The sequence below is a fragment of the Paroedura picta genome, chromosome 10 (genome assembly GCF_049243985.1).
Source record: "Paroedura picta isolate Pp20150507F chromosome 10, Ppicta_v3.0, whole genome shotgun sequence".
Lineage (NCBI taxonomy): Eukaryota > Metazoa > Chordata > Lepidosauria > Squamata > Gekkonidae > Paroedura > Paroedura picta.
This window is the reverse complement of record NC_135378.1, coordinates 33501357-33645535: the sequence shown is the minus strand read 5'-3', so window position 1 is coordinate 33645535 and position 144179 is coordinate 33501357.

The following is a 144179-nucleotide window of genomic DNA, read 5'->3' as shown; positions in this document are numbered from 1 at the left end:
GGCAAGGAGACATACAACTGAGTTATTTACAGCACAAAAATAAAAGTACATTTAAGTTGTGAATTATCTAGGGTTCTAACCTACTGGGTATTTTTCTGTTCTAATGATCCAATTTTTTGAGATTTCATGATAATGGTAATCTGATTTTTTTTCTGGCTTTTCTCCCTTACAAAATAAGATGGAAATAGCCGGATAACTTCTGAATAGAGCCTTTTGCACAGGTGAAATGAATCATAACAGTATTAGAATGGTCTTTGCATGTTCCAGCTTTGTTGTGCTTAATGATGCAGTTACTCTCAGTGAATAAAGAAATGTTGCATTGGAATTTGTGATTTTGAAATGAAAGAGTTAATATACTATTCTTCAATGTGGGAGGAAGGAAAGAATTGGACATCATATCCAGCTTGCTGTAGTTGTTAAGAGCAGTGGCTTCTAATCTGGCCTGCCAGGTTTGATTCCTTGCTGCTCCACATGCAGCCAGCTGGGTGATCTTGGGCTAGTCACAGCCCTGACAGAGATGTTCTTACAGAGCAGTCCTGTCAGGGCTCTCTCACCCTCACCTACCTTACAAGGGTGTCTGTTATATTAATTAAATTTCTAGCCCGCCACCCCACAAGGCTCGTGGTGGGTTACAAACATGCATAAAAATCCCATAAAATTACCCCTACATTTTGTGGGGAGAGGAAGGGGAAGCAGTTGTAAGCTGCTTTGATACTCCTTCCAGTAGTGAAAAGTGAGGTATCAAAACCAACTATTCTTCTTCATAATCCTACAGCTGCCCCAATTTACCAGAAATTGGACTGATTTGAAAGGAGGGAGGTATATCTGATACATCTCCATCCCAGTTCTGTCCTTAATCAGCCCTTTGGGGACATCTTTTAAAATGTCTGTTACAGTGAGTTGCAAAACAACTTTAGTCATAAAACAACTTTACTTCATAAAAGTATCGAGAAAAATGATGGAAGGCCTGACTAGACGAAATACTGGAGTCTGAAGCATATAGCTTGTTATGAATGATACACTGAATCCATGACAGAACTGGGATTTGAACCAGCGATCTCAATCTCACTCCCCCCCTTATTCTTTTAAGCCCCCCTCATTTTGCCTCCAAAGCTGGATCTGTATTGGACATTACTTTTTCAGTATTCCTGTATTGAAGGGAAAGAATTACAGACTGCATCATGACAAATTGGGTTCATTGAGAGTTCATTTTCCCCCTACTATTTACCATTCCACAGTTATCTTGCGAGACCATGGTAGCTAGCAAAATTCCCCCCTCCCCAGTCTTTCTGACTATTTTTTAGTCAAGATCATTGGGCTGCTCACTATCACCTTTTAGGCAGAGATATATGTCATGGCAGCAGATCCGATATCGAGGATAGATTTGTTGGCAGGAGACAAACACAGATATAAACAATAGGCTAGGTTGTGGATCTGGCTTTTAATATCTGTTCTCTCAGCAGCTTCCACTGCTATCAGTCAATGAAAGTTACTGACTCCAATTAAACCAAGTGCACATACTTCATCAAAGAAAGAATAAAAACAGGAAGGCCTCTCTCTGTGCTTTTCCATGCTGATGCTGGAGAATCACGATTGGTGATTCTGTGTAAGAATCCTCGTGCCAAAATGTGATTTGGGAAGTGTTTTATATGACATCCAAGTGGCCAATTGGTTTCCGATGACATTTAGATGCACTCGCCACAACCTTCTTCAAGTTTGTATTGAACATGTAGGATGTGGACATTATATTATCAGGGTCATATCCACTGATTTTGACCCGATTTCCATGCATTCGAGGTTCTAGTGTGCACGGAGCCTAAACTTATGCACTTAAATACATGATGGCTGCTATAATTGTGATCCACTATCTTGGAAAATAGAGGGTATAGATCATGTCAAGGAGGTTGAGAGGGGACATGATAGCCCTCTTTAAGTATTTGAAAGGTTGTCACTTGGAGGAGGGCAGGATGCTGTTTCTGCTGGCTGCAGAGGAGAGGACACGCAGTAATGGGTTTAAACTTCAAGTACAACGATATAGGCTAGATATCAGGAAAAAGTTTTTCACAGTCAGAGTAGTTCAGCAGTGGAATAGGCTGCCTAAGGAGGTGGTGAGCTCACCCTCACTGGCAGTCTTCAACCCAAGGTTGGATACACACTTTTCTTGGATGCTTTAGGATGCTTAGGGCTAATCCTGCGTTGAGCAGGGGGTTGGACTAGATGGCCTGTATGGCCCCTTCCAACTCTATGATTCTATGATTCTATGATTCTATGATTCTATGTTTATAGGAGCTCATGTGAATTTGGGCTTATGCATGTATGTTCCATGTACATGCAACCTTGAACAGAGTTCATTTTTTAAATGAGCAAATGACTGAACATGACTCACATTAAATGGCATTATCATAGAGTGAGTTTCCCCTCTCCTGTTGCCTAGTGATGTGGAATGGAGACATGAAGTTCACACTGTGATCATGCTGTGTCACACGATGAATGCACTTAAATTGTGAAAGGAGCAGATCTCACCTTTTGCCAGAATCCCTATGAGAGGCATAATGCCTGCTTCCACTGTTGTTTATCCTAAACAGAATATCAGTGGCCTCATCATACGATACTTTCTATTATACTATTCTGCTCCTCCATACTTAGATTTTCATTTAACAGCCAGAATGTAGACAAAGGGCTACTATGTTGATTGACTGGATTGCTCTCATGCCACTGGGACATATGTCCAAGCAGAAAAGGGCACTTGGTCAGCAGCCCATGTCAGCTATGTTTTTCACTTCTTCCTTCCTACAGTCTTCAACTTTCCTGCATCTGTCTTGAACTAGAGACATTCCACAGCAACAGATATCAGAACAGCCCTGGGATGTTAGAACAGTCCTGGTAGAAGATGAACCAGTGGACAATGAATGAAACTCTGCATGTTGCCATGGTCTTCTGGCCTCAATCTGAGGAGAGTCTGTGGAACTACCAACACAGCAGGGGCTACTTGGCTCAGCTTGCACTTGGCCGCAAGTGTTTTCCATTAGCTCCCAAAAGCTCCAATTCTGCCTTGGACAAGATTGCTTCGTCCAGTCCCTCTATGATGACTAAGTAGTTCAGTCAATCACTTCTAGAGGATTTCATTTCCTCCTCAGTCTTTAGGGTATTACTGCGTGCAGTGTCAAATGCAGCAATTTTTTTTGCTAATTGTGCAAAAGGAATAAAATTGTTGAGCTCCAAATCTCCCAAGGATGTGAACTTGGCTTCCACCAAAATATGTGAAAACACTTTCATAAGACACAAGACACAAGAGGAAGAGAAGACCCTGAACAAATGGGAGCTGGGCAAAAGGGAATGTCTGCATTAACATGGGATTTGATAATTACATCTTGATTGCTACTCTTCTGCTGACTTTTAACTCACTCACTTGGTTAAAGTGTTTGGGAGAAAAATAAGCTGTAAAGAACAAATTTTTACTAATAGCGTTAAAGTAAATGGGAACATTTTATCAGCATCAGATCTAGTTATCTTTTAATTACTTCCAAAAGTAGATTAAGTAGACATTTTATTTATATCCTTGATTTAATCTTGTGAAGGATCCAGTGGCTGCCATTATTTATTTTACAAGTGCACTGGGAAATATCCCTGGTCTTAATATGACAGTAATAACACAAGCATGGATTGTTTACACTTTAATTCATTAAATGTTAGAATTAAAAGAACTGGGCTAATTTTCTGTGCACTTGCATGCTGTTCGTTAATTTCTAGGCTTTTTTTTTAAGATGGAAGTTTTATGACTTCTTGAAATTCTGGTGTTGGGCCTAATCCTGTGAAACAATTTGATCTTGACATTGATTCCTCCCTGGGAGGTTTTGGCTGCAATCCTAATAACCTTTTCTTGAGAATAAGCCTCATTAAAGGGATGTGGGATGGTACAATATAGCCCAAACATGTCAACACTCAAAAGCTAAGCAGGGTTGGCACTTGGATGGGAGATCTCCAAGGGCGACTCTGCAGAGGAAGGTGATGGCAAACCACCTCTGTTTAATCATTTGCTTTGGGGTTGCCATAAGTCATCTGCAACTTGACAGCACAGTATAAACATTCCCCCCCCACAAACCCTATTGGATAAAATGGGACTTACTTGAGTAGACCTGCTTAGAATAGGGCTTTTAGCTCTGGGTTGGGAAATACCTGGAGATTTTGAGGGGAGTGTGTGGGATTTGGAGTGGGGAGGAACCTCAGTGGAGTCCACATTCCAAAGCAGCCATTTTATCCAGGGGGGACTGGTCTCTGTTGCCTGGAGCTGAGCTATAGTATTGGGGAGTCCCAGGTCTCATCTGGGGACTGGCGTACCTGTGATCAGCTCTGGCATATATTCATGGGACTAGATGGTTACACTAATATCCCACAGGATCTTATTGTTTTTCAAAATGTGTTCAAGTGACATCTGCTCCATGACTGAATATCCTGAACAAAATATTATAATTACTGGTATAAACCCCTTTTAACTTCATGTCTCTGTTGAATGTAGTCATGCAGTGCAAATAATCATTTTGGGTCTGACTCTTGTTTTCTGTGGTGGCAGCTGATGTTCAGTGAAAAGACAAGTGACCACACCTCTGCTTCTTCTGGGCCCTGGTCTCGGACCGGCATAGCAGAGGGATCTCCTTTCCCCACAGGTTCCTAGAAGAATATGTCTCTGCAAATAACAATTTGCTGGTGATCCCTGGCCCCAGAGAGATCTGTGTGGTCTGGACCAGAGCCAGGGCTTTTTTGCCTTGGGCTTCTGCATGGTGAAACAAGTTGGCAATAGAAATCTGAGCCCAAAGCTGTCAAAGTCCTGTAGGGTTGTAAAACAGAACCCTCCACCAGGCCTATTGTCAGGATTGTAGAATCTCTGTCATAAATTAGCCTGAGTTCTTCCATGACAGTTTTATTGCTTGGTGCCTGGTTGCCACAGGTCCTATATTCTTGCTAACAATTATAAGTGAATTATGTTGTTGTAACTCTTATCACCTGTTGAGGCCTCTCGGCTGGGCCTGGTTTCGCTATCACCCAGTCAAGGCCATGAGAATGTATCACTGTTTTAATTGCCTGTGACTCTTCCCTCCTTCTCCCCTCCCTTGGGAACTTTCAAGTTTTGAGCGGGAGAATTGTATTGATAAGCAGAAGCAAATCTGTACTCTAGTCAGATTTGACTTTGCAGTCCTAGAGCGTGTAGTACTTTTGAAAAAGCTTTCTTTAATTAAGAAGCCTGTTGTGAGTTCTCTTCACGTTTGACACCTATGGCTGAGGCCAGGATGCTCAGAAGCTACTATAGACCTCCCTCCTCCCCATGTTCTCCCCCGACTCTATTCCCAGGAACATCTTACCACTGAGTATAGCAGACCAGCAGTCCTAAACATTTTTACAGTGTTTTATCATGTTTTTATTGTAATGGTTTTAAGATGTAAACTGTTGTAAACTTGCAGGTTTTAAAATGCTATCATAAGCACAGGTTTAGAAGAGTAACTCTGCTTACACTGTTGAACATTGAGGTTTAGATACCACCCCCTCTGAGTAGGCTAACCAAAAATCAAATGTGATGCAAAAGCAGATTGGTGACCTTTGATGCCTCCAGGCCCTGCTCTGTAGTAAAGAGAGAGCTCACTGCTGTGGAGTTTAGGTGGCAAACAGTTTCCCGTCACCCTTCCACTGCTCATCAGACAGTAGGCAGGGCTCTATTCTTAGCACAGTTGAGACCAGGGAATTAAACCCAATGTTTTAATTAAGATCAGTGAGAAGAGCAAAGCACGTTCTTAACCATAAGGGAGATAGCCTCTGGGCCTTCTTGCCTTGGATTAAACAGCCACTAACCTGAACCTTGCCAAATCTCTCTCTTAATGTTATACATTTAGCATTACATGAAGTAGCTACCAGAAAATGAAACCTCTTCAGAACAAAGTAAATCGATTTCCAGTGGCAGTCAGTATTGCCAAAAGAGAGTCGTTCGACTGAATGTTTCCCCTTCTTGCTAAATCCCACCATGACATCATCCTTAAGCTCTTCCCACCCAAAGATCAGTCTACCTGTCCCTTCCAGGTTTGCCTCTTAAAGCGTCTGTTATTAGTCCTGATGTCTGTATAGAACATCTACACTAAGTGGCAGTATAACTCTAAATGCCCACTGATTCTGGAGACAAGCAGCCACCCACTTTTGCATCCCACTTAGGACTTCAAGAAGACTTACCATTGGAAAAACAATGCTGAATTTTGGATCTTGCTCTGATTCAATAGAGATCTTCCTATAGCCTTAATAACACCAAAACCCACTTCTGCACATGAACTGGAAATATTGTCTCTTATTATAGATTCGTTTCCCTTACATATCTCTCCAAAATAATATTACCTTTCAAAAATGTGTTCCTCCTCCATCCTATTTTAAAAATTAATTTCACCTCTGCATTCTGTCTAAAACAGAATTTTCCAGCTGCTTCACCCATTAAATCAATATAGTAGTCATAACGGTAGCACTTGGTCCTGCCCTTAGGAATACACTGGAAGACAGTCCTGTAAGCTATTTTCTCCTTTGTGTTCTCTTCAAGTGCACCCATGAAAGGGTTCAGCATTCTTCTGCATGAGCAGTTATGTGAAATTACAGTTTATGGGCCTGGGTGGCAAGTAGTGTTACCATAGGCTGTGTTATCACCCACCTCCTTGCCTTTCCCCTTCAATTGCGGCCCAGAATTCTCCCTCCATGTTATAATTGACCACCCTAAATTGTCTGAGAGGAAAGTCAGCAAACTGCAGTGGGAGGAGAGAATCCAAATCGCCCTCCAGATTTTCTGTAGGATCAGACCCTGCGCAACTCCAGGCACTGAACCTTTTCATGCTTTCTAAACATGTCAAAGACTTTCTCTTTTTCATCCTGGAAGGCCTTTAACTGTTTAACAGCTCTGTGCCCAGTTTTGTTTTGTCTTATTGATAAACTTTTAAATATTTTTAGTTTTTTTTAAATGACCTTGCTAAACAGGGTCAAAAGGCAGCCTAGAATTTACCTAATGTCACAGTGCAATCCTATGCAGAGTTAGTCCACACTAATCCCATTGATTTTAGTATTGGCTGGAGTAACCCTGGATAAGATTGCAGTTCTTGTCTCCCTGCTGCTCTTTCTCAAAGAAACATCATGATAGAAACAGATGTTCCCTCCATATCTAAATTACCGGAGCTAGTGATGCAAGGCCCAGGTACTCTGTGCTTGGCATGCAAACTGGACCTCCTATGAAGACTTGAGGGATCCTGGAGGAAAGATGTAAATTAAAGCAAGACTGCAAATGTTGGGGAGTGTGTGGCTCAGAGGAGAAGAGTAATGTGTGAGTGATAAAAAAATATTCAGTGTTAAATATTGAACACAAACCCATACAAGTCTTCCTGTTGTTGGGGAGAGCACAAGGAAGGTAAATCTTGGTAGGTTTTTGAAACTGACACAGCTGTGACTCCTCTGCTGCATGTAATTCAAAGAAAATTAATCCTCTTCCGCTCTTCCATCTTTTATGAAGCTTACAACAGCAGGCAAGGACAGAAAAGAAGGATAAAGGTAAAAAATTGATAAGCATTAGAAATTTAGGCAGTAAATGAACACAGATAATAGTTGTAGCAGATGCTCAGCTCCTGCTTAACAGCCAGTCAACTCCTGATCTCTCTCATTTTTGGAGAGTCTTGCAGTTTTCTCTTTTTTCTGTTTGGTCTGTGGAAGGCTTTTCTTGCCCAAATATTGAATGAGATATAATTGAGGATGTAGTTTGGAGCTTCATTACAGGACCAGTGATCATGAGCTATCAACTCCTTTGTGTTCTTCCATTACTTTGCACATTAGTTCAGTGGAAACGTGGGGGGAAAGTTGGAAAAGACTGTTCTATTTCACAGGGTAGCTCAGGGAACTGCAGTCAAGACAGCCTGACCACTGGACTAGCTGCTCAAATGACTCCATTGCCAGCTTGGGAGTCAGGTTCTCTCCTATCAGAGAGAACACCAATCATCGGGCAAGCTTGTCAGTTGTCAGGGCAGCAGTTCTTGGGCTGCCTTCCCCAGGTTTTGCCCCAAGACACCAATGGGTCAGTGGAAGACTGATTGAAAGGACTGGCATAAACATTGGTTAAGCACCATCCAGCTGCATGGATTTGTTGGTGGATCTCATCCAACTAACTGCCCAAAGGGCCTGCGGCCAGGTAGGCTGCTCTGCAGAGTTAACTGGATGGGGCAGATCGGCCATTATGGTATCTTGGTGGACTCATGCTTTTCCTAAGGGCCTTTCCCGAGTCCCCACTGCTGAACCGGCCAGGAGGTGGCTGGATGGTGAGGATGCTGCTGCCAGGCAGAATGGAAACACTATAAGAGAACACAAAAACAAAACAAAAAGCAAAGCAAAAGAAACAAAGAATTGTATGGCTGACTATATCTTAGCAGCACAATGAAGAAAGGATGAAAATAAAGTCTCATTATTGTGTTTTTTTTAAACAAGAGTGTTGATGCTGAAAACACAGTTCTGGTATATCCCTGTTTCAATTGTATCTCATCAGCAGCAAAGGCCCACACAGCATAGAAAACAGCTCTAAGAAGGAACCAAGCTCTAAGGGGCTGTTTTAGTTTGCCTTGCTTGAGTGATCAGATTGAGGTACTGCAGCCTGTAATGCTTCTGTCCAACGATCTAGAGGACAGATATAGTTGGCCATACAATTCGTTCTTTCTTTTGCTGCCAGGCAGAGGCAGATGGCACAGTGCCTGGCTTTGTCCTGGCCAAACTGGCAGGACATGGTGCTTTTTGGGGAAGACTGAATCATTCAAGACCTCTATTGAGCAAAGAGAAGGCCCATTTCAAGGACTGTTTCATCTGCCTGGTCTGCACCTGCTGGTGACCCCTAAGGGTTTCCATAAAGAGTGTGATTCTGCTGCTGGGGGTGGTGGTGGAAGAGGAAGTGATGTAGTTTGCTTGATTGCCCCTCATTCTGTTGCTGGTATGCACGCCATCAGAGCTTGCTTCCAGTTACTAAAGGAAGAAGATAGAAGAAGAGTTTATATTTATGCCCTGCTTTTCACTTCCCAAAAGAGTCTCAAAGGGGCTTACAATTGCCTTTCCTGTCTCTCCCCACACCCTGTGAGGTAGGTATGGCTGAGAGATCTGTGACAGGATTGCTCTTTGAGAACAATACTATCAGAGCTGTGATGAACCCTGCATGTGGAGGAGCGGGGAATCAAACCAAGCTCACTAGATTAGAAGCCACTGCTCTTAACCACTACACCATGCTGGCTTAACCTCTACACAATTCTCCCTATCATACTGGAGTCCCATGGTTTTGGGGAAAGGTTTTAAACGTCTCATCTCTCTGGCTTTGATCCCCTCCAAATTTCCCCTTGTCTGCACTTATTGTTTGTGTTAATCAAAGTTATTTTTTGGTGGGAGGGCATCACAGGGGATACATTTTCTGATACCTTGAACTGAAATGTGAAATGTACACATGTGTTAGCAGGATTTGTGCATCAGTAAATCAACATGACATGTGATATATATAAGGTACACTGTACATATTGAAAGTGCAGAACATGCATAGGCAATAAAAAATATCTGCAAACTCTGAAGTGAAAAGTGGAGAACCTCAACCATGGACAAAAACGTTAAGGACATAAAAAGATAGGGAACATCCATCCATCCTTCATCTATCCTCCCTCCCACACAAGCATTCCAGGTGCTCTGCAATTGACTCCTGCAACCTATGTTCTACATCAATCACCTCTGGCACAATGTAGGCACCTTCTGACAACAACCTAGACCCAGAAAGAAAGCCTATTATATTTTGTCTAGAATCTTTAAGAAAGGAGTGACTTTGCTCAGAGTGGTGTTAGCAGTTTCTGCATCAGTGCTGAAACACATGACAACCATAGGTTTGTCCCAGAACATCCTGGTCTATATGCTTAGACTGTTTCCACACAAGGAATCTGCCCCTGGACAGCCTGTGGTTGCTGGAGGGTTTAAGAGCCTCCTCGACAGATGTCGCCTGCATCTCAAAGCCTTCCAGGGGCTGGCTCATGTTTTGCCCAGATTTGCCTCAGAATGAGGGAAATCGCAAAAAGTGGATTTGCCACTTTTTATCATGCATCCCATTGGTGAGCAACCAGTGAGCAACCAGAGGCAAGTCCATATGGAGGGGGAAAGGTATGATAGTCTCTGCAGCATTGTGTTTACTGGAGTCCCGTTTGTGTTTCATGAAGGTGGGAAAGAGAGGGGAACGGATGATTGAGCAGCTGTCTTCCGATCGTGCAGGGGTCTGAACACTTTGTTTTTAAGCCAGCCATTTACACAAAATTACTTTTCAGGCTCCAGGGACCATGTTCCCCCAAAAAAGGGGGGGATGCTGTATCATTCTGGCATTTTTCCATAGCAAAGCAGTAGTGCTGATTTTTTAAAAATCAAAAATGCATCTGTGTTGCTTTATGAAGCACCTTGGCCATGAAATCATTTCACTGATGTGTCTATTAATGTGGTGTCTCCTGAACTCCTGAAGCCAAGATAACCTTCTTTCTGTGGAGTCTCTTGTCCTCCTTTCCTGGTGTCTGGAATGTTCCAATGGCATATGTTTGCATGCTATGAATGTCAGCCATTCTGGGAATTACATGATGGGCTTTTTACAATGGCAATTCAGGGTCACAGATACAAGGTGTTATCTGCAATTGTCCCTGACATCTGTAATAGAGATTCTGGTATTTCGGAGACTTATCTTCCCCAGTCTCCTGGAACATGGCATGTTGCCATTGCAGCATTCTGGATAACAAAAGTGGCCTCATGCAGAAGTTTCTGTGAGGATTTCCTTTCCTTTACCTTTGCTAGACTAGTGGTCTGACTCTGTATAAGGTGGCTTCACATGTTTCTGAGAGAAAATAAATGTGAGCATGTTATTCCTTACCTCTGGAAAGGTTGTTAGTTGTTTGTGAACAGGGATGGAGTCTGGGTGCTTTGTATTTTTTCAGCACCAGCTCTGATCTTCCCAGTGTTAATAAATGAACCTGAACAGAAGTATACCTAGTTTTCTGTAATGATTTCACACCTACAGATGCCATGAGTAAATTACATCACAGGAACAAGAGGGAGCCTTTAGTAATCTATTACTTTTTAGTTTTGCTTGATCAGCAGCATCTTGCACCTGAGAAAGAGAAGATTTCACCTCTGATCTCACTTGAGTATGGATTTCATCTACATCCACTATACAAAGCCTCAAGTTCCCTCTCTGAGGTCTCTCATTCTCTTTGCTATTATCATGAGCATTTTCAGTTTAATATTAGACGCAGTTCTCTGCTGGCAACCTCACAGGGATGAATCCAACAGATCTAATAAGCCTTTTCCCATCTCAAACTAATGCACTTCTTTTTGGATTGCTGTGGGGAAATAAAGTTACACTTCTGATAGACACAGTTTGCCATTGGCCTTTGGAGACTTAAATAGTCTTTGAAGCCTCCAATGTGAAGAGGCAGTCAAAAGACTGCTTGCTCTCGAGGGAAATACCACAGGCCTGGATATGTTTGCTGGAGTCCCTTTCTTAATGGGGTTCAGGTTGCTTTTGTTTTATTTTATGTAATTTCACTAAGCAAACTGTCCCAAGGTGAGCATGGAAGGAAATCAAGATGGTAATTTAAGAGGTATTTAAAAACTGGAATAAATTAAAGGAGGAACATGCGAATCACCAGCTTGTGCTTGCGGCCTGGGGCATAGTAAAAGCTTGTTATATTTGCAGAGAAAGCTGGTTTAGTTTTAAGGATGCCCTTTATTGCAGAAAGATAAACTTATGAAAGGTTAACAAGGCCTTAAATTCTTAAATACATCATTCATCAAATAAATGAGTGTGGAAAAACCACTCTTGATTCAAGCCAGCAGGTGTCCAGGAAGGTACAGAGCTGAACCATGGAAAACTGATCTAATTGTTCAGTTCTGTTTAAATCACAGAGCATAAAATGCAATGTAAATGAAAATGTCTCCTCCTATGAGTTATGATGTCCATGCAGCAACTAAGAGAATTGGTGCTGCGGCCTAAACCAGCAGAAGACTACACTTCATAATTTAACATCATTCCCAGGGTTCAACACTAGAGAAAAGCCCATATTTGAACCTGATGAGGCAGCATCTCCTAGAATGCAGTTCTGAAAAATGCATGTTTTCTTTTGGTCCCGTATCCAACTGAAAAGCTTAAGCTAGGGAGCAGAACTTGTGAGCCACACACTTGAACTAGCCTGTCATCCATGCAGTGTAGCTTGTCTGGGTCTTGATAAACTTCTTGTTATTCCTTTGGTTTAAGATCACAAAACAAGGTGGAGGTCCAAATGTGAGCATGCACGCCAGAACTACAAATAAGTAGGTTCTAGATCAAGCCTGGGCTCTCTGTAGGAGGTAAAATGAGCAAATTGGGGCTATTGAACATTGGTCACATCATCGGAAGACGGATCCCTGGAAAAGACAATAATGCTAGGGAAAGTTGAAGGCAGCAGGAAAAAGGAAGATTCAACATGAGACGGCTTAATTCACTCACAGCATGAGCAAGGCTGTTAATGATAGGATGTTTTGGAGGTTGCCATAATTTGTAAGACTACTGTAAGTCAGAAGCAACTGCATGACCGTTAACATACCTATGGGGACCAAGAATGCCACACAACCAGCTGAGTCACCGTCATCATCAACAAAGATGGCAAAATCATGTTTGCACTTCCCCTGGACCCAGGTGATCATTTCTAAATGAGTGAGTGGGAGGGCACACACATACAGTAGTTGCAGTTGAGCTGGGAACTTCTGATAAGTGATTGGGGAAAAAAAAACCTATTCTCAGGTAACGTTTCTCCTGGCCAGTCCAATTACAATGAAAGTGAAGGGGAGCTTCCTTAGGACTGCCCATCTATATGAAAACTGGATGACTATTGAATTAAAGCTGAAGAAACTATTTTCCTTCTCTACATGAGCTTTCTGGTAGGAAGCACGCTTGCTTTCATTTCACAAAGTAACTTTGATTATAATGACTTCATTTCATCATTGAGGATTCAAGAAGGCTGTTGATATTAAAATGCTTTGATTTGTTACTTGAAAGAGAAAACTGCTAGGAAATGACAATATGAGCGCGTGTGTGGAGGATGGGCTGTGAGAAATTGCTAGGCTTACTGTCATGCTTGAAGATCCTACAAAATCCTGCAGTAAAACTGGTGCAGTGATGACATTTTTGCATGTTTATTGAAAGTGATGTTGCATCACTAGTGTGACATCATTCCCTCCATCCGTATGCCCCTCCCTCTTCTGCCAGTTGGTACCCAATGGCTGACAATACTAGGAACTGCAGGATCAAAAGGAACAATTTGGAAATCCATTTTGCTCTCCTATGCTTCCTCTTCAGGATTCTATAAACTGTCAGGGAGAGGTCCATTCCCCTCCACCCCTTTCTTCTATTTACTGACCCTCAACTCCTCTCAACATTTAATCCTTTCTGTAGCACATTTATTCCTTAACATGTTGGTTGAGGGGGAAGAGGTCATATTTTTCTGCATATCTTGGGAGTTCATTGAATCTGCCTTGTCTCTTTGTGGCCTAGTTTTGCTGCTTTCAGAACAATAATGGGGACAGCCTTGTTAGTATTAGAAGCAGTGATGAATACAGCAGAAAGAAACAGTGGAAAAAGGCTTCAAAGTGTCAAGCAGGTCACCTCTCCCTCTTCTAGCAGATCTTCCACCCAAATCTCAGCTATGAATCTCAGTCTAAAAACACTTTTGCTTCTGCCCTTTGGTTTGTGCCCAAGGGCTTGTGCTCCTGGGCAAACCTACAGTTGCCAATCTCCAGATACAAATCTGTCCCATCACCATATTTTAAATGAATCAATCTCTCTGTCAGCTTTTCTTCATTTTCCAGCTTTCACATCCCAAAGTGATGGGGAATTCTACAATACGTTTTTGTTTTTGTTTTTAAATCTTGGTTAGACACATATCCTTACACTTAAGAATCTGTCATTTCCAGTCTCAATCTCTTGGTTGCAGTTTCCCTTTTGGTTGATGATGAAGTCAAGGAATAGAAGTTCTGTAACCATTTCAATTTATTTATGGTCGCCCTTAAAGTTGAATAATTCTGCAGTAGTCATTACCTTTGTCTTCTTGAAGTTCAGCTGTAATCCTGCCACAAGCAGCTTCTGGTCTTGTTTTAGCAGAGAGAATAGAACTTCTCCACCTTCTGCTTCTATTTGATTTCTGTTTTGGCCATCCGGTAATGTCTACTTATACAATTGTCTGTTCTGTTGTCTGAAATTGAGGTGCTGTTCTCAATGAACAATTTGCTGTTATCACAGAAGTCTATGAATTGCTTACCTGCTTCATTTCATTTCAATTCTACTTTGTTTCTTACTTTTGCATTCCAGTCCCCTATGAGCATCTGCAAATCTTGTTTAGGTGTATGATCAATTTCTTCCTAGACATTTGTATAAAAGCTTTCAATTTCCTCTTCAGTGTCTGTAATTGGAGCATGAACTTGAATGATAGTTGTTGATAGGCTTTCCATGAAGTCTGATTGATATTATTTGGTCAGACTTTGCATTTTAGACCCTGATTGCTTGTGTTATATCTTGCCTCACTATTAGGGCATCTTGATTTCTTCTGTGCTTGTCATTTCCAGAGTAAAAAGCTTTGTAATTTTCTGACTGAAAATGGTCTAATCTAGTCCGGTTGAGTTCAGGATTGCAACGTTTAAAGGTTCCAATTCTCATTTTATAATTTCGAGTTTACCTTCTCACATTTCATGTCCCTATGATATTATATATGTCAAACAGCTTTAATCTTTCCTTTTGCATCCATTCACATCAGTAACTCAACAGCCTTTCAGCTTTAATCTAGTTGCATCACTAAAAATTATGATGGCCTGTACTCCCCCCTAGTAGCTGATTGACTGCCATCTGACCTTGGGTTCTTCCAGCTTGGTGTGGTGGTTAAGAGTAGTGACCTCTGATCAGGAGAATTGGAGTTGATTCCCCACTCCTCCTCCACATGAAGCCAACAGGCTGACTTTGGGCCAGCCATAGTTCTCTCAGAGCTATTTCAGCCATATGTACCTTACAGGGGAGAGTTATGGGGAGAGGAAGGATTTACAATTGTAAGCCATTTTGAGATTTTTTGGGGTAGTAAAAAGTGGGGTACAAGAAACAAGCTAGCCTTATTATAGTGCAATATTTTCTTTCAAGTTGTTTCTTCATAGGGTTTTCAAGGTATGAGATCATCAGAATCTTCTTCAGCACATTACTAACTGAAGTGCCACTGCTATTGTCTATGATAAATCCTTGACTGGTGTCATCTTCCACTACTGCTGCTGCCCAGTAGTGACTCTTCAAGGATTGCTCTGCCCTCAACACCATTGGAACTGTCCTTTCTATTCTGCTGATTGATTCCTGAGAGGGTGCATGCATTTTAGTCTGGTGTCTAAGCTTTGACAGTTCCACCTTGAGTGATTCTGCTAAGAGGCTGACACACTCAACTACCCTCATCATGTTGAGGCATGCATCTCATCTGCTATTGGCTACCTAGAAAAATATCCCCCAATGTTAATTTGCCATAGGGATAGATTCCAAATGTTATTCTGTCCAGCCCCTAGCAGGCCTTCTTGAGAAGGCCTCAGTGCCCAGGAGGTTTGCTCACACCCTATTCCCTCTCTTTGGCCTGGTATGGTTCTTTCCTTTGCAGTCTGGGGAGCGGACTGGTCCTTCCTCAACCCATCTTTTAAATGGGTTTCTGGGGAATGGATATCCCTGGACTCTCTTTCTTCCTCCAGTCTAGGGGCTGACTGGATCCAGGGGCAATGGGAATTTCTGCTGTGTCTGGACAGAAGGTATAAACAAATCTAATGTGGGCAATCAACTCATCCATACCCTTAATCCCATAGGGTGGGTCTTTATTGGTTTACTATGCATAAAGACAAGAATGAAACCTGTAATTCTGGGAGATCTCATCTTTGAGTGGATTAGGCTTTCACTGTTATAACACTTGTAACCTATCCCATTTTAACCTTGCCTTCTTCTTCCACCTGTGATGTCACAGTCTCTGTATTGGTGAATCATGTGCCTGACTACATTATATCTTTTTCCAGGTATGCACACTGTAGAATCCAAGCAAGCAGTGAGATCCCTGTTGCCCATCTGAGCCAGTAAGGAAAAATGCATGTAAATACACATCCCATTAACAGGGAATGATTGCTTCATATATATGTTGTTTGTTGGGCTCTGTGGACTCAGACTGACCAAGGCTAGAGGGATTGTCAAGAAGGAGTTTCCCAAATGCAGTTCTAATCAAAGTGATAGTGATCTAAGGCCATTGACTTCAAAAGACATATAAAAGTGAACTTCTTGAAATTATACTTAGTGTAATCCAGCGAGTTACTTAAAAAAAATCTTCTAATGTATTCTTATAGCTGACAAATTTGATCTATGATTTCTTGGTTAGAAATGCCCTTCCTTGACAACTTCAGTAGCACTGATTTGATTTCAATGTGTATAGAAAATGACAGCAGTAGTTTCCGGGTAAACCTAGAAAACAATTGATGCAGGCAAACTTGCAAAAGTACAAGGTCATGATCAGTCATAATTCAAGGCAAATGATTTTAGGATCAAAAGGAAAGTTTAATCACAACTCAACACTGTGACGTGCAAAAAACCCATTTGTTGCAAAATAAGTTTGTTGGTGTATAGAATGCAAAAAAGTTAAATGGAGGTTTCAAACAAAGGAATGATGAATGACTGTAGGGGGAAAAGCAGGAAAGCAAAGATAAGGGAAACAAAGAGGACAGGGCTGGTGGACAAAGTTTTTTTTTTTGTAAGATTAGTTTTATTAATGTCTTCTTCATGAAACAAAATGGAATTCTTGATGTTAGAATGCAAAAGAAAGGACTGGAGAGGGGAAAAAAATCAAACACACAATGAACACGAAGTTAAATTAAATTAAAAGAGCTACATGTAAGGGGAATATGACCATCACTTTCCAAATTCTTGCCATTGTGTATATTTCATACACCTTATCATTGTATTGTGGCTTTAGTTTCATACAAATTGCATGATCCAATGTTAAAAGGAATAATTTAAAAGGCATTACATCACCAGCAAACATCAGGACATAAGAAGAGCCTTGTCAGATCAATTCAGTGTTATATCTAATCCAGGTTCCTGTTTCAGACAGTGGCCAACCATTTGTCCTTGAGGGTGAACTAAGAGGGCATAGAGGCCAAATGCAGTCCTAATCATAGAATGCAGATGCAGCCCACACACCAGTCCAGTAACAAATGGTCACATTGTAATGTGATAATGAGGCTCTTTTCATCATGTTCCCAACATAAAGCTCTACCCACATTTCTCCTGCAACTACAAACTGTCAAAACTATTTCTCCATTGCCTGATAGTAGTTTGTAGTCAGTCTGATTTACACAATACTTTCCCTCTGAATATGACAATGTGGTATTCTAGGGACACCTTGGCAAACAAAGTATACTCATTGGTTTTAAGCATAAAAACAGAGGGAAAGCAGTTATTTTTATGTCCCACTTTCCCCAGTGCAATGCTATTAATAATTCAGGATATCACAGTAGGAGCTACAAAGCTTACAATGAGCAAGGGAATAAACCTTGAACAAAGTACAATGCAACAATTTACTTTTTAATTTACCATGTTCAATGGTGCTCATTTGAGATTCAAAGTCACCCGAGACTCAAAGCACCTTTTGTCATTCTCATTTGGATGAGAAAACATCCAGTATTTTGAAAAGTGACCCGCATTGTAGTCAGAATATGGGCATAGTTTGCAGTATGCAATACTTTCCCCATTCAAACCAGTTTAATATGCACAACTCATTCAATAGGCTGGGGAGATCACCCACTAAACTCCATCTGACTTTATTCTTTGTGGAATGATTCTTCATGATTTTACTGTGTAGTGGTCTCAGTATCCCAAAAGATCCCCAAAGCAACCACAGGTTTTACACAAATAAATAAAAATACATTAGGCTTCATGACATTGTCCTTGTGATAGATAATTTCCAAGGAGAATTCTGCTATTCCATTTCTTTTTCTTTGGGTTGAAATAGATGTTCTACTTGATAATTGACTCTAGGAAAGTACTGGGGGCTGAAGGAAAGGGGAAATGACTCTAAGTTCATCAACACACTCCCTTAGATGGTTTCCTCCCCATGATATAGCAATTATGTCTGGAACCCAGGCTGGGAAGAAAGAGAAGGGGCTTGTGGGACAAAACACATAGCATGCATGGACAGGGCTAAGAACCTCTTTGTACCCATAGTGTTTGCATCTATCTGATGGAGACCCAGATTCTTGGCCCCAAGCCTGAATGAACAAAGTATTTTTATGCTGGAGTAGTTTGTGCATTTTGGAATAAAGCATAGCTGCAGCATGTGTTAAAAAGACAAGTTAAAGTTCAAAACTGTGTCGTTGTGCCTAAGCCTTAATGGAAGCTACACTACTACAAAAATCAGATTCGGCTGCATCTTTCTTCTGAAAGCCTGGGCTACCTGGAATGGAAGCAGTACGTATTATTACTAAAATGGCCTATAAGTAAGTACCTATATTCAGACACCTGGAGGTGATCTTCAGGAGTACTTTGATCATCTTTAACTTTCAAATCATCCTCTGGAAAAAAAACTCATACATATTGGATTTAAGGTATATTTCCCTCTGCAGTCAAATTCCTCATGTATAGCGGCAAACGTGTCAATTTTTTTACTAGTTCTTATCATATCTCTCCAGATCACTTAAAATGGTTCCATGGATCACTGCCCCCCCCCCCACAATAAACTCAAAGGGCAGGAAAAAAATGTCCCAGTTGAAAACAAATCTATAGATTATCTGGGTTTTATTTTCCACTCAAGTCATTCCCCCCCAGAATGAAAACAGTAAATAGTATATGGTTGCATTGGGGATATTCCCTACTACTGAACAGGTGACTTAAGATGAAAAGAGTGCTACCTAAAAAGTGCAGCTGGGGCAATGAAGTCAGCCCAGTAGTATCTGCAAAGTTAAGGATAACCTTACATAGTACCTGGACCACTGGTCCATTTATATCAGTATGGCTGTGATTAGGCTTGTTCATCAGGGGCCTGATCTGGACCAATTCAGCTTTGACACCCATTAAAGTTAGTGGCGCCCACCTATCCTGGGGCCTGGGGGGGGGTTCCAGTTGCACCCGCCAAACACTCAGGGTTAGGGAAGAGCCTCTCGGAGTTACCCTGAAAGTTGGGAGGCTGTAACACCCCCCCCCCCCAGTCCACCGGAAAGGCAGGGACACTGGAAATCCCAGTAAAATCAATGGCATCATTAACTTTAATGGGCACTGAAGCCGAATCGCTCCGGATCAGGCCCCTGGTGCACAAGCCTAGGAGCTGTCCATGGTTTCCAGCAGAGAGAGATCTTTCCTTTTAGCTGGCAGGAGCTGTCCATGGTTTACAACTGAGAAAGGTCTTTCCTTTCAGCTAGCAGGAGCTGTCCATAGTCTCCAGCTGAGAAAGGTCTTTCCTTTCAGCAGAGCTGTTTGAAATGGAAACCCCAGAGGCTGAGCTTCAAATCTTCTGCATACAGCTCATATATAGTACCACTGTGCTACAGCTCCACTGAGGCAGGATTTTGTTGTATACAAACTGTTTTTAATGGCTGCATAAAAAGGTAAAGGTAAAGGTATCCCCTGTGCAAGCACCGAGTCATGTCTGACCCTTGGGGTGACGCCCTCCAGCGTTTTCATGGCAGACTCAATACGGGGTGGTTTGCCAGTGCCTTCCCCAGTCATTACCGTTTACCCCCCAGCAAGCTGGGTACTCATTTTACCGACCTCGGAAGGATGGAAGGCTGAGTCAACCTTGAGCCGGCTGCTGGGATTGAACTCCCAACCTCATGGGCAAAGCTTTCTGGCGGCTGCCTTACCACTCTGCGCCACAAGAGGCTCTTAATGGCTGCATAGTTCAAGTTAATTCTTACTTAAATGAGGAAAAATAGATTTCAGGAGCTGCATCTTGAGAATCCAATAATAACATGAAAGAGTAAGGAAGCAGCTTTACAAAACTGAGGGTCTCAGTTCATTCATGCACAACACTTTTTAAAATTAATTCTGATGACTCTCAGATTGCTGTGTGCATTGATCATGTCAACTGGCAAATGGTATGCTTGTGCTTTACCTCACCTGCATCCCAGACTACAGCACACTTATTTATTTGTTTATTATTAAACTTATATACTGTCCCTTCCCAAGGCCAGCTCAGGGTGGTTAACAATAATGAACAATAATGAACATTAAAACCAAATAAGTATTTATTTAAATGTCTATTGGCAATGAATCTATAATAATGGTTAATCCATATTTTTGTTTTGGAGGGGGGGGTCAGTGAAGATGTGACTATATTATTGTCCCCAACCAAATGCCTAATGGAAGAGCTCTGTCTTACAGGCCCTCCACAATTGGACTAATTCCTGAAGGGCCTGCAGCACTTCTGTGAGCCCATTCTACCAGGTAGGGGCCGGAACTTTATCTTATGGAATCAGAGCCATTGAGACAATATAACCAACATAACTCTGCCAAGACACTTTTACACTGGCATAACAGCCGGTGTGGTGTCATGGTTACAGAATGTTGGACTGTAATCTGGAGAATTGAGTTTGAAGCCTCCACATGAAGCCAGCTGGGTGACCTTGTGCCAGTCACAGTTCTTCCGCTCATCCCCACCTCCCTCACAGGATCTCTGTTGTGGAAAGAAGAAGGGAAGGTGAAGTCTCTTTGAGGCTCCTTTGGATAGTAAAAAGCATATTATCTTTTCTTTTTCTTGCTAGCTCTGGATCAGTCCTGAAGAATAAGCTGGAACTAAGGGGAAAGTATTGGTTTTATGTTGAAGTCTATCATGTTCAAGAGTACAGTTATTGGTACATATGATGCTCTCAGCCATGCATACTATTATATTTTGGTATTTCTTTTTGATATATACTTATGCCATCAGCATCTGGTCTTTGCAATTCAATCTTGCAAATTATTTAGCAACACGTTCCGCATATAGTGCAGCAACTATGGCCACTTTCCCCCTTTACACAATGGAATCCTGTATCTATGGCACTTGTGGAACCATCACCAGCTCTTCCCACTTCCCAATGTTAGATTTCCAATCAGTATCTGAGAGCCAGTTTGGTGTAGTGGTTAGGAGTGCGGACTTCTAATCTGGCATGCCGGGTTCGATTCTGCACTCCCCCACATGCAATCAGCTGGGTGACCTTGGGCTCGCCACAGCACTGATAAAACTGTTCTGACTGAGTAGTGATATCAGGGCTCTCTCAGCCTCATCCACCCCACAGGGTGTCTGTTGTGGGGAGAGGAATGGGAAGGCGACTGTAAGCCGCTTTGAGCCTCCTTCGGGTAGGGAAAAGCGGCATATAAGAACCAACTCTTCTTCTATCAAACAGTACTGATGCAGGATCAGTCCCATTGGAATCCATCCACCCTGAGGGTTTTTATGATGCTTTTGCCACTGATTGGAGGATTTTAAGGGGATGGTTGAGTTGTGTTTTATAATGTTATGGGTTTTATGAGGTTTTTATGTATTGGGGCTTTTATAATTGTTAGCTGCCATGAGCCCTTGTGGGAGTGGTGGGATAGAAATGCAATGATAAATAAAAATAAAATAAAAATAAATACAATATTTAGTTGACCGCCCTATCTCTCATAGTGGCCAGTCACTAGTGCCATAGGGATGTTTACAAGCAGGGCCACTTCTAATCAGCAATAGGAAGCAGGGTGGTTGTTCCATTGATGTGATATATAGCTTGCCAGGGTTCAGCTGCCTGCATTGGTGTGTTGATACTTGTGCATGTGGAAACTGGTGCATTTTGCCACTGCAGGATTTTTCTAGATTGCACCAGTTGTCATGTTGGAGAATTAATTGTAGAGATTTTTTTTTCCACGTGAACTTTTTACCCTACTCTCTGTCAAATAACTCCTTAAAATCCAGCATTAGCATTAAACAGAAGAGGCATCAAGAAAGAGGTACATGATTTCTTTAACTGCCTCAGCACCTGAAGGCAGGTGGGAAAATTCTTATGTCAGCACTCTCCTGAATCAACAACGAATCATGCAGATTACATATCTCTGTTTGCATCTAATTTGAGAGACAAGGACAATTATCGAGTGTTTTCTTGGCTCTGGAAAAAAATCCTTTGGCAGCTTTAAACATATGAGCATAAGTCAAACATTATTGCTACTAGGTTATCAGTTCAAACATGCATGTTTTTTTTTCAAATAAAACATTTATTCCAAACTCAATGGTTTTCTTGAAGGACACAGGATAATCACAGAAGCTTATAATGAAAACGTTTTTAAGAGCAATGAAAACTAAATTGGTGAGAAGCAGGCTAGGAAATTTGTGCTGAGGAATTTTTTTCCCATCACGACAATATGCCTGCAAGGCTGTACTACAAAAAATTTTATTGGTAAACTTTATCCCATCCATCCTACAGCCCTGATCGTGACCCTTCAGACTTCTTTTTGTTCCCAAGACTCAAAGAACGTTTAAGTGGAACATGATTTGAGTTCCTCAAGGATGCTAAAACTGCTGTTTTGATGTGGAGTAAATCGAGGAGCACGGATTTCTTCAGGGAAGGGTTAGAGAGCTGGAAACACCTCCTGAAGAAATGTATAGACTTAGATGGAGGATATGCTGTGAAATAATAGCTTCACATTTTTATATTTATTGAATATTTCTATGATTCTGTACCAATACTTTTGACATACTCTTGTACAATAGCGACAGGTTAATGATGCATGGGTTTTCTCTCTGCATCATTTTCCTGGAATATCTAGTTCTGTTTGCAGTACCAAAAAGTGTGAAGGTTTGCATATGAGAACATTTTTTTAAAAAGTACTTTGAAACACAGTGGACCACTTTGCATGAGGCTGATAATGGGTTTACATCTTTTATAGCCAACTAATTAGTTAAAATACATGCTCTATCATCTGCTAGTTGAGCAGCAGATTCAACATACGCATGTTGATCACTCAGTATGAATGAAGAATCCCAGTCTCAGTTCTTTTTATATTCATTGATAAGGTTGTCAGTGGTTTCAGTTCCCTGTGTTTTGCTGTTAGGAATGAATCAATGTATGAAAGTTATAATTTTCCTCTTCGTTTGGCCTCTGCTGTCCTACTTTCTCAATTCTTTGTTAACAGGCCAGCCCAAAGATTTTTGGTGCCCTAGGTAGTGAATGGATTTCACCATCTGTCATGGGGACATTACCTCCATGGCACTAAGGAGCCATTGGTTACCCTCCCCCCTCTCACTGCAGAGAAGTGAGGCAAAATGGGAAGCCACCACCTGACCCTGTGCCCATCATGCAGTAGAGAGGAAGGAAGGAAGCCACTGTCCATCTTTCTGGCTCCTCACACCACAGCACAATGTGGCAAGGTGGGAAGTGGCACCCTGTCTTCCACCAAGGCACTATGAGGCAAGAAGCTGCTGGCCATCTTCCTCACCTCCTGCGCTGCAGCAAAGTGGGAAGCCATTTTATACTCTCAAAGAAGTACTCAAAGAAGAAGAGGGCCTGGCCCATTGACTGAGGGAGAGGAGGAGCAATATCTTCAGGGAATGCCTGCTGGGACTGGAGTCATCTCCCAGTGGTGCTGCTTGCTGTGGGAGGCCCTGATGTTGCAAGTGGGGGGGGGAGACTAGCCTGGTTGATGTCCCTTCATCTCTGGCACCCTAAGCAATTGTTTATATACATCTGGTGGGCAGGCCGATCCTTTTAAACTTCCTAGAATGTTGTGGATCCTCCTATTCCATAGCCTTGTGTGATCCCCTCCTGAAAGCTAAGTTCTAATTCTTTGCTGGCTTTCAACATTGCCCAAGGAACCATTCTTGGTCAATGCCAATGATTGTTTTGTAGCAACATGACACATCAACTAATGTCTAGAAACTTGGATAGAAGAAAAAAACAAAACAAAAACTTGTTCTCAATAAAACAAATTTATAGCTAGGCCTATATTATTGGCCACCAATAAAGCATATCCACATTGTTAATAATCCCTAAAAAAAAAAGCCACAGTTTGCCTGAGCCCCAATGCAAGGTACAGAACCTCTTCATAAATAAGAATATTGAAAACAATAATAATCAAAGTCATAAAATATTTTTTTATTCTCCAAATGGTTTCTTAGAACAATGCATCATTTTAATTTAGGAATACTTTATAAGCTGATCATAAGCCATTCCACCCATAAATGAAAATGATGGGAAATACTATCAGCCAGACCACTGCAAAGTCATTATATCAGTTTTGCTGTGTATCTTTTTAAAGAGTTAGCTTTATTCCATTCAGAAATATGAATAAGTAAGAAGAAGTATGAAGAAGTAAGTTTTGCCCAAATGACAGGTGATCCAACAGAAAGAAAAAAGAGATTCTACAAGCTAAAATCAACTCACACATTTCTCTGTCCTCATCTCAAATAATAGGTATATTCAAAGTTCAAACATGTATGACAAGATACAGACTATCTCAGGAACTTTGCAATGCTATGGATTATTATTACTGGAAAAGTGGGTGAGTGGGTGGATGGTGGTTGTGCTTGCCAGTAGAAATCAGATTATCTCAGATGCCAGAGTCAAGAGAATATTCTTCTTCTATTCATTATTGCTAACTGCTGCTCTTGTTTCTGTTCAAAGTAGATGGCAGTCATCCAGTTAGACTGGAGAAAATACTAGGACAACAGCATGGACAGTGTTAGGCAAGACACGAACTTTCTCCATATCTCTGGTGACCAGCGTGTCCAAGCATGAATCGAATTTGCCTACTGCTTCGAACTTAAACTGGTGGTGTGTATCCCATAAAACTCAATGGGAAGTTCTAGTACCTAATGGAGGCTTTCTCAAACAGGGTTTCATGAAACCCTGGGGTCTCTTGATCGTCCAGGAAGGGTTTCTCAAATGGGTGGGAGTTAATTAATTTTAATATATTTTTTAGATTCATTAGACATTTATTTGGTGTGATGACCATATATGTCATGTTGACACCTCCCCCCCCCCCTAATGGCCAATGCTGGGCCAGGAGGAGTCTGGAAGAGGAATGGCCCTAGGTGGGCATGTACACAGCTATGTTTCCCAACCATATTCTGCACAATCGCGCCACTTCTGGGGTTTTTTGAAAGCTGAAGAATGTTTCAGCGGAGGTTTCTCAACAGTATAAAAGGTGAAAAAGGCTGTCCTAAAGAGATATGAACAGTATATCAAATCATAAATCACAAATTATTTTTCTTTAAAAAAAGGGTTTTGACCATATTTTCATGTGTGTGTATTTATGTCATTTATTAAATATATATAGCAGAACTTTGTACTGGCAGAGACTGACTTTGGGTTCAGTAGGGTCCCTAACAAACCTAGGAAACCAGGTCAGTTCTCCATTTTGTTTGGCTTCACTAAATGTCTTTCCCTTGCCTAGAAAAGCCAGGCCAGATTTCCATCTGGTCTGAACTGGACTAGAACCTTATGTTATGCTTCCTGCTTGCACAACTGACTGAACTAAATGTGCACATTATGGAAATCACTCCCTCCCAGTCAAAGGCCATTGGACTATCAATAGGAAAGGAATATCCCTTCCAGGTACTAACTGCAACTTCTTTTGTCTTTTTTGTCCAGTGCAATTTCTGCCTAGAAGCATCTCTTACCCCTAAATGTCTCCCCAGAGTCCTTCCTGATTAAACAATACAGAACCACTAGCAACACATTACACCAAGCCAAGGTATTGTTCCACTTGATGAGCTTACTCCACACTGTAGTGACTTCATATGCCAACCACCCATAACCCACAGCCCATCATGTACAACCTAGCGGGCAGTCACTGGGGCTGGCCGGCCTGGGAATTTAAAAATCTATATCAAGTCCTGCACACCCCCAAGTGTGTGTGTGTGTTGTTTGTGTTGTGTTGATCCTTCCATATCTGCCATCCTTTCCACCCCTGATGTTGTCCACCCAATGTCTTTGCAGCTTGGACTCAAGACAGGTACAGTATTTCTCTAACCTTTCCCCCTGTGGAACATAGTGTATGTGTGTTTTTGCTTGTGTGTGTTTTGAATATACCCCAATGTCTTCCCCCAAATAGATCCCCTTGAGTGTAAGCTTAATTGTCAACTTTATTTAAGAAGGGTTTCTTCCAGGGAAAGACCCTGTAAAAAATTGGTAGAAAAGATCTTGCATTACCCAGCCTCTTGCTATACTCATGATTCCCCACAATTCCCTTTGAGGAATCCAATTTGGGTAACTACTATGAAAGAATGGGAATGTCCCCCTATGTTCTTGGAACCTGGAGAAGTACAGCCAAGAGTTGGTGGATGAGGTGAAGGAGGTGGGGACCCTAGGGGGAAGTGACCATGTCCTCATGGAATTCCTTTTGAGATGGGGAGCCAAGGAAGCTTGTAGCCAGACGCGGATGTTGGATTTTCGTAGGGCAAACTTTAATAAACTCAGAGACATGATGAGTGTCATACCATGGACGAGAATGCTGGAAGGGAAGGGAGCATGTGAAGGGTGGGCGCTACTCAAACAGGAGCTATTGCATGCTCAATCAATGACTATTCCAGAAATACGAAAACATTGCAGGAGCTCTAAGAAGCCTATTTGGATGAACAGAGAACTTCAAGAGGAACTAAGAAAGAAAAGGAAAATGTTCAGGAAATGGAGGGAAGGACAGAGCTCTAAAGAAGAGTACCTACAGGTTACTAGGCACTGTAGATCAATCATCAGAAAGGCCAAAGCTGAGAGTGAGCTAAGATTGGCCAGGGAAGCCCACTGTAACAAGAAAAGATTTTTCAGTTACGTGAGGAGCAAACGTAAAGTAAAGGAGGCAATAGGCCCGCTGTTGGGTGCGGATGGACAAACTCTAACGAAAGATGCAGAGAAAGCAGAAAGGCTTAGTGCCTATTTTACATCTGTTTTTTCCCACAGGTCAAAGTGTTTAGGCACATCTAGAGATGGCTGTAGCCAAAGGATAGTGTCTGGGTGGCAGGTTAACATGGATAGAGAGGTTGTCGAGAGGCATTTAGCTGCACTGGATGAGTTCAAATCCCCTGGTCCAGATGAAATGCACCCGAGAGTACTCAAAGAACTTTCCAGAGAACTTGCACAGCCCTTGTCCATCATCTTCGGAACCTCTTTAAGGACTGGAGATGTCCCGGAGGACTGGAAAAGAGCAAACGTTATTCCGATCTTCAAAAAAGGGAGGAAGGATGACCCGGGAAACTACAGACCAGTGAGTCTGACCTCTGTTGTGGGGAAGATAATGGAGCAGATATTAAAGGGAGCGATCTGCAAACATCTGGAGGACAATTTGGTGATCCAAGGAAGTCAGCATGGATTTGTCTCCAACAGGTCCTGCCAGACCAACCTAGTTTCCTTTTTTGACCAAGTAACAGGTTTGCTGGATCGGGGAAATTCGGTTGATGTCATTTACTTGGATTTTAGTAAAGCTTTTGACAAGGTTCCCCATGATGTTCTGATGGATAAGTTGAAGGACTGCAATCTGGATTTTCAGATCGTTAGGTGGATAGGGAATTGGTTAGAGAACCGCACTCAAAGAGTTATTGTCAATGGTGTTTCATCAGACTGGAGAGAGGTGAGTAGCGGGGTACCTCAGGGTTCGGTGCTCGGCCCGGTACTTTTTAACATATTTATTAATGATCTAGATGAGGGGGTGGAGGGACTACTCATCAAGTTTGCAGATGACACCAAATTGGGAGGACTGGCAAATCCTCCGGAAGATAGAGACAGAGTTCAACGAGATCTGAACACAATGGAAAAATGGGCAAATGAGAACAAGATGCAATTTAATAAAGATAAGTGTAAAGTTCTTCATCTGGGTCAGAAAAATGAAAAGCATGCCTACTGGATGGGGGATACGCTTCTAGGTAGCACTGTGTGTGAACGAGACCTTGGGGTACTTGTGGATTGTAAACTAAACATGAGCAGGCAGTGTGATGCAGCGGTAAAAAAGGCAAATGTCATTTTGGGCTGTATCAACAGAGGCATCACATCAAAATCACAAGATGTCATAGTCCCATTGTATACGGCACTGGTCAGACCACACCTGGAGTACTGTGTGCAGTTCTGGAGGCCTCACTTCAAGAAGGACATCGATAAAATTGAAAGGGTACAGAGGAGAGCGACGAAGATGATCTGGGGCCAAGGGACCAAGCCCTATGAAGATAGGTTGAGGGACTTGGGAATGTTCAGCCTGGAGAAAAGGAGGTTGAGAGGGGACATGATAGTCCTCTTTAAGTATTTGAAAGGTTGTCACTTAGAGGAGGGCAGGATGCTGTTTCTGCTGGCTGCAGAGGAAAGGACACGCAGTAATGGGTTTAAACTTCAAGTACAACGATATAGGCTAGATATCAGGAAAAAGTTTTTCACAGTCAGAGTAGTTCAGCAGTGGAATAGGCTGCCTAAGGAGGTGGTGAACTCCCCCTCACTTGCAGTCTTCAAGCAAAGGTTGGATACACACTTTTCTTGGATGCTTTAGGATGCTTAGGGCTAATCCTGCGTTGAGCAGGGGGTTGGACTAGATGGCCTGTATGGCCCCTTCCAACTCTATGATTCTATGATTCTATGATTCTACAGCTGATATTCCATGTCTCTCCCCCTTTTCTTTATTCCAGGAAGTACCAGCTTGTCTCTGGGGAGTAACTACTGCCACCCACAGATCCAAAAGAGTGTCTTCTGCTAGACAGATTTGTACATCTAGCACTCTGTAGCTGACTTGCCTAGTCACCATGTATCACTTTGCTCATACTCAATAGCAAGAAATGATCAATGGCACTTTCATTTTTTTGAGCTATCTGACAAAAGGGAGAATGAGCTCACACTCTCTTCTTTCCCTTGAAAGCTATTTGGAAAATGTGACCGAGATCAGGCTATCTGCATAAAACCCAGAACAGACAAGTAGATGATGACTGGGGGAATGTGGTTTATATAGAAACAAAAAAAATCTTCCCCTAGTTGACAATGGCCCCTTTCAGGCAACCTTTGCAATCTGTTTTAGTAGCAGGTTGCTAATGAATTTTTTTGTGTCAGTTCAGACCCAACCATTTTAGCAACCAACTGCTAATGGATTTCATTTACCTGTCCATACAAAACTGCTTGTATCCTGTTGGCAAAGCAGGACTGAGCTGTTTTTGAAGGAATCTGCTTTCTTTCCTTTTCGTGCACTGTTATAGGTATCCATAGCACTTCTTACAATGTCCCTTTTTTAATCAGCTCTTTTTGCTGTGCAATTTTATTGCCTTTCCCCCCAAAAATATAGCATGCAGTTTAGAATAGTAATGTGAAAGGGTCTTTTGAGTGGTAGAGAGACCTATCAGGAAAAATACCTTTTATTGCAAAATCTTCTTGGCCATGATGATTGGAAAGGTTTCCTACAGTTTCAGAATCTCTTGAATCTCCCTATTCCTGTGAGTCAGAATTTAGCTTGCACCCTGTAAACCAGACAGCTATGCTTCAGAATAATACATTGTGAATAAGAATGAATGTTGACTGCAACCCCAATCTGGGGTGCTAAACACACTCAATTGTGATAAAGGCTCAGAAGGCGTTAGTTTTATTATAGATGGGACTACAAAAATATATATCCTGAAGATGAGACTCAAATACTTTGGCCACCTGATGAGAAGGAAGGACTCCCTGGAGAAGAGCCCAATGCTGGGAGTGATTGAGGGCAAAAGAAGAAGGGGACGGCAGAGAATGAGGTGGTTGGATGGAGTCACTGAAGCAGTTGGTGCAAACTTAAATGGACTCCGGGGAATGGTAGAGGACAGGAAGGCCTGGAGGATCATTGTCCATGGGGTCGCGATGGGTCGGACACAACTTCGCACCTAACAACAACAACAAAAATATGCTTGGGGTCCAGGCCTTTTTAGTCCCTTAGATGGTGGTATGTATGCAATAACTTTTGGTACAAACCTTTGTGGACCAGCTTCTTAGCTTTTACCCTGTTCTGTATAACTGGCATAATAGTAAACATACTTGTATTTCTGATGAGGGACACAATACCAAATATCTAATCAGACCAGTGTGGTATAGTGGTATAGTGATTAAGAGCGGTCAGCTGGATGACCTTGAGTAGTCACAGTTCTAAGAACTCTCTCAACCCCATCTAGCTCACAGGGTGTCTGTTGTGGGGGGAGGAAGGGAAGGCAATTATAAGCTTCTTTGAGGCTCCTTCTGGTAAAGAAAAGCAGGTTATAAAAACCCATTCTTCTTCTACTACTACACTAAACTAGGGTTGACAAGCTCCAAGTGGTGACTGGAACTCTCCTGCTACTACAATTGACTTCTTCAGCCCCAAAATCTCCAGGTATTTCCCAATCCAGAGCTGGCAACTCCACAATAAACCCAGAAAAGAGACTTGTTAAATCTGGTTAGCAGATGGCCTGTTCCCATACATGTATGAAAACCCAGTACAATTGGCAAGGTACTATGAACCAAAGACTGTTACCTTTTACAGACCTCACCAACAATAAATCTGGAATGAATATGTAGTTTACCTTGATCTCTTTGCATCACACATTCATTGGAGACAAAGTTTCCTTCCTGGAGGCAAGCTTTCTTTCCTGGCCTGTGAGTGTTCAAATTGCAACAGATTACTATCATTACAGTCTCTCTCTCTCAAAACATCATATATGCATGCTTGGAAATTTCCATTTTAATATCTTTCAGGTCCTGCCATATTGTTGGTAAAGTTAATTGAAGCTGACAGATGATGCTGTTGAACTTTCCGGGAAAGGGTGGTAGAAGAAGCTATTATTCAAATTGAATTTTCAATAAACAAGTGCTTTTAGTTCACAAATAAATTTAAACCAGGTGCTAAACAGTCTTTTCATCCAGGGGGGAAAAGAACCCTGAGTGGGTAATTTAGACTTTGCTGGGCACTCTCTGTGTGTAAAATGACAGTATTATAACCAATCCTTTCACAATGTCACTGGGGCATTTTTTTCAGATAGTTTTAAGTTATTTATTCATGTTTTTACAAAGTAATTATTTTCTTGGTACTGCAAAGTGACCATTTGATACTGATTTGCCTGCATTGACAGCCTATCTGGCTTTTATCTGTCATTATTCTTTTCTGATGTATGTCTTCATAGGTGAGACGTACTGGGAAGGGAGAAATGACTAACAGAATCAAATAGTATCAAGAATTGTCTTTCCCATAGCTGCTGAGTTCTCAACTGGTCAAAGACATGCTTAGACTATTCTTCTAGCCAAAATCATGTTAAGAGAATATCTTTCCTTCCTCCCTCTTCCAGCATATCCTGATGCCTCTTATGGCAAAACACCATTCTCTGTGCCTGCCAGTAAATATTTTAATGTACATTTCCATATCCGTTGGTTTGAATAATGGGTTCTGATGGGGATTTGATGTAGCCTTCGTATTGTCTATTGGATCGCCAAGTTTCAATTAAATTAAATTTTAAAAGAACAAAACCCCAAGCAAACCATAGTCAATTATATAGATGCAGGTGGGTAGCCATATTGGTCTGAAGCAGCAGAATAAAATTTGAGTCCAGCGGTACCTTTAAGTCCAACAAAGTTTTATTTTGGGTAAACACTTTCATTGGCATGCATTTTTCATCAGATAGTCAATTATACTTTCCCCTAGAAGTGAAAAAGACAGAAAAATTATTTGGAAATTAATTTTGATAATTGATGTTATTATTTTGGTAATTTGGGTATTATTGTGATAGTTATTTTGCTCTGGAGAAAATTAACCAGTACTGCAAATCCTGGAATGCATTATAGTGCTATTTGGCATTCAGGGTTTTTATAGTGCATTATAGTGTCATTTAAGATTATTGCAGAATTGTTCCAAGGCTACTATGGTCTATAATTTATCAAAACAGTTTTGTACTTTAGAAGAGATATTTTCAGCCTTTATAGAATTGGGACACACCTTTAATTCCCCCAGGAAGCAGCTTTAAATCTTTGAATTCCCATCAGGTGACAGGAAGTTATTTGGCATAATCACAGGACAGGAAGAGCTCACCCATCATTTGTTAAAGAGGAATTCCTTTCATTGCTCCTTGCTGCTGATCCTCTTAGTATATGTGGTAGAAGGGACATGCTTCTGTAAGGACCTGCCTGCTGGGAAAGTCAGCTTCTCTTCCCAAATCTGAGACCTTGCCTCTGAGACTCCTGCTGTTCAGTAACAGCATAAAATGTTGTAAAGTATTTATGAAAAAGGAATGTGAGATAGGGATTCAAAAGGAATTAGTAATATGCAATTCTTCTGTTCTTCTCCCTAAAAATGACCTATCGGATGTTAAAATATAAGACAGGCTCCTGAGCTGATGAAGTTGCAGAATCTCTACAGAGTTTCCATTACCTTGAAGCTTCTTTCAGTTGTCCAGGCCAACACTAGGCTATTGGCACCTATTCCAGGTCTCAGCTAAGAGTTCTGTCTGCTCTAATGGACTTTGCTCAAAAATGACCTTTTTCCTTTTTCCCTTCAGTTTTATCACCTCTTTTCCTTTCATCTGCTGACCAAATCAGGCCTGGAGATTCTTCAGGAATTCCTTCCTGCAGCATCTATAGTATTTTACACCTCCAAATCTCTGTTCCAAATCTCTGTTTACACCTCCAAATCTCCAAATCTCTGCTTGAAGGAAGGCCAACCCATTGCGTAGGCCCATTAGGATCTGTATGAAATTGGGCTGAGGTAAGTCTAGAAAGAAATTGAGCTGAGCTCCCAGCCCATTCTCTACCCAGAGGGGAACTGTTAGAACTCAGAGTGAAGGTTTTGCTTCTTTCAAACCTTCAAAGAAAAATGCATATCTTCACAGTACAGAGAGAGGCAGGAAATGCAGCACCATTGCTGTCTATGGATATGCAATAGCAGCAAATGAGTCCAAAAGAGAGAAAAAATTCCTTGGTGGGTGAACAGAGGCTTATGACCCAGCAGATAGATTTATACCAGCATATTCATCATGGCTTCAGAGGATTGACTTTACAGCCTCACATCTCCATTTAACTCCTGCCCCAGATGCTTCCCTCCCCAGGTACAGATCCCAAATCTCTAGGAATTTTCCAGGCTGGAGTTGACAACCTTTTCCCCTGCATTCTCTTATCTCTACCTTTCAGTTAACTTATTCCATATCGCCTATTTTCATAAAGAAAATGCAGTTACAAAGTTTATCTAAAAAGAATCCTAACTGGATCATGTTTTCCACCAGCTGGTGAAGCATTTCATCATCAGAATGATAGTGCTTTGATGATATATTTAATGTTGCACATTATCAAAGAGCTGTCTCCCCGGTGACATACTGCTGTAATGTATCATCAAGGCACCATCACTTTGATGATATAGTATACTACTGATGTGTTTAAATTTTTTGTGTGTGATCAAGAGAACAATGAGTTTCCATTAAAGAAAATCTAATTCTGCATTTTATGAACTACTGTCAAATGCAGATGGCACCCATCTAGTTTTGATGTGGAAAAGTAGCAAGCACACGGTGATGCATATGGTTTTTAAAAACGGAGTTAAATGGGTTATTCAAGGTAGCTGATGTGTAAAAAGCACTTTCTACCACTCCCTACAAGAGCAGGTTAATTCATGAGTGCTATGGATTTTAGCTTGTATCAATTGAATTTTATGCTGTCACACAGCTCTTTTTCAAACAGCTTTCATCCACACTAGTGGGGAAATCTCATCTAGGTACCTCTTGAGTTCATTTTTTTTTGCCCTTTATCCTTTGTTTCTCATCTGCCTGGAGGAACTGCAACTGAGTTATTACTTCTCTTTAGGCATCCTGTTAAAGGAGATGTAATCAAATCAAAGCTGTGATGAGTAGTTCACTGGTTCTGTTTCATTTATTCTCTTCACTGAGGCATAGCTTGGAAATGTAAAAGTGCCCAGGCTGGGCAGCCATTATTGTTCTGTAGTCAAGAATTAAAGTGGAGATTGGGTGGAGTAGGAAATGGGCAGTGGTGCATATGCTTTGTGGAAGAGTAGGTGGTAAAGATGAGTGACTAACATCAGTAAGCACTAATTGCTGGGGGGGGGGAATAGAGACAAACATTTTGGAATGAGAGAGTTTAGAAACAAGTTTCTCCAGATCAAATTATTGAATTAATGTATATGTTGCCCCTCCAGAGTACTGTTCAAGATGGTTACAGATTAAAAAATATCTTCAAACCATAGAAAGAAAGAAAGAAAGAAAGAAAGAAAGAAAGAAAGAAAGAAAGAAAGAAAGAAAGAAAGAGAAAGGAAGGAAGGAAGGAAGGAAGAAAGGAAGAAGAAGAAAAAGAAGAAGAAGAAGAGATGGTTCTTATATGCCACTTTTCTTTACCCAACAAGTCTCAAAGTGGCTTCCAATTGCCTTCCCTTTCTTCTCCCCACAGCAGACACCCTGTGAAGTAAGTGAGGCTGAGAGAGCCCTGCTATCACTGTTCAGTTAGAACAGCTTTATCAGTGTTGTAGTGAGCCCAGAGTCACCCAGCTGGTGGCATGTGGAGGAGCATAGAATCAAACCCAGCTCACCAGATTAGAAGTCTGCATTCCTAACCACTACACCAAGCTGACTCTCACCAAGATGTATGCACAATAGAACAGAAGAATAAAGTTTGAGTCCCATGGCACATTTAAGATCAACAAAGCTTTATACAAGGTATAAGCTTTTGTTTGCATATACACTTCTTCAGAGGTACTGACAACTGAAGCCATGGCTAACAATTTATTTAGATTTTTATACCGCCCTTCCATATGGCTCTGGGCGGTTTACATAGAACATTGTAAAAATAGTTACATCAAACATTATAACAATCTGTCAAATAACAATTATAACATAGCATGTCAACCAGAACAGTATTTCAACAGAACAACAACAATGACATATCCCTGGGGAGGTCAGATTGTTCAGTCGTGGAAGGGGGCGTCTGAGATGGAGGCGGGACCAGCAGATGTTTTGAGTAAGTTGGCCTCAATTCTTATGTTGCATGAGACTCTGATTTGAAGGGTTGCTCTTTGTGAACATAGCTATTTGTGTCAATATGCAAGCGGGGGGGGGGGGGGGGGTTGTGGGAACTGTGGTAACTTGGTGGATTCTACCTAGCCATGTCCCTTGGTGGCAGGAGAAATTGACCTTCCTTGCCTAACACAATACTTTGGGATCAGTGTTTGTGTGAGGGATGGAACTTTTATGCAGCAAACCAAGATATTTCTCAGATACATTGTATAGTTTCATACAGGTCCATGGCTTTTCTCCCTTCTTCAGGGAAGTTTGAATGCAGGATGGTAAGTAATTGCAGAGCTGACATCAAGATTTGAATTTTTGAAAAGAAGTATGACTATTTGATTGCCTCTTTTCTTTTCCTTCCTGTTTTGTGATGTGACATGTTGTCTCTTAGAATAAAAGAAACGAATAAACTGAAATGCACAACAATTAGCAAATTATAGACTTGAAATGCATTTGCTTCCAGATTTTTCCCTGAAATATATTTGTGTGTATGCATGTGTGTGTGTGAATGTTGTTGCCCATTTATTCTCTGAAAACAACTAGAAGTATTTGACGCAATTTGTTGATCAGCATGGAATGGAAATTTATATTAGTGCTCAATAGTTGCTGTGTATGATATTTGGTTTCTGATATGGCATTCAATGGATAATGTTCAGTGGGAATTAGTAGTTGTTGCTGAGCATTCATGTTTGATACCTGACAAAATAAGAACAATCAAGATGGTCCAACAACTTGAGAGCTTCTGAAGTCTGAGTGAACTGTTTCACATTTAAGATGCAATTTGGAATTCTGCTTCAAAATTTTGTATTCAAAAAATGAATGTCGGCCCAGGTAATTCAGCAGGCTTTAAATATTTGTAAATGTTGGGTCCGCTTGATCTCAAGTGGCTGTTCAAGCTGTAACAAGAACGGTTGCTTTCTTGAATATTTAATGCAACAAGATTCACAGTTGTTAAATCCTGATATAAGCCTTGCGATTAAGTTAGATGTGATCTTGGCTTCAGTGTTTTCTTGGCAAGTCTCTACTGCAAATCTTCCTTGACGGTGTCTTTTTTTTGTCTTCACTCCAAATCTTTTCTTGAAGCTTGCTATTATGGCTGGTATCTTTCTAATTCTCAATCTCTCTCAGGGAGTATTTGTTGAATCTTTATTATTGAAGGTATTACCTTTGCTGGCAGCAGGACAATTTAGGGTGCAGCTTCTTTTCCTCTGGAGGACTGTCTATCTTCTGTGGCTGTAGAGAGCAAGAGGCTTTTATTGCTATGAAATTACCACCTCTTTTTCTTCCTGCTTAGAAAACAGTGTTCCGTTTCTTTTCATTTCAGTTTTAATTTCCCCTCTTTAATATTGAAGTCAAGAATTAAATTATTTTTTACCCAATGTCTTGTTTCTGTGTTTCAGTTCCCATCACCATCTCTTCATGGTCCACTTGCTTTAGTTATTGATCTCCTTCACCTGTGCATTTAAACAATCTTTTACTTGCTCCTGTTTCCCTTCCAGAACTACCCCCTACTCCTTGTCAGTTTAACTTCCCTAATGAGCCTTTGGGCCATTTCTGCTTGGCTTCCTCTTCATTGTTTTCCTAATATTTTAATGTGTTCTCCTGTCAGATATCTTCAGTTTGAGCAACAGAACATATATCCTGGGATTTCTTGGTATCTTTTAGATCATAAAGGGCATGATCCATCTGGATGGGCACATTTAAATTCCATTGTCCATAATAAGAGAGTTAAGTACACATTCCATTTAACCTAATTGAAACTGGAGTAACTTAATTTTGATTGGATCACGCATTTGGTCACTTTACTCAAAGGGACATAAATAATTTGCATCAGTGTTTAAGGTATTTCACACACACTGTCTTCCCGCACTTACACCAGTTCTGGAAGACAGGATCTAACCAGCTTTTTCAGCACTGGAAAAGAGAGGAGGTGGTCCTATTTGATCATTGTGGCTGTGCATCAGGAGCTTACATGGACAAAAAAGTATATGAAACTGTAATTAGGAGGGGAATCGAATGAGATGGATGGAAAAAAGTTGGCTAGATTCAACACAGCATTATTATCTCAGTATATTGCAGAAGGAGATTGGAAGCTGAGAGTGGCTGGTGAATTCGTAGCACATGTAAGTTTTAAACCAGTCATCTCCTGAATTTTAACTCACATTCTCCATAGGGTTGCCAGGTCTTGAGACTTCAGGGGTAGAACTAGGAATGGATGGAATTTGGAGTTTGGAATATAATGCTATGGAGACCACCCTCCAAAGCTGTCATTTTCTCCAGGGGAACTGCTCTATTTAGTCTGGAGATGAGCTATACTATTTTTAAAAATCCTCCTATCTTGTTATTTCACAGAATGTGGAATCTCCTGGAAGGTTATAAATGTGAAGCACAAAACTTAAAACTTGTGGCTGAAACATACCCCCAATGAAAGATTTCTTGATCATCACATTGCTCTTTTTGGCTGGTGATTTGGCCAATAATAATTTTTGGAAACCCGGAGAAATGCATCATGGGCAACATCCTTTCAAATGTATGTGATGCTCTAAAAAGCAAGTGTTGTCCATTAGTGTAATTTGACAGGTTAGAAGTACCTGCAGGTTGCTGCAGCTAGGAGATGTAGAAACATATTCTAGAATACTGTGCTAGCTAAATCACTTGTCTGATAAGGGAATTAAATGTGCTGAAGTGGTGATCCAGTAAAATGCCAGGAAAAGAAGGTGATAGTGGTCACTTCAAGATAAGACTTCTGTAACTTGCTCTATGTAGGCCTACCTTATCTTTGACCCAGAAACTGCGAGTGGTACAAAATGTGGCTGCGATGGTCCTCGGTCATCTTGGAGGGCCCATATCCAGCCCGTGCTGCGTCAACTGCACTGGTTACCAGTTTGCTTCCAGATCAGGTTCAAGGTTTGGGTTTTGACATTTTATATGCAGCCTGGGTCCTACCTATCTGAGGGACCGCTTGTCTGCTTATGCCCTCCAAAGGGCTCTTTGTTCTGTGGGTATGAATTTTCTGGTTGTCCCAGGCCCCTGGGACATTCTCCGGGTCTCAACCAGGGCCAGGGACTTTTTGGCCCTGTCCCCAACCTGATAGAATGAGTTCTCAGAAGAGCTGAGGGCCCTGACAGAGAGCTATCTAGGTACTGCAGGGCTTGCAAGATGGAAGTCTCCTGCCAGGCCTTTGGTTGAGGCCGGGGGGGGGGGGGGTCCTGCATGAGTTATATGTTGAGATCAACCACCGGGGTTACACCATCTAAGAATACTGTATTGATCCCAAGACTATGCCTCCATTTGTTGCTTATTGTTTTTGTATTTTTAATTGGGGGATTTATGGGGTTTTATTGTGATTTTATTGGTTTTAGATTGTAAACCACCACAAGACGGAAATTGCCATGAGTGGCAGTATATAAGTCAAAGTATAAAATAAAAAATAACAGCCTCTAGCTGTTTCTCTCTTTAATTATTCTTCTTACAAGTAGGATGGAAATAAAGGGGAGGCGCTTCACAACTATATTCAACACTGCATTTCAATAGATGAGAATTTTTCAATAATCACCTTCTGATAATTTCATGAGAAAATTTATGGAAAGAACTTCAGGCCATCGATAGCACTAATGAAATAAGAAAACCTTAATTACCCAAATGATAATTTGTAATTTGGAAATGATAATAAGGCTGCCTATAGGGATAACAGATGTGCTCTCTCTCTCTCTCTCTCTCTCTCTCTCTCTCTCTCTCTCTCTCTCTCTCTCTCTCTGTGCGCAAGTGTGTGTGTGTGCACACGTGCAAGGGAGAGAGAGTGAAAGCATGTGTGTGAATCAGTGTTTCTCTTGTTAATCAATGTTTATGAAACAAAGTCTGCCTTACCATGACTGCTATTATGGCCCTCCCACTATGCCTCCCTAAGAGCACTAAGATCTCGTGATCAGAACTTGCTCAGGGTTCTTGGCCTCAAACTTGCCTCAGCCAGAGCCAGGGTTTTTTCATTCCTAGTCCAGCCTGGTGGAACACTCTGCCTAATGAAATCAGGGTCCTGCAGGACCTTAAACAGTTCTGCAGGGTCTGCAAGCTGGCTGAAGTCTAGAAATTACATCAAGAACATGCTGGCCTCCCCTGCTTAAAATTCATCCATCAAATAAATCCTCTCAGAACTTTTATTAGCTGCTCCCCCACCCCGGTTCTGTTCTGTTTAATTTTAACTCTCTATGAGAAAGGGGTATCTTATATGTGTTTTTAAATTTTACATTATTTATTTTTCATTTAAAATTATCTTATTACATTTATATACCACCCTCCCTTGTGGCTCAGGGTGGTTTACAATGAAGGTCTGTAGTATAATACAATGGAACATCATGATTATGACCTTATTACATTTCTGAAGTGCGGCAAAGACTCACCGCAGCCGCTGGTTGACGCTGCGGAGGGCTGGCTGGAGGCAGGCACGACTTCCCCAGCAGCTCTGGTGGGCTGCGTGCTTGCAACACGCAGCATGTAAAATGGAGAGGCGGGACTGCGGCACCTATAAAGGTGCCATGTGTGTGGTTCCCAGCCTCTTCTACTGGACGCTTCGGACCAGCTTCCCACCCTCCCACCCTATGTCAATGTTTGAGGTGGATGTTCTCTGTTAATATTTCATCACAGTTGCGGGTTTGCATGGGACGGAGCCTGTTGGCAGGGAGTCCGGTGTGTGATCTGACGCCCTGGGGTTTGGGACCTCCATAAGAGGTGGCATGTAAACGAGCGCGGCTTACCTGGCTGGGAGGCCAGGGGCTCATTTAGACAGGTGGCCTAGGGACAGCCAAATGAGGTGGATGCCCCTGCATAGGTCGCTTCCCTTAGGGAGGACTTCAGTAGGCAAGGGGATCTGCTCTCCCGGCTGGGAATGGTGCGGGTCCCCAGGGTGCCTCTGGACTCCGCGGGTTGTGGTGCAGTCTGCTCCCTCTCCCATGCTGCGCCAACCCTCCCGTGGGGAGGTAATAAAAGCTGTGGCCTTGTTTATTCCAACATTGGTGTGTCGTGTCTTATTCCAGCCCAAAATGCCCTCCTGCAAGTCAATACTGTTAGATTACTGTGAACTGCACAACCGTAATAAATTTCTTCCTGCTCATGGTGTGAGGGGCCTTTGGCAGCTCTGGTTGGTAGAGCAGTTTCATTGGCCTTGGAAGGCTTAGTGGAAGAACTCCATTTTGTTCTTGTTGTGAGAAAGGGGGATAAAATACTTATTTTTCTACTTTATCTCATGCATCATATTGTAAACCTCCATTAAGTCATACTTCAATTATCATTTCTCCAATCCAAAGCATCCTAATTACCCTTTATCACAGGGAAAGTGTTCCTTTTCCGCTCCCTTCCCAATGCTATAAAGGTGTGGTGAACAAAACTGTATACAGTATTCCAAATGAGGCTGCACCATAGTGTTATACAGGGGCATAATGATACTGGCTAATTTGTTTTCAGGCCCTTTCCTAATAATCCCCAGCATAATATTTGCCTCTTTAAATTGCAGTCACAGAGTGAGTTGTCATCTTCAGTGAGTTAACTACCACGACTCCAAGAACTCTCTACTGGTCAGTCACCATGAGTTTTGACCCCATTGACATATATTTATATTTAGGATTTTTGGCTCCAATGCATGTTATTTTGTCCTTGCCCATACTGGCATGATGCTCACTCACCCAATCTCCATAGATCCCTTTGGAGAGTTTCGGGGCCTTGTTGGTTCTCAACCTCTTGAACAGTTTAGTGTCATCCACAAAGAAACAATATGACAACAAAATCTCTGTACCAAGTCTCATCGAAATGGAATTTTATTGGTCTGCTTTACCTAAATTAGAGAAAGATCTTTTTTCCTCTTGTGTTTTAGATGTATCTCTTCATCTTGCTAAGTTGCTTTTATTCGTTTGTTTGGTCTTTAATTGAAATATTTGTATTTAAACTTTTTGCTTAAGTGTAACTATGGTTGGAGTTTCAAATATAATGATATAATAAGGAAGACATGATTTAAAAGGGTATACTTAATACTAAAAAGAAGGGAATAATTTGTGAAAATTTAATGGTACATATCCACTTTGGTAAGAGGATTGGTAATACACTGCTATTTTTATCAGTTTCTTTTCTTCGGTCAGAAAGACAACAGGCATTTTCTGTGAACTGCATCTTGTTAATTATATGAAATTTGTTACAATGGGATGTAGTTTTTGTCTAAAGAACCATTATCGTCATCTTATTAAATGCTCATTTTCCTCTTTTTGTTCTCTGCTATGTCTGTGAATGAACTATATTGAGGTTGTGCTTTTAAAAAGTCTTCATCTGTGCATCGTTAATATCCTTAGTACATTTTGATCTTATGGGTGTTTCAGATTTTTTTTCTTTCTATTATTTAAATAGCTGAGATTTATGTTGTCTTGAGTTATTAATGGCTTTTTTAAAATCCAAAACATCCATTATCATGGACTCGGCATTTTAATGTGTGTGGACCATTTGACATCTATAGCAATCTCTATTGTATCATCTGTCGTTTTCTTACTCTCTGTACTTGCATCTAAAGCCTTAAATTGTTTTTTGCTTCACTACCAACAGGCAATATTTGTTTCTAAAAAGCTGTTTTTAAATGAAAGTTCCAACTTCAAAGTGATTATGTTTTTCCTCCCAAATTTAACTTCTTTTTTTTTAAGAGATCTCAATGGCCTATTATGCATGGAGGGGAAAGTCTACATTCGAGGTGAAATGGCGGTGGCTAAAATCACCAATAATGCATGCTGTAGGTGGCGGCCGGGTGCAGAGTCGACGTATGCCACTGAAAAAGCTGCATTAGTGAGATGCGGAAGAAAGTGGAGCTTCCCGGGCGACCAGGGTGCAACCAGGCTCCGGAGTTGCCGTGTGCATAATCAGGGAGGTCTGTGGTATACAGGGCTTCTGGGTGTGCTTGCTCTCTCCCCTTCCATGCCCTTCGGTTCCACCGGCAGGGCCTGCATCTGTGCGTGCCGTGGCTGTCCTGGCGGCCCAGCCTCGGTCAGCACCGTGTTTGCCTCCCTTCCTGTTTGCTCCGCATTGCCGCCTCATCGGCTGCAGCCAGCAGCTGCTCTGGGTTGTGCCACCGTTACGTTCGTCCGGTGCATTGGCAGTTTGTTTCGCTTCTTCCTCCTCTGCATTTTCCATGCGACCGCCAACCGCCATTTCAGCGATCGTGCATAATAAGCCATAGTGATCATGCATATTCCATTTGAATTCAGTTCTTTCAGGAAAACATTATACTGAGGTTCTTTTAGATAATGAAATTGTCTTTATAAATTATCAATACATATAATTTAACAAAATTCAATTTCTAATTGCTCAGTTCCAAGCATACTGGCTCCATGAAATCTAATGCAAAATGAATAAATGTATACATTTCTTCTTCTTCTTCTTCTTCTTCTTCTTCTTCTTCTTCTTCTTCTTCTTCTTCTTCTTCTTCTTCTTCTCCTCCTCCTCCTCCTCCTCCTCCTCCTCCTCCTCCTCTCTCCCTCCCTCCCTTCCCCTGTGTGTGTTTGTATATGTATGGACATACGTACATACATTAGAGCCTCTTGTGGCGCAGAGTGGTAAGGCAGCAGACATGCAGTCTGAAAGCTCTGCCCATGAGGTTGGGAGTTCAATCCCAGCAGCCGGCTCAAGGTTGACTCAGCCTTCCATCCTTCCGAGGTCGGTAAAATGGGGGGTAAACGGTAATGACTGGGGAAGGCACTGGCAAACCACCCCATATTGAGTCTGCCATGAAAACGCTAGAGGGCGTCACCCCAAGGGTCAGACATGACCCGGTGCTTGCACAGGGGATACCTTTACCTTTACCTTTTTACGTACATACATACATACATACATACATACATACATACATACAGAAGGAATGTACATACTTATTATTTATATATTCTTAATATGTATTCAAATTAAAATGTGCTATAATTGTTTATATCAGTGGTCCCCAACCTACGGGCCGCGGCCCGGCGCCGGGCCGCAAAGGCCATGGCGCCGGGCCGCGGCTCCCTCTCCCCGCCCCCCCCACCGCAGTAAAAAACTTCCCGGGCCGCAAGCTTGCGGCCCGGGAAGCTTCTTACTGCGGGGAGGGCGGGGAGAGGGAATCAGGGCCGGGCCACGCCCGCGCGGGCCGATCCGTGGGCATGGCCCGCGGGTGCGGCCCTATCCGCGGGCGTGGCTCGCGGGCGCGGCCCGATGCGTGGGCGTGGCCCGCGCGGGCGCGGTCCCCGCAGGCGCGGCCCAATGCCCTGCCGGTCCCCAGCCTAATAAAGGTTGGGGACCACTGGTTTATATGCCTAAAAAAATTCCAACTTAAGAGAATCACCTGTATCAGTAGATATTAACATTTCATCTCTCACATCATACCTATCATTTTATCAAAGAATTTGAGTCTCACTCTGGTAGAAACACCCCCCCCCCCCTTTTGAAGGCTCTAATATATTCTCAGTACTCTGTTGTTGAACACATCATTTCTGGTATGGTTTAAGATTTTGTTGGGACTAAAAATTTTTAAATGGCTTTACTGAATAATCTTTGGCCGGTAGAGTCAGTAGACAGTGGTGGCACATCTAAGTCATTTGCTGGTTAGCAAGAAGATTGAGAGTATTAGGAGAAAAACTGGGTATCCAAGGTTACCATTAGTATGCCAAAAGATCACAGATCACAGTAAATGACACAGCATGCTTCTTCGTGGACATTGAGACTGAGGGAATAATTGTTCTGAAAATCCCGTGTCCATCCCACCTAAACTACTTCTGTGTTCCATTGGCATTTCTGATACCACCAACTGAAAATCACTGTACTAGATAACAAAAGTTTTAGTCCAAGGGCACCTTTAAGAATTCAAGCTATAAGCTTTTGTGTACAAACACACCTTAAGATACAGAAGTGTGCATGCACACAAAAGTTTATATCTTGAATAAAACATGGTTGGTCTTAAGGGTTTCCCTGGACTCAACCTTTGTTCTGCTGATTCACACCCACACAGCTACCCACCTGAATCTGTCCTATATAATGTGTGCATGTATGCATGCATGTGTATGAGTCTGTTTGGGTGTCCCCCTATTTATATTTACTGTCTTTAAAAAATCTACATTTTGATCTTTCAGCTCTGTAGATGGTCAAAATGTGATCTTTTCCTTTCCCATACTTGTATTATTAAACAATACTCTGTTGGATAGACAACACTGTCACCTTTCTGTGATGCCTAGCACAGTGCCCTACAGCAATGCTTTTGAACTGAGTTCTGAGGAACCTGGAAGTTTCTTGGAAGCTTATCAGGGATTTCTTAATGAGAAGGTCAGTAGTGATAAAATTTTGATAATGAAGGAATATCTGTTTTAAGCTAGTATTTGATGCTACTAGGGTATTGCTGGTACATTTTGGTACAAACCTCATAGAGATTATTTCCCTGCTTCTTATAAGAAAGCCAGTCTAAGGAAGCTAGTGAACTGGTATAGTGTAGTGATCACAAAAACATGTGTCAAAAGGCAGAATATGCTGAGCCTCCCATTGGTCCAGCACCATGGCATCAGCCTGGCCACAAGCTGGTACAGCCAAGCTGGCAGTGATAAAATACCAGCAGTGATGGACCACCCTCTCCCCTCCCCCCCCCCAACATGCAATGAAGCTTTTTGAAGAGGCAAGATTGCTCATTCATATGAGATCTTTGTAGGCTTTGGGGAATTTTAATATAGGAATAAATATGAAATCAATTATGGACACCCTGTACGTCTATGTATATATCAGACAATTGTTAGAAAATTACAGGCATAAAACAAGCATACAAAAATTGGCTAAAATTTGAACTCAAATGTTCAGGAAACTGGGGCTCCTCAAACGTGCCCCAAAGAAAAAAAAAGGGACAGATTAATTCTTGGCTGATTAATTCAACTAAGAACTAGAATGTCATTTTTTCATCTTCTTTTCTTATGGTATTCCAAAAGGGCAAGATGAGTTTGCAGCATCATAAGCACAAGTCAGTAGGGTAAAGTTTGGAGGGGGAGAAAAGAGGCAAACATGAATAAAAAGTAAAAAAAAAATTACAAGGAAGGCTTTTGCATAGTATCCAAGAGCAAAAAGGATAGGCAGAGAAGGAAAATTCATATCAGAGAAACAAAGATAAATTATTAAAATGCTAATTAGTGACACTGGATGACACCAGCAACACATGAATATTCAAGACAATACAAAACAGTATCCAAAGGCATTGGCCACGAATCTAAAATAGTGGTTAACAACATTCTTCAAAGTTCAGAGCTGAATTGTTTTTACTTTTTTTTTTTTTTTGCCCTGGAGTGATAATTAACAACCATTAATAAATCAGGCATGAAAGCCCTGGTTTTGTGTTTTGCAAAATTTGTTCCCCTTCCCAAAGTTCTTGTGAAGCTGAAGTTGTTCAAGTTGTATATAACAGAATTAGTAAAGCTAGAACAGGCTGATTTTTTAAAAATCCTTTTCTTTCCATTTAAGTGCTGACAGTCCTGGTGTTTGCTCCTGCCTTCCTCTCCATGCCATTTCCCCCAACCTGAAACAGTGCCAGAGGTGTTTGGACACATAACAGCCCCAGTGCTGTTTCATGGACTGTTTACACACTGGAGGTTTCATGCCAGGCTACAGGCTGGAGTTTGAGTCAGGGAGGTTGCCCCTCCTCTTCCTGAACCTACACAGGGCAGCATTTGGCCCGGTGTGCTTCATCTGCCCCCAATTTGTGCTCCTGCATGGGAGCTGGAGCAGTGAAGTTCCCAGTGCATAAACGGTCATGGAGAGCAAAAAGGCAGGCAGAGGTAGGAGCCCTCTTCTCCCCATGCTGTGTGGTTCCAACAGACCAATCCAGAGAAAATTATTATTTTAAAATAAAACCCAAAATTTAGCCGAATCTTTTAGTTCTAATAAACTGAAAATTTTTCTGTTGCTTTTATTCCTTTTTCATGAACTAGACCCGGAAGGACAGACCAGAACCAATGGGATGAAATTAATTCAAAAGAAATTCCGTCTAAACATCAGGAAGAAGTTCCTGACAGTTCGAGCGGTTTCTCAATGGAACAGGCTTCCTCGGGAGGTGGTGGGTTCTCCATCTTTGGAATTTTTTAAGCAGAGGCTGGATAGCCATCTGACGGAGAGGCTGAGTCTGTGAAGGCTTAAGGGGGTGGCAGGTCACAGTAGATGAGCGATTGGGATGTGAGTATCCTGCATAGTGCAGGGGGTTGGACAAGATGGCCCATGAGGTCCCTTCCAACTCTATTATTCTATGATTCTATATATGATTCCGATTCTGGTATGTCCCATGAGATGTAATTTTTACATTCTACATGTGAACAAAGCATTCATTCTTTTCCTACCTTGTAACAACATTATCAACCTTTGTGCTGGTCTACCTACAACATATGCTACCTTGGAACCACTTCATGGCGGTGTTGGACATTTGAGGCGAGGTTTTAAGATTTCATCACTGAGCCTTAATCTAGGTTCGCTGTGTAGTCTTTCCAAGTCACTATACCTTCTTCTACCTACCTCTTAGGGTTCTCTTGATGTATTTATTTCCTTCATTTGTACCATTTTTTTCCCAGAAGACTCAGTGGGAAATGGATCCTAGTTATTCTGTGTTGCCCAGGGCTGACAAAAACCTGGAAATACCCCTGCCTCGGGTGCCATGCAGGGTTGCCATTTCTGAGTTGGAAAATATCTGGAGACATTGGGGGTGGAGTTGGGAATGGGTGGGATTTGGGATGAGGAGTGACATCAGTAGAGGATAATGCTATGGAGGCCACCCTCCAAAGCAGGCACTTTCTCCAGGGGAACTGATCTCTGTTGACTGGAGATGAGCTATAATTCCAGGGGATCTGCTGGTCCCACCTGGAGGCTGTCACCATAGCCGTACTGTCTAGTTTGGTCTTGTGTCCCTTTGTTACCAGTGTGGCAGAGCTGATTGTATGCTTATTCTCCCATTGAAAGGTTCAAATCACACTCACGTGTACACTGCATCTCATAGGCTTCCAGAATCTGTGTCATCTTGCCATAAAATGTGAGTCAGTTCATTCAGAAGATGAAGGATAATAAGGTTTGGATGCAACTACTTTCCAGAAACTAAGCATATATCTGGCCTGGTCAATGTCTAGCTAGAAGACATTTTTAGAAATTTGTGCATGCTGCCTTAAATTAATAAGATAGCATGGGACTGTTTACTAATTCATTACACAAAATATTAGCTTGCTTACAACAGTAGTAGTCAAGATCGGTCATTTAGCTATCAATATGTCATTTATGTGTAAAATGAAATTGTGCAGGAGGGCATTTTTCTGAAGTTTATAAGGCTAATAAGATAGTAATTAATGTCTGTGAAATTTAAGGCAGCTTTTATAGTGTATATTCTATTGTAACAATTCCAATATAACTGAAACATCATAACAAGATTTAAATAACCATCCATTTTTTGAAGTTGACTTCTTTTTCTTATATATGTAATGGAAATAACAACAAAGTTAGAAATATAATCACCATGCATTCATGCTTGTGAAACCATAATTCGCAAATAGCACTAACAGAGCAATGCTATGGATATTTATTTCAAAAGAGCAATTAAATCAGTGTTGTTTTTTTTTAAAAAGACATTTGTATAATATTATAAAAGACACAATGATATGAATGACAGATTTGGATTGAAACCATTCCAGTATTTTCAATATTCCTGCTTTGGGACATAAACTACATTTTGAGTATATAAACTTTTCAGTGTAATAAGAAAATCATGCAGTATGAAAAAATCCATTAAAAAGAAATGACTTCTTTAGAGAACCCACTCCTCATTCTTGGCTTTTCAAAGAAACTGGGCAGAATATTCAGCTTGCCATCTCCTTAGGTCAATTTCTTGCGTTAATATTAAACTGCAGCTGTGAACATGTGTTATAACAGAAATGAAGTAATGGAAAATCATCCTGTTGTGAAAGCATATTAGAAACTGCAAATGAATAGGCTCGGGGCACATGCACGCACAGTAGTGCGCAAAGCTGGCAACTGTTCAGCTCCTAAATGGTTCATAGGTTTGCCTGGATTTTTGATAAAGCTCAACGTATTATCAAGAAGTGCTGATCTTGTTGCAGGTGGAAAATAGGCCAACAAACCACAACCCCAAAATATGTCTTATCAACAAATAGAATTTATTACCCACCCTTAGATTAGGCAAGTAACTAAATAAAGGAGGGTTTGGGGGCCAACTTCCTCTCCTCCAATGAAAGCGTTCCTGTCTTCCCCGCTGTATGCATAATGTTATTTGGCCACAACTTCGGCCATGGCAGAGAAACAAAAAAAAAACAATGCCCCAAAGCAAGGAGAATGTTGCGTACCCATGAGCCACCTGTTAATATAGGCAATAGGGCAATTACAGCAGCATGAAGCATACTGTTTCTGATATGGTATAGTCATCAAATGGGACTGTGCCAGCTCCGACTTCACCTGGAGGACTGCTTGCTTGAAAATATCTTCACCTGGCTGTGCTATTTATATACTACAGACAGATTTCTGTTAGAATTATAGTTTGTATGACAAAAAAAGAAAGTAATGATTCTTGCAAATTGGCATGAAAATTCTAAGGCCCATAACAACCTTTTGCGCACTGGGATCCCTGGGGTTTGGAGGTCTCTTTAAGGAGACCGGCAGCATACGAGCACAACTAGGAGGTCAGGGGCTCGTAGCCAAGTGACCTAGGGGTACCAAAGTGAGGTGGACGCATGGTGGGCCCTGATATGGTTACTTCCCAGTGAGGGAATCTGGATACAGAGGGCCTGCTCTCCTGGCTGGGATGGAGCAGGCCTTGGAGCATCTATGGACCCTCAGGTTAAGCAGACGGATGGCTGAAGGGGTCAGGCTCCTTTCCATGCTGGACCAACTCTCTTGGGGAGGCATGCAATAAACAGCTGTGGCCATTTTAATGCTAAAGCAAGTTGCATCTTCATTGGCAAACTGCCACTAATCAATCCGATTTCACTTATTCAGATGACAGGATGGGAACTTCATGCAGGAATGCTCCCTCTCCCAAACCATATATTAAGGTGACAGACTAGCATCTTCTTCCTGAGAGCTAGTTTTCCACATGCAGAGAAGTTTTTAAAGGGTGTGTGTCTCATCTGAAGCATTGTGATTGGAAAATAGCTGTGACATAGTATCCAACCAATCTCAATCTAAACTAGGGCTTGCAATGACTGGGTGGGGTCTACATTTATCTTGGAATTACAACTGATCTCCAGACTGCAGAGATCATTTCCCCTGGAGGAAATAACAGTTTCTAAAGGTGGTTTCTACCGAATCACTTCCTCAGAGGCTTCCCTTGCCTCTCTAAAGACACCCTCCCCAGACATCTCCCCTAACAGCATTGGAAAATTATCTCTGCCTGTTTTGATTGTTTTTAATGCATAAGGAGAACAGGAAAACTTCCACATAATGTATCAGTTAACAAATTCTGGAATGATGTGCAATGTTCTAAATTAAGAAACTCTGGAACACAGGGATTGTCACATTGATAAGAGAAAGGAGAGCTTTTGGAAATGGAAGATGATGTTTAAATTTGTTATGGACTAGTGTTATTACTGTATTATAAGTAACTGTTACTCTCTGACAACAGTGCCACAGTGATTTATGCTGGAGGTTTACAGAGCTTTACAGGGTTTGTCTACAGGAATTAGATTAACAATACATCATTGAACCAAGAGCTGAGACTTTTCTACATGTTTTAAATGGGACCTTTCAGGCAAATGATAAATTATCTGTCTGTCTGTCTGTCTGTCCGTCCGTCCGTCCGTCCGTCCGTCCGTCCATCCATATATTGTCTGTTGATCAATCCATCCATCTCTCCCCCCCATCTGTCTGTCTGTCTGTCTGTCTGTCTGTCTGTGTATATCACCTTACCTGCTTTAATGTTATGGAAAATGATCCTATGAAACAATGACAGCACTCTCACTTAACAATGGCTTATAAGGACTTCTGTAAATGAATAGGGGAAATATCCCAACGTTTATAAGGCTAACGTGACCAATTTATAAATGTGTGCTTTGGCCTTTAGAAGTTGTTTTTGTACTTAATGAAGATTAATCATATATGGATTAGGGATTCAGGCAACATCCTACTGAAATAGATAGCAAACTTCCCATTTGTTATACATCCATGTTCTACTAAACTGTCAGAGTGTGAATAATTTACTTTGATACTGGGTGTGGGAAAGCAAACACTGTAATGTGTCTTTGGGATGGTGCTAATGAAAGCCATTACATGGACTATGTTCTTACTCAGGAGCATTTATTCATTTAAACATAAGAAAAGCTTTTGAGACAGCATATAATCCCTTATAAAATATATGACTTTAAAAAAACATAGCATTAAAATATCAACAGAAAATATGAAGTGGTTGGCTTTAGAAAATAAGGGCAACCAGTTGATGGACAGGAGGGCATATGTGCCAAGCAAGACATGACTGAGTTTGGCCACAGCTTTTATAGTGCACCCACAAGCCTCTAGTTGGAGGGTTGGCCTGGCACAAGAGCCCTCCGTTCAGCCATCCATCTGCTCATTGGTGGCTCTGGGGGTGTCCTGGTACCTGATGCTCTCCCAGCTGGGAGGGCATGTTCCTTGCCCTCTGAGTCCTATACTTGGGAGGCAGCTTATGGATGGCCAATGGGCACCCACCTCAATGGGAGCAACCTAGCTCAGAGCCCCTGGTCTACCCATATGGAGACCCCCCCCCCCTCAGGGCTCTGGTGTGCAAACTACAGCCCTGACAACAGGCTCTTTTCTCATGCCCCCTAAAACTGCTGTGACAAAACAATTATAACACAACCAAGAATCATAAACATTGGGTGGGTGGGCAGCTCTTCGGGCGATGTCCAGTAGCAGAGAGGCTGGGCCCTTACATGTGGTACCTTAGGTGCCCAATGACCCTGCCCCTGCCCCTGCCACCACAGCGTGCCATCACAGCATGCTTGAAGCTGCTAGGCCACTGTGCAGCCACATCCCTCTGGCTCGCCCTCTGCAGCATCAACTGGTGACTGCAGTTATTTGCAGCTGCGCTTAATGGCTCATTACCCAAGTCTGGAAAAATAAAAATGTATTTGTCTAACACCTGAAACTTAAGACTAGGAGCTAGGAAAACAGATGAAAGGAAGGAATTATATGAGCCTTTTCTTGGGTTCCCTCCTTTCTTAATTTTGAAGAAAACACCAGACATGGCTCAATTTCCAATGAAGATCTGAATATTTGAGCAAATTCAAAAAAGAGGTGAACATCACAATACCCAGTTCCAAGACCATAGTTAAGTGACTGTGAGCCCATTGGAATCAGCTTCCCGGTGCTAGAAATATGTTTATACTTGTATTTATGACCCATCCTCTCTCTGGTGACTCATGATTGGTTACAATAAAACAAAATACATTATTAGGATAAAGTACAATATAACATTTAGTCAGATCTGTTAATTAAAAACATTAAACTATTACAGATTATTGCTTGATTTTCTCTGTCCTGCAAGAAAGGGCAGAGGGAGAGTCATAAGTCCCTTTAGTTAGGGTAAATTTAGTTTAATAACCCTAGTATGTAATATCATATTGTATTTTCACATGAAGTAGAATTTTTCATCATTGATGGTCATCAAGCATTTGCAGCCTTGATGTGGAAGAACATCATAATATGGCCAACTTGACTCATTTCAAGTAGTGTACATGTGGTTAAAGGTAAACGGTAAACTATTTCTAAATCAGGATTTGAATAACAGTTGAGATTTGGGATGTATGTCTATTAAGCAGAAATCGCACAAAATGTAATTAATGGCAGTGCTTTACGTCTTCAAATGATGGAACTTGTAGATGGTACCAGATATTTTAGAGTTTTGCATCCAGAGGATGCATTCAAGGGAACATTGTGCCAGTTTCTCAATTATTTTCTTATAAGGTTATTTTCAGATAACAGCTTTTGCATTCTCAGGGAAGGAATGAATGTTATTGACAGAACCAAGAAATTTAGTATCAGTGCTCTACTTATCCAAGAAAATATCAATGGAAGGTCATATTGCAAAGCATCTCGTTTCTGATATGAATGACTAACCAGATGCCACTTTTCTATTAAAATAAAGCAAAGCAAACACCTGAACTTCTTTTCTTATCTTCAACATAAGTCATATGGGTATTCTTCAATTGCTCACTTTAAAGGTGGACAAAATTGTATCATACTTTCAATAACAACCAGTCAGTGACCATTTTCTGTAAGACCACTTTGGAGTTATAAATGCTATATATTTTTTCAGGACAAACTCAAAACAATGTACTATATATAGGATTGTAGGTTTGCTTGTTTTCTGAGAAAAGGCTTCTTTCTCACATTATAAACGAAATTAGTATAAAAATAAATAAGAATTTCATTAATTAGCTGGCCATTTTTTGGAAAAGTTTCCATGGTCAGGATTATCCAGATTCCCTAAAATGGAACTCAGAAGAGGAGGGCAGTACAAATAACAAAAGAGAGAAAAAGAGAATAATTATTGGAGACAATTTCTGCTGAAAATAAAGTAGTAAATCAAAGATGTGACATGTCAAAAGCTGAGATAGACAAATTAGTGCTAGAGAAGACTTATAAAGGTATCCAAGAGAACTGTGTTGAGAGCCATAGTGGAGCATTTTCTAAAGTATTTTCTGCTCAGGTAATGGGAAGAAAAATTGGAATAACTCTTATGAAATGTTTTAGATGGAAGGCAGATCTGAGAAATCCTGGTATAGAGATATTTGTTCACCTAAATTGTATTTGTGATTGGGATCCTTGATTTCAACTAGGTGAGTAGAATATGTATAAAAATGGCTAGGTTGTTCTCTACCACTGTATGGGCTATGGCATCATTTGCTAAAATCCAGTCTGGTGACATGTTGGAAAATGGTAGCCCCAAGATTCCCAGGGAGAGAAAACATTGGCATCCAAAGACAGCCTTGGCAAAATAGGTACATTCATGTGCAAGCGTAAGAAAGCAATTGCAGGTTTTGCAAGTACAAAAGTTACAAGAAGCACATTAGAATCACAGTATATATAAAAGACTGGAGCTTGTGCTTCCAGTCATGTGGAGCCAGAGCAGCTGAGCTTTGCCAAACACAGTAGAGTTGTGCTGGCTTCCATATTCTGAGAAAAAATCAAAAGCCTATATAAAGGGTCAGTAGCCAGAGACCTTTGGGCCAGAATTTACCCTACGTGGAATACTAATTGCTTGACTCCATCACCACATCAGCCTACAACAGCCTTTCTCAACTTTTTAACTGTTAACTCCCTAAAACATCCTTCAGGCTTTGAGAAACCCCAGAAGTGCTGTGCTCATGCAGAATATGGTTGGGAAGCATAGCTGTATACACCCACTTGGGGCCCCTTCCCACCACCTCCAGGCCCATCATTGGCTATTTTGTGGGAGGGTGGGTGGATCAACACGACCATATATAGTCATAAAGGTAAAGGTAAAGGTATCCCCTGTGCAAGCACTGGGTCATGTCTGACCCTTGGGGTGACGTCCTCTAGTGTTTTCATGGTAGACTCAATACGGGGTGGTTTGCCAGTGCCTTCCCCAGTCATTACCCTTTACCCCCCAGCAAGATGGGTACTCATTTTACCGACCTCAGAAGGATGGAAGGCTGAGTCAACCTTGAGCCAGCTGCTGGGACTAAACACCCAGCCTCATGGGCAGAGCATTCAGACTGCATGTCTGCTGCCTTACCACTCTGTGCCACAAGAGGCTCTCTATATAGTCATATCACCCAATAAATGTCTAACAATGTTTTAAAAATGTAAATTAACTCCCATCCATTTGGAAAACCCTTCCAGGGTCATCAAGTAACCTCAGGGTTTTACAAAACCCTGGTCCGGAGACAAAGAGATTTGGAGAGAGTGGCATCATTAGAGCAGTATTAAACTGTGATTTTAAATTTTGGCTTTATGTAATCTATTTTGTGTATTTTATTGCTATTTTAAGCAACTTAGACTCTGCAAGGTGAAAGTTAGCTAATGAATATTTTAATTAAAATAAATAAATACATAAATACATCACAATCAAAGTCCCAATAAAACTATAATGGCAATAGAAATAGAAGGGAAACGTCAAACTTTAAAGGAAAAAAATCACAGCCGTGCCATTTGACAATGCTTCACATTTCTGATTGTTTAAAAGCAAAAAGTCCAAATGGCATAGCATTTTAATTTGTTGCCTCTGACACCTTCATTCTTGTTCACAGCAAGGCAGCCTCTAATTAGACAGTATAATTGAACAGACTAATTAGCTTGAGACTTGGAAGCAGATTTTACAGTTTGGCTATGTATTCTTTGTTTTGTTTGCTGAACCATGCATTCCTTTTCATTCCCTTCATATCCTAAGATGAATGCTTTATAGCAAGGGCAATATTGGGGATAATTCACAATATTGAATCAAATTCTAATTGCTTCAATTGGCCACCACTTAATTCCAAGATGTCAATGGAGGATGTGTGAACAAGGTGAAGATACCTGCATCCTTAATTTTTGAAGCATGTCTTTCCTGTTTCCCTTTGCTTGCTCCAGATGCCAGTGCCTCTTGGAGTATGAGGATGTCTGAGAAATAGCTGGGTGGGGGTCATATCGTGGGGGGCAGGAATTGGTGTAAATGGTTCCACTTCAGTCCATGGAATTTTTCGGCAGGATAAAAAGCCTATGTGCTTAAGCACTATATGTGGACCAAATGCCTATATAGATGTTTTTCAAGCTATCACAATGTGATCTTTACACATTGCTTTGGTTCATAGATTATTCCCACACAATGAGCTTTACCAAATGGTGACCCATATCTCAAATAGATTACTTTTGATTGGTCAATCCCTTTCTTCTCACATTCCTTCTCAGGTCACACATAGCACCTATTGCTTTGAATCCCTCCTCAAACCCTAGCTTTGCGGTGAAGCTTTCTCCATAACCATTCATCATTTCCTTAACGTTAAGAAAGCTAAGATGCATTTGAACATAATCATTCCTATTATTAGTGGCTCATCCCTGTCCTTGAATTAAAAGTCTAATTTGCAAGCAATAGAATAGAAACTAAGTTCACAAAGGCTACAGTTTTGAGCATATGCACTGACTCCTTTTGGTTTTTATGAGATTTGATGAAGGGTCTAAATTGATAGGTTGGGAGATCCATGAACCCATCTTCCCAACAGTTTTTGAAGCTTGGCTATGGTTGTATTGGGCCCTGCATGGTTTCAGCACTCAAAACTGGGATCTCTTTGCAGTTTTATTTTATTTGGTGTATTTATGTTTCAATTTTTATACAGCCACTCCTAAAGTGGCTCATGGTGGTTCACAAGAAAGTTTTTGTCCTTTAGTGAAAAAAAGATGGGCAAAAGATATACCTGTCTTTTTTTCTTCCCAGAATGGTTTTGAATAACAAAACCATGCACTTAAAAGAAAAATAAGACCAGTGGTATCAGTTCCATATAGTTTGGATATAAATCTAGTTAAACACTGGTTCACAGCCACTGGACAGAACTGCACTGATTTCATATCCAGAACTATATGTATCCCCAGCCTCAAAATATACCAAATTCTGACTTGTTTGTCTAACGCAGGGGTAGTCAAACTGCGGCCCTCCAGGTGTCCATGGACTACTGCCAGCGTTTGCTGGCAGGGGCTCATGGTAATTGTAGTCCATGGACATCTGGAGGCCCACAGTTTGACTACCCCTGGTCTAACACAATGGCATCCTGCCTACACTAATATTTGGGGCTGATATTCATCTCTCTGACTGCTGCATTGGTACTGAGGATTTTATAACATATTAGATACTAATCCTAGAATAAAAAATAAAATCCTTATTGTTTAAGCATAATTGGTACAGGATAGACAAATGTTTACCTTGGAGCCTTATATCCTTTTAATTTAATCACAAACATGTGCCTTTGAAACCATGATTGCATTTCCTTCCTCAGAGCCTTGTTAAATGGAATCTTGAAATTAGAAAATTCCTTGGACTGCAAATTTGTTTTGCTCTAGTGCTAATCTTAATAAACAGACTGCCAGTTAGTCCCAGTTAGACCTTGGGCCCGGTCTCCTTAAACCCAATTTGCTGATAAATGTTGGTTGTGTTTCAGCAGCTAGCTAACTCTGATTAGCATTACAAGCCAGGACAAGAAAAGCAGTTTAATCAGAAATTGCAAATGAGCTACCACCAAATCGAGTATAATCAGCTATTTTGCTGACATTGCTCCAGCAACTGGATTGTCAAGCATAGAATGAATTAGTGGTACTATATGAATGTCTTTAGGATGTGCTTGATACTGATTTAGAGGGAAATTTTCATAAACAACAGTTAAAACTTAATTAAAAGTAAAAAACCTTGCAGTATGCTCTTAAGGGTGAACAATCTTTGCTAAATGTAATGATGAGAAAAGTTTCTCCTAATCTAATCCTTCTCCATTTCTTCAAGTATGTCATAAGCAACAATCACTAACATTCCTTATTGAGACTTTAGTAAGCATAAACGATAAATTTGCAATAAGTAGATTCTCTGGATTCTCTGCTAGCATCTCATTAGACTCTTGCTGGAAAATGCAAATACATGTTGCCATGGTGTAACTTCTGCTAATTACAAATAACTTAATGTTGATGACCCAACAAAATCATTATATTTTTTAGAGCTCCAGATTGTTGCTAAGTAGTAAATAATAACCATGATGCACTTAATGTTATTTTTCAGGTAGAAGAAATTAGGAAAATAAGACTATAATTTCCACAGCATCCCTAAAGTTAGCAGCATGTTCTCATATTTCTCTTTCTTAATACTCTTTTTGAGGAACCTTTAGTTATGATGTTGCAAAAAAGCAATTCACCCAAGATTATGTGAAGTAAGCTGGGTGTGTAGCCTTTTAACTGGCTCTTGTCTTCTACGTTGGCCTCACAAACAGAAATGCTATTTTGCTCTCCCCTGCCCCCAAATTTAAGAATGCCACCCGACAACATGGTTTAAAAAAATGACTGTATTTTCCGGCCACAAGACTAGGACTGAATCTGCATGAAGCTTTTATTACAATCCCAGATCGATTAAATCCCTCCCATCTGTACTGAAATTGATTTCCATTTTGATTTTGGTCGATGGAAATTTTCCATCCGCAACCTTCATGCCTTGACCTGCATTGACCCTACCTTTTGAACAGAATATCAGGGAGCGCTTATTTTCTGGGATATCCAACTAAAGCACTCCAGAAGCCCAACATATTAAAGTGTAGATGTCCGTGGCTTTGGATTAACCGGCACTCCCCCTCCCACACACATTTCCAATGCTGACGCTTGTTTGTCTCTTGCTGATTGGTCGAGTTGTCCCCGCGTTTCCAATGCTGATGTAGTGTGGTTCTCTCTTGCTGATTGGTCGGGTCGTGGACTCAAAAGAAAGGGCTATCCTTTGGATCCTTTGCTTATCATAGAATCATAGAGTTGGAAGGGGCCATACAGGCCATCTAGTCCAACCCCCTGCTCAATGCAGGATCAGCCCAAAGTGATTGTTGAGAGACTGATATCATTCCATTATTCACCATTTTATGCTACTCTCCGCTCTCTGCTCACTAATCTGAACATACATTTTATGGAGCCTTTTCTAGTTTTTTAAAAAATTATTTAAGGGGCTTGAAGCCTAATATATTCTTTGTCTAAATAGAAACTCAGTTTTCTGGTGACCTCTCCTCCGAGCTCCAGCTCAGCATCACCCCCCTCTTTGTCCTCAGCCATGCATTTCAAAGGCTCACTCTGCCCCGGGGTCCTTACATCTTGCTATGCACTGGGGAGGGAGGGAGGGGTGGGGAGGCCGATAAGCACAAGGTTGTGTGTATGAGTGTGTGCGCATGCGCACAATATGATTTTATGCTATTTTGCTGGATAATGGACTTACCTTTTTCCTCTGTAGTAATTTCCTAGTAAAAATTGTCTCCCTTGGGCTTCTTGAAACCTTGATAAAGAAAAAAGAGACCAGAATTTGTATCATGTCTCTTTTTTCCCTTCTAGCACCTACAACAAGGTAGCATTTCCAATCCACTTTCCAAGTGGGAAAAGACCACACTTTTCTGCAGGGTTGTGGCCCCAATTCATATTGTCGCAATAGCTTTGTAAATAGCCAGGTTCTTCGTCTAGTGCTCCAATCAAGGACCTTCCGTGTCACATGCACTTTGACAAATGCTAATTGATGGTGGAACAGTTAGCAGCTGCATATCAGAATAAGTTTTCTCAGCTGTCAAATCATATATATGCAGAGAGAGAGAGAAAGACAGAGAGAGAACAGTGGGAACACAAGAGGCAAAGTCTGCTGTACTTGAAGTCACAGCTTTTTGAAACTTTTCTCTTATGAAACAAAACCCTCATATACGGCCACAATTTGAAAACCCATCTGAACAGCATTTTGCTTCTGCCCTCCTTCTCCCACAGTTGCCCAAATGTACCTGCAGAAACTCTTCTCCAGATTCCAACACTAAAGTTCAGCCTGACATTTAACATAAGCAAGTTAACATTCTTATACTGTATCAGCAATTATCGCCAATGCTGCCTTTATATCAATAGTGTGACCGCACTCCATCTATTAGAATCTGACAGATCCATCTCTTCATTCACACCTCTCAAGCAAAAATCCTTAAAAGATAACATTAATCCTGACAACATTAAAATAAGCCAAAGAAAGCATTTTAAATTGAGGTATATGTTTTGCCAAAGGTGATATGTTTGATAAATGGCAATGTTAATAGGAAACCCAAATGCATTGTGTATGTAATAAAAAGCCAGTCTATTTAGTTTTATAGAGCATTAATAATGTTAAACATTCCCACTTCTCTAAGCAGAGAGAACTCTAGAGCCAGCATTACAGGCTTCTATTTCTATGGATGAGAGAGTATTGGAGACCTCTGGCGACCTTGTAGCGGTTGTTTCTTTATTAATGTATAGACAGGAGATGCTGGAAGTGACCTTGGAGGGTTTTCAAGATAAGTGGTGAACAGAGGTGGTTTTCTTTTTCCGGCTTCTATGTAGCAACCATGGACTTCTTTGGTGGTCTCCTATTCAAGTACAAACCAGTGCTAGCCTTGTTTAGCTTCTGAGATACGACTAGAATGGGCTAGCCAGAGCCATCAGGGCAAATATGTACATGCATAACACGCAGGCAACATGACTGATTATCTTCCAACAGATTACTGAACTAAAGCAACTGCTCCCCCAAATTACCGAAGTTTTAGCAGTTCCAGTGAAAAACTAGCTCTCTGTCCCAGCAGAAGATTCAACCTGCCGCCCTGTGGTTTCTCTGCCCTTTCTTAAAAATGAAAGATGCCACCTACTGAAATCAGTGGAGACATATTACCTCCCAAGAAAGGAACAGCAACCAATTATTCTCGAGCAGTTTCAGTTTAACCTTCAAAAGCCCATAACAATATTATTTATGCAGGGCAAGCGGCACACAATCTTGCCAGTGGCCCTTTGTCAAGATAATCAAGATAAAGGTTTGCACCACAGAAAGGATAGACTTCTAGGTAGCTTCCTGCCACCTGATTCTTGCACTCCTGGCTAAAGGTACACCATAAGCATGATCCAAGGAAACAGCACAGCAATAATGCCAGATATTGAGGAAGGTGATCTTGCATTCCAAAGCTATGCTGCTTCATCATATTATAATAATCTTTAATAGCATCTAGCTGCTGCTTTTTGTGGGGCTCACAGTCTTAGCTAATTAATGTTCTTCTAAAATAAAACACCCAAGAGATTACTTTTATCCATGTATTCTAAGGTAGTCCACTAAATGTATGGGTATGCCTTGCAGTGGTGACAATAATAAATCAGTTTTAAGTACGTATTTCACATGTATGTAATTGTTTACTGGTTCTTAATTAATGCAACTTGTCTTGAATTAGACATTCCTTTGCCCTTTGCCAATGGCTGGGCTCATTATCCTTCTGACATGCCTTTGATCTGGAATTAATCTCTCAATTAATACATGTGCCTTGTATATCTAAATACAGAACAAGCTGAAGGCCATACTGGCCAGAAGTTATTTTCATTCTACGTAAGGTGTCTTTAGCTATTTGCAGACCAGTCATTATACTCTTTATTGTCATTCCCAATAAGGTAAAAGGTAAAGGTATCCCCTGTGCAAGCACCGAGTCATGTCTGACCCTTGGGGTGACGCCCTCCAGCGTTTTCATGGCAGACTCAATACAGGGCGGTTTGCCAGTGCCTTCCCCAGTCATTCCCAATATCTTTAGGTAAATCCATGGTGCCAAAAAAGCCACACTGCAAATGGTAACAAAAGAACACTTTGCAGTCACAAGAAAACAGTGTACAATCGACTGACTTTGACATTGAGCTGGACCAATAAACTGAATCTCATTCCAGACAAGCTTAAGGTGCCATTCGTCAGTGACAAGGCTGCTTGAAGAGAAATATAAGAGTTCTGGAAATTTTGAAGTTCTGAAAAAACAAGACAAAACTGAGGCTTGGGAGGGGTAGGATTTGAAGCGAAATAGAAACATTCGCAATACCTACATTTCTGAAGATATGTTGCTAAATTAACAGCATAAGATACATATCTAATTGGTATATTTATGGAATGCAGGATTATGTTTGTAGCCTGAAGAAGTTCCTGGGTATTGTTATGTGGCTGAGGACTTCTCTGTGGCACATAGTTCCTTTTATAAATTTTGGATTAATATGCCAGCTACCAGCCATTCCTCAAAATCATGCTGGTCATGTTCCTCAAAAAAATCATGCCAGGCTGCTGCCAGAGCATTGTGGCAGAGCAGCATGCTCCGCTGTTTATGGAGGATGCACAAAGGACCCAGTAAAGCAGCACAAGCTGGCATGCTACTTTCTGTGTCCCTGCAGAGGACACATTTTGGCAATGGACCAGCTCTGTGCCAAAAAGTGCTCCCATGGGGAATGCTGCTGCAGTGAAACAGTTCTTCTGCAGGGGGTGGGGTGGGGGGTGGCAATAACTGTGCAATTATTGTGGGGACACAGCATAATCTACCCTTTTGCATCTCTGCTCTGTGGAAAGGTGGATATATTCATTTTATATTTCAATTTATAGGCTGCCCCTCTCCTCACGGTCTCAAGGCGGCTTACACAATAAGTTAAAACCAATACCATAAATATTAAGTTTTAAAATATGTTAAAACAATCTATGTTTCTTGCTCCTACTCTCTGTACCTGGAAATAAGATGGTTACAGATTGACCTGACAAAACACAGGAATAATGGGGGTGGGTCTTGCTAGGAACCCAGCTTAGTGGTGGTCCCTGGTCTCAACCAAATGCCTGATGGAAGAATGCCATCTTGCAAGTCTTCCGTAACTTACTTACTTATTTATTATTACATTTATATCCCACTTCTCCCAGTACAGCTGGGTCACAGCGGAATACAACAGATTATAACATGCATGTAAAACCACAATAACATTAAAAATCCCATACTACCTTCCATCCCACCCCCCTAAACCCACTTCCCACACCAGCCCTCAGCTTCATAAGTGTTTGCATTTCAACAGTAGCTTATTCTTAAAATCTGGTGCCAAGGCCAAAAAGGCCTAGGCCATGGTTGAGGCCAAGTGCACCTCCCTGAAACAAATAAATGGAACAAATAAGCATGCACATTCATTGACATCAATGGGGCTTAAAATTAATTATTGTTCCTTGGATCATGTTTGTGGTTCCTTTGGATTTCTATAAGGACTATAGGTGTACCTCACTGGTACACCTTGGAGGGCCCATATCCAGCCTGTGCTGAGGCAGCTGCTCTGGTTGCCAATTGCTGCCCGGATCAGGTTCAAGGTTCTCGTTTTGACCTTTAAGGTTATATGCGGGTTGGGACCCACATACCTGAGGGACTGCCTACCGCCTTATATCCCGCGCAGGGCTTTACGCTCAGCAGGGGAGAATCTCCTGATCGTTCCTGGCCCTAGAGAAGCGCGCCTGGCCTCAACCAGGGCCAGGGCCTTTTCAGTCCTGGCCCCTACCTGGTGGAATGAGCTCCCGGGTGAGCTGCGGGCCCTGCAGGATTTACTAGCTTTACGCAGGGCCTGCAAGATGGAGCTCTTCTGCCAGGTTTTTGGTTGAGGCTGGGGTCAGCAAATGAGTGCCAACATCCCCCCCCCCCGGACCTAGTAAGTTAGATCTCCTCCCCACCCTCCCTGCCGCTCTGATAGCAGGGGTGGGAATAATAAGAACTTCCGCCATGTTGGGATTGTTTTAAAGTCTTTTAATGGGTATTTTAATGGGGATAGGACTGCTGTGACCCGCCACGAGCCTACGTGAAGTGGCGGGAAATAAATCTAATTAATAATAATAATAATAATAATAATAATAATAATAATAATAATAGTAATAGTAATAGTAATAATAATAATAATTAGTAGCATGTGGATCTGGGTTCATATAATTATACTGTTCTCAATAAACAGTAAATGGTGCAAAGATGGAGATCCCACAAACAAGTAAACTAGTTACTTAGCTTTGTGCCTGGTTTCCCCTCCCCCCACACATGACATTAGATAGTACAATGATGGATTTAAAAATCTTTTAATAGAATATTTCAGCCTAAAATTTTCAATCCTTTCTCTGCTGAAGTCCTAGAAAAACTGCTGGAAACTCAGATGCAGATTCCTTCATTATTTTAAAATGAGAATTAAAAGAGTAAGACTACATTTTTGACTTGAAAACATAAACAATCTGATTTAAGAATTGACTCTCTGGATGCAGTTATTCAGTAACTATTATGTGAGAAAAGAGAAATGACCCTGTTTTTCCCTTCGGCTTCCATACTATGATGTCCCATTAATCATCCGTGTGAAAATCTTTATTCAAATTAAATATTCATGCAGACATGCATCTAAGCTTCAAACATTTACAAAATTTGAAATAATTTCTGAACAGAGAGAAACATATTATGAGATTCCCCCCCCCCCTAAATATGCCTCCAAATGGCGGGTATAAAACTGATTGGAAAAGGATCCAGGGAGTGGGAAGGGTAGAGAATGGGAAGTTAGAGAAATCTATTCTTTAAGGCTATGGAATAGGCTATGGAATAGTAATTCTACACATTTTGATAAATTTGAGGTTATCTGACCACTTACGTTCTATATCTCACTCTTTCAGGCAACAAAACTGCACACAACTGAAACAGTTTATCAGTGATCCATCTGTGGCGTAGCCTAGTGCCATGAACTCACTCTATGGCCTTAAGCGAGACTCTGCATCATGAACCCATTAACTGCCCTATACTGAATCAGGTCATTAGTCCATCTACTCAGACTGGCGGCAGCTTTCCAGAATCTCAGGCAGGTCTTGTACCTGGAGATATTAGGGATTGAAGCTGGGATTTTTTGGCACACCAAGCAGATGTTCTACCACTGAGCCACAGTGACTCTACTCCCAACTTTCCACCTGCAATATAGAGAACTTAATCCTGCCCTGTTTTACAGGATTGAAAGTAAATGTCCCAAGATATATTTTTGAATTGGCTTGACCCTTTGCAAATTCTATAATACATGTGAGATCTGCCTCTCTATCTGATGGGCAGGTGTCTTGAAGGGAGGTTTTGAATATTGTAATGATCCATGTGTGTAAAAACATTCAGTGTTGGGGACACTGCGTAGGTTTGTACCATCAATTTAATGTCCCCATACACATTCAGAAGTGTGAATGACAATTGCTGATCTACATGAGAGAAAATGAAGAGAAACATTCAAAGAAAACATACAGCTGAAGAATGAACACACCCCTGGAGACCTCAGCTATTAAGAATAGCCATATGTATACCCCTGTCTGAGATTGTGTTTCTTGGTCACTTGAATGTGGGAAAGTGGGATAAACAGACAAATACAGAAAGAAGTAGCCCCACTGCATGAGGAAATTCAATTTACAATGTGGCATATGCAAGGGGTACAGAGATGAGAAAAATTAAAGAAATGTCCCTACTCCTACATAAACATGAGGGTAGACAATGTCCGGTGGCGCTGATGAATTGATAACCTTTGTCATTAATAAAACTGAAAACATTTTAGTAGTACATTACAAAAGCAAATGCGCTCATTAGAAGTTTCCATCTTCCTCCCTCTCTCTCTGTCTCTTGTACACACCCAACCACAATAATAAGCTGTCATCTCATTAAAGAACCAAGTTAATTAATTATATGGGGGTTTACCAATTAATTAGCAAAACAAGCAACCAAATGCATGAGTTAGCATAAGAACAAAACAAAATCCACCCAAAGAAAGACATTGCTTATTTTTCCCTGTTGCTGCAAGTGTCATCTTAGATAAGTTATTTCATCATATGTTTGAAAGAATAGAAATAATAGACATGTACATAAAAGTTTTTTTTATTAGTTCATTAAAATATAAATATCCATTTTTTAATTCATGGAAAGGCTTTAAATTTGATCCTTTAAAATCATTTAACTAATCAAAAGAAGAAGAAGAAGAAGAGTTGGTACTTATATGCTGCTTTTCTCTACCCGAAGGAGGCTAAAAGCAGCTTACAGTCGCCTTCCCTTTCCTCTCCCCACAACCGACACCCTGTGATGTGAGTGAGGTTGAGAGAGCCTTGATATCACTGCTTGAAAGCCCTGATATTACAGCTCGGTCAGAACAGTTTTATCAGTGCTGTGGCGAGCCCAAGGTCACCCAGCTGGCTGCATATGGGGGAGCACAGAATCAAACCTGGCATGCCAGATTAGAAGTCTGTAAAAAAACTGGCTCTCCAATATCGTGGTACTAAAAGCAGCTATCAAAAGCTTCAGCTATCATCAGGATAAGAGTGGCACATGTCTGACTTTGTCTTTCAGAAGAAGAATTGATGTGTTTGCTCTTTTTGAGAGATGACCCCCTGAAACTTCTTGTATTGCATTCTATATGGAATGGCCTTTGAAGGTGCTCCAGAAATTTCAACTGGTTGAGAATGTGATATGTATCACTGTAATAGGGACTCACCACAACAAATATGTTAAAACAATACCATGAAAACTATACTGGCTTCCAGTGTGTTCCTGAACTCAATTCAAAGTACAAATTTGAATTTTAAAACCCCATAGGGTATATAGATGTGCATTTAGCTAATATGAGCAGCCCCCCAAATATCAAATATGAAGCTCTCTTGTTGCTTATACTTGTTCCACCTATTAGGAATATCAAATGAAATAACATTTAATTCTGTAAAAATCCATTTATGTGAATGGAACTCTGCCATTTTTATGCTCTCTGAAAAGAGCCATTGATGTCTTTGATACGTTGACTGTATGCCCATTTTTGCTAATTCTATACCATCAAAGGAATTTAGAAATTACAGTTCAACATGTAGACACTATAAAGCTTGCTGAAAAGGTTTTTTTTAAAGCAATTATGAACAGTAACAGTGCATGGAGTGGGACAGACCATGGAGTGGGATGACCAGTCTTTGAATATTGCTTGATTTTGGAATGGAAAAATACAAAAAATGGTTGGGAAATGGAGGGGTCTAAATGTAGTTTGAAACAAACTTTAAAATCTGCCTACCTTTTAATTGACAAACACATATTTCTCATTTTCTCAAATTGTTTTAGATATCTTGACTGACCCAAGTTAGTACACAGCCTTCTGTGTACAAAATAGCTGATGTATTTTTTTTGGGTGGGGGTCTTTTTTGTTTAACTCTGATTACAATTAAATCAATATATCAAATTAAGAAATAATGAAATGACACAAATTTAGTAAAAACAGTGCAGTTACTGTTTTTAAAAGTTCACAAAAGTTTCACCAGGTGGAAAGACATGTCCAAGGATGATAACATATTATCCATAAGCCCTGCAATTTGTTATGCAATGCATATCTTTCAGTACTTCCTTGGCTGAGAAATAGTGTAGTGTTTCACATTAAGCAGAGGTTAGTTGAGCTGATTAGTCAGAACTCCTCCCAGCATTTTGTCTGATTAAATTCTAACCAAGCAACAGTAATTAAGAGATTGGGTCTACTTTAAAAAAAATAATTGTGCGTTAATCTAAATGTTCTGAATTAATTAGATTGGTTAACTAAAATCCAATTATGAAAAGAGAATGTGAACATTAACTGTTCAACAAAGACAATTAAAAGGGGGTTAGTTCACTATTCATTTATTCCACATGACTTGAAGAAGGGAAAAGCCATCCTATTTTTTTATCATTACAAAACTATGGGTTGAATGATGCAGGCAGCATTTTCACTGCTGAAACAGGAAGTAGAAGGTCCCATCTGATCACCAAAAAGGCTATCCTGAAGATCATGTGCATGGACAAATATTATATAGGATGGGGTGTGTGTGTGTGTGGGGGGGGGGGTTAGTGAAGAAGGATAGTTGGTTTTTATATGTCACTTTTCTCTACCAGAAGTCTCAAAGTGGCTTCCCTTTCCTCTCTCCATAACAGAAACTTTGTGTGGTAGGTGAGAATGAAAGAGCCCTGATATTACTGCTCAGCCAGAACAGCTTTCTGAGTGCTGTGGTCACCCAGCTGGCTGTATGTGAGGAAGGGTGAATCAAACCCAGCTCTCCAGCTCAGAAGCTGCCATTCTTAACCACTACACAAATCTGAAGAGGCTAATGAATATACAATGCACAACAGTTTCTCTTTAAGTTATGTGCATTGATGTAAAAATAAACATTTAAACAATCATATATGAAAATCATTTGTTTCTATTTTATGCATACACGGTTGAAATCCCACTACCTCTACACCTTATGGCTTCCAAATGCATAAATATTACAAAACAAATATTAATGTAATTTTTACCAAACTCAAAATATGGATGTATGCTTTCTTTATGAGCCTCTTGTGGCGCAGAGTGGTAAGGCAGCCGTCTGACAGCTTTGCCCATAAGGCTGGGAGTTCAATCCCAGCAGCCGGCTCAAGGTTGACTCAGCCTTCCATCCTTCCGAGGTCGGTAAAATGAGTACCCAGCTTGCTGGGGGGTAAACGGTAATGACTGGGGAAGGCACTGGCAAACCACCCCATATTGAGTCTGCCAAGAAAACGCTAGAGGGCGTCACCCCAAGGGTCAGACATGACTCGGTGCTTGCACAGGGGATACCTTTACCTTTATGCTTTCTTTAGAAGAAAAGCCATGTGTGAAGGGGGAGGGAGCTTTCTGTATGAACCAATAAATGCTGAGAATGTAATATTCCATTTGCTTAGGAATGTTGGGACAAATGCCAAGGGCCCTAAGACTGTGATAAAGTCAATAAGCCTCCAATCAATGAGAATGTTTGGGTCCAGGACACTCCTGTGTGAACTAGATCTACCCCCTTTTAGTAGCCACCACTGAGGAAATAAGGAAATGGCAGTTGGGTTCTTGCTTAAGGTGACCAAATTTTAACATTCGTAAAGCAGGACAACATTGACAGGGGGGGGGGTTCTCGATTAAAAATTTGGTCTGTATGGAGCAACAAAAAGTTTCATAGAACACATAGAACACAAAAATAGTATTGTAATATATATATATACAATATATATATACAAGCCTCTTGTGGCGCAGAGTGGTAAGGCAGCCGTCTAAAAGCTTTGCCCATGAGGCTGGGAGTTCAATCCCAGCAGCCGGCTCAAGGTTGACTCAGCCTTCCATCCTTCTGAGGTCGGTAAAATGGGTACCCAGCTTGCTGGGGGGTAAACGGTCATGACTGGGGAAGGCACTGGCAAACCACCCCGTATTGAGTCTGCCATGAAAACGCTAAAGGGCGTCACCCCAAGGGTCAGACATGACTCGGTGCTTGCACAGGGGATAACTTTACCTTTTATATATATATACAATATATAATATATATATACAAATATATATATTAATTTCAATATAAGTACAATTTGCCAGGTACCCCCAGATGTCCCTCTAAGAGTAGAACAATCTGGTCACCTGATACTTGCTGCCCCTATTTGTTCACTTTCCTTAGTTGCAGCACAGTTACTGCTCCCCATCCCTATTTTACACCCATGGCCATTTGTGGTCTCATGCAGCAGCATGGCTTTTCCTCTTCATCCTCCATCTAGGATTACTCACAGCCAAGAAAAGCAGCAGCAGTCACCATCTGTGTGGCATAAGAATGTTTCTGTATGTTGCTCTCTTGTTCCTTCACTTACTCACCAACAGTTGCAGGATTGCTCATCTGTTCCCCTTGTTCATGACCAAGAAAGAAAGAGACCCTGTAGACAAAGAATGGAAGCACTGGTCACCCTGGATGCTCAAAGTGCACCACATGACAGAAAAGAATAGATAGCATCTGCACATACACAGTTTCAAAGGCCATTGTGGTATCTATAATCAATTGACTTATTATCAGTTTACTACATTTGAGAGTATTTAGTTGTTGAAATCTGCTGAGGAACTTGTGCAGCCAATATGTACAGTACTTGTCCACTGGTTCACTGAATTCGTAGTAGTAGAACTTTCTGGTTGCTCTAGAGGGAGAAAATGCTCTAGTAAATGGATTTACTTGAGCTTAAACATTTCCTAGAGTCATTTTTCAATATATGTCTTTCTTTGCTGTGTCCCTGCAGAAGGATGGTGGCATACACATTTATTCCAGCTCCATCGATCTAAGCCTCCACTCGCACTGAAATATAACTTCATTTGTAATAACTGGCTTAAACTACATGTTTTTATGTCTCACAGACTTTTAAAAAATGCACTGAAAATGTGTAACAAGTAAATTTTATGTGCTTTCCCATTCATAACAACTCTTGATGCCTTCATTTAAACATTCTGTCCTTCTTTGGTTATCATCTGACTCCTTACTGATTTGTGTCAAAATGTAGAAAGACAGAATCTTTCTACATCTCCATTGGCTGTCTTTGCATAGTGACCATGGTATTCCTTGGTGATCTCCCATTCAAATGCTAACAGCTTTCGAGATCTGATTAGGCTGTCCTGAGCTATCCACAATGATGATGATGATAATGATGATGATGATGATGTTAGCCATTCAGTCACGTCTGCCTCTTGGCGATTGTATGGCTCAGCAGTCACCATGTCTTTCGATCTTGAACTGCTTCTTTTAGTTGTATAATGCTCTGGCCAGTGTTCATTTTGATCAATATCTAACAATTGTGTTCTTTGTTAGTCTGGTTTTCTTTTACCCCTGACCAATCCAAGCACAATAGCTTTGTCTATCAAGTTGGATTGCACAATATAGCCAAAAGTAAGTAAGCCAGAGTTTTGTGATTTTGCCTTCCAGTGATATATCAGGCTTTATGCATTCTACTAGTATTTCTTTGTTGGTGACTTGCTGTCCATGGGATCTGCAGAAGCCTTCTCCAGCACCAGAGTTCAAATGAGTCAATTCTCCTCTTGTCTGCTTTTTTCATTGTCCAACTTTCACAGCCACAAGTAGCTATTGGAAATATGAGAGACTGAACAAATCTTCATTTGGTAGCCTGGTTTATGTCCTTGATTTTTTGTGCTGGGTTCAAGTTTATCATCATCCAGAGCAATTCAACATTTTACTTCCATACTAAAATCACCACTTTTATCAATTTGTGATCCAAGAAAAATGAACTCTTGAACACATTGAATCTCTTCAATATCAATTCTTATTGTGACTTGTCTGTTGTTGTTGTTGTTGTTTTTTGCATTGGGTCATTATTTTTGTCTTTTAACTATTTAAATTCACAATGGTACCTGGAGTTTAATTAGGTCACAAAAAATGGCAACTCTGTGCAGAGTTACTCCTGCCTAATTCTGCTGAAATCACTACAATAACGTGTTTAGGACCGACACTTGGAAGCTTATATCTATAACTAAATGTTGGTCTTCTTAAAGGTGCCACTGCATTCAAACTTTGCTCTGTTGCTTCAGACCAACACAGCTACCTAACTGAAATCAATACAGGAGCTCTACATCGGGCTGTACTGGAAGTCAGGGTTATTAAAAAAAATCTTGTTTCTTTGTTTAGTTTGGTGTAGTGGTAAGGAGTGCAGACTTCTAATCTGGCATGCCAGGTTCGATTCTGCACTCCCCCACATGCAGCCAGCTGGGTGACCTAGGGCTCGCTACGGCACTGATAAAACTGTTCTGACCGAGCCGTAATATCAGGGCTTTCTCAGCCTCACCCACCCCACAGGGTGTCTGTTGTGGGGAGAGGAATGGGAGGGCGACTGTAAGCCACTTTGAGCCTCCTTCGGGTAGGGAAAAGCGGCATATAAGAACCAACTCTTCTTCTTAATTACATGTAACCATAGACCTTAATATCATTATAAAAACAGAAGAAACTACTGTAAGAAGAACAATAATCACAGTAATGAACATCCAAAAAATATACAATTATTGTAATCATTATTATTATTTATTAGATTTGTTACTCGCCTCTCCCCAGAGGCTCGAGGCAAGTTACAGCATACAGTAACCACAATAAGTGCATAAACCACAAAAGTCTCAACCATAAATAGTCAATATATAAAAATGAATAAAAATTTAGTTTTAAATTCCCTCAACATTTACTTCAATGGATTTCTTCCTTAAGTGATGAATGTATACCCATGGCAACAGTGAAGGTGATAGATGGACAAACATCAGCCAAAAGAAAGTCAATCCCCGCTTCATCTGATTCAGGGAGGTGTGGTATAGCCTGAGTCAGCTTACTATGGATATTTTCATCAAAAATCGGATAGTGCAACGCATAATGAATAATCTCTTCAGTTTCATGAAACCACATGGGCAGAGTCAGAGGTCCAGTGGGGTAAACCTGCCCTGAAGATAAGCAGAGGGCATTGTTTGGAATGGATGCTTTCCTCAGAGAAGCAACAGAAAGATCTGTCAGATAACAAGAAAAGGTTTGATTAAACTTGAAACCACTTAGAGTACTTTGAATTCTGGATTAGAGAAATATCCCGAAATGCTCCTTATCAATTACCCATTTATGAATTTGGTTGAAATCCCATGACTTAATAACCTCAATAGAGGGTAAAAAATATAGTTGTAAAATAGAAGACAGGGTATTGTTTCATTTATTCTATTTCTAGCTCAAAATGAACACCTCATTTGCCATCCCCCCTAGAACAGTCTGTCAGAAAGATGAACTGTTTTACTTGTTGCCGAGCAAATGTTTAACAAACGTTATTTTAAGTATTTTTGAAACTGTTAAGGGAAGTCTTTGATGTTGAACATTTAATATGCTTTTGTTCAAAACCAGCTGGCATAAGCAAAATTCAGTTTCCAAATGCAACAAAATTCTTTGTTTTAAATAGGCTGAAAAGGCAATTAGAATAAGATGTCTTCTCTTTGCTTGGAAAATTATGGTAGCAGAACAGACAAATCATGTTTATAAAAGAATTATTTTTTTGCCTTTAGACTTGAACGTGTATGAATTTTCATTTGTCTGCTTTATCTTTTCCCCCCAGTTAATAAATATGATTTAACGAATTTCATTTAAACATAATATTATTCACAGGGTAATATTATTCATCATTTTTATTAAGACTGGACCAAAGCGGCTATTTTGATACGGTCATTGATGTGCGTATGAGAAACAACTATGGCAGTTATTTTAATTAATAAATGATGACTTGGTAGATCTGAAGAAGAAAGACAAAATCTAAAACCAATACATTTCTTCTGCTTCATTTCAAGTCCAGACCATTTCCTCTGCTCCCTATATTTCTCAGGCTTGCATAAATTACATTCACTTTAACCATCTCATCCAGAATTCTGGATGTTACATGGGAAGCAGAATTCTATAGAACTTCTTAATTCATCTGAACCAATGCAATAACAGTGAAACCCTGAACAAAGTTAGATCCTTTTTAATCAGTTGAAGTTAATGGATCTAGAAGGGTGTAACGTCTGCTTAGGATGGTGTTGTTAGAAACTTGGGCCACTATATTTAAATTTAAAGGCTGCTATGAGCTTGGGATTTGTGAATTGGTTTAGCATATGACTTTGGTCTGGTACCTGGAGGGGGGAAGCCAGAGCCCATGACAAAAGGAATGTTATCCCTGTGAAGTAGATCAGGTTGAAAGAGTGTTAGTGGCCCTAGGTCAGTGAGAGACATAGGCTTATTCCTCACACATTGGATAATGCACTTTGAATGCACCTTTGAAATCCATCTGCAAAAGCATATTGAAAACGCATTATCTAACATGTAGAATGAGCCACAGACAGAACTATGAGCTGACTGAGCCACCTTGGGCAAGTATAAAATTTGATTTGATATGAGGTAGTAGATCTGCAGCCTTATAGGTCTGCCATTGTGCTGTCAGCTATATCCTACCTTTTTATATGTAAATAAAACAAATGGGGTCATGAAGTTCTGTTTTAAACTTGCAGAATGAAGTGTTTGTGTTTCAAATGCATGATGTCCAGGCCAGGAATGACAGTAGCACTGGCAAACTCCCATATCCAGCTGTAGGCAAAGACTGCTTCACATATTTCCTTGCATCTGTAACAGTAAGGGATGACTTACATGTATGAACTAGCTATCACAGTTTAGTATTACAGACAGAGCTTTCTCAGTAACCAATGCCAACACAATACTTTTCAATGGATCCAGATTTGTGTCATCAAGAACACACCAGTAGGTACTCAAATGATCACCCTAAGTCATAACCATAGTCTATCCACACACGCACAGCATTAGATGATGTGGCATTGATGAACATGTGTATGAAAGGCTGCTGAAGTTGTAACATGGAGTTATATTCTGACTATATTTCCTAATCACAGTGATGCTTCCAACCCCTTCTCAGGTGGTAGAGAGCATCTCGGCTGTCTGAGAAGGGGGGAAAGAGAGTGCCTGCCAAACAGGTGATAATTACAGGTGTGCCGCTATCTTTAAATCCCTCCATATGCTTGCCTTCAGAACAGACCGAATGAAGACAACAGAGCAGTTAGACACTTAGATATATATCTCTCTCTCCTCTTTCTACATCAAGTTTGTTTCTCTTTTTTTAATAAAATGGTTTTATTCTTTTAAGCGGCCCGATGCTGCAAATCCTCTTTGCATATTTAACCTCTGCCAACACTTAACTGTCTTTGTTTGTACTCAGTGATATCATAATGTACCCAAATCTTATAGCATTAACATGATCCCTGGAATAACTCCAACAATGAGTAAGAAGTATTTTTCAAGAATCAAACAGGAAATGAGAAAAAAGGACAACAGTAAAACAATCAGAGATTAAAAATAAAGATAAAAAATAAATAGAAATAGTCAAGCCCCCTCCTTTATTTTCAGCACCTACACTGAAACAAACACCATGTAAGGAATCCTACAAAACCTAATGTAATATTATGTTCAGATGCAAGTAGTATTGTATATAAATGAAAATATGCCTCTGAGGAAACTTCAGTCAATCTTTTGTTTTCCCTCTGTTGCCCTTTTCAAGAGGTAATTTCTTCCCTGAGACACAACTAGGCGTGAAGCAAAGTATATTTCAGATGTGATCAGAAATAATATTACCTTTTTAATCTAAATATTAATGCTTCTGCTTGTGCGTACTCAGCCTGGCGATTTGTTTGTCTGCTTTACTGTTGCAGTAAAGTGTTCTAGTTTAGATGATATTCCATAATAATTCCCCAACCGTTTTTCCGATCAGTGCACTGGATGATTGCTCTGTTTACCATATATTCTGTTAGACGGGTCCTTGGTCCCATACTAATTATTTTATGTAGTTCCACAATCAGGAAATCCCTTGCCTTCTTCAAACCGATCTGCACTAGCACTTTGGAGACAAATTCAAGTCTGAATTTGCTGTGGCTAGAAGAAAGCCAAGGCATACTCCAGACAAAGCTAAGGAAGCATTTTGAGAAAGTGATACTCAGAATTTTTTTGAAGTCTGATTTTCATAGTAGCATTTATCATTTCTGGGTTGTGTACATAACAGAGTGTAAAGCTCCCACTGAAAGATAAGCTGCCCCTAATGAAAAGTCACTTTGGGTATCAATGTATAGTATGACATCCTGTCCTCTTTTTTTGGAAATCACTTCAGAGAGGAACGGATTGGATGTGTATCCTCCCACGAATAGCCTCCTTTCAAACAGTGACTGCTCTGTGAAAGTAGATCATTTACATAGGGCCCTAACACAGCAGAAGAGATTTTAGGTCAAAACCAGGGTGTAGTCTGCATGGGGCTTTTTACCTACTCCCAGAATGACTAAACCCCTGCAGTCTACACTGAATTTGATTTCCATTTTGATTTGAGGCACTTTAAATTTTCCCTCTGTAACATGCATGACTCATTTGTGGTGACCCTACCTTTCCCCTACAATATCCTGGAGTGGATATAAGCCTCGATATTTCAAAAACCACCATGACTACATATGCAGATTTTTGCTTTTTTCAAATTAACTCACTGCTCCTACCTTGGAACAAAGTAGTCTTCCCTGATTGACTAGGGAATCAGTTCAAAGACTTACTGGTTCCTGGTTGCAAGGTTTCCCTTAAAGTGACTGAGTTTCAGAAGCCCTAAATCCTCTCAGAAGAGATTTGCCTCTTGTTATTTCCCTGTCCTCTGCTGTCTCCAATCCTCTCTCACCCCATGTTCAAGAAAAGAAATAGAGACTCCTACTGCAATTGGCACCCCTCCCCATTCTGAGCTTCCCCAATCAAATGCAGAACACTTTCTGTTTCAATTGGGGGGGGGATAGAGGAAGACCCGAATTCAAATCAATCTGAATTCAGCAGGATCCATAATGGAAAAAACAAAGTAAGTGCAGAATCAGCCCCGGTGTGATGTCATAAGATCCATGATGAGACTACTCTATCACAATTATCAGAACCTTCAACTAGTGAAGAATGCTGCAGTCAAGATGTTAACTGGAGTGGATCATAGGGATCATATCAATCCAGTCTTAAGCCCATCTACACTGGCTCACAATTGGTTTCCAGGAAAAATTCAAGATGCTGGTGTTGACGTTTAAAGTGCTATACGCTATACTTGAATAACCACCTAATCCCATATGAACTTATCTGACCTCTCTGGCCATTTTCCAAGGTTCTGTTACAGGTGACTCTATCTTCTGAAATTAGGTGAGTAGCAACCAGAAAGAAAACCTTCTGAACTGTGGTACCAAAACTCTGTAAATCTCTCCCCAGAGAGACAGGCTTTTTTCCTTCTGTTGTTGTCTTCCAGCAGCCAGTGAAGTCTTTTTCATTTCAGCTAATGTTTCCTTGGTAGTCCTACCTTCTGGCTGTTGTTTAAATTGTTGGGTGAACTTGGACAAGTCACACACACCCAGTCTAATGTAGGCTAATGGGTAGGTGGGAAGAGAGAAGGAAACAGGGAAAGGTTAGGATATGAGCAAAGAATAAATGTTGTGTGCATCTGTGTTTATGCTGACTAAGGTTTCAGTGACTTGGGCATACTCTCCCGGCCAGTTGCCAACACAACACGAGAACACTGCATGATCACCTCCTGAAGTTTCACCTTCAAACAATAGACAATAGGGACTTGTGGCTAACATGATGGGGTTACCGTGAGAATCTAACCTTCATACAATAGGGTCTTGTGGCTGACAATGTTTAATTGACAATGTATCATCTTACAGCTGCCCGAGAAAGCAGCCTTGTGCAACTATGCACCTGTGCAATTGTAAATCTTATGTTCCAATACAACCGGCCTCCTGGAGAAATTGGGGATGGGAGCTGGAGTTGGCTGGACCAGCTCTTTGTATGTGTGTATCATTCCAACAAATAAAGAGTATGGGAAGGAGATACCAGGGAAATTGAGGTATTCCTTATGAGTGCTTGTGGGTTTCTGGGCCTAAATTGTTCTGGAGTGAGTGGTCAGTTTACCCTAAGGCCACAATAGGGATCTGTGTACAGAGAGCAGCCATGAGTTTAGTCACAATGATGACACAGGGAGACTAGGAAGGCTTTCACTAGGGAAATAATGGAATTTGGGAAGACAATTTTAAGATCCACAAGCAACTTGTATCATACCTAGCTATAGATCATAGTTTATGAGTTTTCAAATAATATCTTATCTTGATACATAAATTGAGAGTCTTTGAAGGCTTTTGTGGAAAACTGCTGAAACAACCATGGGTATTACTTACCTGTATTGTCTTTATATACATCAAACTCCATTATTTTGGACCCATTGTCTTTGCCTTTGTGTGACCTTCCTGATGTCAATACTATCAACTTGACTTGTCTGTGTTTCATCAGGATCCTATCCCATTAATTACAAGGTTCCCGATTGGCTGGGATTAGCCATGTTTATTGAAGAGGAAGATGCAGTATTGAGGAGAAAAAGGTGCAGCATCGGCCTGGTCGAACACTATCCCAAGAGACAAGCTGGCTCATGGCAGGGAATTTCATAAAATCTTCACAATAAACCCAATGAAACAGAATAGACATTATCCTTCCCCAGCAGCGAAAACAGACCTCCCCCCTCCTACTCTATGGACTGTTCAGAGTGCTAGACCCCCTGCCAAAAAAAGGAACATATATATCCAGTTTCTGAATGAGATCATGCAGTTAGCATGAACAGTGTGCACCAATAACTATTTCTGTTGGGAACCCCATATCTGTGATCACAAAAGCAGATACTGGCTTACCATGTGTACTTTCCAGTTCAGACTAATTTTCCTCCATACTGTCATGTTTTCTTTTATATATTTACATTTGTTTTTCCCCCAGTTATTGTGTTACTTGTTTTGTACACTGCTGGTTTACACCTTTATTCATTCAGTCATTTACTCTAATACATGAGCCAATTGGAAAGCTTAGTAGGGTTAACTGGTCATAAGTGAAAATTCCAGGGAATCAAGATTTATGGTACATATATCCCAATAAACTACTATAGGTGAATGCTTCCTTTGGCTAGGTGCTAGATAAAAGTAGAATAATATGTTGGAGATAATAGTTAAGTATGGGCACAAATCGGCTCATGAATCGGTTTGGTGTAGTGGTTAGGAGTATGGACTTCTAATCTGGCATGCCAGGTTCGATTCTGCACTCCCCACATGCAGCCAGCTGGGTGACCGTGGGCTCGCCATGGCACTGATAAAACTGTTCTAACCAAGCAGTGATGTCAGGGCTCTCTCAGCCTCATCCACCCCACAGGGTGACTGTTGTGGGGAGAGGAATGGGAAGGCGGTGGTAAGCGGCTTTGAGCCTCCTTCGGGTAGGGAAAAGTGGCATATAAGAACCAACTCTTCTTCTTCTGTTTCTTCATGACGAATCTGTTCATGACAAATTTTGGGCAGTTTGTGGTTTGTGAACTGAACAGCTGCCATGAACTTCTATGAATTTTAAGACAGTTTGTGCCAGTTCTTGGTGGTTTGCGAAGAGCAGAAAGCAAGCGTTCTGAACCATTTAACTTCCTGCTTTCTACTCCTTGAGAAAAAAACCCCTGAGCAATGAGGAGCAGAAAGCTGGAGTTTTGAAGGCTCCGAGCCATTTAACTCCCTGCTTTTTGCTCAATCTGAAAAACCACTGAGCAGCAGGGAACAGAAAGCAGGGGTTTAAATGGATTTGAGCTCAGCAACTCTTGCTTTCTGCTCTCTGTAAAAAGCAACAGATAGCAAAAAGCATGGATCATGAACAAATATGAACCAGTTCGGTTTGTGAGCCAGCCTCCTAGGTCATATTGGTTCATGGTTTGGATCTTGGGTTCAGCCATGAACCAAACTGCAAAAATACAGCCCTAATAATAAGTATTTGTTCATGAAAATACTAAAAAAATAAGTTCTTTTAAGATAAGGTATCCTTGTGTACTTTCCTTCTTTTAGAATGAGTCTTACAATTCTTGTCTTGCATGCACTGTGAGTTTTCAGGTATGGACGTCTACACTGCAATCTAATGCATTTGCTGCAGTGAACCCAAACAGCAGTTCTGGTGTGATGATATGGAACTTTAAAGCATATTCAATCTACGCAGGGAATACAGCTGTCAGAATCATTGGAGTTAAAATGTTGCAAGAGAAAAGGAAGAAGTAAAAACTCACACAGCTTCTCTAAGAATTGGAATACTTTATGAGGCAGGCCTGGAATGTGGAGAAGCTGAGGAAAAGAAAGTCCAGAGGCAACAGACACAAAAGAAGCACAGTCATAGGCAAGGGTTAGTGAAGAAAAAGGAGACTTGAGGGAAGAGACAGAGGAAACTGGAACCATTTCATGTTGGCTCTTCCTCTTTTCCTGCTGCCTTCAGCTTTTCCTAGTATTATTGTCTTGGGAAAAGGAAAGAATTACTAAAGGGTCGGGTCAAAAGCTAAAGTGATATAGTGGTTAGAGAGTCAGGCTCGGACATGGGAGACCAGGTTCAGATTCCCATATTTCCATGAAGCTTGCTGAATGACCTTGGTATCTCCATCTAACCAAGCACAGTTGTGAGGATACAGAGTAAGAGCAAAGAACAAAGTATGCTATCCTGAGCTCCTTGGAGGAAATGCACCAAATAAATAAATAATACCAGGATCTTATTTATTTATTTCACAGACCACATCCCACTAAACTGGGCCTCAGTTGGGAACAAAACTTGTTTGCTCTCTGTTCTGAAAAAAATTATAACAGTTGAGGCACCTGCAATTTAGAAGAAGAGCCGATTATTTGTACCTCACACTTTATTACCTGAAGGAGTCTCAAAACAACTTACAATTGCCTACCTTTCCTCTCCCCACAATAGACACCCTGTGATGGAGCTGAGGCCAAGAGAGCTCTAAAAGAACAGTGGATGACCCAGGGTCATCCAGCTGGCTGCATGTGAAGGAGTGGGTTCTCCAGATTAGAGGCCACCACTCTTAACCACTACCCCATGGTAGCACGTTGGCCAAAGCATATGATTAGTCATCTTGATTTAATAAATAAGCACCATGACAAGGAATAGACTTGAGAATGTGTGCTGAATGCGAGAACTGAAATCCCTCTGAGTAACATGGGACGAAGGAAATGTGATATATGCTGAAACAGAAGTATAAGTAATATCTCAAAGTGCATAACGCACAAGGTCACCTCATTTCCAGTAAACGTTGAATTAAATTCACACACCGATATATTTCAGACAAAGATAATCATACTTTTGTCTTTGGAAACCAGACAAGGACAAAGCAGAGATTGTTTTCTAACAAGTGGAGGCACAGCATGTGATTTTTGAAACTGGAGAAGCGAAAACTTGATTTACCCCAAAATTGTTGTGAACCTGAAGTCCTTGGCTGTTTATTCTGCTCCTGCTTCTAGTTCCATAAAAGGGAACAGATTTGTTGGAAAGCGTGCCTGCACAGAATTTCTGAGTGTATTCAAAGGACAGAACCGCAGCCCTTTATGCTTGCTGGTCCAAAGAAGTCACTTTAACTACTCAAACAGTGTGGAAGTGATATGTGCTGAAATTGCATTTAGGTACTGCTGCAGAATTGTGATAAACTACAGGAGCCCCCAGAGATGAGCCTCTGTAGAAAAGCCACCTGCACACAGAAAGGGAAGGGGAAAAACATTCCCTAGAGTTGACAGGATATATGGCCTGTCAGCTTGCAACTGTGTTTCAGTCCGAGTGGTCAGCTTCCACAGTCACTTGAACAAAATATCTGCTCAGCTCTCTTCCATCATCACTATAAATAAAATCACATCACCTGGAATAATTTCAGGCATATAGAAAAATCCTGCAGAATAAAATAAAATGATTTATCATTTTAAATCTTTAAATCTACCCTTTAATTTATAACCCCTTAGGGAACAGGTCCCCAACCTTTTTGAGCCTGAGGGTACCTCTTGAATTCTGACACAATGGGTTGGATTGCAGCCCACCGCAAGGGAGCCGCAAGGGAGTGGCGGGAAATAAATTGAATAACAACAACAACAACAACAGCAACAGCAACAGCAACAGCAACATGGCTGCCATAAGAGGGCTACTGCAAGAGGCAGATCAAGCTACAAAATGGCTGCCACAGCTTACTTTCAGTCACACAGTGAATATACTTGTGCTGTGATGGATAGGGTTGTGCGATTCGGCCGCCGAAGCGGCCGTTCCGTCCGGGCGCTGCACCCGGACGGAACGGCCGCTTCGGTGGCCGAATCGCACAACCCTAGTGATGGAAGCTGCTAAAAAGCAATATTTTTTTTAAAAAAATCTGTGCAGTCCATCAGATGGCTTACTAAAAACTTTGCTGACAACAGCCTCTACCCATTTTATAAAAACACATGGTGGGACCCAGGAAATGCATTGATGGGCATCTTGGTGATGACCCTACCCTTTGGCATTAATTCATTTTCACTTATTCTGGTGGGCAGAAATTCCAAATTATCCACCTCAGGCATCAAATTCTTAGTTCAGTTTTCATTTTAATGGCTGCAACCAGTATAAGTCAATTAACAGAAAATAAAACCAGGAGCTTTTCCCTGACATGAGAACTAAAGCTTACATAAAAGTACTTTACAGAGGAAGACCAAAGTGATGTTGTTGGTACTGTGCCTGATTCACACAACCATGCTTGTTGATGTGGAACACATCTTCTGGCGCACGTCCTGGGATGGAAATGGGTATGGAGGTAATGTTCATAGTCCCACTCAAGGGTGCACACTAGAAGAGGCTGGGGTAGTTATGGGGAGATCTGGCAGGAGGTGGGGCCAGTGCCGCCACTGCCTGAGGTAGCCAGGGCAGTCATGGGGTGATGTGGCAGGAGGCTGGGCCAGCACCACCGCAAGAGGTAAGGAGATGGGGAAGGGAGGAGGAGGGAGGAGGGAGTCTAGATGTGTGTCTGAGGGAGGGGGAAGAGACCAGGGAGGAGGTCAGGGAACTGAGAGGTAAGGGGAGCGAGGGCAGGGGGGAATGGGGGGAAATGAGTTTGTGTGTGTGTGTGTGTCTGAGAGAAGGAGAGGGGGAGGGGGGAGGGGAGAGGGACTAAGGATCCCTGGAGCAGGTATGTGTTCCACATAATTTGTAAGATTTAGGCTGTCACTAATTTTTATTTGATGGCTATGGCATCAAGTGGTGCTTTCTTTCTTTCGTTCTTTCATTCTGTCTGTCTGTCCGTCCGTCCGTCCGTCCATGACACTGTTCACAGAGGGATCAGAGTAGATTACAATATTTGTAATAAAACAACATTTGTAATAAAACCAGGAAAATGTAATAAAACCAGGACAATTTAAATCATTTATACCTGCCCATTTTAACTTAATTTATAATTTAACAATAAAACCCAGTTAGCATTAAAAAACCTGTCAAGATCATTGTAGAAATTATGGGTATGGTAGTGGGGAACAGAGTGCTATGTTGTTACAGTGGAGTCTCAGTGTTTCTCCACATATTCCTGTGGTTCTTGCTTTCTAGGAAGGCTAACTACTTGGTGGTGTTCTGTGGGCTTCAACCATAAAGGTAAAGGTAAAGGTATCCCCTGTGCAAGCACCGAGTCATGTCTGACCCTTGGGGTGACGCCCTCTAGCGTTTTCATGGCAGACTCAATACGGGGTGGTTTGCCAGTGCCTTCCCCAGTCATGACCGTTTACCCCCCAGCAGCAAGCTGGGTACTCATTTTACCGACCTCGGAAGGATGGAAGGCTGAGTCAACCTTGAGCCGGCTGCTGGGATCGAACTCCCAACCTCATGAGCAAAGCTTTCAGGCGGCTGCCTTACCACTCTGCGCCACAAGAGGCTCTTCAACCATAGAACCAGTGAAATGGCTCTGTCTTGCTGGGCCTGTGGAACTGTTGTAGGTCCTTAAGGGCCCTGATCTCATTTGGTAGAGAATTCCACCAGGCCGGTGCCAGGGCAGAGAAGGCCCTTACTCTGGTTGAGGCCAGTGTTATTTCTCTGGGGCTGGGGATCTTGAGCAGGTTTTGCATACAGCATCTTAAAGCTCTCTGAGGGGCATAGAGGAAGAGGCAGTCCCACAAGTGTGAAGGTCCCAGAGCATTTAGGGCTTTAAAGGTAAGCACCAGAGCTTTGAACCCAATTCAGTCTTTAACCTGGAGCCAGTGCAGCTGAGCAAGCATTGGTCAAATGTTTACTCTCCATCTGGCTACTGTGAGAACCCTGGCCAGTTCATTTTTATGCAAGTGGTTTCTGTGCTTACAAGCCTATTTGCACATAGGCATGGAGTGGAACCCATGCCTGTTCCCTCTACGTACTTTGTGTATTATGTCTATAGAGAAAACTACTGAGAAGATATACTAACATTTAGCAAGGCCAGTCTATTATAGATTGGAAACTGGTAGGGTGGGAAGCCAGTATACCATTTCAGCAACTTCTCTTGTAAGAGTCCTGTAGATCTTTAATGCAATGGGTGGTGGTGACTAGTTTTTATTTTGTCAATTTTAACATAGATGTTTATGCAGAACACCCTGACATGGGTAGCTCAGGCTAGCCTGATCTTGCCAGATTTCAGCAACTAAGCAGGGTGAGCCCTGGTTAGTACTTGGATCGAAGATCACCAAGGATTCCAGAGACAAGCAATAGCAAACTATATCTGTTTGTCTCTTCTTTGAAAATCCTATGGGGCCGCCATTAGTTGGCTGTTCTTTGACAGCAGTTTCAACCACCATTATGCAGATTCCAATGGGCTTTGAAGGGTTTGACTCTGCTTATAAATCTAAAGCAACTGGACACTAATCTAATCCAGTTTATCAAGTGATCCCTGGGCTGTGGAAGATGGACTCTTCAAATCACTCAAGTGACATCACAAGGCTGTGTCCTTTTCCCATAGACTGATCCCAGATTCCCAAGGCAAATGTAATGTCATCACAGTATTAAATGCCAAACTTGATTTAGCTACGTGCTAATACTGATGAGGACAAACGAAGGCACTACTTTCTGGATAATCATATGAGAGATCACAGCTAATCTGGGGCCTCATAATGAACATGAGGACATCACTGAAGGCAAACAAATTCTATTCATGGAAGTGATTCTTGACTAGGAACACTTTAATCTACTTTCCTATAAAATCACTAAAGTGGGAAGGTGCCTGTCTCTGCTGATTAAAGGGTTTATAAAAATAATTTCCCTTTATAACTCAACCCCATCTGAATGACACTATAGTAAAATAAGGAAAATGATTTAATATTTCCACTTTAAAACTATAATGAAGTCGGTTGCCTCATTTAAAATGTAGTGTATCTACTGCTAACCATTCATTTTTATTTAATGGTTATTTTCTTACACCTTATTTTTTTGTTTGTGTAAGATTATTAGAGTTTGTTGATTGTGAATTAAAGAATATGATTAAATGGAAAAGTTAAATCAAGGAAAACATTGCCCTTATTATAGGATAGTAGATTTCCAGGTGAAAACTAGACATCTTGTTTCCAACTAGACATCTTGTTGCAGGCCACTTCCTTTAAAACTGCTGCAAGGACTGCTGCGAGGAAGGCTGCCTGCCACATGGTGCACAACACAGTTGTCTTCCCCTTATGACAATTTGCCAAGAGAAAAGGAAAATGGAGCCTAGTGCTGTTGTCTAGCCTTCTTTAAAGTGGCTGTTGCAAGACCATTGTCTGCCATCGCCTCTGTGTAGCCCACAGTCCCTTTCTGGGAACATTGAGCCTCACTATAATTAGTACCATGGTTTTGACTGCAATTGCCATTTGCTGCAGTGGGTGGGATTCAACCTATTTTTCTACTGGTGAAAAGAGGGAGACCATCCTTTGACCATCAAGAGACCTATGCTGGAGTGATGGGACTCACATGGGCAAATGGCATTTCAGTTGTAGTAAGGAGGCTAATGGGATGAGTTTAAGTGGCAGTGTTGGGTGTATTCAACTTCCCAAAGTTTAAAGATGGTGTGTGCTTGTGTATAGGGAGAGAGAGAGACAGAGAGAGAGAACACATGTTTTGTATTCCTGAAGACATTTTGAAACCAGCTTTGGAATTTTTCTCACAAGAGGGTCCAAACTGGGTCAGTAATCCTAATTTCTAAACTCTCTCTCTCTCTCTCTCTCTCTCTCTCTCTGTGTGTGTGTGTGTGTGTATGTATGTATGTATGTATGTATATGGTGGAAAGTGCCATCAAGTCACAGTTGTCATGGTGACTTTGCAAGGTGTTCAAGACAAGAGATTTTCAGCCTTCTTTAAAGTGGCTGTTGCAAGACCATTGTCTGTCATTGCCTCTGTGTAGCCTACAGTCCCTTTCTGGGAACACTGAGCCTCACTATAATTAGTACCATGGTTTTGACTGCAATTGCTATTTGCTGCAGTAGGTTTGCCATTGCCTACCTCTGCATCATATATATCTGGTATTCTCAGAAGTTCTCTCATCCAAAGACTAGCCAAGGCCATCCTAATTTAGCTTTCAAGATCTGATGAGATAACCTAGGCTATCCAGGTCAGGGTGCATGCATACGCACATGAACACACACAGGACAATTCCGCATGGGCAGAAAAAGCCAAGAGTGCAGACCAAGGCATTTTTTTTTATTTTTCAGGAATGTGGGATTGAGTTCCACAGAATCCTACCTTCCTGCAAAATAACCCCCCTGTGCCCCACCAAGTGGTGGAACCTATCCGCTGCTACTGTGTTTCCCGGGTAGACACATTTCAGTGAGGTACCAGGTGTTCTGCTGAAATGTGTCCCCCATGGGGACACAATAAGCTATGGAGCTTATAGTTCCACAGCATCACACCACCAGTGGTGCAGTGCAGCCACTGTCATGCAGAATCAACCACACACACACAAACACAGAGACTTCTAAAAAACAAACATATTAAATTGATGTTCCTTCCTCCTACCAGCTCTTGCTTTAACCTATGAAGGAATTATTCACCATGACCTGCTTGATTTAGTGTTTTGTGCCATTGGTAGTCATGTGCCTCATGCTCCCATAAGCATCCTCATGACATTGCAACAAGGCACCTTAATAAGGTCACTCCATAATAGACAAGCGTGACCAAACTTGAGCTCAGTTGAACAGGAACCATATTCAACAAGGTTTGTTATCATTTGTGGGCAAGTCAAATGGATTGGACAAGGAATGTGTGAAAATTGCTTTTTGACAGAGAGCGAGACACAATGAATATCATGAGGGTACTTTTTTGTCATCATGAATCATCAGCTTCTATGGCGATAGAGAAAAGCAAAACTGTGAAGCTTTTTTAATGCACTACCAGCCAAGCAACTGAATTTTTCATAACCTCTCATGGTTTAACACTGTTGAACAAGAGAACGGTTCATCTTATCACACCAAAGGTGTTTGCTCAGAGTTAGGGATACTCTAAGGAGGTATTTCTTTCTTCTTGTATTTCCACTTCTGACAGATAGAATTCCTTGTTTGATTTTATGAAATGTATGATGATGAACATCAGGTTAAGCATTTTCTTGTTTGACATACTAAATCCTCAAGGGCTTAATATTATCTACTTTACACATGTTGAGAGGCAGCACTGGAAACATCCATGTTAAATGGTTTCAATTGATCTGGAGATACATGACTTTGGAGCAAACATAAGATATATGTAGTTTTTTTTAAAGTAAGAGTTTAAAGGATATTCATTTCAAGAGGTACAGCCACTATTATAAAAGGCGGTGAAGACTCAGCAGCAGCTGCCATTGACATGGTGGAGGAGTGGGCAGCAGGAAGACGTGTGTGTGGGGAAGTCTATGGTGGCATGAAGGGCGGGCACTGTGTGAGAGCATTGTGCTTGCCCCACTGGCACCTGGGCGTGGGCTTGGGGCACCTTAAAAGGTCCCACATGGAAGAGCCCTGCCTCTTGCACCAGGGTCACCGGCCGAGCAGCCTCCATCCCACCCACCCTGTTTTGTTGGCTGTTAAACTTACGTATGTATGGCCACTGGATGATGTCTTTATATTGTATTTTGTAACAGCTGGCAGTTTTGGCATGGGATAGAGCCTGTTTTGGGGGAGTTTGGTCTGCACATTGGACTCTCCGGGTTGGGGACCTCCCTATGAGGTCCTAGGTTTGTGAGCAGGGCCAACCCGGCTGGGGAGGCTTGGGGCTTGCAGTGCCAGGTAGCCTGGGTGGGACCAAGAAGAAGGTGGGTGCCTCTCCTTGGCACTCCATGGCTTACAGTGCCAGGTGGCCTGGGGTGGTGCCAAGTGATGTGGATGCTTCCTCTTGGCACCCCAGGTGGACACTTCCCTATGGTGAGAATCCAGCGGCAAGGGGACCTGTGTTGTGGTGGGGGAACCGGGTGGGCCCCAGGGCACCGCTGGCTCTTCCCATGGATGGGATTCCAGCAGCAAGGAGACCTATGTTCCCAGAAGGGATCTGGATGGGCTCCAGGGTGCTGCTGGGGTGCGGGTTCTTGTGGTCTTCTGACTGCAAGTCAGGCTCCCTCTCCCATGCTGTGCCAACACACTTGGGGAGTATTAATAAAGCTGTGGCCTTGTTTAAGCCAACAGAAATGTGTACGTATCTTCCTTGAGCCCAAAATGCCCTCCTGCAAGTCAAAATGTCCTTAGTTTTAGATATACTATGTGATGTTTTCCGTGACTGTTATGTACAGTTCTGACTAAAACGAAATGTGCATCATTTGAAAGGAATGGATAGCTAACAGTCTTCAATAATGGCTTGACAGCGTAATGCTATGCAGTTAGGATTGCTAGTTCCAAACTGGCAAATTACCAGAGATTTGTTTGGTGAGGTTGAAGTTTGGGGACGGAATTAACCTCAGCAGAACATGTCATTGAGCCCACCATCCAAAGCAGAAATTTTCTCCAGAGGAATGGATCTATGTAGACAGGAGATTGGTTGTAATTCCAGAAGAACTCCAGGGCCTATCTCAAGATTAGCAACCCAATATGCAGTGTTATGGAATTCATTGAAATTAATGAGCTTAGATTGAAGTAACACTCCTTGGGTTGCACTAAAAGCTACAATCCTAAAAATACTTTCCTGGGAGTAAGGTTTCCTGAATAAAATGGGATTTCCTTTTCAGTTGACCTGTTTAGATTTAATTTCTAGCAGACTCCATTTATTTTGTTCATTATATGCTACTTTTTCTACAATGGGGACCCAACATGGTTTAGGATTGCACTGTAAATCTCTTACTCATCATAACAGACTTTATTTACATTTCCACCACCTGTTTAAAGTAGTGGACCAAGCAGAGGGATACAGATCTCAAAGGGCAGAACCAAATACGTTCAGTTGAAAACACCAGCTGATACGAATATTCTTTGCATGAGGGTATGCAAATAGCTTCTGCAATTATTTTTGCAAATCAAGCCAGAGAAATGCACACAGTCTCAATCAGGGCTGCTTCTGTAAGGCTGATGTTTGCTATTTAAATAGAAGGTTCAGAGAACGGTGGGTGGTCTGTGTCTAGCCCTCATCATTTTTGGCAGAGTTCACTAAACCTAAACTAGGTCTGAATATTGTCAATTCAGGGTTTTGTTAAAATATCCGCAGAAGAACATTCAATGGCTTCCCATCGCAACTTGTTCCATTACCAAACTGTTGTTACGTTTCATTGCAGTGAGATTTAGAGCAGGCATTCTGACTCCTTGGAGGGCAATGACCCTGCTCACATGAATGGTCATTGTAAGGGGATTCAGTGAGCTGCTAGAGAAAAACAAACCAATTTTGTATTCCTGCTGAGAAATGCATCCGTTTTTCTCCTGCTCTTTCCTTCTCCTTCTCCCTCTGCCCCTTTCCTCCATAAGGAACATGGCTTTTCTTCATGTCAGGCTTTAATGTGATCTGTACCCTTGTTGCCTAAAACAAACAAACAAAAGTCCTGTTCTAGTCAAGTGTAAAAAGGGGTTGTTGGTATTTTAGGTGAATCAAAATGCTGTGTACCTTACAGTATCTTAATCAATGCAGAAAATGATGGGTGAACACTCTTTTGACTGGATCATTAGATGGCCCGTTGTGAGGAGCAACTTCAAATGCTTTTCAGGACAGTTAGGTTTTAGTTAAATGTTGAAATTGTTCTGAAATGTACTGCTATTTTTGTGCATGTATGTATGTATGTATGTTCTCACATTGTTTTATTTTGGCTGTCCCCTTCCCCACCCACAATCCAGCCATCCCACCTGGCATAAAGCATATTGCATGGCAAAAATGGTGTTTCTCTTGGTTATCCAGAGCCTACTGTGGAAGGGTGGGGATAAATGGTGGCTGTGAAGAGATTTGTTTCCCAAGGTTTGATCTGCTTCACCCCTTGAGCTAAATGTGTTCATAGAATCATAGAATCATAGAATCATAGAGTTGGAAGGGGCCATACAGGCCATCTAGTCCAACCCCCTGCTCAACGCAGGATTAGCCCTAAGCATCCTAAAGCATCCAAGAAAAGTGTGTATCCAACCTTTGCTTGAAGACTTCCAGTGAGGGGGCGCTCACCACCTCCTTAGGCAGCCTATTCCACTGCTGAACGACTCTGACTGAGAAAAACTTTTTCCTGATATCTAGCCTATATCGTTGTACTTGAAGTTTAAACCCATTACTGCCTGTCCTCTCCTCTGCAGCCAGCAGAAACAGCATCCTGCCCTCCTCCAAGTGACAACCTTTCAAATACTTAAAGAGGGCTATCATGTCCCCTCTCAATCTCCTTTTCTCCAGGCTGAACATTCCCAAGTCCCTCAACCTATCTTCATAGGGCTTGGTCCCTTGGCCCCAGATCATCTTCGTCGCTCTCCTCTGTGCCCTTTCAATTTTATCGATGTCCTTCTTGAAGTGAGGCTTCCAGAACTGCACACAGTACTCCAGGTGTGGTCTGACCAGTGCCGTATACAATGGGACTATGACATCTTGTGATTTTGATGTGATGCCTCTGTTGATACAGCCCAAAATGGCATTTGCCTTTTTTACCGCTGCATCACACTGCCTGCTCATGTTTAGTTTACAATCCACAAGTACCCCAAGGTCTCGTTCACACACAGTGCTACCTAGAAGCGTATCCCCCATCCAGTAGGCATGCTTTTCATTTTTCTGACCCAGATGCAGAACTTTACACTTATCTTTATTAAATTGCATCTTGTTCTCATTTGCCCATTTTTCCATTGTGTTCAGATCTCGTTGAACTCTGTCTCTATCTTCCGGAGTATTTGCCAGTCCTCCCAATTTGGTGTCATCTGCAAACTTGATGAGTAGTCCCTCCACCCCCTCATCTAGATCATTAATAAATATGTTAAAAAGTACCGGGCCGAGCACCGAAACCTGAGGTACCCCGCTACTCACCTCTCTCCAGTCTGATGAAACACCATTGACAACAACTCTTTGAGTGCGGTTCTCTAACCAATTCCCTATTCACCTATCGATCTGAAAATCCAGATTTCAGTCCTTCAACTTATCCATCAGAACATCATGGGGAACCTTGTCAAAAGCTTTACTAAAATCCAAGTAAATGACATCAACCAAATTTCCCCGATCCAGCAAACCTGTTACTTGGTCAAAAAAGGAAACTAGGTTGGTCTGGCAGGACCTGTTGGAGACAAATCCATGCTGACTTCCTTGGATCACCAAATTGTCCTCCAGATGTTTGCAGATCGCTCCCTTTAATATCTGCTCCATTATCTTCCCCACAACAGAGGTCAGACTCACTGGTCTGTAGTTTCCCGGGTCATCCTTCCTCCCTTTTCTGAAGATCGGAATAACGTTTGCTCTTTTCCAGTCCTCCGGGACATCTCCAGTCCTTAAAGAGGTTCCGAAGATGATGGACAAGGGCTGTGCAAGTTCTCTGGAAAGTTCTTTGAGTACTCTCGGGTGCATTTCATCTGGACCAGGGGATTTGAACTCATCCAGTGCAGCTAAATGCCTCTTGACCACCTCTCTATCCATGTTAACCTGCCACCCAGACACTATCCTTTGGCTACAGCCATCTCTAGATGTGCCTAAACACTTTGACCTGTGGGAAAAAAACAGATGTAAAATAGGCACTAAGCCTTTCTGCTTTCTCTGCATCTTTCGTTAGAGTTTGTCCATCCGCACCCAACAGCGGACCTATTGCCTCCTTTACTTTACGTTTGCTCCTCACGTAACTGAAAAATCTTTTCTTGTTACAATGGGCTTCCCTGGCCAATCTTATCTCACTCTCAGCTTTGGCCTTTCTGATGATTGATCTACAGTGCCTAGTAACCTGTAGGTACTCTTCTTTAGAGCTCTGTCCTTCCCTCCATTTCCTGAGCATTTTCCTTTTCTTTCTTAGTTCCTCTTGTTCATGTCTACCAAGGCTGCCAAACTGGATTAAAAATCAGTAAACCTTATAAAATCCAAACTGACTACTCACCCACTACCTGATTGGCCCTCCCCGGGGGTGTGCAACCAGTAGAGATAGAGCACTCTGCCAATGAGGGCCAATCAGATCAAATTGCATATAGATAAGTCACTCCCTACCTGATCCCCCCCCCCAGGAAATATTCCACCAATAGGAGATAGCCTTCAGCCAGGAATGGCCTGCCCAGGTAGTTTAGCCTCAATCAGGAAGGAGCTCTCCGCCAGGAAAGGCTAATTAGGAGTCAGCTTTCCACCTCCAACTTCCTGCCAGTTTCATAAGTTAGCTGTGTGGAAGAGGAGACAGCCTTAGAACAGGCCCTGCTGCCAGTAAGTTTCCTCAGCCTCCTGGCTTCTTTCAACTCAGATGACATGGTGGGGGAAGCAAGCAGCACACTGCGGTAGCCTATGCATGCCTTCTGGAGGGGGGCTGTGGGAGGCCCAGAAATGGCCCCCTGCTGGCCTTTTGGGCCCAAGGACAGCCAGGAAAACCCTCTACCCTGGGAATGTTTACTCATAAGATTAGATTATTTATTTACAGTCATTGACCAGCATCAAAGTATAATAATAATAATAATAATAATAATAATAATAATAATAATAATAATAATAATAATAATAATAATAATAATAATAATAATAATAATAATAATAATAATAATAAACAAACCACAGCATTTGTTATAGCGTTTTAACAGCCAGGACACTCAGTATCAGGGAATAAACAAAACCACAAACATTATTACAGCATTTTGACAGTCATTACTCATAAGTAGTTCATGCCCCCTGCCCTGTGAATGTTTACTCATGAGTAAGTCATGGCCCTCAGCTAGGAATAGCCCACCTTGGGATCCAAAGCCAGAGGGTTTCCCTCATCTCAAGTAGCCCTTTTCCCCAGAGGGACTGATCTCTGCATGGCCTGCCATTTGGGAGATGGGGTGGGAAAGAGGCAGCTCCCATTGCCTTCCCCACTCAGCCTGGCCTTTGGGAGATATGGAGAGCAGGGTGGGAAGTTGGCAGCTGCCCTTGGCCCTTCCCTGCCTGTTGTTTGGGTTGGGTGTAAAAGGCCATTGCCCCTCCAAAGCAGATGTTTTCTCCAGGAGAACTGATGCCTTCTATCCTCCCTCCCCTCCCCCCTCTTTCTTTGTCTCTTTCTTTCTCTCTCTTTCTCTTTCATCCTGTCTTTCTCTTTTTCATCTTCCTAAAGGTTCCCAGGTCCCCACCTGGAAGTTGGCAACCCAGCTAGATGCATATGAATGGGGAGTCAGGAATCAAACCCAGTTCTTGAGATTAGAGTCTGCTACTCTTTAACTACTTCACCACACTGGATCTCAAGATTGAGCATAAGCAGGTGACAGAACTTAAGAAGGTCACAGTGCAGGTTCTAGCACCCATTGCATTCCTGGATGCGATGGGCTTTGCCCCTAGTTCTTCATATGTTGTGCAGTTTAAAAAATGACTTCTGCAGAAAAATGACATGGCAAAGGTCTAAAGTGCCTTCTCAGAGGTATAGTGGTGAAAGGGCCATCAAGTCACAGATGACTTATGGGTCTCGTATTGAGTTTTCAAGGCAATTGACATTCAGAAGTAGTTTTCTATCACCTGTTTCTACATCATGACCCTGGCATTCCTTGGAGGATCTCCCATCCATTTACTAGTCAGGGCTGATTCTGCTTAGCTTCTGAGATCTGACAAGTTTGGATGTCTGAGCTATCCAGGTCAGACCTCTCAGAGGTGCAAGTTTGCTAAGTTACCATTGATACTAATCACCTGAATGCTTCAAATGATGGAGGTTCACAGATGGCTTTCTCCAGTCTTTCAACAGTCCTGTAGTCAGCAGTGACAGAACAATAATTGTCACATGACAGCTCCCACCTGCTCTCTACCTTCTGCTACCCCTCTTTGGCCCTGTTCCTGCTTTCCCCCTGAAAATGTGATTCCAGTTCCTTCATTCTTTCTCAGGTACCTTGAAACATATAATGGCAAACTGTGCATGCCCAATAGGGCTTCCCACATTCATGTCTCATCCTGCAAGAATTTGTACATCCCTATTGGACATGCATGTCTTGTGCTAGGTTGAAACTTTTCCAGAGGAACAAGGAGAGAAGAAATGCTACCTGGTCTGACCCGTGTGTAGCTTATGGTTTCTTTTTTTTTTTTGGGGGGGGGTTACTGTTTGGTTTCACTTATTTTAGGAAGTACAGCATAGGGGTAGTCAAACTGCGGCCCTCCAGATGTCCATGGACTACAATTCCCAGGAGCCCCCTGCCAGCATTCGCTGGCAGGGGGCTCCTGGGAATTGTAGTCCATGGACATCTGGAGGGCCGCAGTTTGACTACCAGTGGCATAGACCCTTTAAAAAGAAAAGTAATTTTTCTGTATAATTCCCCTGATAAGTAGGCCACCTAAGAGTTCCCATTTCATATCTGTAACACGTTGATAATTCAGCAGTTTTAATTAGGTATTATGCAGAAGGGGGGTTAGGGCATGCATTTTAATATCGAAGTTGAAAGAAGTCTGTTGAAAGCTAGAGGTCATTTTCATGAAGTAATAAAATTACTTCTTTTGCAGGGCAGAGGTCAACATCCTAATGGAGGATTATTTTTAGTATTTAATGGTGGATTTTATGAATATTTATTTGTTACTGTATTAGACTAGTGGGAGAGTCCTAACATCCACACTAAATGTAGACAGTATAATATAAGGGGGCCTACAATGCACTTGGGAAAAATAGAAATGGAGATAAATACATAGAAAGTTCTGCATATAAAGGAACTTTTGATTTTATTCTTTCCTCTGGTCGCCTTCTTGTAGAGTGTAAAGTATTTGTAACATAGCTTTTTTGGTTCTCAGTTTTTCTCCTAAAGTGTTTGTGATAGGAATCTGCACCTCCTTGGCACTCTCTGAAGAGACAGGCAAAATACTATTGCATAGCTGTTACCAATTAAACTGTGTATGTTTTTGCAAGAGTGTTTGATACATGGTCAGCCTACATATTCTGCCAAATCCATGGTTTCTACCTGAACATAAAGCCTGAAGGCCCTGGAAACAAATGATCTGGCATGAATTGAAGGTAGTCTGAAGATAAGTGACTGGGCAGACAGGCATAAAGTTTGTCAGTGCAAATGTGCAAAAAAGTGGTCTTTTTGATATTACAAGTTTCCTCATTTCTGTTTCCTTGTTTGGAACAATAGATGACATGAACTGGAGAGAGGGAAACACAGAGGTCAGCTATGTTAGATATTGCAGAAAGGGTATGAATAGTTAAACACAGTTTTGGCAGAAGCCATGGATTTAGCACCATATCTACTTTGCACTCCTTTGATCTTTCTCCTGCAGTCTTACTGGCCATCTGTTTTACATGGTTAAGAGTTGTAGTAGGCCTAATAGCACAGACTAGCTCAATCTCATCAGAGCTTGGAAGCTAAACAGGATTAGTACGGATGGAAGACAGGTTGGCCACTGTGTAAAAAAGGATGCTGGACTAGATGGATCATGAGTCTGTTCGAGCAGGGCTGTTCTTATGACTGGTGTTGCTATGTAGAGGAAGGCAATGGCAAACTATATCTGCTCATCTCTTGCCCTGACTATTGCATGAAGTGGAACTTCATGGAGTTGCCATGATTTGGATGTGATTCAATGGCAGTCATTGGATAATGAGTGACGGTGGTGTTCCAGCAATCACTGGGAAATAGCTTTTCCTGCGTTTACCAAACAATCCATAATTGCTGTCGTACAACGATTGTCGTATAACAATTGTGCAATATTCATCAAGGTGCTGGAAGAGCAAAAGAGCAGTACAGTGATATTCTATATTTTGATTAAAATATAGATTAAGCTGTCAATCCTATTGATATTTGTCTGTTTTAGAAGTGGCTGATATACCTTGTCTCTTGCATGTAACTGTTTGTATGACCAATCTGCTGTTGAGAATAACATAATGCTAAACAAACTTGTGCAAGTTTGCCCAGGAAAATCAAAATCAAAATCCCCCTTTTCTGATATCATACGATTCACACCAGTGAAGCTCTGTTTGTGTGTGTGAGCAGCAGGATACGGACATGTCATCTGGCAAATATTCGGCAAATGACTTGCACTCCCACCATTCAAGGAGTGGACTGTGATTCTCAGATCAGTGGATCCTAGAGCCATACTGCTTGGCCATTTCAGCAACTGGGATCCACAGAACACTCATTTCAGAAAATCCCCTTATCCTCCTCCATTATCTCTGATATTAGTATGGGGAGGGATGGGGTATTTTCTCTTTGCCACCATGTTGGTATTAATATTTTAATGGGGGTTTTAATAGGTTTTAATGGGGTTAAGATCATTGTCACCCGCCTCAAGCCTTCCGGAAGAGGCGGGAAATAAATTGAAATATAATAATAATTATTATTTTATTTTTATTTTTATTTTTATTTTTATTTTTATTTTTATTTTTATTTTTATTTTTATTTTTATTTTTATTTTTATTTTTATTTTTATTTTTATTTTTATTTTTATTTTTATTTTTATTTTTATTTTTATTTTTATTTTTATTTTTATTTTTATTTTTATTATTTTTCTTTTTCTTTTTCTTTTTCTTTTTCTTTTCTTTTTATATCCCACCCTCCCCTTGTTGGCTCAGGGCGGGTAACATCAACATTAAAACAAGCAATACAAAATAAGTTATATCTATAATAAAATTAATTATAAATTTAAATTTAAAAATTATTACAAACTTTACAGTCAAAATCTAGGCCCGATTGGTTGACTGGCTGTATTCTCAGGCAGGGAGGCCAGCATCTTCTCAATGTGATTTCCTGGCCTTAACTATGGCACAAGCCATGGTTGATTAATATAAGCAGAATTGTTAGTCATTGCGGTGTTTGTGGAAATTATGAATAGTTTATTTGTTTTGGATTTGGATTTGGATCTGAAACAGGTTTATCCACTCAACACTTGAGGTTGCCCTTTCTACTGTGGCATGTTGGCATACACTAAAAGATTAATGAATGCAATGCAAGAGACTTGTTCTTACTTTTTTGATCAGATGTATAAGTCACAGAGTTCACATATTTCCTTCACTGGTCATTTCTAGTAAAGTACGTACCATGTATCCCATTTATGTCTGTATTCACAGAATCCCAGAATCATAGAGTTGGAAGAGGCCATACAGGCCATCTAGTCCAACCCCCTGCTCAACGCAGGATCAGCCCAAAGCATCCTAAAGCATCCAAGAAAAGTGTGTATCCAACCTTTGCTTGAAGACTGCCAGTGAGGGGGAGCTCACCACCTCCTTAGGCAGCCTATTCCACTGCTGAACTACTCTGACTGTGAAATCTTTCCCCCTGATATCTAGCCTATATCGTTGTACTTGTAGTTTAAACCAGCGGTCCGCAAGCTTCTGCTTGCCGCGGACCGCTGTGGAGTTGTGGGTGGAGAGGGCGGCCTGGGGGCCCACGCACGCGCGGAAGCCCCAGCGTAAACGCGCATGCGCAGACTGCCGCACACGTGTGTTTGCGCCCGGCAGGGGCGCAAATGTGCATGAGCGGGAGTCCGCGCATGCATGTTTGCGCCGCCGCCATGGCGGCGGCCACGGTTTCCCCTCCCGGCCCCTCCGGGCCGCGAGCAAATTGGCCGCTAAAGCTTTGGCAGCCGATTTGCTCGCGGCCTGGCGAGCTTCTCGCTTTGGGGGGGAAGGGAAGACGGAGCCGCGGCCCGGCGCTGAGGCCTTCGCGGCCCGGCGCCGGGCTGTGGCCCGCGGCTTGGGGACCACTGGTTTAAACCCATTACTACGCATCCTTTCCTCTGCAGCCAATGGAAACAGCATCCTGCCCTCCTCCAAGTGACAACCTTTCAAATACTTAAAGAGGGCTATCATGTCCCCTCTCAACCTCCTTTTCTCCAGGCTGAACATTCCCAAGTCCCTCAACCTATCTTCATAGGGCTTGGTCCCTTGGCCCCAGATGATCCTCGTCGCTCTGCTCTGTACCCTTTCAATTTTATCTACATCCTTCTTGAAGTGAGGCCTCCAGAACTGCACACAATCCTCCAGGTGTGGTCTGACCAGTGCCATATATTCTTTCTTTCTTTCTTTCTTTCTTTCTTTCTTTCTTTCTTTCTTTCTTTCTTTCTTTCTTTCTTTCTTTCTTTCTTTCTTTCTTTCAGGGTGGTGTACAACATCAATAAAGTAATAGTATAATTAAAATAATGCATATTAAAACCATTCAAAACTATCTGTAACTAACAGCAACATCAATTACAGCTAGTATTTCTAGTGCCTTCTCTTTGAATAGGTCTATTGCCAGGTTAAGATGCAGACTTGGGGATGTTTTTTAAAGGGTGGCTCATTAGATGTTTTTGGATCAGTGGCCCCCACCAAAAACCAGGCAGGACAAGGGAAAGAGAGGCCATCACACTGTTCTTCCTCTCAACAGCAAAGCAGTTAGATTAGCACAAGCCGTGCTTGCGACCAACTTTATGGAGATTTTAAGTTTCAACACTTCTCGCCAAACTCTAGACCACTCTATTGGGTCAGAGTTCTTTGACCAGTCTGCCAGATTTTCTCTTATTTGACACAAAGTCTGGTTCCTCTTTTAATATAGTCCAGATGAAAACACATGCATTAGCTGCTGTGGGGGGGGGGGGGAGCTATTAAACTGCTGAGAATGGGGGGGGGATCAATTACCGTCCATTAAAATGCAACTGGTAATGTAATTAATTTACCATGGAAAAGACCTTACACCTACAGACAGTCATTGAGGTCTGGATTTGTATGCTGGTGCTCTGTCTTGGTAAATTGAAATCACTGCTTAGTATCTGCCAGTTTCATTAACATTGCACAGAAAAGACTCTAATATTCATGGAATTCCTTACTGTATCATTCCTTAGTGATTTATATTCCATGCTAGCACCTATCTTATCTTATCATCTCACTAAGCTCTTTAGTAACTTCGGAGCCTCTAATATTCCAAACTCTGTTTAATTTGAAGAGAAATATTTTGGAAATATGTATGAAATTGTGTGACGTTTAGAAAAGGAGTAGGTCCTTACCTAGCTAAAGCGAGCCATGACTAACCTTGCAGTCCTATAAATACTTACTTGTGAGTAGGCCTATTGGACTCAAACAGACTTGCTTGAGAAAGTGTACATAGCATTATGCTCCCATTGAAACCAATGGTACTAGATAGTTGTAAATAACTTAAACCCCATTGTTAGCAATGGGACATAGTCATGACTAAGAGAGTAAGCCTAACCAGGTCAGGTCTTGTCAGAAGTAAGTCCCATTTCATTGCTTCTAATCAGGGCTTCTTCAATGACTAATTAACACAAATGCCAAACTTAGGAGTTCCTGATGGAGCCTTCTTGGCCTGCCTAAAGATTTTAGGACAATCAGGTGGTATTATTATGCATCAGCCTTGGAACTGATGTCAAACCTTGATTAAGATGACAAAATGATGTCAACAAGAGTGTGTGATGAACCAACAAAACCCAAATCGCCACAAAGTGTAATAATTAAAACCCCCCTCTCTCTCAAAGCCACATTGGTATAGGAGTGGCTTAAAATGTAGATACTCATTTCAAGTTCTTGCAGTTAATAGGTACTGTTTTGTTTCAGGCCTTGCTGGGACTCTAGAAGTGTAAGCAACATTCTAATCCACGATTCCTGAGAAGATGTAAATAGAAGGTATGGACTGAGCTTATTACACAGGTGAAAAAGAATCAAAGTTAATGGGGCGAATAAGATTGATAGGTGGTACAGTATTTGGCTTTTTTGATATATAGGGCCACTGGTCAAGTAAACAGAAATTATCAGCTAATACTTGCAGTGTGGCATATGGGTTATTTCACAGTTTCCTTCTGCTTCCTTCCTTTTGAAGTCCATGGACATCTGGATAGCCATAGTTTGTCCACTCCTGATCTATACAAAAAACTCCTGCACATAAAAAAGTAGAATCTAGTGGGAAGCCTAGACAATAGCTTTCCCCCTTGACACTGAGTCTTCTTGGCAGAAGGACTAATGGTGTGTGTATGTTTAAGTGCTGAGGAGAATTCACACATTTGAACCCCTAGTTGTATTCTTAAGCCAATCGACTCTGAAACATGCTTAGTAGAAGTAGAAGATGTATCGTCACATCTCACCAACGAGTAAGGGGAAGGATTTAATGTTTTTAAGGTAGCATTGCCACAACCTTTAGCTGCTTGTTTTAATAGAATATCATCTCAAAGTGAATTTAGTGGACTTTTATTTAGGTCACGTCAAATAAATAAGCACAAATAATTTGTTGCTAATGGCTTGTCCGAGGGACTGTAGTCAGCCCTTTAAAATTCAGCTGAACCTGCAGCACAAGAAGACCCTTAACAAAATGTATCTTGAGGCCCACAACTGCTTCCCTTCCATACAGGGATATCTGTTTTCTTTGATTCTTGCGATCTGGCCACTGTCATTCTTAACTGGAATAAGTCAGCTCCCCTCAAAGAAGGTGGGAGTGTTCACACACACCTTTAGAGCTCCAGCTTATATAGATTTCAAAGGTATTTCACATTTGTGTCCAACATAACCTCTGCTTTTTTCATTTGTTGAACGATTTCTCACAATCATGCATGGCTATTATTTAAACACATATTGCTACCGTTCCATCCACTGTTTTTTAAGGACAGGCCTCCAGCCTTCCAGATGGTGTTAGCCTTGTTTCACAGCATTAGTTCCATGCCTTATTTTATGTCTTATGCCCCAAAAACTATTCTTCCATGGGGAGAAGAAAAGCCTCTCCTGAAGTTAGCAGAGCCTAAAGCTTCAGCTTTGAAGGATTGCTATGTGGGGAAGCTGCAGGACTGGTCTGCTGATCACTTGAATAATCACTGCCAGAAGAGGCTGATGGCTCCTTGCAGGGAACAGAGAAAAGGGCAGCTAATTGGGCATTTCAAGAGAGTCTGAAAGCAAACAAGACATCCATTTTTCTGCCCGACCTTCTATTTGAAAGTATGATTCAGGGTGAGGAGGGAAAAGAGGGAAACATGAAAAGGGCTATTTTAATCAAATAGATTGTGAAAGTTTTGCTTTGAGATCTTTGTGAAATTTCTCCAAGGGAGTATAAATATTTTCCTTTTGCTTTTGTTTCCATATGGAAAGGTTCAAGTAGGTTGCTGTGTTGGTCTGAAGCTCTAGGAAAAATGTCTGAGTTCAGTAGCACTTTTAAGACCAACAAAGTTGTATTCAAGGTTTAAGCTTTTGTATGCAAGCACAGTTCTTTAGACACAATGGAATGGGAGTTACCAGTCTATACTTATAGGTAAAGTATGGGCAGTAAATTAACATACAGGAAAATGAAAATGAAAATGTTTAACAGATTCCAGAATCAAACAAGCTTAGTTTATAAAGCAGGTTTTCTCAACCAGGGTTTTGTGGAACCCTGGGGTTTCTTGACAGCCCTGGAAGGGTCTCCCAAATGGGTGGGAGTTAATTAATTATTAGATGTGTTTTAAATTTGTTAAACATTTATCAGGTGATGCAGCTATAAATCCCTGCCTCCCCAAATGGCCAATGATGTGCCTGGCAGGGGGTGGGAAGGGGCGAGGCCCCAGGTGGGTGGGTGGGTACACAGCTATGCTTCCCAACCACATTCTGCACAATCACTCTACTTCTGGGGTTTCTCAAATGTTTCAGGGGGGTTTCAACATTTAAAAAGTTGAGAAAGGCTGTTATAATCATTTGTTTGGGTTCAGTTCCAAGGGGAAATACAGTGAAGGAAATAAATATGTCAAAATGGGAGAGTTCAGGGAGAGTAATTGTAATTGGTGGACTGTATATCTGTAATTGGTGGAAAGAAGCTTGCTAGCAATAACTGACATCTTGGCAGAATTTGTTTTCTCCTTTGCTTGCAGGTATTAAAGCCTGGCTAGGGCCAGAGGCAGGGGAAGGACCGAGGAAGATCCTGCTGGTATGTTAGCAGCATCAGGGCTGAATCTGAATTTCCCCCATTACTTGCAAGTACTTCAGACACTGCAGAAGTGACCAGAAGCATGAATCCTTAGATATGAGCTGATTGGCAAGAGACAAAGGCCTATGATACCCAGCTCTGTGAATCAGGACCCAACCCGCCTGCATTTTCTTTGATTTGATGACATAAGTTATATTTCCTTCTTTCTTTCTTAAATATCTATACCACCATTCCATAAGGCTCAGGGCAGTTTACATAAAACTTCATGGGTATACATCAAACTCTAGTGATAGTAAAAAGTGGCGTAAGAATGCCCAAATAAATAAACAAACCTAAAAAGCAAGTTTAAATGGCATACACACAACATTAAAAATGTAGTACAACACAGAAATGGCAAGAAGATAAATACACAGGAACTCAAAATTCAGAAGGGAGAAACAAAAACAAAGCTGGACTTGGAGTCTGAAACAGGGCTGTGAAATTTAGCAGCATTCCTAGTCCTTTCCTGTATCATTGAACAAATTGTCATGTATGGCCCCCTATCAGTATTATACAGAATGTGTAAACATTTGTTCTAATTGAATAATGGAGATCCATGAACATATGTGAGATGGATGAAACAGGAAGAGTGCAAAGCTCATCTGGGTCTGAAACTTATCCTGTCCCTATTGAAAATAATGGTTGCACCTTATCAGATGAGAATGTATACCTGGGACTGAGCAGAACCGATCTTGTCATCAAAAGTCAATAATCATGTACAACAAAAAAGTGAGATAAACTGGAGTCATGGTATGGAATATGCATGGGCACAAGCCAGGAAAATGCTATTTGTTTTGGTTTGTGGCCAAACCATGAAACAAATTACAAACTGAATTGACCCAGGACGTTTGTTTGTGAACTGAACCAGTTCATGGTTCATGACCCTAAAATCCTATTGAAAGGGACCTTTAAATAGGACTTGCAGAACGCTTGAAAAACAGCTGAACAGTGGAGAGTTTTCTGCTCCTCACTGTTCAGCTGTTTGGGGCTTTCTTCTGCAGGCTCTTTAGACTTTAACAGGACTGAGCAAGAAAGCCTGAAACAGCTGAATGGCAGGGAGCAGGCTGTTCCCTACTGCTCAGCTTTTGTTGTTGTTGTTGTTGTTTTTGTTGTTTTTGTAGGGACCAGAAAGCATGAACTGCTTTAAAAGTTCATTGAAGTTCATCACAGTAGATTCCTCACTAACGGCAATTCACAAACCACGAATAGGGCAAAATTCATAACATTTTGCTTTGTGATACCATTCATGCCCATCCCTTGTATAGAAATGTTGTGATGCTGTGGCCCAACAATGGATCATCAGTGGGGATAATCATGCACAAGAAGAAGAGTTGGTTCTTATATGCCACTTTTCTCTACTAGGAGTCCCAAAGTGGCTTACAGTTTCCTTCCCTTTCCTCTGCCCACAACACCTACCCTGTGAGGTAGGTGAGACTGAGAGAGCCCTGAAATCACTGCTGGGTCAGAACAGCTTTATCAATGCTGTGGCGAGCCTAAGGTCAACCAGCTGGCTGCATGTGAAGGAGGAGCAGGGAATTGAACCCAGCTCATCAGATTAGAAGTTGATGTTCCTAACCACAACACTACACCAACCACTACACTTAACAGGTGAGATTAAAATACTGTGTTAATTTTTACATAACGATCTGAAATGGCCTTCAGGAAAAGAAAATTCAGAGTTTTATCTGCGCTTTTTTTTGTGTGTGCATTTTTTAATGGGATAGAAAGTGATATGAAGCTTATCAGCATATTCCAGACCACGCAATTAAATGCTTAATTCTTGGTGTTATATTGTGGGCAGTTATTACAATTGGTCTGAAGCATATCATTGCCACATAGTTTGAAACAAGAATGGCAAAGATGCACATTTCAATAAAGACGTTAATGTTCCATAAACTATTGATATTATATTTGTTTTTACTGGGACAAACATATTCTGACGGCACAATTCAATATGACAGTGTCTCTGCCCATGACTCAGAGTCACTGCTTCCAGTTTAGAGCTCAATTTGGGCCATTTCAAAGTGCTGTGGGTCTATAGGATGCCAGGGCCAGGCACCCTTTTCAAGTGCCAAAACAGGCGTACACTTTTTTTGACTGGTCCTGCCACTGTGGACCAATCAGTATCAGGTCATCACAGCATTTTGAAAGGGCCTATGTTAGGCTGTAAAATGGCATCTCTTCCCCTGGGCTGTCACTAGTGATTGCAGAATATCTAGCGGCACCCAAAGACTCATTAAAAATGATGATGCATTTTACCTAGACTGGCCTTCATGAGTTTAAGGGATCTCACTATTTAGCATGGATGTTTGAATATGCCTTGAATTCTCCAGCTGCTCCCCCCCCCCAGGAACTTCTAGCTTCATACTGAATTTTGTTTAACTCAGAAGAAGAAGAGTTGGTTCTTATATGCCACTTTCCCCTACCCGAAGGAGGCTCAGAGCGGCTTACAGTCGCCCTCCCATTCCTCTCCCCACAACAGACACCCTGTGGGGTGGGTGAGGCTGAGAGAGCCCTGATATCACTGCTCGGTCAGAAGTTTTATCAGTGCCGTGGTGAGCCCAAGGTCACCCAGCTGGTTGCATGTGGGGAAGTGCAGAATTGAACCTGGCATGCCAGATTAGAAGTCCGCACTCCTAACCACTACACCAAACTGGCTCTAACTCAGTCAGAACTTAAGGATGAGCAAAATCACCCTGTAGAAATTTTGCTGAACTTATCTCAATCCCCCTGCTGTTCAACCTGAACAAAGAAACCCTCCCGATTTGCTTTGATTTCATTTTAGGTAAAATTTGGTACCAACTCTACTTGTGGATGTGGAACTCATTGGACACCCTGGGGAAAAGGGATTTCCTCCCCTTTATTCCATTAAACATATTCTTTCAACACTGCAGTCACCTTGATTGTCCTTATTTTTAATTAAAAATTCAAATTCTGATGTGGTAGCCATGTGAGTCTATTGAATGAAATGTGAATTGACCATGGTCTAGTCTTATAATGCTGTAGTATAATAACTTCCAGGTAAACATACATAGAGATGGACTCTGTACCTTATACTTAAATTCAAAGACGCTTCTAAGGACTGAGAAAGGCAAATTAAACTTGCCCAACAGCACCTACCTTGATGCTCTCCTGCATTGGGGCTTGAACACCCTGTGGAATTTCACTGGCATTTCCTCTTTACACATCATAAATCAATCAGCTTTCATGGGATGAGAAGGGTAAAACAAGACCAGATGTGACTTTTGAAAAATATGAAGTGCTACCAGTTTAATTTGATGGAAGGAGTAGGAAAACTGTTATGAATTTACATACTTGTTTGCTTTACTCCTCCCCCCAAGGTGAGTCCAAAGGGTCGTCTAACATTCATCACTTCTCTATTATATCCTCACAACCCAGGGAGGCAGGGGAGGCTGAATGTGGATGACTGGCCAAAGGTCACCTAGCAAGCTGCCATGGCAGACTGACAATTCTAACCCAGGTCTCTCAGATTCTAATTGAACACTGTAATCACTACATCATTCTGACTTTCAGGATAGCAGGAAGTTAGCCAAAATCTAGGATTTCACTGTGAAAAAACAGACTTGGGGATGCTCATTTGCTCAGGGAGTAGCAAGTAGCATCCTTGTATACAAGATCTTGTTATCTACCCTCAGAACTTCTTAGCTTTTGCTGAACTCAGTCAAAGCCAGCCTCTGGGCAGGCGTTAAGTGAAACAGTGGCTTGTTAGAATGTCCACAATGAACAATTACAGGCACTTTCCCTCTAATCACACAAAAAACTGTTTTAATTCGCTGAACAGCATGACATTCATTTGCATTAGCCCAGGTGACTTGAACAGACAAGGTAAGTTTAGCTAATTGCAAATTAAAATTGACTTTAAAAAAAGAAAGAAGAGAAGAAATGCAAGCAAGGCTTAAACAATGTCCTCTGATGACTAACTCTCAGTTGCATGCGTGGAATACAGCTTTGTGCAAATGACACCCACTAGTGGGAATGATCTTCTGAGCATAATTAAATAGGTTATTTCCTTGCAGATGCATAATAAAAACAGCAGGACTAATAGAAAGCACAGAGATGAAAGGTTAAGCTTTAAAAGCATATTATCTGTATAGAGGTGGAGCACATTCTGTTTTTGCTTCATGCAACATGATAGGCAGCTCCAGTAAAAAGTAATATACCAGTAAAAGAATTTTTTGTTTTTGACAATACTGCATGAAAAACATGCAACACACTCATTTCTTATCTTGGGTCAAAAATCAAGCAGTCTTTGAAATAAGGAGACGGGGGGGGGGACATCCCTTTGCAATTGGTAAGCACTATTTACAGTGTCATCCTAAGCAGAACTACATCTTCTTATGCCCATAGGTTTCACAAGAAGAGTGTATCTCTGCTTGGAATAGCCCTGTAAGTCATGCTAGTGTTACTGTTTAAAAAATCATTTTCTTTATCATAGAATAACAGAGTTGGAAGGGGCCATACAGGCCATCTAGTCCAACCCCCTGCACAATGCAGGATCAGCCCTAAGCATCCTAAAGCATCAAAGAAAAGTGTGTATCCAACCTTTGCTTGAAGCCTGCCAGTGAGGGGGAGCTCACCACCTTCTTAGGCAGCCCATTCCACTGCTGAACTACCCTGACTGTGAAAATGTTTTTCCTGATATCTAGCCTATATCGTTGTACTTGTAGTTTAAACCCATTACTGTGTGTCCTCTCCTCTGCAGCCAACGGAAACAGCATCCTGCCCTCCTCCAAGTGACAACCTTTCAAATACTTAAAGAGGGCTATCATGTCCCCTCTCAACCTCCTTTTCTCCAGGCTGAACATTCCCAAGTCCCTCAACCTATCTTCATAGGGCTTGGTCCCTTTCTCAAAACACAGGTGTGCAGGGAGATTTGCCAAGATCCCCTTCGAAAACAGACTATGCACCTGTGAATCAGGTTCTCCTGACACCATCCAACATATCTTACTGGATTGTCCCTTGTTCACTGAACAGAGAAGGCATATTATACCTCTTATACCAAAACAGAGAAACCATTCAAGAGACCTGATTTGACAATTTTTACTGAGTGATAAGGATGCTGACGTCACTTTTATTATGGCTGAATTTCTGTCCTCAGTTTTTAAATTTAAACTATCTGATGTATCTTGACTAACTTTGTTTATCCTGCTTATCTGCTTTATGCCAATAAAGGTATTGTATTGTATTAAATAACATCTAACAGACATTCTGCAAAATAAATCAAGCCACTTGTTCAAGGGACTCTTAGGGAAGCACTTTCCAACAAGTAACAGCAAACCTCTTGATGACAATGCATATTATTTTCTTGCCTGTATTTATCTTTCCCTTCCCTTTTCATATTAGGTTCCTTAAAATTGATTTAGTAAGTTACATATAATATCCTAGTTTATTATTTCCCGTTTATAAAACATTGGTCTCAATTATTGTATCATACAGATCCTGATGTACAAGAGAGTTGTTATACATAAAATGTGGCAGTCTTAGGCCCATTATGCACGGCTGCCGAAACGGCGATTTCGGGTCACAAGGAAAACGCGGAGGGGGAAGACGCGAAGCACACCGGTTATGCAAAACCCAGAGTAACTGATTATGCACACGGCGATCCGCAGCTCCCTCCTCAGCCCTCCCCCATTGCCTTTGTCCACAGCAGACCCTGAATCAAACACTGGTGTGGGATGGTGGCTGAGGAGAAATGGTAGCTTTATGTATGATAGGCAGCTGCAGCATAAAGCACTGGGAAGAGAGAAATGCAATGATTTCCTTCCCCTCACATGCCATTTCAGCCCCTTCTTTGTAGCAAAGAAGCAACAACTAGCATTTCAAAATATGCTGGCCGAACCTGTGGGCTACCCACAGATGTACTCAAAACAGAGGATACATACAACTTACTGTTTAAGTGCCACTTTCCCAGTCGGTACCTTCTGGCTGCCTACTACAGTGGAGCCTGAAACAGATGAAAAGATTAGCAGTTAGAGTTGTTATGGAGGGACCTGACTGTGTGAATATAAGAAACTGATAGGAATGGGTGCATTGGGGGACAGGGAATGAAGGAAATTAAAGAGTCAGGCAATTTTACTCTAGCAGATGCAGCTCAATATTTCTGACCTTTCTCCCTGTGGCCACATAGGCTTCCACTTTCTTTAGGTGGGAGCTTAAGGTGGAGTTCTTAATATGGCGGAAATCCTAGGCCAGGGTAGTCAAACTGCGGCCCTCCAGATGTCCATGGACTACAATTCCCATGAGCCCCTGCCAGTGAATGCAGGGGCTCATGGGATTTGTAGTCAATGGATATCTGGAGGGTCGCAGTTTGACTACCCCTGGCCTAGGCAGTTGTCTCCAAAGTCAGTCCAAAGTATGACCTCTCTTGCAGGAAACTGGTTGTGTGTGAAACAATGCTCCTTCTCCTCGAAATTAAAGACCCGACAAAAACAAAATCGCTTTCAGTTTTCTACAAGTAAACATGAGGCTAAAAAATTGTGCTGCTCCAATCCAGGTGGACAAACGACTCTACTAACACCCCTTGATATATCTACTGTTTGCCTTATGCTGCTTCTTAACTGATTAGTTCGAAGCAGATGGCTAAAATGTAGATAAAGCTAGACTCTTTTTGAATGGCTGTGAAAATCACAGATGCATAAATTTTGGCAGATAAAAGAGTAATGGGTCTGCTATTTTATATTCTAGTAAAAGAGGTAATGTCTCCACATAGCCTATATTTTGGAATAAAGGAAGAATTAAAAACGTTTTAGGCTCAAAAAAAGTAATTACAATTGAGGGTTATATGATATGGAGGGTCTGCACTTCCTGCACCACAGTCACATACCTTATTAGATTATGGTCTACAGAGTTTACAGTTATGATCATACTTAATAGACTTTTCTTAATTGTTCTCATAGTTCCCTATTTAGTTCAAGGAAAGACTGAAGAGCCACAGTCATTTCTTGACAAGTTTACCCAAGTGGGAATCCTAGTGGGAATACCTTCTGATTAAGCTGAAGTAGCCCTCTTGGGAAGTTCCGGGACTCACTGTTACAGAGCAGCTTTCTGGAAGGGCAGACTGGGACATTTTTTTATTTTGCAGGAAGATGGGATTCCATTACCATAAAATCACACCTTCCTGCAAAATAAAAAAAAACCTACCCCCCCCCCCGCATGGTGGAACTTCTCCACCATGGTGGAACCTCTCCACCATGGCTGAAATGGGACTGAAATGTGTCCCCATGGGGACACAGAAAGCTGTGTAGCATGCAGCTACACAGATATGTACCACTGGCGGACAGGTGTGAATGCCGCCATGCAAAATCAGCCTGAATATGGTATTTCACCTCGGTCAGCATGGTTAGTAGCCATTGATAGACATATCCTCTTGGACTCTTATCTTTTAAAGCTCATGGTAATGACTGGGGAAGGAACTGGTATTGAGTCTGCCATGAAAACCCCAAGGGCATCACCCCAAGGGTCAGACATGATCCGGTGCTTGCACAGGGGATACCTTTACCTTTACCTTTATTCCTGTAACCATCAATATATCCTCTGGCAGCTAATTCTACATTTTAATATTCTCTGTGTAAAGTATTATTTCCTTTTTTCCCCATCCTATTGCCCATCAGCTTGAAGTTGATCCAGCTGTTGCTGTGGTTGTGCTTTGAGATCATTTTTAAATGCCATTGTTTAGCAGCATTGACTGGATATATCCCATGAAATCTTCATAGTCAGTAGTCATATTAAGCTGTTGTTTAAAACGCCCAAGGTTACCCTAAAAGTTGCAGGGATGTGGAGGTGTATTAAATCAAGTTTCCCTAGTTTTCTATGACGACTTTCAATCAGTTTATGCCATGAATTTCAAATAACCATCTACAGAACAATATGAATAACAATATGAATAAATGGCTGAGAGCCATGCAAGGAATGCAGTTTTCAGAAAGGGCAGGTAATAGACAAATCATCCAAATGGACAAGCAGGGCACAGACACAAATTCCATTTATTTTTTAATTGTAGATGGGGAAGACATTGCATGAAAACACAGTCTGACAGGGTATACTCTGGCCCTGCAATGTAATTCTATTATTTTACCATAGTGTAGTTCTATGGAGATTAAAAAAAAAAAAACGACAAGCATTCTTCTTTACAAAAAAACTCACATGAATGTTCAGTGGAGGACATAACAGACCAAGAAAATTAAGGCTACACTCAATTCCAAAATCAAGTCAAGAAGCATAATTTCACATAACCCAAGTAGGCACAGTACATCCCTCTGAATATGAAGAAACAGCCTGTGGACGGCAGACTGATTTGGGATGATTCCAACTCTCACCCATCAATAGTGGATTGTTTACTAAGGAAGAAAAAGTACAATTAATCCCTAGGCAAGGTGGACATGGCAGTGAAATAGCTATACATCAGAAGAAAGCATGTAGGGATTCCAGACCCCCCCCCCCCGAGTCCAGGTGGAGGTCCCCAGTTTTGGGCTCTCCTCTCTGCCTGGACTTACCCCCAATGTCCCCAATGTGCCTATATCACTTCTGGGTAATGTAGGCACCTTGCATGTATTTCTATCTTCTTCCTTCCCTGTTCCTGGTAAGTTCACCCCCATTCCCCACTGGCTTGGCAGGCCTAGAGAAACATCTTTCATCAGCTGGACATCCAGCCATTTGTGGACCAGTTAATACTTTTGTAACACAGAAGCTACCTATAAAGGGGAGCTAAGTGAAGAAATCATGATAGCAAAAGAGAGGAAATTACCTCATCAATGCTTTGTGAGTACATTCTTTCTCCTGTATGTAGAGATGTTTTTAGTCTACGGCTAAGTCATAAAGACATGATAAAAATATTTTGGACCAACCCCAAATTAATAATATTGTATCTAGTGAGTTGTGAGCCAAAATGCTGTGGTGGTTGGAGTGCTGGATTAGGACCTGGGAGAGCCAAGCTCAAATCCCCACTCTACCATTGAGGTTTACTAAGTTACACACACTTAGCCTAACCTACATGACAGAGGTGATAAAGTGGACAAGAGAAGAGTGGTACTTTGGGCCTCTATTGGGAAGAAAGGCAGGGGGATAAAGTAATATTACAGAAAGACCCACAAGCTACTGCCATGTTGATGGCTCAAGATGCAAGAGTATGGATGGAAATATATCAACTTTTAACATTGATCTGTCCCTGGCTGGCAGGTGACTGTTTCAGCAGGCTTCAAGGGATAGAGGCATTGATTCTGAGTATTATGGAGAATGCTTTTCTGCAGAATTATGTTGTTTTTTGTATCTGAAACTATTGTGAAAGCAGATTGAGAAATGGATGAAACCACATTGACTTGCATCTGTTTCATGAATGCTGTGGTAAATTTTGACCTTGTCAGGCAAAGACATTTGATTTCATTTCTCTGGAAAAGATACATCCACAGTATTAAATTAATTTCCTGTAAACTTCACCATTCCACATTACTAAGCCTTGTAAATGTCATCTTTATCCATCAACTTGTAATATTTTGATGTCGCATATATGGAAATTCTCATTTCATTTTTCCACTTTTCTAAAAAGGAAGGTTATTTCCCTATTAAATTACTCCCTTTCAGTTTTGTACTTTATTGCATTTTCTGTCTAAGGATGCACAATGGTCCTTGAAAAGTTAATAAATCTGCTTACTTACTTTCTCAATTAGTTTGTCTTTTTTTGTGTGTGTTGCTCAACATGGTTTGAAGTTTATACTTTTTTTGGGGGGGGGAGTAAAAAGTCATCAGGGAGTAAGTTTCTGCTAGAATTTCTTAAAGAAGGGCTTCCAATGACTCATATAAATGTATTTTAATAATTACTTGAATTGCAAAATACTGGTGAATATATATACCCTTACTGTGGATGAATTATTCACAAAAACATTTCAAGTAGTTAGTATGAGGAAATAAATTAATACATGTTATTTGTATTAATGAAGGCTCTGAAAACACTGAAGTAGATCTTAATTACTTTTTTAAACTTGTAGAATACACTTTTGGCCAAGGAAGATAAATTTGTGGGATTTTTGCTGTTTTTCTTTCTAACGTCAGACCCTCATTTTGCACCCCATTCCCCCCTCCCACAGCACGGACCCATCAACAGGGCAGGAGTTCACAGTACGGCAGCTGCAGTGGGAACGGGAAGGGAGAAAACTGTCCTTCCACCAACTATGGCAGTTTTAAGAGATCCAGGCTGTGAAGAATTTAGGATGAAGAATTTAGGATTGCTTTAGGATGCTAGGGCTAATCCTGCGTTGAGCAGGGGGTTGGACTAGATGGCCTGTATTGCCCCTTCCAACTCTATGATTCTATGATTCTAAGAACCTTTATCAACAAATATTTTTCTTTTGGGAGGCTATTGCCATGAATGAAAAAAGGATTCAAAGGCATCAAGTGGATCAGTTGCTTATATTCTTGCTTCTCAGACACTATAGTCCTTCCTTTAATCAGAAATGTCAGAGTTTGAACTTGGAACCTTTTGCCTGCAAAACCAATGGTCTGCCACTAATCCATAGCTCCTCAACTTGACTCATGCTGCAAGGGGATATTTTGAATACACTTATTGACAAATATATCATCATGAGGCTCAGGTTTGGGCTGATGTCACACATTTTGCTGTGATACATATGAACCTTAAAGGAATGCTAGGTTTATTTACATGAAAACTGTGTTTGTTTCTAGTTTGCAATCCTCACTGCAAAAGGAAAGCAGAAGCAACTACATGACACTGAAGGGGAAGGAACCTGAAGTTTTTCACATTGTACATGGGCATGATGTGCTATGACATCAGAACCAACCAAACCTCTGCCTGAAGAAAGTGCTAGGTTCACATATCTTTGACAATTAAGGTTGCCAATCCCAGCCCAAAAAGTAGTGGTAATGGGGAGACTGGAAAAACAGCATCATGCTATCCCATGACACTGCTTGTTGCTAGGATCCTGGAAGTGATGTCACCATGTCTCATGGCACTCTAGGATTTTCCCCAATCTCTGTGGTAAAACACCCATATGGACCAGGCACATTCCTTAAGCGTCATGCAATCTGGAAAAGCCACTTCCTGGTTCCTAGTCAGAAGTGACACTGCAGTGTTTCACAATGCCTCCTCCCATTTCCCCCAATGCTCTACTAAAAATTGGTGGGGGATGGGGAGTGTAAGCATGGCAACCCCATGTGACTGTAGTGTAAAATTGCTCCACTAACTATCAAATTGGGTAGTGAGTAAGAGTAGGAACTTAAAAGTGCTCTCTTGAAAACCTCTCTCAGCCCCTGGCTAGCCTTAGTATTTCGTCTGCAGGAGGGCTACTTATGCTGGGGACTACTGGGCTAATGTATGTCATTTCAATATTCTACTTGGTTATGCACATACTAAGAATTATTTGTTTTCAATGTTTTCTGGAAAATATTGTGGACAATTCTGACAACAAAGTTTCTGTAGGCTGAGAAACCCAAAATCTAAAGTTTTACAAAAGGATGAAGCTACAAACAGGAGAGGAATAAACACACAAGTTTTAGCTTAATTTCATTAGGTGAGAAGGATGACTTTAGGGGCTTCCCTACTGGCTAAGACTCTCCTTAACTGAGGGAGTTATGTGTAAAATAGGCATCAGAGGTCTCTTCGTATACAGGGGCATGCAATACTGGTCCTGGATATTGGCTTCCAGCATGGCACATTTGGATTGGCACGGCTTTGGATAAATGCTAGGAGACAATAATTGCCTAGTCAGTAGATCAGACTCTTTTATCTCTCACATGGCATCTAGTGATGGTCCTGATTCTAGATCTGAGCAAGGGTGGCTTCATGCCAACCAGATTCTGCTCTTCTTTGCAGATTCAAAACCTAGATCAGGGGTAGTCAAACTGCAGCCCTCCAGATGTCCATGGACTACAATTCCAATGAGCCCCTGCCAGCATATGGCAGGGGCTCATGGGAATTGTAGTCCATGGACATCTGGAGGGCTACAGTTTGACTACCCCTGACCTAGATTGTCAGCAGCATGCATCCCCATAAATAATTATTATCCCATCTTTGCCTTTTGCTTGACTCTGTAAACAATGCTAACATAGCAGTGACTCCAGAGAATGATAAAATATCAAGGTACTATTGAACATAATTTGACATTCAAAACTGGGGGAAAGATCAACAGCATATTATGTCTTTAGCTAAGATAAGCAAGACTAACCCCTCAGCTCCCCTCTTTACCTTGCTTTAAATGAATTTTAAAAATTCTATGATGACATATAAAGCAGCAAAGGGGAAATTCATTCACTAGTTATGTTCCACCTTTTTTTTAATCCATATAACAGCCTTTGTCTGAAATGATTAAAAAATCAATAGTATACTACTTTTTTTGAGAATGGTGTTTTGATAACCTTTCAACAAGTGGTGTTCTGGACATCCTTCACCACTTGACTGGATGTATTATCAGTAATTGTCTTTTAATAGACTGAGACTAAATTATTAGAAAAGAATTACATCACAAGGGAATAGGGGTTGTCAGATACCACTGAGATGTAATACATCAAAGACTGTTGTGTTCAGCCTTATCTCATGGGCTGTTTGTTTTTAAGAGACATATACAGAAATAAAAAGAGCTCTTGACCCTCATAACCCTATGCTTGTTTGGAATAGGTAAAAATAATGAGAGCAAAGCTGCATACAGTTCTATAGAATTAATGAATCAAAGGCAACAACACTATATTGGATAACGGGTCTGTGACCTGAAAAGGAGATAATGCAAGCTTTCTTTCCAGCTATGCATGTATTTGGTTGTCCAGAAACTAATTAAAAAGTTTACTAGGAGAAAAAGAAGTCTTTTCTCTAATAGCTTTGATGTTAAAGGAGAAGGCAAACTGTTTATTCGGTTCTATTGTTACCCAAAGAACAGATATCCTAATTTATTTGAGAGTATTAGCATATGAAGGTGAAGCATGAAGGGATAACTGGGGATCTCCACCACAGTTTACTGTGATGGTTCCCTAAGAGAAACTCCGAATAACCAGTCCAGTGTTAAACTGGAATGTGTTTTATTAAGATGAATTAAAAGGGATACAGCCAACAATCAAAACAACAGAAAAACACACAACCAGGGCTGGCTAAGGAAGCAAAGGGTAAAGGAGAGACAGTAATTGGAAGAGTTGATATTTACCAATTATGACACAAGGGGGGGTCTACGGATTCAGCAGCAAAATGACCAGCATTCTCTTTATGAAAAGAAGGAAGACCTACAGTCAAGTAGGAGTGTATGTGTGATACCTGGAACACACACACACTGTTGGTGCTGGGGTGTTATATTTTTGTAGGGCAAAAGACTACCCCAGGATATGCTGACATACTAACCTCTAAAATAATGAGTTGATGAGTTTTCCAGAGTTAGACAATGATCACAAGAGACATGTGAGGGGTCTCTTTGGGTAAGGACAATACTTTGGGAGAAACCTTGATAGATTCCTAGGAAGTATGATTATTCTGCTTAAGAAGGACTATAGATGTTAATGTTTCATGGTAACCCGCTGAGGACTAGACAAGAAGCTATCAAGATGAGGCAAGGTGTCAGAAAATGCAAATTTAGGTATGTGGGAAAGGAGGAAGGAGCAATTAAGAAGTTGACAAGGAAAGGGGTGATTGAGAAGTTGACAAGATTAGTTATCAGTTCTTGGAGAGCCTATTGTCCTAAATATGCATCTCCCATGGGGTGAGGAGGAATCTATTAGTGAGTCAGCCCCTTCATCCCCACAGAATCCTAATCCAAGTGCATCCTAGGGATTGATATCTGTCTGGCATCCATATTTTTTGTCCTGTATGGGGATAGTCAGACTTCAGGTATATTTGACATCTATTTCAATGTCAATTTATCCAGGCAATATGCTGCAGATTAATATTTACTGCAGTATTAAGGAACAGTGTTTCTGGATATCTGTCTTTACTTCATTGTGAGGAGGGGCTTGCCTGCTGACACAATCAAAGTACCAGTTGTTCTCCCCCTTTTAAAGAATCATTTGTTTATCTGAGCAAGTTTCATTCAGGGTGATACTAGATGTTATGCTCAACTTCAGGCTGCCATTGAATAGGTAAGCTGAGGAATAGGAGGGCTGAGATGAAAGGTCTAAATCACCTAGAGTGTTTTGAGACCTGGGGTTTACCCAATATGAGGTTCTAGCCGATTGCCGCAATAAGTAACTGTCTTCATTTTAAAGAGTTTCTTTATTAGCAAATAACGAGCTGATTCTACAGGACCAAAGAAAAGATGGCCACATGTTTGTTTTAACCCACAAACCCTCCTTAGTGCCAGTTTTTGGGCAAGAAATGTCCAGGCTGTAGTTCAGACACATAACATCCTAGAAACAAATGAGATAAGACAAAAATTAAATGAAAACAATTGGTGTGTTGTGATTCATGTCCCTGAAACATCCCCTCATCCTGTCCCTTAGCTCAAAGCATTCTAGTCTCTAACATTCTAATCTCTAACCTAGGCTACAACAAAAGCAAACATCAATAAACATGATGGACAACAGAATATCTCAAGGAGGATTTAAGAAAATAATGGCAAAAATAAACAGGTATTGACACCCAGCCCACTAACTGGGCATAGTAGGAACTAGCCAATAAAGGTCATGGCCATGCCTGGTTTGGGTCAAATAGCTTGAGACATTGGATAGAGACAATATTATCCAGCCCTGGTGGTGCATTCCTTTCATCCATGGAGACATCCAGCTTAAGCTATTTGCAGGTCAAAGGTCTCTTCCACTTATCAGAATACACTGCTTTGTGCCCACTCTGATTATCAAACAATTTACTCCTAATGATGCCAGTTGAGAAACTGCAGAATAAAACAGTTTTCTGAAACTGCCAGTCCCAAGCCATGTTGGCCCAATCCCTACAGCTCTAGCACAATTTCCTCCCCTCCCATACATGTAGTCCAGCATATAGCACTAAAAGGTTTGGTGATTCTCTTCTCAGAATCCAAGAGTGTAAAGAACAAACCTAGAGGTTGGAGAATCCAACAACTACAGAAGGAAATAAATGAGTTTAGTCTCTGGAAGGATGACATTTTAAGCAGAACGGATGTCCTGTCATGGTATGAAACATACCAATACCTTCTGGAAGATTATGTCACTGAGGTCTTTCCAAATCAGCTTTTGAAAGAACTTTTGAATAGACAGAAAAGAGACAGATTGTTATTGCTGCATTGTTCCCTTTTGTGTTGCTAATGCTAGTGTTATGTATAAGTAATGGTCCTGGACTCAGAGCATTCTCTTCCTTGACTTTGTTTTATTGAAGTTATTGCTAAGGAACTTTTAAAATGGCAAGTTAGAGATGCAACTATGCTGATTATGCAAAAGCATCATATCATCTGATCTTATATTCAGATTGAAGTTACACATGCAGACAATGACAAAGAAATCTCTGTGAGTTGCTCTCCATACAGACTGCCCATTCATTTGTTCGTTTGTTCGTTTGTTCATTCGTTATTTATTTATTTGTAAGTATGGATCATGATTTGGAATACAGGTACCCTGGGGAATCCTTACGACCAAAATGACAAACTTACAGTTTTTTTTAAAGAGATGTGCAGCCCCCTCCCCAGTATTTTTCAGTTCTGGATATACTGGAGCTGGAAAATGTTAGTAGTCCTGATTTCCTGGGTTACAAATACTGGTATAGGATTCTGATCTGCTTTTCCTCTCACTTCCCAGGTTTTTGGTATTGTTCAGCTTTATTATGGGGAATGATGCTTTCAGGGGTGGCAGGTGTTTTTAAAGGTGCTGGAACCAAAACAGCAGGGGGAATGCTGAAGTATGTCCTTTAAATAACCTCCAGATTTCAAGTAAATTAGACCAAAGTGTTCAGTTCTATGGGCCCCTGAACAAGGCACCACCAGCTGTTTACTATGGAGACAAAAAAAAATTCCAAGAAAAACATAAAACCCAAGAATCTGCCCAAAAGAAGGGTATTACAAACTATAAGTTCACCCTATGTGATGCTGGAGAATATGGACCTACATAAAATTCAAAAATCACAACGTAATGTGAGAATCTACTTCAAATCTCACTGACCCTGACACAAACTAACTCCAACAAAGAACATAAAAAAAAACAACTTGAAAGAGATAGAATCTTATCCAAAATTTCCTGACAGGTGGATACTAAGTCACAGTAGATGCAGAAACACAGTAACATTGCCAAAGGGTGGGGAGGAGAACACCAGTCCCGTGAGCCTGCGAATACATATTCCCAATACTCCCTGTAGATCCTGAATATTTCCAGGGTTTCTGGGATATGTTTTTGGGTTTCCCCCAAATTCCTGGAAATAGGTAGGAGACTTGATTATATATATATATATAATACAAAGGTATTTTTCAGATATACAGTCAGTTTGGTTATATCTGAATGCACTTCCCTAGTGTTCTTGGTCCTAAAAAGTAGCCAGAGAAGGATATGGATTAGAGTCAAAGTTCTGGGGGAAGTTGTCCCTTCCCAAGCTGTTTTCCCTATTGAAAATGCCCTTCCTTGCCTTCTTTCTTTCCTTGGAAGCAAAAAAGAGACAATATTTATTTATTTTATATTTATAATTTAATTTATATACCGACACACTCAAGAATACTGTCTCATGGTGGTTTACAATAAAACAATAAAAATACAATATAAGCCCTAAAATTCCCATACAAACAAACAGATGGCATCATAGTCTGAGTTTCTGGCCTCCTAAAAAAAAAACCCTTAATACTCAGCCTTGTTGGTTGGCCCCCAGGGCCTATGCTGGTGTCCACAACATGGGAGCCAGCAGCCTGAAGTTAAAGTAGAATGTAAAAGCAAGATGGGTGGAGTCCACAGATGGTAACTGTGAATCAGCAGCCCAGAATCAACAAAATGCCTGGCAGAAGAGCTTAATCTTGCAAGCCCTGCAGAACCTGGAGAGTTCCATCAGGGCTCTTAGCTCTTCCGGGAGCTCATTCTACCAGGTGGAGAGCAGGGCCAAAAAGGCTCTGGCCCTGGTTGAGGCCAGACAGATATCTCGGGGGTCTGGGATAACCAGCAAATTCATACCCACAGAACAGAGAGTCCTGTGTGGGGCATAAGCAGATAAGCAGTACCTCAGATAGATAGAACCGAAGATGCGTATAGTCTTAAAGGTCAAAACCAATACCTTGAAGTTGATCCGGAAACAAACTGGTAACCAGTGTAGTTGTCACAGCACCAGCTAGATATGGGCCCTCCAAGAGGAACTAGTGAGGTGCATTTTGGAGCAGCTGTAATTTCCGGATCAAAGAAAAGGGCAGGCCCACATAGAGCGAGTTAAAGGTAAAGGTAAAGGTATCCCCTGTGCAAGCACCGAGTCATGTCTGACCCTTGGGGTGACGCCCTCTAGCGTTTTCTTGGCAGACTCAATATGGGGTGGTTTGCCAGTGCCTTCCCCAGTCATTACCGTTTACCCCCCAGCAAGCTGGGTACTCATTTTACCGACCTCGGAAGGATGGAAGGCTGAGTCAACCTTGAGCCGGCTGCTGGGATTGAACTCCCAGCCTCATGGGCAAAGCTGTCAGGCAGCTGCCTTACCACTCTGCGCCACAAGAGGCTCTTAGACCGAGTTACAGAAGTCTAATCTGGAAGTGACCATTGCATGGATCACTGTGGTCAAGTGTTCTGAGGACATGTAGGGTTCTAGTAGCCAAGCCTGGAGCAGGTGGAAAAACACTGTCTGGGTTACCTTTGTGACCTGATTCCCCCTAATCCTGGTCCCAGTGAGGCAGTGGGCCAACAACTCACAGTCAACCACATCAAATGCAGCCAACAGATCTAAAAGCACAAGGTTGGCCAAACTGTTGTGATGCAGCTGCTGCTGGATATCATCCATCAGAGTGACCTGCATAGTCTCCATCCCATGGCCAGGACAGAAGCCAGACTGGTATGGATCTAGGGATGAGGTTTCCTCCAAGAATGCTAGGAGCTGATCTGCCGCGGCCTGTTCAACCTCCTTTCCCATAAATGCAAGATGCAAGACCAGGTGATAGCTGGCAGTGTCCTGAGGATTCAGTGCTGTTTTTTAAGGAGAGGATGCACCACTGCCTCCTTAAGCCCTTCAGGGAACTCTCTGGATGTTAAGGAGAGGTTCAGAATCTCCCTCAAAGGGCCTCCTATCCACTGGTCATCCAGTTTGAGCAAACAAGACAGGCAGGGATCTAAGGGGCAAGTAGTCGCTCTCACTGATTGCAACAACTTGTCCACTATGGTTAATGAGAGCCGCCTGAAGCCATCATGTATGTATATATGCACTATCAGCGCCATCAATTTATGGTGACCTCAGCAAGGGGCTTCCAATGCATGTGAGAAGTGGTTTGCTGCTACTTTCCTCTAAAGAGCCTTCCTTGGTGGTCCCTTCTCCATGCACTAACCCTGCCAAACTTTTGAAATCTGAGGAGATTGGTCTAGTCCATACCATTTCAAAAATGGGAAATTACTATACTGGAACCTGTATGAGAACATGATTCAAAGAATATGGGGAAGCACTGAAAAACCTTATCAAGAATTCTTGAATAAGAAGATCAGTGTTTATAAGGAAGTTTAACTTTCCGTCAATGTAGTTTGCTCACCATTGTCAGTGACCACCTTAAATGTGCAGCCATGGGGGGGGGAACTGTTCTGAGTGTTCTGTTAGTGTTCTGTTAGTTCCCATAGAACTCTCATGTGCCCCAACTGTCATGCATGAACAAAGTGTGTGTTCTAGAACTGTCTTGATCCAGAAAGTCTCCCCTTTACATAAACATTGGGCATACAAGTTGACAATCACTTGGTGGGTTTCGACCTTGCAGGTCCCTCCACTCCAGCCATCAAAAACCAGTTAGGGCTAACATCGGCTTTTTCAGGCCCAGTGACTACACATACAAAGGCGGTGAATATAGTGCCTGCATAGTCCCAGAAGTTCTAGTTAAAAGAACACTTGTGTCCATTTCTATGTAATCTGTTTGTAGAGAGCTTTGCCTTTGAGACAGGTGCATCTTTTAAAAAGTATCAGCAAAAAAGGTGTCATCTCCTTTGAAAATTAAGCCCAGAAAGACAGTCAGTTCTGCTCTTTACAGAGTAATTTCTCTTGGGAAGAGAAAGAAAAATTTCCCACAACAAAAAACATCAAACCATGCTTTTGAAAAAGATGACATAATGGATTGAATTTAAATGAGAGTTATACTTTCTCAGTAATGGTTCCCCCCCACCCTAACAGAGCTGGTGAAGTCTTAAAACATTGTGTCCTGAAGTTGTTATGGGGTAGTGAATTAACACAAGCAGGCTATAAGCACTTTTAAAAGATTTGGATGCTTTTTATGGATGTGTAATGTTTGTAATGTTTGTTTCTTTTTAAAAAGTGTTCTGTGGTTTTGCAGATACGATTCTTCTTGAGCAGACCAATGTGGGGGTATTTTTGCTATCAAGTCACTGCCTTCATGGAGACTTCATAGATTTTTCAAGGCAAGAGACATTCAGTCATGGTTTGCCATTGCCTACCTCTAAGTAGCAACCATAGTTTTCCTTGGTGGTTTCCTAACCAAGTACAAACCAGGATCAACCAGGGTAGATTTTGAGACTTCGTGAGATAAGATTAACCTTGGCTATCCAGGTCAGCAATGATATTTTGATATTTTGACCAATTGAAGCATTCTGGAGACAGATTTTAACCTTATAGGTATCTGGATGTTGACCCTTCGATCCAGTAGCTGTTTACTATGTCTTTGGAAATATAGGTTTAGCATTATGGGTTGAGAAAATATGGTTAATTTCACTATTGTAGCTAGGCAATAATTCTCTGAACATAACCCCACCCTTCAGCTATAGGTGATTGGCTGATACAGATATGGAAAATATCACATACGATTGAATTAAGACTGTGTTTGTGTTAAAAAGATCAGAGATGTTATTACCAATAGAGACAACTCTTTGAAAAGGATCCCAAACATGAAGGCAATTACATTAAAATCCTCACAAGTAGAGTATGCAGAGACAGACGTTTGGCAGGCCTTTGGGAGGCAGGCAACATTAAGAGTAGGCAGGGGGGACATCCTTGGACCCAAGTCAAGAAGCAAGAATCGGAAGAGTCAGAGTAGGGTTGCCAACCTTCAGGTGGCATCTGGGGAATCTCACATAATTATAACTGACCTACAATTGACAAAGATCACTTCTCATGAGGAAAATTTGCTTTGGAAGGTGGACTCTGTAGAAGAAGACAAGCTGATCCCCCCCCATACACACACTCACTTTTAGACACCCTGTGAGGTAGCTGGGGCTGAGAGAGCTCTGAAAAAACTGTGACTGGCCCAAGGTCACTTAGCTGGCTACATGTGGAAACCAGGGGAATCAAACCCGGTTCTCCAGACTGGAGACCACTGCTCTTAACCACTACACCACACTGGCTCAACAACATCATACCTTGCAATCTTTCCAGACTCCACCCTCAACATCTCCAGGAATTTCCCAGTTCAGAGTTGGCAATCCTGGATGGGACCTCCTGAAATTCTATTTGGAGGGAGACAAAAATTGGGGATTACAGTGTGTCTGTGTGAGGGGAGGAGTGGGGGGAGGAGTTGGAATCAACAAAAGTTGCCCTTCCAAACTCCACTAAAAGAAGTACTGTTCCACTGGTCTAAATGCTCTTATTTGGCTCTCCAGCCTTCAGGAGGGGCCTGGAGATCTCCAAGAATTACAACTGATTTGCTTGCTTGCTTGATTAGCTCATAATTATGCACTTTTATCATTATTAGCAACAATGATAAAGAACACACATAAAAGGTTGCAGTTTCAAAACTCCAGTTAGGACTGCCAAGAAACAAAAACCAATCAGACTAATGCAGAACTATATAAAATGGTCTTTATTAGTTCATTGTTTTTTTAACCCCCTCCCCAAATCTTATTTCCCCCTGCTTTTACCTCCATATCTTCAAGAATTTCCCAACCAGATTTGTTAATTTAACTGTTCTGTTAGAACAGTAAGCTACGATCCAACCTACTTACTGCCAAAAAGACATACAGAGGATGTGCTATTAATGTACATAGTTTAGTCTGTTCAGTTCAGTGGGCCAGTCTGGTCCTCTCACTTTTCCCTTCTGTTCGGTTTTTAGATTGTAAAACAAGGGCATCAACCATGTCAACCTTCTCTCCCCCCTCCCAAAATGGCCACCGATAGGCCTTGAGGGAGTGGGAAGAGGAGGGGCCCCAGGTGGGCATGTACACAGCTGTGCTTCCCAACCATATTTTGCATGATTACACCACTTCTGGGGTTTCTTGAAGACTGTAGAATGGTTTCTCAACAGTAAAACATTTGAGAAAGGCTGGCATAAACAATTAAAACTGCCTTTTACTGCATCAGATCCTTGATCAACCAGCCTCAGTATGGTTAACTCTGGCAACAGCTCTACAGCAGATCTGTAGGAAGTCTTTTGAATCACTTACTGTCTCCTCCTTTTAGATGGAGATGCTGGGGGATGAACCTGGAATCTTCTGCACCCTAAACAGAAGCCCTACCACTGAAATTTAGTCCCTATCCTCCCTTTCTTAATTGATGAGTGCTGCTTCAGGAGGCTGCTGCTGGAAAAAGTGATGCATACACAATAAATATATAAATATTAATAAATATTGAGTAACATTCAAGGTTCACCTCTGTGCAGTTTTATCAAGACTTGAAACAAAGCTAGCTTAATGTGCTGGGAAGTGTTAATAACTCTCCTATTCCTGTACAATGACAGAAACTAAATTTGAGTCTAAATTATTTTCTTCAGTTTATTAGACCAGGGAAGGTAATCTTTGTTCCATATTGATGGATGATCCCAATGGAAAGGGGATGGTAAATCATTCTCTTAGTATCCTTTAAACATCTGCTGAATAGTGGGATAAAAGTCAATGGAGGTTTCCTTTTTTTTTTTTTTGTCTTGTCTTGGGCAGAAGTGGAATAGCAATAAAATAAATAGAAAAATGGCTCATGGGGCCTGTAAGACTATAATAAAGATGCTTCTGATCTTGTTAGTCATACTGTGTTGTTGGCAGGTTGTGAAAATGGGGCAGGGAACACTTTGAACAGAGGGTAGAATATTATTCAAACTTAAGCAGAAGCACAGGCATCACTACCATGCAATGTCCCTCAAGCATCTCCCTCTTTAATTTCCTCCACTCTCTTATGAACCTACCTGTAAGTGAAAATAGAGTTTCTCTGTGTGAGCTCTCTGGCACAAACATAGCACAACCTCTTGGCAGAGCTGCAGAATCGGGGCTAAGAGGACTTCACACCGTGGTAATTGCTAGAGCTGTGATATTTACTGACAAATGCTTTGGAATTTATATTCCAGTGCTCTCTCTTATCCTCCAAGTGGCATAAGTGTGTGTGTGCGTGTGTTGGGGTGGGATGTTAATTTCATTGTGGAACTTGTGATATGAAATTCCATTACCCCTTTTAGAGAGAAAAATATACAGCAACTACTAACTTCTGTGGCTTCAAGGAAGGATGGTACCAAACTCATTTCCAGATTGTGTCACTGGATCTGGGCTCCCTGGTGTGTCATTTTAGGTGCCATTTTAGGAAGTGGGTGGGGCTAGGTGGACCTTTTGCCCAGCAGGGCTTCTGATTGGCCATGCAGATTGGGAACTTGGTGGAAACAAGGCAGTTCCCCTTCAACCTTTGACCTTCAGAGTAGTGGCTTACAGATGAATGAAGCCTATTAGGCTATCTAGTGAATGCACATTCATGTTCATTAATTGCACTATACAATTAAAAGCCTTTGCTTTCCTCTGTATTCCTTAGTGGTCCCCATCCAAGTACTGAAATTGCTTAGCTTCCAAGATCTGATGAGATTGGGCTACACCATGCCATCTTACCTCCTGAGTTATTACGTTCTACAAATTAAATGCCTATAATTCATACTGGGGTTGCTACTGCAAGTACTTAAACATGTTATCTATAGACAGCATTGCTTGGTTAGGGGTACAGGAGGGGGACTCCAGAATCATGTTTTGTTCTGGGCCTTAGGTTATCTTTTTGTGGCTCCCTTGTCAAATTTCTTCTTTCCCTCTGTAACATGTAGCTCAGTTTATCTAGTTGTTGTTGTTTTTAGGTGCAAAGTTGTGTCTGACCCATCGCGACCCCATGGACAATGATCCTCCAGGCCTTCCTGTCCTCTACCATTCCTCGAAGTCCATTTAAGTCTGCACCTAAAACTAGAGATGTGAATTTATCTAGTATTTACCTCAAATCCCTATATAGTAGACCAACTTAACCTAAAGGATTGCCTAATCTCTATCTGACCAGTCATTTTTAAAGGTCCTGATTTATGTGCCCCCCACTTCTGAGATTAGCTTTCAGAGAGGGCCTTCTTGGTCATGGTACCACAGCTCTAGAACTCTCTCCTCAGAGAAATTTCCCTGTCCCCCTCTATTGCCATATTCTGCCGTGGCTAAAGACTTTTCTCATTTCATTTGGCATTCCCTCAGTGACCCACCTTCATAATCAAGGTGTTATGTTTTGTCTGGATTTTAAATCTTTGTTTTAATGAGGTAGGTGTGAGAGAGGGGTTCTTTTTTATGGTTTTAGGAGGCATTTTATTATGTACACCTCCAACTGGTGATCCTTTGTAAAGGCTGAAAGGTGGGATATAAATTTGGTAAATAAATAATAAGGAATGTTTTGATGCCATTGTGACTGCTCCCCATTATAGAACGTAGAAATTCAATAAAGCTGAACCGTCGATTCCTTCAATAACCAAAGCCGAATCGAAAGGAAATCTGAAGGCTGTATATTAAACGGTTCTCAATCAAATAAGTTCAAAATGTTTGCTTATTTCTCATGTTCATCAGTCACTTGGGCGATCAGAACAGGGCCTTAGGTATTAGATTCACCTGCTTTCCTGAACCTTCTTCAGTGATTGCTCCTGATAATCCTCTGTAACATGAGTACAATTCTTAATCATAAACAATAATACTGTACACTATTTCTGAAATATCCTAAAGTTAATAGTCTTGTAATGTAAATAATTGAAAGCCTGGTCCCCTGCACTAACCCCTCAGCTTCCATATTTGAATCCAGAACTACAGATGTGAATGAGAATTAAAAGTCAAGAAGTGTAAAGCTTTGGGAAAGTTTTCTGTAACAATTCATCAGTGGGAACATAACAGATTCTGACAGGTATAAGAAGATAGTGTATGATCTAAGGGAAGTGTCTTGCAACAGTGTATCAATAATATCACTTTTATGCACTTATAACGGCAGCAATTCACTAAGCCTCACCGCTCTACAATCACCATTTATTTCAATTGGGCTCATGTTAGTATTTCCAAAGAAGTCCGTGGAAATGAATGGAGGTCACGCAGCAGCTGTGTGTAGTGGATTGCTCCCTATGTATCATTGCTGGCATTTCATTTTCAGAGACAGGAGCACAATGTTGCCGGTATATGTTTATCATTGCAAAAAAAAAAGAGAGAGAAGGTATTACCATTAAATGATCTCAGCTGCCATCTGTTATTCAGTCGGGTCACAGATACCAAGTTTTGTGCGTGTGCTTTAACGGCAGCCATTTTGATGCAACGCTTCAGAACTCATTAAATTCTAAAGATACATTTATTAATAATGTAGGTGACATAAAAGTTAAAGACAGAAAAGGGGGATGGGGAAAGCAAAGGCAACATTCTAAAGGGATTAAAAATTAACACTGCATTCTCTTCTTCAAACGGCTTTGATCTAATGGGTCCCCTGAGATGACGGTTCATTGTTCTCTGTAAAAACACAGTGAGCATAAAACCACCTCCAGATCCCATGCTTCAGACAGCCTGGTTCATTAGGGTTAGAAGTATTATATTTTACCCTTTGGATTCCCAAAAGGCCTAATCAGTTTTTACCATCCAAAACACCCACAGGTATTATATTTAGCATTAGGCTTTGTTCTGTACTCTGTTTTCCCACTCTCTAGCTATTAACAGTGCCATTCTAAGCTCTTACCTTTCTGGCTTCACTGAATTCAGGCTTAGCTGGTTATAACTCTGCTTAGGATGGCACCATGAAGCACCTAAGTGCATTCTTCACTTTACATGTGAAGAGTTCCAAAGACTTCAATCAGCCAGGGTGTCAGAACAATGAAATACAAGTAGGGATGCCAGCCTCCAGGTGGGACATGGGGACCCCCTGAAATTATAGCTCATCTCCAGACTTCGAAGATCAGTTTCCCTGGAGAAAATGGTTGCTTTGGAGGATGGACTGTATGGCACTCTATTCCACTGAGGTCCCTGTTCTCTCCATGCTCTGTCTCCAAATTTCTAGGAGTTTCCCAAATGAGATTTGGCAGTACTACCTCCTACCCCCCACCAGTAGTCAAATGGGACCTGCAGTCCTAAATACAAGAACCCAGTGATGGTTTCAAGTGCTTATAATGGTATGATGGTATTATATATTACTAATATTATGATTGTAGTACTACCTGCTATGAGCCTCTTGTGGTGCAGAGTGGTGAGGCAGCAGACATGTAGTCTGAAAGCTCTGCCCATGAGGCTGGGAGTTCAATCCCAGCACCTGGCTCAAGGTTGACTCAGCTTTCCATCCTTCCGAGGTCGGTAAAATGGGTACCCAGCTTGCTGGGGGGTAAATGATAATGACTTGGGACGGCACTGGCAAACCACCCCAGTGGTTTGAGTCTGCCATGAAAACGCTAGAGGGCATCACCCCAAGGGTCAGACATGACCTGGTGCTTGCACAGGGGACACCTTTACCTTTAGTACTACCTATGAATGTACCATTTCTTTTTATCAGGCTTCTCCTTGTGTTCCAGGGAACTCATGTTCATTGAAAGCTTACCCAGGGTTTTTTTTAAATAAGAAGATCATTAATGGAAGACAAGCCTCCTTAAAGCTTCAGTAGCTCACCCAGCACTATCAATGGGTCCCTGCAATGCACAACCCTAGGAGAGTGCTGGTGTGTTCTGCACCCTACTTCAGTTCCTGTAGGACAACAGTCCTACAGGACTGTTAACCAAAGGTATGGTTAATGCCCACATGAAATGACTGAGCATGTATGACTCAGAATCTTATTCAACACAAGGGGTGCGATGGCTGATAGCTGGAGTCCTTTGGCTGAAAAGTTGATAGGAAAAGGGTTGCATGGAGGTAAGAAATTTTGAAAGCTGTACTAGAACACCAGTATACTACACTGTGACAATCTATTCTATTGCGTCTAACTCTATGTCCTATATATGTTTTATCATTGCTATCTGTGTTCTTGACCTTCATACTAGTGACCGTCGTTGTTTTACCTGCCATGGAAAGGCGGGGATTTTGTTTACCTACATTCAAACCTTCATTACCTTAGACGATTCTATCAGCACATTTTTAAGAAGAAGAAGAAGAAGAAGAGTTGGTTCTTATATGCCGCTTTTCTCTACCCGAAGGAGGCTCAAAGCGGCTTACAGTCGCCTTCCCATTCCTCTCCCCACAACAGACACCCTGTGAGGTGGGTGAGGCTGAGAGAGCCCTGATATCACTGCCCGGTCAGAACACTTTTATCAGTGCCGTGGCGAGCCCAAGGTCACCCAGCTGGTTGCATGTGGGGGAGCGCAGAATCGAACCCGGCATGCCAGATTAGAAGTCCGCACTCTTAACCACTACACCAAACTGGCTCTCTTGTTAAGCAACAAGGCCATGCAGAAAACCAGGGCTGCCATTTATTTTGCTTCTTTGCTGGTTTCCATCTGTTTGTATGTGTGTGTGTGTGTGTGTGCATTGACGTGTGTCTCTATGAACAATGGATGGCTTGCATGTGAGTATACAGTGTAGGCCTGTACTAGTGGTGGCCAATAGTACTGCAAGACTGAACCAAATTCCTTCACAGGACTTGAAAAATGGGAGTCAGACAGGGAGGGATTATGAAGCACTTGCAGTCTGTGTGTGACTTGAAGGGTCTCGGATTGTGCAGAGTTAGTGTAGTGTGACTAGAATCTGGGGTAGTCAGGTGACAGCTGTTGTTGTTAAAATTGCATTATAAGTATCAATTGGGAAATTAATCACACTCTATGAATGACATGTTTTGTTGTTTGTTTTTCATCCCAGCATTCCTGGGTGACCATTTCTCCCCTGGTAAATGCCTTCTTAAAAACCCTAAAATGAAGGATTTCCCTTCATTGGTGCTATTGTACTCCTGAAGGCAATCTGTCAGGGACTGCTAACTTGGCAAGAAGTAAAGCTGTCCTTTCTGCTTCTCTTTTTGTTTCAACATGTCACGTTATCGGTTCCTGCTGTTATCTTGGCTTTTTAAAAATGCAATTGCTTTCCTATCTTGTTGAATTATGAAAATTCACTTACCGGCAGGATCTCATATTGCAGCCTTTTATCAATGTTGCATTAACCACATTTAATGTATTGACATCAGATTACCATTTGTTGATTAAAGACTAACAATGTGACACCCTCAGGATGATAAACATGTCGGCATTGTGGAACATTTGGGGATGCAGAGATTTCTTAGTAGCATTTTGCAGACTAGCATGAACAACAGTATGGAAAGATGGTATTCGGGGGAGGCAGTTTAGGTATGTGATTTCCCTCCATGCCCGGGAAATATTGTTAGCCTTACAGAAATCATTTTTGTTTTCCTTGAAATTTGGTGCTAACTCTAGTACAAGGTCTGTCCAATGTGACAGGACAGTCTTTGACTCCCTTACAGAATACAAAATTCTATCGAGAGGCAAAAGATACCCAGAATACAATTTGAGTAACATCCTGCATTTAAAGAGCAATTATTTGAAGTATTTGTGTTTAGGGATGGACACAAACCGGGGGGGGGGGATGTGGTTTGGTTCAGTTTGTGGTTTATGTTGGACTCATACCCTCCAAGTTACGTGCAGATTGGATTTAAGATGTTTGAGTTATGGACACTCAAAGAAGGCACCCTATCCTCCATTGTTTTTAATAGAGCGAAAAACAGCAAAAATAAAGAAAAAAGAAAAAGCAAGGGCAATATAAAGCCAGCAGAACAAATCAAAGTTCCAGATAATCTCTGAAGAAGAAACTCAAGATGGGGGGCATTTTTGCAAATGCAGAACCAGTGTACCTGTGGCCCTGTAAACCCAACAGGGCTAAAGTCAAGTCAGGAAAGTGCTTTTGGGGAAAATGTCAGACACACATTCAAAAATATACAGAATGGACCCTCTGCAAGCTACACACACCAGAACCACAGAGAACCTTTCCCTGCTGTCTGCTACTCTACAATGTCTTCAAGATTACATTTGTGGGGTCCCAGTTACAGACCTCTCAAAAGGCCTCCCCCAGTGTTTTGAATAGATACTCCGCACAGCTGATGAAGTGTGTGACCTGTGACTGACAAATTCTTATAGTGGAATAAATGTAGACAGTGTTTTATGGTGCTATTGTACTCCTGTTTAGTACTCCTGTTTAGTTTTACAACAACATAATAACACAGTTACTCCTTTGGATAGTTGGGGGTAAACCTTGTTCAGATACATTTGATGCTCTAAGTCCATTTCAGTAGGCTTTCTGCTCAAATAAAGAGCATCACCCGCAAGATCCTCACCACTGCCATCTTCATTACCTCTGCAAATGCAAACCCGTGACTTTTTTGGGTAATAGGCTTTCTGAAGAAAGTCTACATAGAATTGAATTGTAAGATTATAGGAACCTGGCCATCTGAGTAGACATTTTGTCTAAAGGATGTGGGCTGGATATAGCTTTGATGCTTTGAATGTGCTTAGCTTGCCTTATTATAGACTTTTATTCCTTGTTGTCTTTCATATATTGTGTGCTTGTGGAGGGTGCTTGGTACAAACACATTTTTCACATTTCCTAGGGAAGTGGTGAAAAATGCAATCCAAAGAAGATTTTCTTGCCACGAACCTCCATTGACTGAAATAGCACTTCTGAGTAGACCTGTTTAGGATTGCCGTTTAAAGAAGTTTGCCTGTCCACAATCACCCGACAAACTACACATGAGTAATTATTTGATGCACACTAAGAACATAAGAAGAGTATTGCTGGATCAGATTACTGATCCATCTAGTCCAATATCTCACACAATGGCCAACAACAATATATAGAGGCGAAAACCTTCACCTGATATTACCTCCTGTTTTACTGCCTCTCTTTAGTCACCATGGAGGGGCTCCCTTTATCTACCATGACTAGTAGACTGACAGACCTCTATGAATCTGTCTAACTTCCTTTAAAGCCATCTGGAGTTATCAGTGCATTCTTTAGCAGCCAATTCCACATTTTAATAACTCATTGAGTGAAGAAATATTTTCTTTCATTCATCCTGAATCTACTGCCCATCACTTCATAAGATGCCCTCAGGTTCAAATATTCTAGAAGAAGGAGGAAAAGCTCTCTCTTCTACTCTTTATACCCTGTGTATAATTTTCTATAAGTCTACTCCATCCCTCTTTATTGGTCTCTTTCCTAAACTAAAACATCCCAGACTATTCAGCATTTTCCACAGGAAAGGTGCTCCAATCACAGGGAGAGGCTGTGGCTCAGTGGTAAAGCATCTGCTTGGCACCCAGAAGGTCCCCAGTTCATGTTACGGCACCTCCAGTTAAAAGTGATCAAGTAGCAGGTGATGGGAAAGATCTCTGACTGAGACCCTGAAAAGCAACTGTCAGTCTGAATAGATGCTACTGACAGATGGACCTAATGGTGTGATACAGTAGAAGGTAGCTGCATGTGTCCATGTGCATTCGTCTTGTTTGCCCCATTCTGTATGTTTTCAAGCTCATTACTGAGCAGATATGAATGCTGTAGCAGGATTATGAAATCGATTGCAACTAGGGCACAGGCACAAACACGTTTCTTTTTGAGAGGGGAGAAAAAAGCTATGTTATCAAGATCTTTTGACCATCACCCGACGGACAGTGAGATCATTGTAGGCAGCCAACAAAAATGCATTCAATCACACCGGCTTTAATGTTAGCCCATGTAAAATAAAATATTTTCAACTTTTTCTAAATGACTCAAATCGATATGACCAATCATATGTGCCAAAGATTCAGAGCCCTTTTCATATAGATGGCATTCCAATAATGCAATTAAATGCAATGCCCCACGGTTCTCTCCATTACCAAACAGAAGAAAAACATCTCAAATGAAGAAGCATTTTTAAAAATCTCTAAAAGAGAAGCATCTAAAAAAAATTCATAAAGAAGCATCTACCCACGTATTCCACAAAGCAAGGCTCAGCTTTCATGTCAAGGCTGCCTTATGGTTCTGAAGCAGCAACCCAATTTTCTGATTCTTGTGTTTGCTGTTAATAGGCTGATATACTGAAAGTTGAGCCCCTGCTGAAAGCCTGCAATTTCTATAAACATCACAATGCAATTATAACATAATTTCTCCCCAGTTTTCGTGAATGGGACTAGGGAAGAAAGTTAACAGAAAAATCAATCATAGAGGTTGGGGGGAAGTGCTGCTACATTTTAAAATGGACTAATTATGGAATTGGCTTTGCCGAATCAAAGAGGGTTAACAGGAGGGCACACTGGGGAAGCCAAAAAAGAATTACCCCTTTCTAAACCCACTGATCTATATCAGGGGTGGTCAAACTGTGGCCCTCCAGATGTCCATGGAGAGTTAAAGCTTGGCCACCCCTGATCTATATGGTTTTAAAAGGTTGTGACTGTGTTGCAAGGATAATTCAGAATAGACTCTGTGTTGAAGGAACAAAAACATGACAAATGAACTGTATGGCTGGGTTAAACTTTGCCAGCATCCGCATTCTATGATTTATTTATTTATTTCTCAGGGTCTCAGTCAGAGATCTTTCCCATCACCTGCTACTTGATCACTTTTTAACTGGAGGGAGTGGGACACATGTACACCCTAAGATTCAGGGGTATGATGACCAACGAACTTGCCCACTGGGAAATGCTGGTTAAATGAGTATTTTGGATAATCAAGTGCCATAGAACAAAGCTTTTATTATATAAAAGACATAACATTTGAGATTGCGCCATTTCTGATATGGACACTCCTATTCAAAGTGGAGATCAGTATGTCATTTGTAGATGCCACCAAACATCATAGAAATATCACATCAATATAAAGATGAGCCATTATCAATATAAAGATGAGCCACTACACACTTTTCTTGGATGCTTTAGGATGCTTAGGGCTGATCCTGTGTTGAGCAGGGGGTTGGACTAGATGACCTGGATGGCCCCTTCCAACTCTATGATTCTATGATTCTATGATTAAAACATTCCATTGATATAAAAACAACATAAAACAACCACAGTGCATCTTAAAAACGAAGCGCAAAACACCTGAAAAGATGAAAAACCCTTAGTTAAAAGCTTGGGTGAAATGAAATCTTGGCCAGATGACTCAAAATATGAGGTGATTCTGAAAGGAAAGGGCATTCTAAGGCACGCATTTTAAGACACCTACATGGGCATTCTCACATTGTTTCAGTCAGGTATGGATAAAGTGTGTCTCTACAAATTTATTCCATCCTTCTTTGGCTTTCATCCCATCCTTCCCAATTTTTTTCAACTTGTCAAGTACACCACATATAAAACTTGTTTACACTATATCACTCCCAAACAGCCTGTATTGCATCAAATGAAAACGATTGCCAGCTAGAAATATTCATTATTATGGAACGATAGGATGAATTCCACTTTAAAACTTTCCCACTAATCAAAGCTAGAGGGTTTTTTTTAAGCATATTGCGGCTGATTGAAGCTTTTTTCAGTGAGTGGGCTGTACAATTCTCAGCAACACACAATGTCTTTAATTTCCTTTGAGCACATTGTATGCAATGTTAAAATCTTAATTCCTTTCCTTAGCAAATGAACTTGAAAAGGCAGGTGCATCGTCCTGTTTGGTTTAATTAATTGCTATCCTAAACTGAGGCAAATTGAGGTCAGAGGAAATCTTTCTGGTGGTATCTGGATAAAAACTGAGCCAAATGTTCTTTCCTGCAAATAAGTTTTCAAAAATGTTTGGGGGGGGGGGTGGAGCAGGAAGCTAAAACAAAATCTATCCCAAGCAGGCCAGGCTGTTTCTTCTGTCCCCAAGTTCCTTATTGTCTTCTTGAGCTTTTATACAACAAAGAAGATCCTATGGAGTCTTACTGAAGGGGACACTAAAACCAGCAGTTCAGCTTACATAAGCAGAGTTACACAGTCCTAAGCCCCATAAAGTGAATGGACTTACCAAGGTATCCCCCTTCATAGGACTCTTACCTACTTTTAAATATTTGCTGTTTTTCACTCCCATGGGACCCAAAGTGGCTTACAACAATAGGGGAAAATACAATTCGATGCTGCTAATCATTATGCAATTTAAACCTACTAAGCAAGAAACAATAACCATCATGTCCTATGCCAATGATCTAGCCAAATACAAGGCTATCGATGTTTACAAGTATATAATACAGTGAGGAAGAATGTATGTTGTACACATAGGTTGGTACAATATTTATCTGTATGTTGAAATGAGGGGTGGGTGGGGTTATGACAAAGCAGATGAGCTACAGAAAGCCTATTTCACAATCCAGGTGAACCACATTGAATTAAAGTCCTTTTTAGTCTGATTAATGAGATTCAGTCCTCTTTAGTACAATAAAATCAGAGTCCAGTAGCACATTTGAGACCAACAAAGATTTATTCAAGGCGTGAGCTTTCGAGTGCAAGCACCCTTCGTGCACTCGAAAGCTCATGCCTTGAATAAATCTTTGTTGGTCTTAAAGGTGGTACTGGACTCTGATTTTATTATGCTACTTCAGGCCAACACGGCTACTCATTTGAATCAGTCCTCTTTAGTGATAGCACTATCTGCTCTGGACTCACTTGCAGACATGGCATTAAATATAATTTCTCAATGAAGCTGACTATTAGGTGGTCTGAATGGGAAAGTGGGAAGTAAATGCTTCATCCAAGCCTGCTAGTGTTTTCTATGATCTGTTCATTTTGATCACACTTTTCTTCTCAACCTTGACTGGGGTCATGAGCTTGTGTGGACAGTCCATTAGTAAAAAGTACAAGAATTGCCCAGCTTAAGATCAGAGCATCACATGAAAAACAGCCTCTCACAAGAAAAATGACCTGTCACCAATGGCCTGTATATCTGATTCTCTCTTTATGAGGAGAAACAACTACAGAAAAGAACAGTAAAAGAGGACGTGGACTTTTTCAGCTGAAATATTTTGATTGGAAATGGAAGCTTGCTGAATAAATCTTCCATTGAAAACATAATTTCTGATTTAAGAAATATCCAATTCCCCTGATATACTCTAGTCAATCATCACCAGTCCAGGGATAGTACATGTAACTCAACATCAATTTATTAAAAGATGCACCTGAAGATCTACAGAAATGTCCCTTAATGAGGATTTAGAAATCCTCTTCATCTGAATCATTTGAAAAATGTCAGGGGAAGTACTTGCTGTGTTCTTGCATGGCTGGCTGTAGAGCATGGCTTGATCTAGTAAATTTTCATGCACCAACTTGATTCATGCTACCAATTTGTCAGCCACAAGAGCAGCATGCATGCTCTGACCCTCTCCAGAATGGCTGACACCTTAAATCCTGAGTCAGACCTACTGCTCGCCGATCACACTTCCATCTTGCTAGGATAACGCTTCCGTTTATTAGCCTGCAGGCACTCCAGAACATTTCTTGTGTCCAACACTATACCATTGCATCATGCAGACTCTGTGCACACTCTTTCAAAAAGCCATAGAACTCATGGGAATGGTGTCAACATTTGCACCCTTTTATAGGCTGGACTCTCTCCCAAAGATATTGCTTCCTATTAATAACAATTGTTTCACAGCTCACTGTGTAGATAATTTCCAAATAAATAATGTAATTGCATTTTGGTTCCCAGACAGGTGTAATTAACTACCTCTGTACAGTTGCTCCAGAGCGTTTTGGTGCAGGTGATTTAGAATGTTTGTGTAGTCATGGTACAACATGTAAGGGGGCAGGGAGTAGGGAGGGGACCAGCCATCTGTCATTTAATTTATTTATCCTTCCATTGTGCATACAAAGAGAGCGCTGGTTTTGCATTAATGTTACCTAGATAATATATTTCTTTGCATAATTTGTCTTTTCTCTCCTGGATTTTCACTTCCCATCATTTTTATAGCCTTATGTTTGGAAGATAAATAAATGCCTTCTGTTGCCAATAGTGTTTTGTAGGAGGACTCGAAACAAAGCTAATGTACCAACCAAAGCTTTGCCTTGTGAAAAATAAAGATGTGTTTAATTTGAAAGGCTATGAGGGGGAAAAATGATGGGTCATTAATCAGTTGTGCCATATGTAATCCTACCCATAAAATTCTTCCTAGGCTCTAAAGTGCTAGCAGAAGACTCCATCATGGTGATATGATAGATTCCAACGTCTCTCTTTACCTGGAACAGTACATATTTTCTGGTAAATAAAATCACTGTTGTTATTTCATCCCTCTTCAGGGAGGTTTATTGGTACTTTTACTATAGGGCCCATTTTTAAATTTAACAGAAAGAACTAACACCCTCTTTAGTTTTTCGTCATGTGAACAGATCCCCAAGTGACTTTGGTTTCAATTGTCTGTATACAAACACTCCTCTGCTGCTTTGCTGTATTTTACAAATAGTTGTGTGCTATTTTTCTTCCACTTACCCCATATCCATCCATATATGGCTGAAGAAGGATATACCGGTGTTTACTGTTATTGTACATTGTTCATTTATGTATAAACAAGAGACACCCTTATTTTATCCCTGTCCAGGGCAGTCCAGGCTAGCCTCATCTTTTCAGAACTCTGAAGCTAAGTGGAGTTTATCCTGGTTAGTTTTTGGACAGGAGACCACCCAGGAAGTCAAGGGTTGTTAATCAGAGGGAGGCAATGACAGACCACCTCTGAACATGTTTTGCCTTGAAAACCCTACAGGCTCACCCTAAGTTGGCTGTGAATTGACAGCACTTTCCAGCACTCTGTCCTGCCACTCACTCCAGGCTCAAGCTTGTGGATGAGATTGTAGTGTGCAACAGATCACCTCTGGATTGATGAGATGGCTTCAATCATCCTCCAAGTAGCCTTCCTCCTGCCTAAGGAGACTTCTTTCAACTTATGGTGGCCCTCCTCCAACAGAAAAGTCACTTTATTTGAAGGAAGGCTACTTAGATCGGAGGACAGCTTCAGACTTGAGCCCAAAGGAAAAGTGTGCTAAAAATATTTATTAAAAATATTGCTCAGTGGAGTGGTAGGATATGGGTAGGGTCCACCCCGATGTGATTTGCTGCACTGCTTTCAGTGCTGCCCAGTTTGCAGAACTGCCTCCTCTTAATTTGGGTGGTTTTTATTTCTCATTTACAGCATACTTTCCACTCCTTCTTATGCCCCCATTTTTAATTGGTCTCACCTAATAACATCACACCCATTAGAGAATTTATATAAGTAGGGGGATTAGAATGCATTTGACATTAGCTTAGTGGCAGAACACATTTGTATGCAGAAGGTCCCTGGGTCAGCTCTAGTTAATGGATCTGGGGTTGTAGGACTAAAGAAGACTCCAGCCTTAGGCCTTGCCAGAACAGTGTGAGATGGCTGGCTGGGATGACTTGTCATGATGCAGTGTTATACATTAGACACAACTTTATCAGTTCATTTAAATTCTGTTATGTGACTAAAAGAATTTAACAAAATGATCTGCTTTGCTTAGCCATTTCTGAACTTGGGAATTCAGAATTTGTAGCTAAAACACACAGATCCAGGATAAGAACATAAGAATATAAAGAGAGCTAGTCCAGCATCTTGTCTCACACGGTAGCCAACCAGTTCTTCTGGATGGTTAAGAAAAGGCCATAGAGACCAAAACCTTCATCTGATGTTGCTTCCTGGCTTTAGGATTCAGAGGTTTAGTGCCTCTGAATGTTGAGGTTCCTCTCAGTCATCATGGTTAGTAGCCACTGATAGACCTATCCTCCATGAATCTATCTAATACCCCTTTAAAGCTTTTTATTCAAGTATCTATCACTGCATCCTCTGACAGTGAATTCTGTAGTATTGCCAGTTTTTAAACTGGGCCCTTTAATTGTCCTTTTAATATCAATTTGAACTGCAAGCAATAATCAGATGTTATTTAATTCCATGCCATGAAATGCTTCAACTGCTCATTTCCCCTCCTTAAACCTGTATTAAAAGGACAGAACATTATTTATTTATTTTTACATTTTTATTACCATCCCCCCCTCCATCTGATTGACAACCTTAGTCCAGCACTATAGAAAGGGAGATAATGTAAGTTGCTTTGGGTCCCCGTTAGGGAGAAAGGAAGGATCTAAAACGAAGTAAAATAAATATGTAAATAATCATCTGCTGAGTAATTGAGTAAACAAGTTATAAGAAGAAAATGCTGACTTAAGAATAGATGCTGAATTTCAGAATTGGAGAGGTGGTAGTCCAATCTCCCCCTACTCCAGAAGTACTTTCTCAGTTCTGAGGAAAACCTGGGGTAAAGCTAATCAGGACTCATGAGGGGTTTGTGGTTACGTCCAAATATTGTGCAGTAGCATGTCAGATGCATGTATTAATGGGAAATGTGTAGATTTTGAGGGCTCCTGAACACCCCTCCCCCAAGGATGCATGGGAATTTATATTTCCCAAGATCCTCTGTCCTGCCCCGTGAGTGCCTCCTCCACCAACCGGATTGCCTGTCTGTCCAGCAGCCAGCCATTCATCTTCCATCCTCCACCCCTGACCACCCCCTCTTCCTTCCATTTCTCTCCAAGGCTCAGAGGTTGCAGATCCCTACTGCGTAAGAGCTGCCCCTGCCGGTGACTTCCCTGCCCAGGGGCCTACAGCCTGCAGCCTTTCCAGGTCCTGGGGGGAGGGAGAGGCCATCTGCAGAGTTCTTCTTCTCAAACCCCCCCCCCCCATCTAGCACCCGTTGTATTCCTGAATGCAACGGGCTTGGCCCCTAGTTACAGATAAAATAGAATTTGTCCATGAGATTCCAAATTTGCAGTGCAGCTCAGGTAAATAAACTTGCCCTTGGTTTCTCCTTAAAGCAAACATAATTCACAGAAGTAGCTTGTTCTCATTCTTCACACCTTGCAAAATTTCTCTTGCTCTTACAGAAGATAAGCAGAAATCTTTAAGATACAATGGAAGCCTTGAGTGCACTTCATTGAACACTGGTTTCTTTTATCTAACCACATTTCTTATGAGTGTTGTTTAAGTCACAGCTTAGGTGAAAAGGACCAGTATGCTAGGAGTACACAGCTGTATGGAAGAAAATAAGTTCAAAAGCATCTGTAATTAACAAGGACTGGGATTGAAAAACTTCCATTAATTTTCTTCAAGGAATCCCAGCATGATAGTTATACTGGTATCCTTTTAAGCCTCATCCCATGTAATGTTATACATTCCTTTAAGAACTTCTATTGATTTCCAGATCAGTTTGCCATGTATTTTTGTAAGGTTCTGTTCAAAAAACAAAAGTATAAAACTGTTTGAATTTCTTGTCGATAGCCAAGCCCACTTCCTTCAGACCTGCTTCAGATACATGTCCAGAGACATCCTTTATTTTTGCCCCTTTTTTGAAAATAGGAATGGACATTAACCATGTTTTGGCTCATATTTCACGGGCGAACCATGATTCTCACAGAGCAGTCCTGTTAGAGCTCTAACTCACAGGGAGAGGAAGGGAAGGAGATTGTAAGCCACTTTGAGACTCCTTCAAGTAGTGAAACGTGGGTCATAAAAACAACTCTTCTTCAAATCACAACCCCCATGAGCCTAGTTTGCATATGAACCACACAGGGTTTGTGATCAGCCTAAAACAGCTGATTGTCTTCTCCCCTGGTTCAGTTGTTTTGGGTTCTAAACAGCTGAGCTCTATGATCAGGCTGCTCCCGCAACTCAGCTTTTTTATGATCTCAAACGTTTAGCTGTGCAGAGCAAACTGCTCTTATAGTTCAGCTATTTTGAGCATGAAACAGTTGAACTGCAAGAGTAGGCTACCCTTTGTGGCTCAGCTGTTTCTGATTTTTGGGTGGCTTTTATAGGGATATTATGGCAGCTTTCACATGGAAGAGAAAGCATGGGTTTAAGCCTATCACTTTTGCTCCCCGTGAAGCTCCACAAACTGCCTTAAGAGTTCTTGAAGATTCGTAGTTGGGGTGCTCTCTCTCTCTCTCTCTCTCTCTCTCTCTCTCTGTGTGTGTGTGTGTGTGTGTGTGTGTGAGATGCAAACCTAAGCCAGTAGCTCCTTTGGCACAAGAAAAGGATGGGGAAAGTCCTAGATGATGCCTAGGAAACCTGTAAACTTCTGCAGTGTCTCCCTCCTCCAGGGAATGAAATATAAAAGACATTTTGCTCCACTTAAAAAAGATCAGTATCCAGTACTTCACTAGCCATCCTCATCTCAGACCTATTCGCCTGCCGAACTTCCAACATTCGTCACCCTAAGAAACGAGGCTGTCATGCTTAGAAGACAAATATGCAGAATAAATGTGAAAACTCAGTGATGAGTGAAGTGCTCAGATGTTGTACGGAAACAGCATGAAGTGGTAGTGCCTGAGTTGGGGAAATGGAGACATTTTCTTCAAAACTTGCTTATTGTGCAAGGGCTTATCTATGGCATGATCTCACACACATACTCAATAGAACAGCTACCAGGATGGGCTCTGGCTGTAATCAGACTCAAGGGGGAAAAGGAAGAAAGCTAAAGAAAAGGTCCAGAGGAAGACAGAATTGGGACTTCCAAGGAATGAAGGAGGAAGACGACAGGGCATTGGCACCTCTTTCCCCAGATGGCTTTTGATGACTTCTTCCTGCCTCTACATCCACATCCCATTCTCATTCCCTTCATTTGGTAAGAATCTCACTTATAATTCATAACAAGCAGAATGTGTAATGTAAGCTCTTTTCATTCTTTTACGTAATCTTAAAGGGCTAAGATCAATTCTCCATGGTGTATATTTTAAATTGGCATAACTGACTCTTTTGAGAATCTCCCTGAATACATCCTTCAAATTGTTGCTGAAAATACCACTCTATTAAAACTTGGCTTCACACTTACAGCGAATAGAAAAGATGTTATATATGATTCAGGGCTCAGGGATAGTTAGCTATCCAGTGAAATCAGCACAGAAGTGAAAACTTTCCTGTCTTCCAATAAATCCTGCAAGTCTCCATTAGTTATATTGAAACATATTCATTCTGAATAGCCTGTAACTTTGTGACAGCTGCAATATTTTACAAAGACAAAATGGAAGTATTTGGGGGTAAAATGCCAAAATTTGCATTGCAGTGGGAAAGAGTCAAAGTTCTATACATTGACTTGGATCCCATGGATCTGTTATAGTAAATGTAGCACCTTTCTTTGGGGCTGAGGCACTTTCTCCTATAGTGAGAGGCTCTACCAGAGCCAGAGTGATGTAGTGGTTCAGAATGATGGCTTCTAATTTGAGGAACTGGGTTTGATTCCCCACTTTGCCACATGCTGCCAAATTGGGTGACCTTGGGCTAGTCTCAATCCTGTTAGAGCTGTTCTCATGGAGCAGTTCCTCTCAGAATGCTCCCAGCCTCACTATCTCACAGTGAGTCTGTTGTGAGGAGACGAAGGAAAGGCGAATGTAAGCTGCTCTTAGATTCTTTTGGGAGTGAAAAGCGGGGTATGAAACCGACTCTTTTTCTACCCCACTCCTATAGCACTCCAACCAAGAGTCATTGTAGTCCAGCATTCTCTTTCTATTGTTACCTGGATGCATACTTCTGATAAACTTACCAATACAGTGCCAAAGCAATCTCTTGCCCAAGAGCATCTTGCCCCCAGCCTCTAAATATGAAGCTATTATGGCTATTAGCTTTTGATAGCTCCATCCTCCAGGAAATGGTCACATGCATATTGGAAGTGGTCTAAGATTGTGTAGGGATGATGACAGAATGCAAGAACAATAGCCATGGTCTGCACTCACAAATCACTGGGTAATGTGCTATCATTGGTGGTGAAAAGTGCCTTCAAATCCCAGCTGACATATGGTAACCCCATTGGATTATCAAGGCAAGTGACATTCATAGGATGTTTGCCATTGCCCGCATTTGCATAGCAACCCTGGATCTGGATCTCCTTGATGGTCTCCCATCCAAATATTAAACAGGGCCAACCTCACTTAGCTTCCAAGATCTGATGAAATTGGGCTAGCTTGGGGTATCCAGGTCAGCTATCATTACTCTGGAACAACAGTTGGTAACTCAATTTGTTCACACAGTATCATCTGGATGGGACTGATTGCCATGGGAAGCATGGGAAGCATTGGGGAAGAGCCTGCTTGGTGGCTGGCCAGCAGCAGCTGAATACATCTTCTTGCTGAGCTTGACCTCTTCTCTGCTCACAGATACTTAAGGCCTGAGCAGGGCACAAAATGTGAGCCAAAGGACATGTCTTTCAGTTTTTAGCTGGAGGGCAGTAGCCTAGTGCTGGGTGGAAGATTGGATCAAAAAGAGGAGGGAAACTTACTAGTCCCCCCTCCCCTTTGGGAGGAAAAGTGGGAAATGTGTAAAAACATAAACAAATAAATTATAAAACAATGATATTTGGATGCAGCTATTAATCCCCCAGCAGAGTGTTAGGCAACCATAGCTTTATGAGAGAAGAGCCCAGAAGCTTATTCTGATGATTTTGTGTCCATAGTCAGACACCTGAAGGTGTCAGAATTATAGCAAGTGTATCTAGAAATGGTCATTTTCAAAACCCTGTTTAGAATTATTGAATTATTTCCCGCATGTATTAAGGTGTGGTGTCTGCAGTACTTTCATCTCTTTTAGCACTGGACTCCTGTTCATAAACTGACGGCCCTTTTGATAAGCTCAGCACAGCTTTTTATAGATTGTGCAGCCTCAGCAAACACTGGATTTCTCTGGGAGTCATCTGAAATTCCCACTGTGTGCCGTCGTAGCAATGATAATCATAATCTCAGCCAAAAGCTTTTTTATTTGATCTGTCTTGTAGCCATTTGTTCTATTTAATTATATCATTTCAGCATTACCTTTTTAAAAAAGGTGATATTTAAATTCCATTGAATTACCAGAATGGCTGTTAAATTCATATGTTGCTCACATTTACTATCTCTGCACTTCCTTCCCCCTCTCATAATTTGAACAATAGCTTCTTAGTAGTGCTCGGTAGGTTTGAGGTTTCTCAAGAATACTCCACCTACAAACAAATATATTCAGTGTGCTTCAAGTTTAGTCATCTGAAAGCTTCTTGAAATAAGGACTTGAAACTCTACAGAATAACCCTCCAAAGGAAAAGAAGGTGCTGACAACATCGCTCCCTCCCATCTTCTTCTCTCCATCTCATACTGATAGTGATGAGGACGGGTTTTTTTCCGTCATGTTGATAGTTTAATGTTTTTAATGGGAATTTTAATGGGGTTGAGATTGATGTGATCTGCCTCGAGCCTGTTGAGAGAGGCAGGAAATAAATCCAATAATAATAATAATAATAATAATAATAATAATAATAATAATAATAATAATAATAATAATAACAACAACAACAACAACAACAACAATAATAATAACAACAACAATAATAACAATAATAACAATAATAACAATAATAACAATAATAACAATAATAACAATAATAACAATAATAATAATAAATGCAACTAATAACACAACTGAGAGCCAGTTTGGTGTAGTGGTTAGGAGTGCGGACTTCTAATCTGGCATGCCAGGTTCGATTCTGCGCTCCCCCACATGCAGCCAGCTGGGTGACCTTGGGCTCGCCACGGCACTGATAAAACTGTTCTGACCGAGCAGTGATATCAGGGCTCTCTCAGCCTCACCCACCCCACAGGGTGTCTGTTGTGGGGAGAGGAATGGGAAGGCGACTGTAAGCCACTTTGAGCCTCCTTTGGGTAGGGAAAAGCAGCATATAAGAACCAACTCTTCTTCTTCTTCTTCTTCTTCTTCTTCTTCTTCTTCTTCTTCTTCTTCTTCTTCTTCTTCTTCTTCTTCTTCTTCTTCTTCTTCTTCACATACCTAAGCAGAATTACACTGACTTGGATGGGCCAATATTATTAAATCTCAGAAGCTAAGCATTATCAGCTCTGGTTAGTACTTGGATGGAAGACCACCAGGGAAGTCAAGGGCTGCTCTACAGTGGTAGGCACTGGCAAGCCACTTCTGAGCATCTCTTGTTTTAAAAACCCTATGGAGTCACTGTAAGTCATCTACAAGTTGATAGTGCTCTCCACTACCACCAAAACAAAATTGCACCCTCCAAAATCAACTGAAGTGTTAACTCTGCTTAGAAATGTTAACTCTGCTTAGAAGTGTTAACTCTGTTTAGAATGGAATAGTTAGAATTTGGGAAAGGGAGTTGCTGCTCTAGAAACAGCTCTGCCATTGGATGACTTCAATTGGCTGATCTGAGCCTTCATTAAACAGCAACAAACTGTCCCTTGGTGACTTGGATGCAGATGAGTTGTTTCTGCGGGAACAAGCATTTCTGCCTACAGAGCATGATTTCCCGTCCTCTCCTTTCCTGTCCTCTCCTCTCCTCTGGCATCCCAACCAAAACTCCTTTTCTCAGTGGTTCCATCTCCCTGAGGACATTGGGAACATTTTGACCTACCACGAGAGGGAGAGGGCAGGAAAACCATGTCCCACTGGTGGAAATGTTTGCATCCATAGCAATCATAGCCTGGGTCCAGTCAATTAGTTGGACCCAACAAGCCATGAAGTCACTTGAGTTCATAGAATGGATTCCGAGGATCTCCCAACTTTCAGCAGCAGGTTTTGAGAACTGCAAGGGGGGTAAATAAGCTTATTATATTTACAATCCATTAGGTCTGATAATGTTTTTCATCTTTTTTTTTAAATTCCAGACCAGGTGCCAAAATTTCTTGGAAAACCAAAACTGAGACCCATCACAAAGTGACTACCAAATTCCTAATCACAAAGCCTCAGCATTGTTAACCATTTAGACTGACCAACAGAGTTGAAGGGAATGTGACTACTGTCCAGTGATGCTGTCCAAGGTAGTTATTTGGTGCTAAACTTTCAGCCTGGAGAAGAAGAGGTTGAGAGGGGTCATGATTGTCCCTGTTAACTATCTGAAAGGTTGTCACGTTGTCAGGGTCCGCCGGGTCTTTGCCACGCTTCGGGTCCGCCACGTTGTTCGGTGAGGGAGACCCAGGACTAGAAGGCTTTATCTGTAGGAAACAGCATCTCAGAATGGAGTCGGTATTCTCTCTCCCGCTCCTGGGTTCAGGGTAGTTCTTTCACTACGCCTCCAACCCCATCTCCTCATTGACGCTTCCTTAAGTAGCCTCTCTAGCCCCTGTCTCCACCCTCCGGGCTTCTCAGGCGGACCTCGCCCTTCCGGGATTCCGTGTCTCTCCGCCACCGCCCCGCCCTGGGTTTCTCCCTTGCTCTCCCCGCTTGTACTGACTGCCCCTGTGCTACCGTTTCCCCCACCCCTGGCGAACTGATTCCCCACATCCCTTTATGTAAGTTTCGTATCCAAAGAGGGTCTGTCGGGATCTCTTCCTCTGTATCTTCCTTTCTTAGGTTTCCGCTCCTGTCAGCACGCTCCTTCTCCGGACCTCCTGCGCTGCCCAAACTAGTCGTTCTCGACACACGTGGATGAGGGCAGGGAGTGGTTCCTGTTGGCAGTAGAGGATAGGACCCACAGTAATGGGTTTGAACTACATGTAGAATGGTACTAAATAGATATTAGGGAAATACATTCACTGTCAGAATAGTTCAGTAGTGGAATATGCTGCCTAAGGAGATGGTGAACTCCCCCTCATTGAGGATACCTAACATGGATGCTTTCATCTGATCCTGCATTGAGCAGGGGGTTGGACTTGATGGCTTGTATGGCCTCTTCCAACTCTAAGATTCTGTGATTCTAAACTGAAAGTATAAGTCTGAATGGCTGAATTGTTCCTAGTACAGCAATTTAGAAATGCCCAGAAATGCCAGATACATGTGTAAATCCTTGAAAGACAGCTGGTGAGGACAATGCTGTGGACAATTTGGGAAAGAGGCAGGAGAGGCAGATGGGAGTGGAATTATTTCATATGAGGGATTAATGCCTCATTGCTACAATTCCT